This window comes from Cibotium barometz, chromosome 16 (assembly GCF_041138505.1).
Source record: "Cibotium barometz isolate CiBa-2024 chromosome 16, ASM4113850v1, whole genome shotgun sequence".
In the NCBI taxonomy this organism is placed as follows: domain Eukaryota; kingdom Viridiplantae; phylum Streptophyta; class Polypodiopsida; order Cyatheales; family Cibotiaceae; genus Cibotium; species Cibotium barometz.
Genome location: NC_141061.1, coordinates 10946271 through 11090449, shown reverse-complemented (window position 1 = coordinate 11090449; position 144179 = coordinate 10946271). Strand labels below are relative to the sequence as shown.

General features: G+C 39.7%; 1 protein-coding gene across 1 annotated transcript; it reads left to right on the top strand.

Moving 5' to 3' along the window:
• The first annotated feature begins 54825 nt into the window (after positions 1 to 54825).
• Positions 54826 to 138151, top strand: LOC147630358 (uncharacterized). Its single transcript, XM_086810799.1, has 3 exons — positions 54826 to 55522; positions 137639 to 137703; positions 138020 to 138151. Exons 1-3 carry the CDS (start codon positions 54826 to 54828, stop codon positions 138149 to 138151), a joined length of 894 nt encoding a protein of 297 aa, XP_086666925.1.
• The last annotated feature ends 6028 nt before the right edge of the window (positions 138152 to 144179 follow it).

The following is a 144179-nucleotide window of genomic DNA, read 5'->3' as shown; positions in this document are numbered from 1 at the left end:
GCGGCTGTGCCTTGCATGGATGACGAAAAAAACGTTGCCTCTAGAAATCAAGTCTTATAGTTGCCCAATTTATGAATCAATTACCCTATGGGTGATTTGATTTTTAAAAGACCACGCTCTCCCTGCGGGATAGAACTAGGTCTTACCTATGAATCGTATCCTTGAATCTCTGCATGGTCAAGGTGTCGATGAGTAGGAAATTTTCTCCAAGTTAAGACTTAGTGGACGATCTTAAGTGTTTCCCCTATTTTTGGAAGGGGGGAACCTTACAATAGCCTAAGTACTTATCTACCAAGGGTAATACATTAACATAAGCATGTAACTAGCATGTGAGTGCTTGAGCTTGAAGAGCTTGATGAGAGCTTTCACTTGTGATTTTCCACACTCTAATTGCCCCCCTAATGAGCAAGATAATCCACTTTTAAGAACTTGAGTTGATGAGGTGGAAAGCTGATGCCATTTTTAGCATCCACCATGTGGCTTAGAGAGAGGTAGAGCATGGATGAGACATGGGGGAAGTTGGGCGCCTATTTCTTCACCTTTCATTGGGTAAGATATGTCCTAAATGGACCAAATAATTCCCTCCTTCCCATTTTCATTACTCTTTGTCCATACGCCCACTTTTGATACCTCCTGTAAGTCGTATTTTTTCCATTATAGGTCCTTCGGAGTTTGCACTCCGTAAAATTTTGGTGAGATCCTTTAATGCACATTTATAAAGAAAAAGAATCTTTGCATTAAATCTTTGTACCTTTTTATACATCGATGTCTTGGTTATCATCCAAAGTGTGAAGGAGCTTGTAGTCTTGTAATAGGGCAAGAGAATCAAGAAATATGGGCATGTAAGAGTGACAAACTTGCAACCAAGCTTAAAGATGTTAAAATTCTTCTTAAAAGAATAAAAAATCTTCAAATTTGTTATGTGGGGAGAGCAAAAAATTGGCTTACAGATGCATTGGCAAGTGAAGTGCTCAAAGAAGGAATGGTGGGAGCCTTGAGGAGCCTAAATTTCAAGGGGCAAAAGATTTTCAATATGTAATCTATTTTCTTGAAATGGGTCAAGCACCTTTGCATCTTACTAAAGAAAAACAAATATTGTTGTGAAGGAATGCGGTACGGCATCACCTCATTAAACAAAGGTATCTATTTGAAGGGCAAAGACCAAATACAGAGAAGGTCCCTGACGCAAGAGGGGATTGCTCTAATTCAACATTCTTGTCATGATGGATTCTGTTCTCGGAACTTTGCTCACAATATTAATTGTTTAAATGTGTTAGAAGTAGGATTTGTGTGTCCATCTCTTCATCAAGATACAATTTTTTTGTGTGAGGGGTGTGATGCTTGTCAACGTATATGTCTAAGAAAACACTTATAGGCCTCAACATCCTATTGTATCCTACGGGCCTTTCAAGGACATCATTAGGGAAAGATTCCATTATCATAAAAGTCAACTACATGACAAGACTAAAAAAAGTTGCGTTGGCTAGTAAGATCAATCTCCTAGAGGTGGGAAAAGTTGTTTTTGAACATATTTTTTGCATGTTTGGCAATTCCCTTGAAATCCTTTTAGATAGGGGACCATGGTTTAGAGGAGAGCGAGTGGGTGATTTAATGAAACCATTGAGCATTAAGCATATGAACTACACGCCCTACTACCCTCAATGCATATGAGCTAGTGGGTGATTTAATGAAACCATTGAGCATATGAACTACACGCCCTACTGCCCTCAATGCAATGGCTTAGTCAAAAGGGTTAATGACATGATTTATAAAATCATCACCAACCATGTAAAAAAAAGGCCACAAACCTAGGATAAGCACTTGAATGTAGCACTTTAGGCATATTACACTTCCTTTAGAATAGCTTTGGGTTTTACACATTTTCATTTGGTTTATGGTTAAGAGGCACTCTCGCCCATAGAAGTGCGGTGCTTGAAATACATGAAGACACCCCTAAGGAGAAGACAAAGCAGCACATCCTAGAGCTTGAAAGAGGTGAAGACACCCCTAAAGAGAAGACAAAGCAACACATCCTAGAGCTTGAAAAGTTAGATTTGAAGAGATAAGAAAGAATCTGGCAAAATGCACAACATCAAAACAAAAGAAGGACCAAACTCAACGAGAAGCTTGCAAATAAGGACATTAGAGGTAGATGACGAGTGCTTTTATACAACATTTAGTTTGAAAAGAAGAAAGATGGAAGTGTAACAATGGGAGCTATTAACTCATGGACATCAATGGGAAGATGCACCAAAACCATGTTATTGTTGGAAGGAGAATGAAGCCATACATCCCAATGGTCTTTGACATTGTGAAATAGGTGGATCTAGAGGCATGAATGCCTCTAGATTTTGGGAGAGGGCTAATGAAGCAGGTTTTTGTTCTAGGTAGATTTTCTAAAAATAAGAAATTTGCTTGTTTCTATGGTATCATCTAGATATTTACCTTAAGCTTTTTTATGTAAATATAATAATTATTTATTCAAATTTTGAAAAGATACAGGGGGGAAGAGAGCTTGAGCTCTTGCAAGCACACACACACTCACAAAACCCTAATAGAGAACACACAAGGTGAGAGGCTGAAAATCTTCTTCTACTTCACTCAACACTCAACACACCATATACAAGATAAGAGTACCCAAAATATGAAAAGTACTCAACCAAATACATACAAGGGTTCTCTATAGTGTGAACCCAACTAAATGAGCTGGCGCTATAACTATGCCAGACTCTAGAATGGCTGTCACACAGCCTATCATCCAACTGGCCGCATATCACCCAAGATCTCACCAACCATGCCAGTGGTGTAAGTCTTTTCAGGGGGGAAGAGAGCTTGAGCTCTTGCAAGCACACACACACTCACAAAACCCTAATAGAGAACACACAAGGTGAGAGGCTGAAAATCTTCTTCTACTTCACTCAACACTCAACACACCATATACAAGATAAGAGTACCCACAATATGAAAAGTACTCAACCAAATACATACAAAGGTTCTCTATAGTGTGAACCCAACTAAATGATCTGGTGCTATAACTATGCTAGTCTCTAGAATGGCTGTCATCACAGCCTATCATCCCACTGGCCGCATATCACCCAAGATCTCACCAACCATGCCAATGGTGTAAGTGTGGGGCTTATCCCCCAGGCAGGTCATCAGTGTCCACCGCCTCACTAGACGAGCTCGATATCGCAACACTCCCCCTCGAGCTCAACTCCATCTCATGTACACCAAGTGAAGCTCTGAATCTGCGGAGCTTCTCTGTACCCAATGCTTTGGTGAAGATGTTAGCTACTTGATCCTGTGTGCTGACATAAACAAGGTCAAGGTCTCCTGCCAAGACCTTCTCTCTGACAAAATGGTAGTGGACCTCTATATGCTTCGTGCGAGCATGAAAAAATGGGTTCCTGGCCAACTGTATACTGCTAATGTTGTCACAAAAAATGAGAACTTGTCTATTCATCACTGATAGACCCAAATCTGCAAAACAAGTAGCTTTCTCAACCAAGCTACCTCACATGCTACCATAGCAGCTCCTCTGTACTCGGCCTCTGTACTGGGGATAGAGCAACCGTAGGCTGCTTCTTGCTGCTCCAAGTCACAGCAGCACTCCCCAAAGAAAACATGAAGCCACTGGTAGATCTTCTATCTGAGATACTACCAGCCCAATCAGCATCTGTGTACCCATTTATACATATCTCTGTCCTAGTCTCATAGAATAGTCCACAATGCAAAGTAGACCTCACATACCTCAGTATGCGTCTCAATGCATCCAAATGTGGTTTCCGTGGAACCTGTAAGATTCCTCCCCCAACCCCTTTTTGATGTCTAGCATATTCCCCTGTAATCATTCCCTCTTAAGAAATATAAAGATCTTGTTTCTAACTGTTTTAACTTAGAGAGAGAAAATATTCTAGAGAGAGAATATTCAGATTATGAATATTTTTGGATAGAAAAATAACTCATCTTATTAAAATAAGTTCCCCTGAAACAGAAATTCAAAAAGAATTTTCCAATGTGCAATTAGAATTAATTGGAAATAGGTATAAAGAACCTTAGTCTAAGGGTCTAGATTTTCAGAAATCTTTAGACTATGGTCCAATTAAGGTTCCTATGGGCCAATAGCATCAATACATGTGTAGGGAGGAGATAAATCCAATTTGTAAAAAGAAGATACCCAAAAATGAGTAAATGCTCACATAAGATGAAGAGTTGAAAATGTACAAGGTTTATTAGTAAAAAAAACACATATGTAAGGAAGGGGAGTTCTTTAAAGGAGGTGCATATTTCACATAAGATGAAGAGTTGAAAATGTACAAGGTTTATTAGTAAAAAACTATGAGCAATATTAAAAATATGAGATATTTTGGGTATCCAAAAATGAGTAAATGCTCACATAAAATGAAGAGTTGAAAATGTACAAGGTTTATTAGTAAAAAAACACATATGTAAGGAAGGGGAGTTCTTTAAAGGAGGTGCATATTTCACATAAGATGAAGAGTTGAAAATGTACAAGGTTTATTAGTTAAAAAAAAAACTATGACACATATGTAAGGAAGAGGAGTTCTTTAAAGGAGGTGCATATTTCACATAAGGTGAAGAGTTGAAAATGTACAAGGTTTATTAGTAAAAAACTATGAGCAATATTAAAAATATGAGATATTTTGGGTATCCAAAAATGAGTAAATGCTCACATAAGATGAAGAGTTGAATATGTACAAGGTTTATTAGTAAAAAAACACATATGTAAGGAAGGGGAGTTCTTTAAAGGAGGTGCATATTTCACATAAGATAAAGAGTTGAAAATGTACAAGGTTTATTAATAATAAAAAAACTATGACACATATGTAAGGAAGGAGAGTTCTTTAAAGGAGGTGCATATTTCACATGCTTGAATGAGTTTTAAACTCATAAAAATTGAGATATTTCATCCCTCCTCTCTCCTCATTCAAGTCTAGTTCCAAGAAGTTAGCTTAATTGACCTAAAAATGGTCAAATATTGACCAAACTGATTTAGAAAATTCTAGAATCAGTTTGTTTGGTTAGGAGCTCAATTTTTCCTATAAATAGAAGCTTCCCACTTGTTGAAAAATATATAGTGTCTTATGCTTTGTTACTCTACTCCACCTAAGCCAAGATAGATAGTGTCTTATGCTTTGTTACTCTACTCCACCTAAGCCAAAATATATAGTGTCTTATGCTTTGTTACTCTACTCCACCTAAGCCAAAATATATAGTGTCTTATGCTTTGTTACTCTACTCCACCTAAGCCAAGAACTGTGAATTCTTTAATAATTCACTAGTTTTTGATACTTCTCTCTTTCTTCAATCCCCATTGGTGGCTTCATCAACATACTAAACCAATTGATTGGTTGGGGGCCTCTACCGTGAATAAAGAATCAAGTAAATTGTAAGGTAAGTATAGTGAATTTTGATCTTTCTATAATTTCTCAATGATTCTCTCTTCTCAACCCCTCTCAAGCTTGAGAAGCTTAATTGGTGTGGTTTTTGAAATGCTATTGAAGTTAATTAAGTAATGATAGTAAAGAATTACATAAAATTCTATTTATATTTAATTCTAATGGTTTTTCTCTCTCTCTCACTTAAGAAATGGTCATACTCATGACCCTTTTCAATCCAAATGAAGCTTTTCATAAGGCTTTTCCTTAATCCAAGATTAAACTATGCTTGAGGCCAAATTAATAGTTTTTTTTCTATGCTTTTAGTTTATGTATATTGATGACTCAATCCATTATGGATTGATGATCCAATTAGAGACCATTCTAATTATTTTCTTAATGATCCAATTAGAGACCATTATGGATTGATGATCCAATTAGAGACCATTCTAATTATTTCTTTAATAATGAGCCTTATCCCTTAGAAAAAATTAAGATTTATCAGTCATAGTAGCGGAGCTATGGCAAAATTTTTATAGAAATTACGCATAAAATAATTTCATAAAAAGAGGACTTCCTACCATATTCTAGGAACTATCATCCTAGATTAATTGAAAGAATTTTATTATGCATGGAGATGTGGATGTTTGCATGTAGATGTAGATGTATGGATGTGAGTGTGAATGTGGAGGTGGATGTATGCATGGAGATGTGGATGTATGCATGTAGAAGTAGATGTATAGATGAGGATGTAAATAGAGATGTGGATGGATGCATGTAGATGTAGATGTATAGATGTGGATGTGAATGGAGATGTAGATGTATGCATGTAGATGTAGATGTATAGATGTGGATGTGGATGTATGCATGTAGATGTGGATGTATGCATGTAGATGTAGATGTATAGATGTAGATGTGGATGTGGAGATGTGGATGGATGCATGTAGATGTAGATGTATAGATGTGGATGTGAATGGAGATGTAGATGTATGCATATAGATGCAGATGTATGGAGGTGAATGTGAATGTGGATGTGGATGTATGCATAGAGATGTAGATGTATGCATGTAGATGTGAATGTACGCATATAGATGTGGATGTATGGATGTGAATATACGATATGTGATGTGAGGGAATCTGAAGTGATGAGATGGAAATGATGTGATGGGATGAGTATACATATAAAGGGAATATGGAATAAGTAATGTAGATTGATGAGGGATAATGTGGAAAAATGAAAGTTAAAATAGAAATTGTATTGTAAACTGTTTGTAAATGCTGTTTGTAAATGCTGTTTGTAAATGATTGTTTTATGTCAAGAATGCTGGGAAAGCATTTTGACCTGCGAAGGATCCTAGAGGGTGCTGACCATACGGTGCTCGGGCTCTGGGTCGCCTAGGATACCCATGCGTGCGTCGAGGAAGATATTGGAACAAAGTTGGAGTTGTTTTCTGAAATCGGGCATGGATCTGGTTGATTGACCTTGCTGGTCTTCAATGGATGAGTCCATGGCTCTTTATATGGATCTGTTGGTTGATCTTGCTGATCTTCAACGAGAGTCCATCTTGATAAGTGATTATATTACCGAGTATTAAGGGCTAGGAACTATCGAAACGGCCCCTGAGCGTTCTAGTTGCCAATGATGCCATAGATACTCTGATGAAGGAATGATGGGAAAATTGAGAATCAACTGGATAAATTGGAAGATGGTGATCAGTGATACTATGGTTTTATTAAAGGATTGTTTTAAACTGGTTGAATCTGTGAAAAGGCAATTTCATATTGGGTGTGTGCGTGGTGTGACTAGTTTTATTTTGCATGAACATCCGGCTAGGGGGCCTTGGAACTCTTTTCCTTGGTACCCGGGACAAAACCTAACCAAATTCTTAATTGGATCCCATCACTACAGTGGTTGGGCGGTTGGCTAACCCATGGGACTGGATGGGGTTAGGCTGGACTGATGGATCTGTAAATCGAGACTCAAACTTTTATTTTTACGATAGATAAAATAAATCTCGGACAGTAACTATTCTATGGATAGGAATCAATGGCTGTGCCTCTTGAATGGGGAAAAAAGCGTTGATCCCAATGATCCAAGTGCAAGTTTCTTCCTTGATCTGACCAAGTATCTTATATATGTAATTGGATCAGCTCGACCAGAAATGATCTTGACTACGTTAGAGTAAAAAGTTATCCTGGTGGAATCGCCCGTGCTTTCCGGTAAAGGAAGTTTTTTCGGGTTCGGTTTTGGAGCAACCGACGGATTAGTCTCTTATCCGGATATCCGTGGGTGAGGCCCCGAATGTGGGACCCCTGTCCCGCGAGAGAAGTGCTACTTCCGCTGCCAGTATCCTGAATCCGTTGCTCGGTGGGAACAGGGATCTTACAGTTGGTATCAGAGCCTTTGGTTAATAAAGATCAACTGAGAAGACAAATATGTCAAAAATTTATCTAGAAAGACAAAAAGGTTATAATTGTGTGATATAATTCATACAATTTGATATTCAAACTGAAACTCGTAAATTGGTAATTGGGTCTTCAAATGGAAGTACCGCAATTATATAAAATCCTTGACTTGCTTGAGACCTAGACATGATGGTATTTACCTTATAATTTCAAGGGCCGTGGACTACCCGTATATACAGAGAGTATACTGCAGCTCTTTACTGACAGTATATACGAGTAAATCTAAGACTTGAAATTATAAGCGTTAATGCTATCCAGATGATGATTTCGAATGTGATTGATATGATTTTTAATTCTGTTTGAGAATTGATGAATTGATTTGGATTCTTGTTGAAAATTCTGATTGAAAAATGATGATTTTTAAAATTTAGTTGAAATATAATGAAACCACAATGAGGGGGAATGGGACGAGTCCCTGTGATGATATTCATAACTAGAATGATGATAATGAATTCAGCAAATCACTATGAGATTAGTGGGTTGTGCTGTCAGATTGCTACTGTTAATACTTGATCGGTAGATCAAGTTAAGGGATGTCAAATTGAGGACTAGCTTAACTGAAATTCTCGTGAAGGAATGTTCAGAAGGAAATTTTTTGGTCTAATGGACCATTATCATGTTAAAGATATGAATGATAAGATCTGAATGAATTGTTATTTAATTATGAGTTCTATATAAGGGATATTTATCCCAGTATTCTGTTGGGTTGACCAGAATATAAGGAACCCCAGAATAAAATTGGATCTTAAGAAAAAGAGTTGTCCTCTACCTTGCTAGATGAGGACATCTCGCACTTTTTAAGTGGGGTAGGATGTAAGATTCCTCCCCAGCCTTCGAGGTATACAGGAGTAAGAATCTCCCTTTCTGATCTTATAATTATTCCCTCTCTAAAATAAAAGAAAGTTTCTGTTTAAAAAAGGAAGACCCTTTTCCTAGAATACTTCTCAGGAGTCACGCCTATTTTAAGGACATCTCGCACTTTTTAAGTGGGGTAGGATGTAAGATTCCTCCCCAGCCTTCGAGGTATACAGGAGTAAGAAAATAATTAGAATGGTCTCTAATTGGATCATCAATCCATAATGGATTGAGTCATCAATATACATAAACTAAAAGCATAGAAAAAAAACTATTAATTTGGCCTCAAGCATAGTTTAATCTTGGATTAAGGAAAAGCCTTATGAAAAGCTTCATTTGGATTGAAAAGGGTCATGAGTATGACCATTTCTTAAGTGAGAGAGAGAGAAAAACCATTAGAATTAAATATAAATAAAATTTTATGTAATTCTTTACTATCATTACTTAATTAACTTCAATAGCATTTCAAAAACCACACCAATTAAGCTTCTCAAGCTTGAGAGGGGTTGAGAAGAGAGAATCATTGAGAAATTATAGAAAGATCAAAAGTCACTATACTTACCTTACAATTTACTTGATTCTTTATTCACGGTAGAGGCCCCCAACCAATCAATTGGTTTAGTATGTTGATGAAGCCACCAATGGGGATTGAAGAAAGAGAGAAGTATCAAAAACTAGTGAATTATTAAAGAATTCACAGTTCTTGGCTTAGGTAGAGTAGAGTAACAATGCATAAGACACTCTATATTTTGGCTTAGGTGGAGTAGAGTAACAAAGCATAAGACACTATATATTTTGGCTTAGGTGGAGTAGACTAACAAAGCATAAGACACTATATATTTTGGCTTAGGTGGAGTAGAGTAACAAAGCATAAGACACTATCTATCTTGGCTTAGGTGGAGTAGAGTAACAAAGCATAAGACACTATATATTTTTCAACAAGTGGGAAGCTTCTATTTATAGGAAAAATTGAGCTCCTAACCAAACAAACTGATTCTAGAATTTTCTAAATCAGTTTGGTCAATATTTGACCATTTTTAGGTCAGTTAAGCTAACTTCTTGGAACTAGACTTGAATGAGGAGAGAGGAGGGATGAAATATCTCAATTTTTATGAGTTTAAAACTCATTCAAGCATGTGAAATATGCACCTCCTTTAAAGAACTCTCCTTCCTTACATATGTGTCATAGTTTTTTTATTATTAATAAACCTTGTACATTTTCAACTCTTTATCTTATGTGAAATATGCACCTCCTTTAAAGAACTCCCCTTCCTTACATATGTGTTTTTTTACTAATAAACCTTGTACATTTTCAACTCTTTATCTTATGTGAGCATTTACTCATTTTTGGATACCCAAAATATCTCATATTTTTAATATTGCTCATAGTTTTTTACTAATAAACCTTGTACATTTTCAACTCTTCACCTTATGTGAAATATGCACCTCCTTTAAAGAACTCCTCTTCCTTACATATGTGTCATAGTTTTTTTTTAACTAATAAACCTTGTACATTTTCAACTCTTCATCTTATGTGAAATATGCACCTCCTTTAAAGAACTCCCCTTCCTTACATATGTGTTTTTTTACTAATAAACCTTGTACATTTTCAACTCTTCATCTTATGTGAGCATTTACTCATTTTTGGATACCCAAAATATCTCATATTTTTAATATTGCTCATAGTTTTTTACTAATAAACCTTGTACATTTTCAACTCTTCATCTTATGTGAAATATGCACCTCCTTTAAAGAACTCCCCTTCCTTACATATGTGTTTTTTTTACTAATAAACCTTGTACATTTTCAACTCTTCATCTTATGTGAGCATTTACTCATTTTTGGGTATCTTCTTTTTACAAATTGGATTTATCTCCTCCCTACACATGTATTGATGCTATTGGCCCATAGGAACCTTAATTGGACCATAGTTTAAAGATTTCTGAAAATCTAGACCCTTAGACTAAGGTTCTTTATACCTATTTCCAATTAATTCTAATTGCACATTGGAAAATTCTTTTTGAATTTCTGTTTCAAGGGAACTTATTTTAATAAGATGAGTTATTTTTCTATCCAAAAATATTCATAATCTGAATATTCTCTCTCTAGAATATTTTCTCTCTCTAGGTTAAAACAGTTAGAAACAAGATCTTTATATTTCTGAAGAGGGAATGATTACAGGGGAATATGCTAGACATCAAAAAGGGGTTGGGGGAGGAATCTTACATTCTATCCCACTTAAAAAATGCGAGATGTCCTCATCTCGCAACTTGGGATAATTTCGCAAGATGCACGAATATGAGACTTAGAGAAAAATTTTAATCAAGATTAACCACCAAGAAAAGTCTTAAAGAGGGCAAGATAAGAACAAGATTTAAACTTTATTCATTCTCGGAACTTATACAGTAAAGATAGAAGAACTCTTTACACTTCCATAAGCCCGTTCATCATATGGTCACAAAAGCAGTCCTCACAAGCTGCACAAGTATAGGGTAACTCATCTATGGGAATGATTCTGCTGGTTATTGCCGCACCTATCTCAGTGGTATGAGGTGATCCAACAAAAGGACCTCTGAGAGGCAAGCCAAAAACAGGGTAAAGGCATATCTTCTCATGAGGAAGAAAACACGCCAGTAAGAAGACCCGCTCAGAAAACCCAAGATGCCTTGATCTCATGACGCAGTAGTATCGGGGACCCAAACCCAAAGCTTCAATAACCATGGCCAAGCGGACATTGTTACGAAAGTGCTGCTGACCCCAGGGTATTACCCTAGTTATGTTTTGATAGGTCCGCCATTTGGTCTGCGCTACAGAAGTTCCTAGGTGAGGAAAAAGTGAGCGCTCATACTGTTCTATAAAGTCTTTCTTCACAGACTCTCTTGCATCTTGAAGGTGAGAAATCATCATGGATAAAACTAGTTCTTGTTGCCAAGCCATGAAGGAGATTAAGAAAGAAAGGAGATTGATGGGAGTAAGATTACTGTGAGCGATAAGTAAAAGTTACGACTTATATAAAGGAAGGAGCTAGCGTAACCTAGAAGCCAACGGTAACTTGCCACTGAAGTTTTACCGTCTTTCCATGATTTGAGTTTGACACATTTTTCTATAGAAGGCATTAAGAATTTTGAGATGAGGAGATAAAAGAAACTTGTAGGCTAAGTCACCTACTTTCATTGAATTCAGATATAAGGATCACAATATCTGGGGGATAACTTCTTATACTCCCCAAGAGATAAAGAACTTCTTTTGGGCCGTACTCGAATGAAAACCAAAACCTTGGTATCCAAAACACCGATTTTCACTTCTGAACTCATTGTTCTGAATCCTTAAAATAGGCGTGACTCCTGAGAAGTATTCTAGGAAAAGGGTCTTCCTTTTTTAAACAGAAACTTTCTTTTATTTTAGAGAGGGAATAATTATAAGATCAGAAAGGGAGATTCTTACTCCTGTATACCTCGAAGGCTGGGGAGGAATCTTACAGAACCTGCATAAACTGACTCACCAACCCAACAGCATAGCTCAAATCTGGTATGGTGATCATCATGTAGATCAAGCTTCCTACTATGTGCCTATACATAGTAGGATCCTCCAAGATCTCTCCTGAATCTGCACTCAACTTGCCATTCTGATCCAATGGCATGAAAATAGGCTTACAGCCTGTCATACCATACTTGGACAACATGTCCAAGCCATACTGTCTCTGCAGTAATCCAATACCATGTGGTGACCTAATCACCTCAATGCCCAACAAATATCTGAGTTCCCCCAGATCCTTCATCTCAAACTTCTGTCTAAGCAAGATCTTTACATCAAAGATCTCTGCATCATGGTCCCCCGTAATGATCAAGTCATCTACATAGATGACAACAAGCACAACCCCTCTATCACCATGTCTCAAATACAATGAGAAATCTGCATTGGCTACATGAAAGCCAATACTGACAACATATTCAAAAATCTTGTCAGACCATGCTCTTGGTGCTTGTTTTCTTCAACCTGCAAACATGCTCGGGGTGACTCACATCCTCATAACCGTGTGGCTGCAACATATACACCTCTTCTTGTAAATCCGCATGCAAGAATGCATTCTTTACATCCATCTAATGTAAAGACCATTGCTTTGACGCAGCCACTGCTATCACAACTCTCACTGTTGCCATCTTGGCAACAACTGGACTGAAAGTTTTCTCTTAATCAATGCCATATGTCTGCACATACCCTTTGGCTACCAATCTAGCCTTATACTTGTTTATGCTTCCATTTGTTGAGATTCAAGCTCGATGTCAGTGTGAGCCAGCTATGCTATGTGCTGGCAGATTAGGTAGGAACATGTGTGAGACATAAATGACCGCGTGTCTAGCTGGTCATAGTGTGTGGACATTAGCTAGGGTTAGTAGAGTGTGGACACAACTCAGTGTGTGTTGTGTGGATTATGTATTATGGCATTATGCTTTGTGTGAGTGTGGAGATAGCTTCCCTCTATGGTTAGGGTTTGCAATATACATTAGGGTTTGCTCCTGTGTGTGTGTCTCCTCCCCCTCTACCATTCTTTCAACACCATCACTGTTATGTTTTACTTTGTGCACCCACTTGCATCCAATGGCTTTCTTGCCTTCAGGCAATTGCACTAAATCCCAAGTTTCATTTCCATATAGTGCATCCATCTCCTCATCCATAGCTTTCTCCCAACACACATTTCCAATAGCCTCATCAATGCATGTGGGCTCTACAACCTGCACAACCTTTGCCATATATGCATAGTGATGTGCCACATAACCATCATATGTAAATCTCTGCACAGGGTTTTTCACTCTCCGAGATCTTTACAGCTTTTCATTCATGGCTTCCATAGCCTTCTTTACACCACGTGTTCTCATAGCTGGGATCCCAAGCTCCTCATCAAGGCTCATATCTGAGCCACTAGACTCTCCACCATCAACATGAGAATGCCCTGTAGAAATGTCAGGCATACCAAGGGGCTCAGCCACTTTCTCCTTTCCTTTACGTGATGTACTAATCACGTTTGCACGACTGGTAATATGACGTAGCCTGCCACTCCATGGTCTATCAACAGAACCACTAGATGTACTAATCACGTTTGCACGACTGGTATTATGACGAAGCCTGCCACTCCATGGTCTATCAACAGACCCACTAGATGTACTAATCACATTTGCAGGACTGGTATTATGACACAGCCTGCCACTCCATGGTCTATCAACAGACCCACTAGATAAGGACTCTCCTGGTCCACGCAAAGACTGTGATTGTTGACTTGCATTCTGTGCAACCACACTTCCACTCACATCAGCTCCAACAGCTTCTTTTTCAGCAGCATACCAGCTGCTCATCTCATAAAAAACAACATCCCTGCCTACCCTCAACTCATGTGTAGCAGGGTTATAACACCTGTATCCCTTTTGCTCAAGGGAATATCCAATAAACACACATTTCTCAGCTTTTGGATCCAGCTTAGTTCTCAGCTCATCTGGCACATGCACATATGCAATGCATCCAAAGACTTTCAGATGAGACAAATCAGGTTTTCTGCCAATAAACCTCTCCTCCGACGGAGTTACATCATGTATGGCTGCAGTTGGAGTCCTGTTCATGATGTATACTGCTATAGAAACAGCCTTAGCCCAATAGCTATGCAGCATATTCTGCTCTTCCATCAATGCTCGCGCAATCTCAGCAATGTACCTATTTTCTGCTCAGCAACTCCATTTTGTTGCGGAGTGTATCTGCATGTAAACTGTCTCCGAATACCATTCTTCTTCAAAAATTGAGAGAACTCATTGGAGAAGTACTCTCCCCCTCCCTTAGGCACTTTACATATTTCCCTGTTTGCTTTTCAACCAAAACTCTGAAATTCTAAAAGTGAGTGAACACCTCACTCTTCTCCTTCATGAAATATACCCACACTTTCCTTGTGTGGTCATCAATGAATGTCACATAATACCTACAGCCTCCCATAGACATGGTCTTCGTAGGACCCCATATATCTGAATGCACAACATCTAGTGCATTTATGCTCACATATCTGTTACGTGGAAATACATGCTTTGTTTGCTTTCCAAATTGGCATGCTTCACATATTCTTTGCATACCTTCCACTTTAAATTTTGGCGACCCTGTCACAATTCCTTTAGTCTGCATAGACTTCATTCTCTGCACATTTACATGTCCAATTCTTTTATGCCAAATGTCTGTGTCTGCAACAATTCCTGAACCATTTGCAAACATCGCAGCAGCACTCATTTCAGGCATGTCTACATTCAATGTAAACATTCTGCCCACTCTGTTGCCTTTTGCAACCAACCTGCACTTGTCTTTAAAGTCTTCAACATAACAACCATCAGGGTTAAACCGAACCTGCAAACCCTGCTCAATCATCTGGCCAACTGAAACCAGATTCTTTTGTTATGTTTGAAACGTGAAGTACATCTGCAAGGTACTTCACTTTGCCATCCTGCATAGACAATGGCACATCTCCAACATGGGCAATTGGATGAGCAGTGTCATCCCCTGTTTCCACAAAACCTGGTCTTTCAAGGTTTTTCATCTCCTTGAACCACTCCCCATGACTTGTCATGTGGTTCAAAGCACCTGAATCCACATACCATACATCATCTTTTTGTGCTGCTTCAACATTTTCAGACATGGCATTCACAACATGCTGCATAACAAACAACCTTTCATGATCCTCATTGTTTCTGCTTGAGGATGCATAGTTGTTCTGCTGCACTTTCCCATTTTGCATGTCAGCCTGCTTCTTATAACATTCTGCCTGCACATGTCCTGGCTTACCACAATAAAAGTATTCACGTGTATCATTATATTGCCTTTGCCAATTTCCATGTCCTCTTTGACTCCCCCTGCCTCTGAATTTTCCTCTTCCACCTGTGTGTTGTTGATGTTGTTGTTATGTATTCTGGGACTGTTGTTGCTACTGCTGGCCATAATTCTGATTACCTGTTCGGCCACCTCCTTGACCGCGTCCACGGCCTCCTCTACCTCGTCCTCTACTTGAACTTATGTAGAAGGCCTGTTGCTCTGAACTGTTTTTGTTTTGTGTGAAGACTGTTGGTCTTCACCCAAGCTCTTCTCTTCTATAATCAGCATAGACACCAAATTTGTAAATTTAGAAATGTTTTCCCGAGTCTGAATAGACGTCTTAAACGCCTTTTATTGTGGCCCGAGACCACGTAGACAGACTTCCACCTTATCATCATCATCTACTGACACATTCCACAATACCCTTTATCTTCAATGCATAGTCATTCACAGACATGCTCTTTTTCTCCACAGTATGAAGTTCATTCTTCAACTGTATCTTACGTGCCTTGGTATTTGTTTCATAGAGTTTTACCAAGGTGCCCCACGCCTCCTTGGGGGACTTGGCATCCTGAATGTGCCCAATCATGGTTTCCTGTGTATACTAATGGAGAGCCAGTACATAACTTTCCTGGCTCCTTGCTTCCAGTCTTTAAACTCTTTCACATCTGTAGCAGTCGGATTTATGTCCGGTATCTCCGGTGCCTCTTCATGCTGCTCACCTTCTATGTAGTCCCAATAGCCCTTTCCCATCAGGAAATTCGTCAACCTGAACCTCCAAGCATGGAAGTTATTCTTATCAAGCTTCTCAGCCACAATTTGGGTTATGCCATCATTTGACATCTTGCCAGACACACAATTTTACCAGAAACAGCACTCTGGTTTGTCCTGTACAAACTGTTATATTTTTGCAGCGGTACTGTAGTACTCTCAAATGTCACAACCAGTGACCTCAATGTGCATACATACACCCAATGGCAACTGTTGACCTCTTTGCAGCACCCAGAGTGTCTGCACAGCCAATCTATCTTCCTGCAGTTCTTAAAACAGATTTCTGCATAGAATCGATGACTTACCCGCAGTGCTCGAAATCGCCTGCTTTCTGAAAAACGGAGGTCCAGACGCACCCAAAATGCTTTTTTGCCCTGAAAAATGTTGTTCGATAGGACAGTATGTTTGCCCTATAGCTTTACTCCCGCGAAGAAAGCTCCTCAATCAGAGACCGTTTATCGGTGCGTCCCGTAGAGCTCCCGACAAGGGTGTAATCACCAACACAAATAGGGAAGAGTAGTTGAAGCTCTCACCCTCGTACCGCTTCCTGTGGTTCTCTTGCTTGCAGCTCAGCCTTTAGCACGAACCAGGCTTTGATACCATGAAAAGATGCAGGGGGGAAGAGAGCTTGAGCTCACAAGCACAAACACTCACACAACCTAGCTCAAGTTCTTGTGGTTTGAAATAAATGATCTCTTCCCTAAAAAAAAGGTGAGAGAAAGTGAAAAAGTGGTTATAGGCTATGCCATCATATATTGTAAGGTGAGAAGCTAAAATAAAGGGATAATCTTAAAAAAAGGTGGGTGCATCCACTTGTGCAAAAAAGAAGCCAGCTAACTTAAATCAAGGGGAGGCATAGAGAATTTCAACCATCAACTTGGATTCAAGTGAAAGGGATAGCCAATCATCATTTACGCCAACAAATAAAGAATAAAGTCAATCCAATTCAAGGTTAATGGTTGAGGTGGATGGGGAGCATCCCATTTCTCTTCAAGATGAAAAACTCTCTCTCTCTCTCTCTCATCCCTTCAAAATGCACCTTTGTGAAGGGGCCTTCATTCCCTTTAACTTCTCACTAATGCACACTATCCCTCTTTCGCAAACTTAGCCACATTCCCCAAGTCATTTTGTTATTTTCTCTCTTTCATTTTCCTCTTGAAAGAAAAAAAAAATTAAACCTCCCTCTCTTCTTATCTATTTCATCTTACACAAAGAAAAAAATCTTCCATCTCCCCTTCTATTTTAAATTCTTATAAAATATATCCTTTCCTTTATATGAAATGAAGTACTTATTTTCTCTCTATATCATAAAATCTATTATATTCTCTATAAATATTCTACCAAAGTTTTAAAAGGCAAAAGAAATATCAACAACAAAGTCATAATTAAGATTACCAAGGAGTCAAGAAGACCCATAAATATAACCTCCCACTATCAAGATTAACAAGGAGACCTAGTAGGTAGTTTGATGAAATACAATGGATTAGTTCGAAAGGTTAATGTTATGATTTGTAAAATCCTCACCAAACATGTAGGATATAAGCCATAAACCTAGGATAAGTACATGCAACACTTTGGGAATATTGCACATTTTTTAAAATAGCTTGGGTTTTACACCTTTTCATTTTGTTTATGATCAAGAGACACTCTTCCCATAGAAGTGGTGTTAGCAGTCTAGAATTTCTTGAAAGAGGTCAAGACACCCCTAAGGAGAAGACAAAGTAGTGCATCCTCAAGCTTAAAAATCTAGAGTGGAAGTGAGAAGAAGCACTATGCATAGTAGTCAAACAAAAGAAACAAGTTCGACTAGAAGCTTACAAAGATGGACATTGGATATGGACCGCTAGTGCTTTAGTATGACAACTAGTTTGACCAAAATAAAGATTGAAAGTTTGTGCCTCACCAGGAGGGATTATTCAAAGTAGTGGAAAGATTTTAGAATGGGAGCTATCAAGTCATGGACATCAACAAGAAGATGCATCACACTTACATGAATGGATGGAGAATCAATCTTTACTTCCCACAAATATTTGACATTACAAAATAGGTGAATCTAGAGGCATAAATGCCTCTAGCATCTTGGAGGGGGCTAATGTTTTAGGTTTTTTGCTCTAGGGAAATTTTCTAAAATTAGGTAGCTAGCCCACTTCTGTGGTATCATCCACGTGTTTACCTTAAGGTCTTGTACGTATATATAATAAGTATTTCTTTATTTTTCCCATCCTTTTTTATATATGGACCCAGGTGTGAGTCTTGGATTTCTGCATGCGCACTTACTCTACCTTGGGTTATTCCCCTAGTGTGAAATAAATTTTCTCTACCCTAATAAAAGGTTAGAGGAAGTGAAAAAGTTGATACAAGATAGGCCATCATATAGTGTGAGGTGAGAAGATAAAATAAATGGAGAATCTTCAAAATAAATGAGTGCAATCACTCGTGCAAAGAAGAAGCCAAGTCCCCACCTTCCTTAAATCAAGGCGAGTCTCAAATATCAACTAGGATTCAAGTGCAAGGGCTACCAAATCACCACGTATGAAAACAAATAAAGATTTATGCTTAAGCAATCATAATTTAATTTTCATAATCTTAATATGATCTTATGGTGAGGTGATTATGTTGCAATGATAGAAAGGTTATTTTTCCCTCTACTATACTAAAGGAATTATGTATGCCTCTTTAGAGCTATAAGGTAAGCCCTCTTTCTAGTCTAAAGTTAAATAAAAGAAACATTCATGGGATTTTCTTAAGAAATGAATCATTCATGCTAAGCTAAATGAAATGATCATTTATTCTAATCTATGCTTCAAAAAAGGGAATCCTTCATGTGATTTATTAAGTAAAATAATCACTTTTAGAAAAGTATTTATGTGATCTTCTTAACTGATATAATAGTTTATGCTAAGCTAAGTAAAAATAATCATTAATGCTAATCTATGTTGTCAAAGGAGAACCATTCATATGTGATATGAAAGGAATCATTTATGTCAAGGTAATTGAAGGAATCATTTATGTTTCTAAAAGATAAGCATTTATGAACAAAGGAGTCATTTAAGCTAATCTATGTTACTAATGGAGGTTCAATATTATCATTCCTTAAATTCAACAATAATTTTTGAGGAGAATCATTTGTAAGATTTCTTAAGTAAAAGAATTGGTTATGTTAATGTGTATGGTGTTTAGAAGAACTCCTTGACTATGTACAATATGAAGAGTGGAAAGGTGGTGGAGATTGAAGAGGATTCAATCTCATGTCCAAAAGCTATGTTACAAAAGATAGAGAAGAGAGGGGAAAGAAGTATATATATATATATATATATATACATACCATTCCAAGGGAAAAGGGAGGTAGGGCAAAAAGATAGAGAAGAGAGGGCAAAGAATGAATGAATATATATATATATATATATATTATTTCCCCTCTCTTCTCTTTTTCCTATATACATACATACATACATATATATATATATATATATATATATATATATATATATACATATATATATATATATATTCTTTCCCCTCTCTTCTCTATCTTTTTTCCCTACCTCCCTTTTCCCTTTAGAATGGTGTGTGTATATATATATATACACACACACACACACACCATCCCAAAGGGAAAAGGGAGGTAGGGAAAAAAGATAGAGAAGAGAGGGGAAAGAATATATATATATATATACACACACACACACACACACCATCCCAAAGGGAAAAGGGAGGTAGGGAAAAAAGATAGAGAAGAAAGGGGAATATATATATATATATATATATATATATATATTCTTTAGGATGGAGGTTATTAAGGTTATACACACACACACACACACACACACACACATAACCCTAATGACCTCTATCCCAAAGAATATACATATAATTTCGAAAACACAAGCATAATAGCGAGAGGGAGAGAGAGTATGCTAGAGAGAGAGTAAACGAAAGTGTGGAAATGCTTAGAGAGTGTATTGCAATGAAAGTAGCGAAGTTTACAAAGATTAAAGGCGAAAGATGTTACAAGGGATAAGAGAAATCTAAAGGAAAAAGATGAATGCTATGGTGTTAGGTGAATGATGTGACAAAAGTTTTGCTTTTGCTTAGTGGAGTAATTTTCCACATCATAAAGATGATTCGAGAAAAGGATAGGTCACATGGTTTTAGATGAATGATGTGACAAAAGTTTTGCTTTTGCTTAGTGGAGTCCTTTGCCACATCATAAAGGTGATTTGAGAGGGAATATTATATGGGACAAGAAGTACACACTAACTTGATAATGATTAAAGTAAGATGCTTTTTTGTGGTCAACAACAAAAAGTTATTGCCAGCATAGCCATCCACTTGTATTATTAAAGTTAGGTGAAATGACAGAATCATTATTTGTGAAGCCACGCGAAACCTTTATGTCACATCTCAGCTGGGTGATAGGGAAAGGTTCATAGCCCCAACTTGCTCGGATTCCATCAAAAGAAAAGTTGATAAGTCCCATGTCATTATTCCACCTCAATGCTTATCCTTATCCCCTGTCCTTGGAATATTCCTTGGAAAGCATATCTGCAATATTATTTTTACATCCGAGAATATGTTCGTAGAGGTGATGTCAAAATGGCTAAACCAGTATGACCATCGAATCATTCGATGATTTTCAATTTTTTTGACATTCCTAGTATATCCAATAATTTTTCAAAATTCTTCAAATCACTTTGAAGAATGAAAGGTTTGTTGAAGGAATAGTCGAAAATTATATATGCAATCAAGATTTTCTGTTGTATAGAGTGATATCGGGTAGCAGCATTTGAAAAACTTCCTGAAGCAAACCTGCAAATAATTGGTTCCCCATTGACTTCTTCACACAAGATTCCACCCCAAGCTTCCTGTGATGCATCTTAATAGACAATCATTTGACTTGGCAATTTCAAAGGTTGAAGCTGTCGACAGGCTACCTTGATTCGTTGAACTACTTTTGTGAATTCATTTTGCCAAAAGAATTCTTTAGATCTTTCCAAAGGTTTAAAAATAATTAAATCTTTGGCACAATCATAGGATATTACCTTGCAATCCAATTAAGACATCCCACAAAAGATTGAAATTGCTTTCTTTCACTAAATTCTTTTGGAAATTCGTCTATCTTCTGGAGGACATGATCTTGTGAACCTATGATTCCGTTTGAAATCTCAATAACCAAAAATTATGCCTTTGGAGTGCAAATACTGCTTTTCTTGATAGAAAGAACCAACCCTACATTCTTCACACAATCAAAGAACCTGTGTAAATGTTAGATATGTTTGTCGATGGAAGCTGAAAATATCAGAATATTATCGACGTAGCAGATAGTGAATTCATTGCATGAGGCAAATATCTGATCAATCCTTTCTTGAAATTTTGAGGGGGAGATCTTCAATCCCATAGGCATAGTGATCCATTGATACATTCCTTGAGGAACTACAAAAGCTATTTTATATCTATCTTCTGGTCGAATTATGAATTGCCAGAATCCCGATTTTAAATCAAACTTTGAGAAGATAGATTTTCCTTTGATTTTTCTAATTAATTCATCTTTCAAAGAAATCAAATACTTTTGATCCATGAGAAATTTGTTTAGAGGCTTGTAGTTCATTACTAACCTCTTTTTCCCTCGCTTCTGTTCTCCATGATTGTTGATGTAGAATGCTTGACAAGCCCATTGACTATTTGTCTGCTCAATCATTCCTTTGTCTAGCAGCTCTTGAATCTCTTGTCTCGTCGTGACATAATTCGATGTCTTCAAGATTCATTCTTGAATGACTCACTCTTGTTAGATTACTGTGTGGGATTGTAGGGAGAGTTATGAAATATTTCTCTTTTTCCCAACTGAATAGAGAGTCTTCAAGATTGTTTCACATTCTGAGAGTTGTGAGCTATATTTGGCTTTTTCTTTGGTAAACCACTCATAGAATCTGGTCATATTCTTTTGGGGCTAAGAAGGGATATTAGTGCCAACCATAGAGGATAGATGCATTTTGGTTTGTAAGGCATATTTACAATTATTAAATACAAATGTTATGGTTCTATTTTTATGTAAAATTAGAGGTAGTAGTTGACTGATTATATCATTGGCAATTATAAGATCACTATTCTGCTTATCATGTACAAAGAACAAGGCATTAAAGATGGCTTGTCCAATGGCTATCTTTAATCGGCAATAATGAGTTATAATATTGGCTTTATTATTAGTATAAGTAATGCGTACCTTCTTCTCTAATGGAAGTATGCATTCTGGGGGTAAAATATCTCTATTTACATAAGATGATGTAGATCCGGTGTCCGGTGTCTATCATAGTATCTATTAGGAATTATTGATAGCCTGGTATCTTAATCCAAACTTCTACCCCAAGAAGTATATTATCATCAAGAGAATTAAGGTTATTTACCATGGACTGAGCCACTACTGGTGTTGTTATGGGTGCATCCAGTAGTGTCTAATTGAATAGGGTTGCCAAGTCTTTAATTTCTCTGATGTCCTCTTTTAATTCTTTGAGCGTTGTTTGCATCGCTTGTTGTTGCTACTCCTTGATTTGATTCAGGTCTGAGATTACCTGTTGAAACTTTCTCTTAGATTCTTCTTCTTCAAGCCACGTTTGCTCTTCTTGTAATCCACACAATTAGGAATGGAGGTTTGTCGATCTTCGTCCCAGTGTGTGTAATCGTGTGAAGGTAATGTGGCACAATAAGTATGCCATAATTGTGATGGGTAGACTACATGGGTGTAGTCTACTTGTAGAATCACTTTCAAGGATCCTCCATGTTGGTCACCGAACACACAACATCTTCAAGAGACTCATACTGAGTGCGAGCTCATGGAGAGCTTGACATCTCAATATTCTCCACCTGAGAAGATTGCGACAAATTTTTGGGACAATTTTAGGCATTTAAATTTTGTCATTTAATTTAATTCTGACAATGTTATTAGGATGATTTATTATAATTATTAGACATATTTTATTAACTTATGACATTGTACATTCAAAGGGTAGCTTAAATTCAATGAAAAGGTCATTATTTTGGGAGGAGCCCAAATATTCACTACATGTTTGCCTATAGGGACCTTATAAATTTTTGCACCATAAGCATTTCCAAAAACCAATTGTTATTTTACATTACAGTCCAAATCAAGGTTTGAGTCATCAAAAGGATTTACCAAAACCTTTCCCAAACTTATAAATGCCCATTTTGGATGCATACCTCTCAATGTCTCCATTTTTTCAAAAATTTCATCCTTGGCCAATGAGGTAGTATTAGATCAAGTATTCAAAGAATCTCGTATACTCTGAAGGGTGTCTATTGAAGGAGTGTTGCTTCTATGAGTATTGGCCCATGAAACAATTTTAAACTCTTGAAGGCCAATAAGATGTCATTTAGTTCTTTAGTACGCATGACTTTTAGTGCAAGTTCCTCTCTTCTTCTTTTTTTCTTTCTTGAAAAAGAGGGTTTTATAGGTTTTTAGAGTGCAATGAAATAGTAGCTTACACAAATTGTATTGTTATATTATTTCTTTGAAAATAAGGTTGCAACGCAAGTCTATTCAAAATTTCAAAATTTAGCAAGACTGAGTTTTTTAGGATTCACATGACATCCGAATGAGATATGACCTTAAACCTAGGACCTACATATAGGATGGGCTTCGAATTTATTTCGTTAGCTCTTAAAATTTCCCACCCCTACATGGAACCACCTTTATGAGTAGAAGCACCTTTCAATCAATGGATAGTTTTTCAATCGCTAAGCACGTAAATGATATAGCTTGTTTCCCTAGACACAACTATGTGGTCGAAGTCTTACTTTGACCCCACACTAACTTGCAGGATTGACTTCAAAATATGCGGATTCCACACAAATAGAGATTCACGAGATGTTGAATTCTCGTCCAAATAATCCCTTGTATTTGAGGAGCTATGAGGTTGCCCTCCACATGGTATGCAAGTGTGAATATAAATTTCTCAGTCAGTTGTGGAACCACCTTTCTCCTAAATGGTGGTTTTGTAGGTTTAAGGTAGATATCCTTGATTGTGCATTGGTTTTGAATGCGAATGAATTTTCTCTACACTAATATAATCATAAAAAGCCTTATAAGGCCTTGGAAAGAGCTAAATATAGTGTAATAAGATGCGGCATTGTTGTGGACCATTACCTTCTCGTATCCTTTGTTCACATATGACTTCACAAAGCCAATATAAAAATAGGATTCAAGAGCTATTAGTGATTCCAAGGCACAAAAATTCCCTTATGCTTATTCTATCCTAACACTTGTGTACTCATCCACAAGAAAACCAGTGAGCCAAGAAGACCTTAAGAGTCCTATTCTATCTATTTCTAATGGTTAATAAATTTGGATAGTTAAAAGCAATTGTCAACGAGTGGGAAATCTCAACAATAAGCATAACATTGCTAAAAAAATTTGGAAACAAACAAGCACAAACAACTCAATGGAATAACTAAAATATAAACTTAAGCATGAGAAAGAGAATTCGGTGAGAGCTCAACCACTCAATGGAATTTCATATTGAGAGCTTATCTCCCCATTGTTTCCTCTATCTTTGACTCTTAGTTATCGTATTCCTAAGGATGCTTTTGGGATCCCACAACCAATGCTTTTTCCTACCATATTCTCTCCTATGGTTTTGCAACCAAAGGAGATTATCTAGTGGTGAGTAAGCCCACTTGTCACTCAACTAGCTTAGGCTTTTGTGCCCCAACAATGACACCAATGGAGAACAATGTTCCCTATCCTTGCACCATAGTGTTAGTATAACTCACATATGTTTCCCATAGAGTGAAAACACTCCTTGTCAATCCTTGGAACTAAACCTAGCTAGTATATGGAGGTTATCCCTTGTGAGAGAGCATATACATCTATCTAGTACCCAATGAGAATCACACATACATTACTCTTCACACAAGCCTTGTATGCCCATCATTTGATCATAAAACTCATCGATTAATGGATTATATTAAGTGATTATATCTTAATCTCTGTAGCTTCATCCTAGTGTAGCTTGCTTAGATTGAGCTTGTGGTTAATCTCGTGGGTTTGTGGAGAGCTTATGGGTTTCATTGAAAGTTATTTAGCTATGAAGGTGAGCCTATAAGATTGATTTTTCTCTCTATTTGAATGCTTAAAGTGTGTATGCATGCTTGCCATTCAAGTGGGTAGTGAGTATATTCATTCATTGATTGCTTTGCTTATGAGTTTCTCTAAGACGCATGCTATGGAAGGAGGCTTTGGATCCAGACCCTAGCTCAAGGATTGGATTGCCTAAGAGGAAGACATGATTCAAGAGGCACATTGTATGTGGATGTTGTATGTGGATAAGCTTACATTCCATGCTTCTTTCTCTTGATTGAATGAAAAAGGAGAAGAGAGGTAGAGAAGAATGCTTCATCATTGCCTTGAAAAAATTACATTAAGAATGATCACATCTTCACTTATAATAGATCAGTGGATCTTGAAGCCAATTATTCAATGGAAGCTTTTAGCTCATAAGAGTGGAGAAGTATAGAGGGCTCCAATGTGCTGAGAGTGACTGTGTTGTAACTCTATTGTTTAGTTCAAGTGACTCATATAGAATTTTATACAACTGACCATTTAACCAAGCTAGGTGTAGAGCCTTATTTGTAGAAGCTCATGATGTTGAACACTGTAGGGAAACATAAGGGAAAGGAAGCCCCTTTCCCAGAAGGGAAAATGCCAAAAACTATGTGAAAGTCAAACTGAATGTAGATGGGCAAGGGTTGTTACTCACCTTCTATGTCATCTAGACATGTGGGGGGTATAATAATGTATATTAAGGCCTGTGTCACATTGTGGTGCTCAACACTCTCTACTTTTGCTAGCCGACAGCCACATAGGGCTATTACACTAGGCCATATGCTGACAATTTTCCTACCTCATCCCCAACAAATTGCTTCAAGCTAAATGGTAGGGCATCTGGCTTTTAAGCTCAACTCCTATCATGTACTCTTGTGCCAACTTTTGGAGCTTGGCCAAGAGATGGCTAGGGGAGTAAGGATGGCCATCTAACAGGTCTCTACACATGCAAGGATACCTTTCTTCCCTCTATCAAATAGAAGCTCACCTCAATATGGCTACCTATGGCCACCTTGGTGTGACATCAACCTAAAGAGGATGAAACACATTGTGTCCAAGGTAGCTTTATATCGAGATGTGTTTGATGTTAAATTATAGAAGATAAAACACCTTTGACATTGTTGAAAAGATGGCATCACAATTTAGCATTAAGGGGGAGTGTTGAGAGATGCATTGTGCATGGTGCAATGCTAAATTGGTTGGGTGAATATGTGTGTGTGGGAACGCACTCTAGAAGTGCATGATATTTGTGGTATATGGTGTGGCCATTCATTTGGAAGAGAAAAGGCCACACATGTGTTGACTTGGGATGTGGAATAGAGGTTACCACATGGCATGATGATGTGTAAAGTGGGATAAGGCTAGAAGGCCTATATCATTGTATTGTTGGAGCAAATGCAATATAGTGTTATTGTTGAGTGTGCAATCTCTCTCTCTCTCATGGAGTTTCTTGTGTGGTTTAATCCACCTTAATCTTATGCTTAATCTATGTCCTTCACCATGATCAATCCCATTTCTAGAATCTTAGCATGGTATCAGAGCTTGGGTGGGCTCTTGGTCATGGTGATTATTTATGTATAGTTTTTCTTGGTTATGAGTTCTTTGATTAAGCATTATTTTCAATTATATATAAAAAAATAAATTATGCACACTCATATTATTATTTGGATTTGAATTTGTGAGGATTTGAGAGAGATTTGAGAGAGATTTGGAGCTGCCATTCTCAAGTTTGAGAGGAGATTTCCAACAAGGAGGTTGCATAGAAGCTGCCCAAAAGAGTTGCAAATGGGAGTTTTGCAACATGGAAAGCCTGCTCATCATCAAGGAAGCTGAAAATGGAGATTTCAGCATTATGAAGGCTATGGAGTCTTCATCACCGTCAAGGAGAAGCTGCCAAGAGAAGATATGCTGCTGATTATGCCTCAAGAAGGTTGGTTTTGTGAAGTTTTGCCTCAAAGTTTTGTGTTTGAGTATGAAAAATGCTCAATGTATAAGGGTTGCTTGATGGGATGGAAGAATCCCAAGGTTCTTTGCTTCCAAGCAAAGAGTGGAGGAGGTGCATGCTTGTCAAGATGATGGCAAGTGAGATGGTGGACTCAATGGAGTTCACATGTGTGTGCATCAAGAAGAGGATGCACTTGTGAATGTTTGCTCAATGAAGGAGAGCAAAGAAGGGGATGGAAACCTTGGCAGTTTCCACATGGTTATGCACCTATGGTTTCATTTTAGAGACCATGTGAAGAATCACCCTTACAGTTTGTATGCAAGGAAGTAGCATGCAAGTAGTGAAGCTTAGTCTAAAGCTTACAATGTCCATGTAAATGGCTGTTGGAACCTTGGAAAGAAAGGCTGGCACATAGAGCTTCACCAAAACATGTAAAAGAAGCTCTTGAACATGAAGAAAAAGGAGCAGCAGCACCTTAGAGAAGATGGCTGTAAGACGAATTGTGCAGCATTGCAGAAAGGCAACATCAATATGGCATGGTAGAGGAAGAATTCTTGTGAGCTAGTAGAGCAATGAAGTTCAAGGTCCCACACAACAGTCATGGGAGCTTAGATAAAGCAAGCAAAGGAGACAAGCATCGGGGGGGGCTGGTCCGGCACACACCACAAAGCAGAGACGAAGGCATAACAGTGTTTTGCATATGAGTACTAAGCAAAGCAATGTAGCAGCAGTTTGAAAGGCAGCAAGACCGATAGCATTACCGAGTTGCAGAAAAAAACAAGCAGTAGGCGGTGCAAAGAAAAATCTTAGTATTGACAAGGCTGAGAGCAATAGATCATCAAGGTGTAACAGGCGATAGCACTAAAGATAGCCAGTCACACAAGTGGCATTCTGATAGCCACGTCCGCTGTGCGGGGAACTCTGTCAGCATCGCTGTGGCACACAAAGCCAGAGGGAGTAGGGCGCAGCGTTGAAGCTACTGCAGCTACTGAAGACAGCGGAAGGAGACCGCCATAGCTACTGTGCAGAAGCAGAGCGGAGGCTGACGATGGAGCAGGTGAGTTTTTTAGAGAGAAACCTTGAGGCGGGCAGTCCAAGAAGAAGACAGAGGCGAGAAGCACTGGCGTGTTTTACTAAGGAAGCGTACTGAGAAAAGCTTCAAGCTGTAGCTATGGCGAATATCTACAGCATAGAGTCGACCCAAGAGCAGTCAAGAGGAAGGAGAAGAAGACCCTGTGTGTGTGTCAGGGAATCTGATGCGACTGCAGCGTAGAGAACCGGCTCGTCTCGACGCATTCAACGTGCAGAGCAGTCGTGCAGACATTTCAAGAATTTTTTTTAAAAAAATAATTAAAACAAATGTGAGCCCTTGAGCAAGATAAGGTTAAAAAACAAGGCTTTAAAAATTTGCCTTATTAAGCCTCATTCACACACAACTGGTTTTTTTAAAACCTTTTTAGAAGACGTTCACACACACTTGGGTCCGCTACCCGGCTATGGCCAAAATGATTTGTAAATGATTTCACCCAAATGTTTGTGATGGGTAACTGTACCCGAACCCGTCAGTTTAAGAAGAGACTTTGCTTTCACCCCTCAGTATGAGGGTTCTCCTACTCGAGCTAGTGAGAGCTCAAAAGCGAAATGTTTGGCATGTGTGTAATCTTGATGGAATTCGAGATGGATGTGCAAGCGGTTGGGCTCGTCACATGGGTGTGCCGCCCGAGCAATTGATGCTCAAAGTGAAGTTTGGTGGATTCCAAACTTGTCTGACACATGCAGAAGCTGTCTAGTGGATTCTATACATATTTTTGGTGATGGTGTTCACACATGGATGTATACGTATGAGGGTGCCCTGCCCAGGCCACGTAGTGCCTTAAAATGGATTGTTTGTACATGTGACACCAAGGGGGAGTGTTGAAAAGATGGCGTCACAATTTAGCATTAAGGGGGAGTGTTGAGAGATGCATTGCGCATGGTGCAATGCTAAATTGATTGGGTGAATATGTGTGTGTGGGAACGCACTCTAGAAGTGCATGATATTTGTGGTGTATGGTGTGGCCATTTATGTGGAAGAGAAAAGGCCACACATGTGTTGACTTGGGATGTGGAATCGAGGTTACCACATGGCATGATGATGTGTAAAGTGGGATAAGGCCTATATCATTGTATTGTTGGAGCAAATGCAATATAGTGTTATTGTTGAGTGTGCAATCTCTCTCTCTCTCTCATGGAGTTTCTTGTGTGGTTTAATCCACCTTAATTTTATGCTTAATCTATGTCCTTCACCATGATCAATCCCATTTCTAGAATCTTAACAGACATTAAACTAGAAAAAGTCTAGGAATACTTTAATGACATCATTTTAGGACATGTCTTCGATGTGACATGATTTTTAAGTAGGGGGGATTTTGGGGATCCCTAAATATTTTTTAGCTCTTATATATTTCATTGTTTCTTTTGAAATTCTAATTCACATAAATATCCAACCAAAAACAAAACTACATCACTTAGTAGAGTATTGGTGGTTTGACCTTTGCAATTCTACAATTAATGGCCATTTTTAGTGATGGTGTGGCTATTGGTAGAGATTTTTCTTGCGAGAAAGTAGTAAAGATGCCCTTTCTTTGCCCTTGTCTTTCCCTATGTCAAGGGCTCAGGTGGGGGGGCCAGTAATCTCTACACCTAGCTAAGCAAAACCTTTTGAGATGTACTTGCCAATATGTAGTCCTCAACTTTTATACACAAAAATTTTAGACATTTTCCCACTATAACTCCCAACTTTTGGGATATGAAAACATCATAATCTTCAACCAATGAGGCTTTGCATACTTAGCTAGCAGTGGTGGCAAGTAAGGGGCTATTGACCCCTAAGCTTTCTTAGAGTGTTCAACATCACGAGCTTCTACGGGTGAGCTGTAGCATACCTAGCTATGTGTGGTGAGGGGAAGGGGGCTGCATGCCCCCTAAAATTAGAGCACTTTTGCAAGCAAGGCATAGCATAGCTAGCTAGGTGCATTGGAGGATGGGGATATCGGCCCCCCTTCGCTCTAGGGAAATAGAAGGGAAAGGGAATGCCTTTCCCACAAGGGAAAGTGCCAAAAAAAATTTGTGTATATCATTAACTTCATTTGTAGGTGGGAGGTGGCTCCATACACCTTCTTTTGTAAATAGTGAGCCATTTTCTCATCATGAGGCAATTCGACTCTCTAGTCTATCATCACCTATCAAAGGTAGCAACAAAGTGGAGATTTGGGGAGGGACCGAGGGGAGCCAATGTATTTTGGCATCATATTTAGAGATATTGTGTGGCTGAGAAGGCCTATTCCTTGTTGACATGTGATGCAATATTGCACCTACTATCAAGGCTTGCATTAGATGAGATATGTCATTTAGACCTAGAAGAGAACTCAATGACAAGTATGCTAAGTATTGTGGATAATGGAAAATGATGGAGATCTCTGTGAAAAGAACGAGAAGGAAATCCAAAGAATTTTTAAACATCTTCTCACTACTATAATTCTCACTTTGTGAATTACGATAACAATTGGCATTCCCCCTACACCCCATTGAACCTAGCTAGGTATGCAGAGCCTCATATGAAGAAGCGCATGATGTTGAATAACATTAAGGAAGATGGGGCCTCTTTCCCACAAGGGAAAATTCCCAAAAACTTCTAGTTCTCCATGACAAAACACTTCTTTGCATTAACAAGGGTATTGCTTTTATGGCCTTGCTATGGGCTTGTGCCAAGAACATGTACAAAGGTGCTAAGCTTGGGAAACCAAAAGAATTGCCCAACATAAAAAAGTCTAGCATAAGTGTTTTATTTTAAAGGTTTAGGATGGTTTGACATGTTTTGAACAATGCAATGTGAAGGCTTCTCTTCATGTGGATGCATATTACATCCTAGGAGTAGGGAAACAAATTCATGATGAGAAGGGTCGGTAGAAAATATTACTTACATTTAAGCGAGTTACACTAGCAGCATTTGGCAATCCATTAGGGTATTTATTCACTTGAGGATTTATCAACCTACAAAGGAAACCTCTCCCATTAGCATTTTTACTTCAAGAGAAAAGACCCAAGAATATTTTTTCCATTCTTGGCAATGATGCCCAAAACTCTTAGACGAGGTCAACAAGTTCTGACTACTAGTTTATCCTTACACAAGTCAAGTGCTAGCAACAACCAAGAAATGCAAGCATCATATATATGAGGTGCTAAAACTATAGGAGCTTCAAGATGCATTGTCCTTTTTTCTCCTTCTTGTATCAAATAGATGTGGAGAACTATGTGTAAGTACATGTATAAATAGAGAGAGAGAGAGAGAGAGAGAGAGTTGGAAATTGTCTCCATGGTTCTCACCGAAGGATTTGTTTTGCCTCCATACCATCTTATGATTTTGTCAATCTCTCTAGTATTTTTCTTAGTTGCCCTTGAATCAAGCATGTGTTGTCATATGAGATTGTTTTGTAATTTATGCTCCATGTGCAATGTGTTCATGGTACACACATGGCAAAGCAGTAAGCTAGAAAATGATTTTAACTTGGTTTTTTAGAATTTATTAGTACCTAGATTGTAATGGTTCTTGTGCTTTTTCAAGTTCTTCACATTTGGCATACAAATGCTTGTTTAGGTGCTTTACATTTTGCGTACATATGCACTCAAGCATTCTTGGTTAGAGTAAACACACTTTCTTTCTCAAATTTAGCACACACCACATGTGGGCATGGCATAGCACACCCACAAGAAGTTTTAGGCATTTTCCCTGGTGGGAAAGAGGGCTTTTCATAATTATGAGGGTGCTAGCCCTTGTGGCACCCCCAATCCCTCCACAGCATGGTAGTTTGACTATCAATGTGGAAAGGAAAAATGGACCAAAGCCTTTGCACTTGAGCATGTGCTACAAGATCCAAATCCTAATTACATCCTATTTAAGATGGAGCCGACACACGCACATGGCACAACCTTTACTATAAAGAGGTCCCCTTTGGACCTAGACACTCAAACACAAATTGAAATAATCCTTGAGTGTTCTCTTTCTTTCTCTCTCTCTATCTCTCTCTCTCTCTCTCACCACCCACACACACTCTCTCTCTCTCTCTCTCTACACACACCACCACACACACACTCTCTCTCTCTACACATACCCACACTAACAACTAACTTTTTAAAATTCAATTAAGCCATTTAAAATATAAAATGGAGTAACTTTTTAAAATTCAAGTAAGCCACTTAATATATATTGCTCCACGTAAAATTTTTTAAATACATTTATCTAGGAAAAATACATTCCTCAAGGCTCCATTTTTTATGTTGGTAGCATCACGTAGTGGGGTCGCATAGTTGATCCCCTCTCTCCAACACCCTCTGTGATTTAGTGTCATGGTTGGTAGTCCCCTGCCCTCCACCACACCTAGCTAGGTGTGCTACACATTAATTGCCCAAGATCATGATGTTGTCATACTCCACAACATAGAATTTATAGTTGGAACATGTCTAAAACTTATTGTGACCCATCAATGAATAGTGCATCACAAATTTTGTCTCTCCAAGCTAGCAACCAAATCCATAAGTGCAACTCTCTCTGAGAGTTTGTTCAAGAAGGGCACAATAGAACAAACCTCCCTTTTTTATCAATCATACCTCTTAAAATTATGTGTAACTTGTATACATATTGATTATTTGGGAGTTCCTATAACATGAGTTGTACCTAAAAAGTGCCTCATTTGAGTGTATTTCAATATGTGCATGGTCTAAGTTCTAAGGTTTGCCACATCATAGGACACACCATCAATGTTCATGTCTACGAGGATACAATCATTTTCCAAGCAATCGTAGCAATGTTAATGCAAAAATATTCCTTCAAATATAGAAAGAATAGACTTAGTTTAGAGAGCAAGGCTTGATGAGGATGTGTGATATGTGTAAGCCAGGTTTGTTCTCAAGCATATTATGGAGCAAAAGTCATGTTGATCACATACATATGTACAAAAAGGCCTTTCTCTCACATCACTCCAAAGGTTGATGACATAGTAACTCATAAAAACCTACCATCATAAGGATTCATAACTCATAAACCAAATATAAGAGGTAATTAAAATATTGAAGTTATGAAGCTAGGCATTGATAGATGACACCATTGTCTTCCAAATACAAGTGTAGTCTAATGAAATATTCAAGGAAAAGAAATATTGCTCGGACTAATCAACAAATCATTATACAATGACCAAGCTTGCAACCGCGATGCAGTGATAATCATCACAAGTAAGTTTTTGACATTTTTTCACTATAGCTTCCACTTCGTAGATTATGACAACGTCATGAATGAGAAAAATGTCCAAAAAATCTTGTGATGACCAACCTTGCAACAATGTAATGACCATCATGAGAAAGAGAGAGAGAGAGAGAGAGTACCTAGAGCAAGATGTATATGGACCATTATAATAAAGTGAGATTTCAAGGCTACATATACTAAGTAGTGCAATGATGATGTGCTTGAGCCCTATAAGCAATGTTGTTCTTACCTTAGTTCAACACACGAACAAGTCATGTGATGTTTGCAACATATGGTCTTATCAAAATGACACAATGGAATATTTAGGTGAAATTTCAAGCATATACCAAGCACTACAATGCCAATGTGCTTTGCACCATTATCAGCAATGTACACAAAGTTGCACTTACCTTAATTCAACATACACCTAAAGTAATGCAATGCGTGAGGCATATTGATTTACCAATATGACACCACGAATTGTATTGTTTCGAGAAGAACAACACATGAAATAGAGAAGCAAAGGAGCTCAGAGGTTAACACTAAAGTAAGGAGGCCCAAGCACATTTCTTGAAAGCTCTGTAATCTTTTCATCTAAGCCTCATATTTTATGATTTAGTATAGTTTTGTGAGCTGTGATAGAGTTTCGATATATAATCAAACCCATATTTAGTTTAAGTGTCAATATGGGTAAAGGCTGACTTTTGTACTTTAGACATCTTTGGTACAAAAACAAGGCCAAAGGAATGGGAAGAATGGCTGTAAGGCTATCCTCTAGGGGCTCTAGGCTATCCTTAACCTGAATTGGCACTTCACATGCACTGGCCCTAATTTACTTCAAAATTTGCAACATCAAAGCAACCAAGAAATTGCTAGTGGTGCATTTTATTTGGTTTACATGATCATATGTATCATATTAGACAATAGGAGCTAGATATTTGGAGCTTAGGTGTGTGTTGGGTTCTATAGCAATATGGATGCCACTATTAAAATAGAGGAGGTTGAGTTTGAGACCTACCTAGGATATTAGTTTTCATGCAAACCTTTCTCATAATTTGATATTGATTATTGTGCATGCCCATTTGAAAGTGTTTAATTTAACAAGGAAATAATTACATGATGGGGGATCCTTAGGATAAATATGTGAATTTGAATGCAAACTTATGTAAGTGATGGGATTTTAATTGTTTAAGGGTATTCCAAAACAATCATATAGCTAAACGTGTCAATGACATGGCATTCCAAAATGTTACAATTGCCACTTATGTGCCATACACAAAGTCCACAACACTTAAAATCATTGCAAATCAAAATGTGCCATACACAAACTCCACAACACATTGGAGTGCAGTCGCAGAGAAGACCTTCCCTTCCAGCTACATTATGTGCCTACTACTAGAGCTTCTCCTTGTTGACTCATTCTTGATTTGCATGTTACATGCATGCACAAAGTCCACATGCCATATAAAGGAAAGCTATGACACACACAGAGAGAGAGAGAGAGAGAGAGAGAGAGAGAGAGAGAACACAAGTTAAAAAGTGAAGGCAAAGAAAACAGAGCAATGGGGCTAGTGCACAAATACACCCTCACCTTTGTTTACTCATTTTTATTTCACTATAGTTCAATTGAGAGAGAAAATCAAAAGAGAGTTAATTTGGTGCCACTTCAATTGAATTGATTTAATAACTTAAATAATCATGTGTAATCACCAAAATTGAGATAAATGAGGAAGGTTTCCTTGGGTGCCTTCCTTAAAAATAATTTCAAAGGACTACTAGTCCCTTTTTTTCCTTTATATCAATTTTAAGTTTCAAGTAACTATATAACCGAAAAAAATACTTCCACTAAAGTCAATTGATGCTCTTCTTTTGAACCATTTAGACTTTTTTTTGTCTCTTCATATGCATATTGTGGTAGCCTTGGAATTAAGGGGCGTGTGTGAGAAAGAAAGAGAGAGCCATTGGAGGGTCAAGGTGGGTGGGTGTGTGTGTGTGTGTGTGTGTGTGTGTGTGTGTGTGTGTGTGTGTGAGAGAGAGAGAGAGAGAGAGAGGAGAGAGAGAGAGAGCATAGCCATTGACACCATACAAAAATATATGTGTGTGTGTGTATGAGAGAGAGAGAGAGAGAGCATAGTCATTGACACCATACAAAAATATATGTGTGTGTGTGTATGAGAGAGAGAGAGAGAGAGAGAGAGCATAGCCATTAACACCATACAAAAATATATAATTCACAGTGATTTTTCTACAAGAATGTACATAGCCTCTTTGAGTTGTTGGGAAGCTATAATTGTGTGCTATAGCAAAAAAAAATATCTATGGAAGAATTTCTTTAAGAGGCATTAGATGATTGATTTGCTTTCTTGCATTGCACCTCTTAGGGTGTGTTCAATGCATTAGAGGGCCTTTCAAATGATGATGATCACTATAATAGGATTTTCATAAATGTAGTTAATGACCACACTATGATGGGATTTACAAAAATGTAGATTATGATTACTGCAATTGTGAGATCCCTGTCCCCACCGTGCAACGGATTCGGGGGTGCTAGCAGCGGAAGTAGCACTTCTTGCGTGGGGTAGGGTCCCACAATCGGGGCCTCGCCCATGGATATCCGGACTAGAGACTAATCCATCGGTTTTTCCAAAACTGAACCCGGAAAACTTCCTTTGCCCGGAAAGCGCAGGCGATTCCACCAGGATAACTTTTTCCTAACGTAGTCAAAAGCCTTAACTAACTAAACTGATCTGACCGAACTCGTAAGTTCCATAGTCAGATCAAGGGACAGATTGCACTTGGATCATAGAGACCAACGCTTTTTTCCTCATCGAGAGGCACAGCCATTGATCCTTTTTCCATAGAACAATTTTTGTCCGGGATTTTCTTCATCTATCGAACTAAACAGAAATTGAGTCTCGATTTAAGGATCCATCAGTCCAGCCTAACCCCATCCAATCCCATGGGTTAGCCAACCGCCCAACCACTGTAGTGATGGGATCCAAATAGGAATTTTGTTAGGTTTTGTCCCGGGTACCAGGAAAAAGAGTTCCCAGGCCCCCTAGCCGGAAGTTCATGCAAACATAAAACTAGTCACACCTCTTACACACCCAATATGAAATTGCCTTTTTCTCAGCATCAGCTAACTTTAAAACAAAACACCATATTGGGGAATATGGGAATTTCCCACAACAAGTTTGGGACACGTGGTCAAAAGTTTAGATTAATCATAACTTGAACACCACTAATCCAAAATGAGCGCTTTATAGCTCTTTAGATTCCATTTTTCAAGCGCTTTCCAACGATAGGTCATATGATAGGGTTTTGAGAAACTTACAAACATGTTATCCATGTCCCCTTTTTTAAGTATTCAAAAATGGGAATTGGGAAATTCCCAAATTCACTAATATGGTGTTACAATCCTTTATAATGAAACCATTATGTCACTGATGACAATCCTCAAAATCTCTGGATGAATCCATATTTCCAATCAGTGCACTTATGGGATCATTGGCAACCAGAACGCTCACCACTTGTTCACTCAGGGACCTTTTCAATAGTTCCTATCTCATAGTACCCGATAATATTTTCACATATAAAAATCAAGATGGAATCCTTGTTGAAGATCAGCAAGATCAATCAACAGATCCATATAAGAGAGCCATGGACTCATCCGTTGAGGACCAGCAAGGTCAATCAACCAGATGCATGCCCGGTTTCAGAAAACAACTCTTACTCCTTGTTCCAATATCTTCCACAATGCACGTGTGGGTAGGCGACCCAGAGCCCGAGCACCGTATGGTCAGCACCCTCTAGGATCCTTCGCAGGTCACCTAGTGCTTCACTCATAGGCCACTTCCTTGGCCCCTCATCCACCGTACCGGAAGCTCACCATTTAAATCGAACCGAGGCTAGTCAAGACCTCGGCCGACTTTGCTACGCGAGACGTCCTCCATTGACTCTCCGTCAGCAGTTGCAACTTTATCAGGTCTCCACGACCTTAATCACAAGATGGTCAAAATGCTTCCCTAGCATTCTTGACATAAAACAGTCATTTACAAACAGGTCACAATTACAGTTTCTATATTGAACTCTTGTCTTTCCACATTATTCCACATTAATCCATATTATTTAATCCAATTCCAATTCATATGTGTATCCATTCTTAACCAGATACATCATTTTCTATCCCATCACATAGGATTCATTCACTTCACATAACATCCATTCCTATCTTTCTTAAATTACATTACGTCTCCTCACATCCATTTCCCATTATATCTCATTCGTTCAGATCTTATATTATTCATTCACATTCTGATTCACATGACATCTCATCTCATCCATTCGCTCATATCAACTTCATATCCATTCACATTCATATTTGTATTCATTATTCCACACACACATCCACATTCGTACATCCACATTCACATCTACATTTATACATCCATTTTCACATACACATTCATACATCCACATCCAAATCCACATTCATACATCCACATCCACATCTACATTTATACATCCACATTCACATTCACATCCATACATCCATATCCACATTCCACATCCTCATTCACATTCACATACATCCACATCCACATTCCATATCTACATCCATATCCCCATTCACACATCCACATTCATATTCACATATATCCATATTCACATTCCATATCTACATCCATATCCCCATTCACACATCCACATTCACATTCACATCCAGACATCCATATCCACATTCCACATCCTTATTCACATTTACATATATCCACATCCACATTCCATTCACATCCAGACATCCATATCCACATTCCACATCCTTATTCACATTTACATACATCCACATCCACATTCCATATCTACATCCATATCCACATTCACACATCCACATTCACATTCACATACATCCACATTCACATTCACATTCTCATCCATACATCCATATCCACATTCCACATCTACATCATTTCTTTCACATATATATAACTACATCTATTCTTTCACATACATACATCTCCATCTATTCCTTGTTCATTTTAATCTAATTGATTCGTTTCACATCCTCATATCTATTTATAGAATACAAGAGAATTCTTATTTTCGATATAAGATTTCTTTACGCATTTATTTATGCATAAATTCCAATTTAAGGAGACTAACACTTTCAAAATAAAAATCAATCTTTTATGCATCTTCCTATACATAAATTCATTTTAAATGAGAATGACACTTTTGAATAGAAAATCAAATCTTTAATGCATCTTCCTATGCATAAAATCAAAATTGACGAAAATAACTCTTTTGAACTAAAAATAGATTTCTTTATGCATCTTTCCATGCATAAATCCAATTTAGTAGGAATTACACTTTTAGAATAAAAGAATTTCTCTTATGCATCCTATTTATGCATAAAATCAAATATGATAAAAGTAACACTTTTATAATAAAATAATAATCTTTTATGCTTACCTTTATGCATGAAAATCAATTATGATAAAAGTAACACTTTTACAATAAAATAATAATCTTTTATGCATACCTCTATGCATGAAAATCAAATATGATAAAAGTAACACTTTTACAATAAAATAATAATCTTTTATGCATACCTCTATGCATGAAAATCAAATATGATAAAAGTAACACTTTTACAATAAAATAATAATCTTTTATGCATACCTCTATGCATGAAAATCAATTATGATAAAAGTAACACTTTTACAACAATAAAGTAATAATCTTTTATGCATACCTCTATGCATGAAAATCAATTATAATAAAAGTAACACTTTTACAATAAAATAATAATCTTTTATGCATACCTCTATGCATGAAAATCAAATATGATAAAAGTAACACTTTTACAATAAAATAATAATCTTTTATGCATACCTCTATGCATGAAAATCAAATATGATAAAAGTAACACTTTTACAATAAAATAATAATCTTTTATGCATACCTCTATGCATGAAAATCAATTATGATAAAAGTAACACTTTTATAATAAAAGAAAATTATTTCTTTATGCATAAAAATCTATTTTGATGAAAGTAACACTTTCATAATAAAAGAAAATTATTCCTTTATGCATAAGAATAATAATAATCAATATGCATCTTCTATGCATGAAAATGACACTTTTAGAGTATAGAATCGATAGGAATTACTCTTTTAGCATAATAAAAGATAATTCTTATTTCTAAAAATTTTGCCATAACCTCCTTTGTATGGCTGACCATTTTTTAATTTTTCTACTTAATTTTGTCTTACAAATTAACTCTAATTGATTTAAAGTAATCTATACTAATCAAAATTCACTTATAAAAGAGAAAACATTCTAAAAAGTTTAATTCCAACAATTTTCACTTAACTAGGATAAAGAAGGGTTGATTCTAGGAAGAGAGGGGAAAAGCCTTTCGATCAAGGCATAACATCCATTTATCACTTCAAACAATCATAAACATTAGAAAAACATAAAATCAATAAAGAAAAATACAAGAATCTCTACTTACATAATTTCTTGGAGCTTTCCTTTGGCTTGATGGTTTGAGGGTTCAACTCTTGTTTGTAACAAGAGTGGCCACCAATCTTTGGAAGAGGGAAATGTCAAAAACTAGTGAATTATTAACAAATTCACAGTTCTTGGCTTGGGAGGAGCAGAGTAACAATGCATAAAACACTATTAAGTTTCAACAAAGGGGAGGGCTTCTATTTATAGGAAAAAGTGAGCCTCTAACCAAGACAACTGATTCTAGAATTTTCTAGATCAATTTGGTCAATTTTTTTACCATTTTTGGGTCAGTTTTGATCACTTTTTGGATCTAGTTGAAACAGGAGAGAGGAGAGATGAAAATATCTCATTATTTGGGAGTTTCAAACTCATTCAAGCATATGAAATAGGTGCCCTCTTCATGAGGGAAATTCCCCCATGCAGAGGTCTCAAAATGCATCATTTCACATAAATGTCTCTCTTTTTTAACTATTAACCTTGTCCTTAGTCAACTCTTCATCTTATGTGAGTATTTACTCATTTTTGGGAGATTTTTCTTTTATTCTTCTATTTATCTCCTCCCTCCATTTGGATAAATCTTATTGGTCCATAGGAACCTTAATTTAAAATTTTGAAAAAATCTTCACCCCCAGGATAATGCCTCTTGAACAGATTATACTTAATTTCTAATGCACCTTCTGAAAATCTTTTTGAACTTCTGTTTCAGGGGAACTTATTTTAATAAGATGAGGTATTTTTCTATCCAAAAATATTTAAAATATGAATATTATCTCTCTAGAATATTTTCTCTCTCTAGGCCAAAACAGGTAGAAACAAGATCTTTTATATTTCTGAAGAGGGTTCATGATTGGGGAGATTACAAGGGCAAAAAGATACAATGAAAGAAAACAAGCCAAAGGATTCTCTTGAGCAAATCTCAATCCAAAAATCTAGAAACCCTCCAACATGCAAGCAAGTACCAATAAACTCCAAGAAGAAATATCAACAAAAAAGGTTAACCCAATTTCCAAGAAAGTAAGCTCCTGGTGCACACTAGGTATGGAGACCAAAGCATAGAAAAACTTTTATCAAGACCAAGCAAAGATCAATACTAAATGAAATTCAACCTAATGGTTTCCAAATGTTAGGGTAAATTTACAATGGATCTTCTAGAATTGCATTCATGATGGTAGAGAGAGAATGACACATACTAACAAAAGACTAGTAAACTTGAATTGATAACTAGAAATGCATACAAGCTTGATTCTTGAAAATTAAAGATGGAGTGGCCTTATGTAGGCGCTTGAGGGTGATTACATCATGGCTTGCATCCTGGGAAATGAAAAGTGAGTTGATCTCACAAGCTCATATAGCGAGAAGTCAGTACCAATTGACACCCCATTAAAAGAAGGCATTCTGTCACCACCACCTAGTCTTGCCTTCCCATGCAATGACGAAGTTATTGATGCTAACGAGGACATGGCAAATGAGATGTGGGCAGCAGTTCATGAGAAAGTTAATGAGAATATGTCTTCTATTCCTTCACCTCCATTCTCTGAAGTGGATTTTACCAGAGGCATAGAAAACAACCTTAGACACCCAAGCATCTAGGAGGAAGTTCAAACAATTGTTTCTCCTCGAAGTAAGCATACAATGAAAACCTTACCATCTTACTTGGGAGAATATGAGAACTGTTCTCAAACCTTGAGGATACCCTCCATGCATAGAAGGTTGGCAACAAAGGAGATGGATATGGGTATCGTGCAAGCTATTTTGTCAGCACCAGTGGCTTGTACCTTACCTTTGCTTGATTTGATAAAGCTTCAACTAGAGTTGTGGAATGATATTGCTACATGTTTGTCGGAGTAGGTGTTGTTGCAAAAGGGTCACCATCAATGTACTAGGCATCCTCAGACTAAGCACATTATGCCAGTTCCTATCAACAAAGAAGGAAAATTTTGTGAGGACGATCAGGGAAATGCCACCCTCCCATTAGAAGTGCGAAAAATAGCTTCAACTGCAATACTTGATAGTGGTGTAGGAGTGGGCATTGTGACAAGGTCCATTTGGAAAAAGTGGGGCAAACCAGCTATTAGGAGTACAAGGATGCGCTTGCAGCAGCTGATGGAAGCTTAGAGCATCCCATTGGGCTGTTAGAGAACATATTGGTCACCACATGTGGGATTGAATATGAGCACACATTTGTAGTAGTGGATTTTGGAAAGCATCCAAACTATGAAGTGATATTGGGTAGACCATTCATGCAACAATTTCAGATGATTCAAGATTGGGGATACAATCATTTGTACCTCCTCCGACATGATTCGGTAATCACAAGGGTCAACCTAAAGAATCACTCATATCGTGATGTAACGCGGTCTCCAATAGATGAGTTTGATTCTGCTTCATCTGATGGCTCAAGAGTTACATTGTCAGATGGGCGAGAAGATCTCTGGATGTGTGGAGCCTCATGTAAGGATTTCAACACTGAGATACTTAAGGGTAATCGAAGCGTATCTGATGAGGCATACATTCCACAACCCTTCCTTGAGCACTTAATTGATCCCCTAGAATGGAGTCATGTCCTTGCAACATTATCGACATGTGCTTTACCTAAGCCAATTCAATTTTGTGACTCAGATGGATATGACTATATACTGTTGAGATATCGAGCTCTAGTGAGGCGGTGGACACTGATGACCCGCCTGGGGGATAGGCCCCGCACTTACACCACTGGCATGGTTGGTGAGATCTTGGGTGATATGCGGCCAGTGGGATGACAGGCTGTGTGACAGCCACTCTAGAGACTGGCATAGTTATAGCGCCAGCTCATTTAGTCGGGTTCACACTATAGAGAACCCGTGTATGTATTTGGTTGTGTACTCTTATTTCTTGTATATGGTGTGTTGAGTGTTGAGTAGAGAAGAAGAAGATTTTCAGCCTCTCACCTTGTGTGTTCTCTATTAGGGTTTTGTGAGTGTGTGTGTGTGCTTGCAAGAGCTCAAGCTCTCTTCCCCCCTGCATCTTTTCATGGTATCAGAGCCTGGTTCGTGCTAAGGGCTGAGCTGCAAGCAAGAGAACCACAGGAAGCGGTACGAGGGTAAGAGCTTCAACTACTCTTCCCTATTGTGTTGGTGACTACATCCTTGTCGGGAGCTCTACGGGAGGCACCGGCAAACGATATCCGATTGAGGAGCTTTCTTCGCGGGAGTGAAGCTCTAGGGCAACTATATAGTCCTTTGGACTGAACTTTTCGGGCCGAAAACGCGTTTCGGGCGCGTCTGGACCTCCGTTTTTCAGAAATCAGGCGATTTCGAGCACTGCGGGTAAGTCATCGATTCTCTGCAGAACTCTGTTTTAAGAACTGCAGGAAGACAGATTGACTGTGCAGACACTGTGGGTGCTGCAAAGAGGTCTACAGTTGCCATTGGGTGTATGTATGCACATTGAAGTCACTGATTGTGACATTTGAGTACTCCAGTACCGCTGTGCAGAAAATACTGCAGGTTGTGCAGAAAAACCAGAGTGCAGTTTCTGGTAAAATTGTGTGTTTGGCAAGATGTCTAATGATGGCATAACACAGATTGTGGCTGAGAAGCTGGACAAGAATAACTTCCATGCTTGGAGGTTCAGGTTAACGAATTTCCTGATGGGAAAAGGTTATTGGGACTACATAGAAGGTGAGCATGAAGAGGCACCGGAGATACCGGATATAAATCCGACTGCTGCAGATGTGAAAGAGTTTAAAGACTGGAACCAAGGAGCTAGGAAAGTAATGTATTGGCTTTCCATTAGTATACAGGACACCATGATTGGGCACATTCAGGATGCCAAGTCCCCCAAGGAGGCGTGGGACACCTTGGTAAAGCTTTATGAAACAAATACCAAGGCACGTAAGATACAGTTGAAGAATGAACTTCATACTGTGGAGAAAAAGAGCATGTCTGTGAATGACTATGCGTTGAAGATAAAGGGCATTGTGGAATCCCTTGCATCTATTGGTGTGTCAGTAGATGATGATGACAAGGTGGAAGTCTGTTTACGTGGTCTCGGGCCACAATACAAGGCGTTTAAGACGTCTATTCAGACTCGGGAAAACATTCCCAACTTTACAGATTTGGTGTCTATGCTGATTATCGAAGAGAAGAGCTTGGGTGAAGACCAACAGTCTTCACAAAGCAAGAACAGTTCAGAGCAACAGGCCTTCTACACGAGTTCAGGAAGAGGACGAGGTAGAGGAGGCCGTGGACGCAGTCAAGGAGGTGGCCGAACAGGTAATCAGAATTATGGCCAGCAGCAGCAACAACAACAACAGTCCCAGAATCAACAACAACAACAACAACACGCAGGTGGAAGAGGCAGATTCAGAGGCAGGGGGAGTCAAAGAGGCCGTGGAAATTGGCAAAGGCAATACAATGATGCACGTGAATGCTACTATTGTGGTAAGCCAGGACATGTGCAGTCAGAATGTTATAAGAAGCAGGCTGACATGCAAAATGGGAAAGTACAGCAAAACAACTATGCATCCTCAAGCAGAAATAATGAGGACAATGAAAGGTTGTTTGTTATGCAGCATGTTGTGAATGCCATGTCTGAAAATGCTGATGCAGCACAAAAAGATAATGTATGGTATGTGGATTCAGGCGCTTCGAACCACATGACGAGTCATGGGGAGTGGTTCAAGGAGATGAAGAACCCGGAAAGACCAGGTTTTGTGGAAACAGGGGATGACACTGCTCATCCAATTGCCCACGTTGGAGATGTGCCATTATCGATGCAGGATGGCAAAGTGAAGTACCTTGCAGATGTACTTCATGTACCGAACATAACAAAGAATCTGGTTTCAGTTGGCCAGATGATTGAGCAGGGGTTGCAGGTTCGGTTTAACCCTGATGGGTGTTATGTCGAAGATTTCAAAGACAAGTGCAGGTTGGTTGCAAAAGGCAACAGAGTGGGCAGAATGTTTACGTTGGATGTAGACATGCCTGAAATGAGTGCTGCGATGTTTGCAAATGGTTCAGGAGTTGTTGCAGACACAGACATATGGCATAAAAGAATTGGACATGTAAATGTGCAGAGATTGAAGTCTATGCAGACAAAAGGAATTGTGACAGGGCTGCCAAAATTTAAAGTGGAAGGTATGCAGAAAATATGTGAAGCATGCCAATTTGGGAAGCAAACAAAGCATGTGTTTCCACGTAACAGATATGTGAGCAGAAATGCACTAGATGTTGTGCATTCAGATGTATGGGGTCCTACGAAGACCGTGTCTATGGGAGGCTGCAGGTACTATGTCACTTTCATTGATGACCACACAAGGAAAGTGTGGGTATATTTCATGAAGGAGAAGAGTGAGGTTTTCACTCACTTTCAGAATTTCAGGTTTTTGGTTGAAAAGCAAACAGGAAAATATGTCAAGTGCCTAAGGTCAGATGGAGGGGGAGAATACTTCTCCAATGAGTTCTCTGAATTTCTGAAGAAGAATGGAATTCGGAGACAGTATACATGCAGATACACTCCGCAGCAAAATGGAGTTGCTGAGCGGAAAAACAGGCACATTGCTGAGATTGCGCGGGCATTGATGGAAGAGAAAAATATGCCGCATTGCTATTGGGCTGAGGCTGTTTCTACAGCAGTATACATCATGAACAGGACTCCAACTGCAGCCATACATGATGTAACTCCAGAGGAGAAGTTTACTGGCAGAAAACCAGATTTGTCTCATCTGAAAGTTTTTGGATGCATTGCATATGTGCATGTGCCAGATGAGCTGAGAACCAAGCTGGATCCGAAAGCTGAAAAATGTGTGTTTATTGGATATTCCCTTGAGCAAAAGGGATACAGGTGTTATAACCCTGCTACACGTGAGTTGAGGGTAAGCAGGGATGTTGTCTTTGATGAGATGAGCAGCTGGTATGCTGCTGAAAAAGAAGCTGTTGGGGCTGATTTGAGTGGAAGTGTGGTTGCACAGAATGCAGGTCAGCAATCACAGTCTTTGAGTGGACCAGGAGAGTCCTCATCTAGTGGGTCTGTTGATAGACCATGGAGTGGCAGGCTGCGTCATAATACCAGCCCTGCAAATGTGATTAGTACATCACGTAAAGGAAAAGAGAAAGTGGTTGAGCCCCTTGGTATGCCTGACATTTCTGCAGGGCATTCTCATGTTGATGGAGAGTCCAGTGGCTCAGATATGAGCCTTGATGAGGAGCTTGGGATCCCAGCTATGAGAACACCTGGTGTAAAGAAGGCTATGGAAGCCATGAATGAAAAGCTGCGAAGATCAGGGAGAGTGAAGAACCCTGTGCAGAGATTTACATATGATGGTTATGTGGCACATCACTATGCATATATGGCAAAGGTTGTGCAGGTTGTTGAGCCCACATGCATTGATGAGGCTGTTGGAAATGTGCATTGGGAGAAAGCTATGGATGAGGAGATGGATGCACTATATGGAAATGAAACTTGGGATTTAGTGCAATTGCCTGAAGGCAAGAAAGCCATTGGATGCAAGTGGGTGTACAAAGTCAAACATAACAGTGATGGAAGCATAAACAGGTACAAGGCTAGATTGGTAGCCAAAGGATATGCGCAGACATATGGCATTGATTATGAAGAAACTTTCAGCCCAGTTGCCAAGATGGCAACGGTGAGAGTTGTGATAGCAGTGGCTGCGTCAAAGCAATGGTCTTTACATCAGATGGATGTAAAGAATGCATTCTTGCATGGGGATTTGCAAGAAGAGGTGTATATGTTGCAGCCACCTGGTTATGAGGATGTGGGTCACCCCGAGCATGTTTGCAGGTTGAAGAAAGCCTTGTATGGCTTAAAGCAAGCACCAAGAGCATGGTCTGACAAGATTTCTGAATATCTTGTCACTATTGGCTTTCATGTAGCCAATGCAGATTTCTCATTGTATGTGAGACATGGTGATAGAGGAGTTGTGCTTGTTGTCATCTATGTAGATGACTTGATCATTACGGGGGACCATGATGCAGAGATCTTTGATGTAAAGATCTTGCTTAGACAGAAGTTCGAGATGAAGGATCTGGGGGAGCTCAGATATTTCTTGGGCATTGAGGTGATTAGGTCACCACATGGTATTGGATTACTGCAGAGACAGTATGGCTTGGACATGTTGTCCAAGTATGGTATGACAGGCTGTAAGCCTATTTCTGTGCCATTGGATCAGAATGGCAAGTTGAGTGCAGATTCAGGAGAGATCTTGGAGGATCCTACTATGTACAGACGCATAGTAGGAAGTTTGATCTACATGACGATCACCAGACCAGATTTGAGCTATGCTGTTGGGTTGGTGAGTCAGTTTATGCAGGTTCCACGGAAACCGCATTTGGATGCAGTGAGACGCATACTGAGGTATGTGAGGTCTACTTTGCATTGTGGACTATTCTATGATACTGGGACAGAGATATGTGTACATGGGTACACAGATGCTGATTGGGCTGGTAGTATCTCAGATAGAAGATCTACCAGTGGATTCATGTTTTCTTTGGGGAGTGCTGCTGTGACTTGGAGCAGCAAGAAGCAACCTACGGTTGCTCTATCGAGTACAGAGGCCGAGTACAGAGGAGCTGCTATGGCAGCATGTGAGGTAGCTTGGTTGAGAAAGCTACTTGCAGATTTGGGTCTATCAGTGGATAGACAAGTTGTCATTTTCTGTGACAACATTAGTAGTATACAGTTGGCCAGGAACCCAGTCTTTCATGCTCGTACGAAGCACATAGAGGTCCACTACCACTTCGTCAGAGAGAAGGTCTTGGCAGGAGACCTTGACCTTGTTTATGTCAGCACAGAGGATCAGGTAGCTGACATCTTCACCAAAGCATTGGGTACAGAGAAGCTCCGCAGATTCAGGGCTTCACTTGGTGTACATGAGATGGAGTTGAGCTCGAGGGGGAGTGTTGAGATATCGAGCTCTAGTGAGGCGGTGGACACTGATGACCCGCCTGGGGGATAGGCCCCGCACTTACACCACTGGCATGGTTGGTGAGATCTTGGGTGATATGCGGCCAGTGGGATGACAGGCTGTGTGACAGCCACTCTAGAGACTGGCATAGTTATAGCGCCAGCTCATTTAGTCGGGTTCACACTATAGAGAACCCGTGTATGTATTTGGTTGTGTACTCTTATTTCTTGTATATGGTGTGTTGAGTGTTGAGTAGAGAAGAAGAAGATTTTCAGCCTCTCACCTTGTGTGTTCTCTATTAGGGTTTTGTGAGTGTGTGTGTGTGCTTGCAAGAGCTCAAGCTCTCTTCCCCCCTGCATCTTTTCATATACCTGTACGAATGGTACAACCACGTGACCTTCTAGATGATTTGTACTATGGGGATGCATCGAACAGCATTGCATGTAGAGGAAGTCTCAGTGGAGGATTTAACACTCGAATCTGCTAATGATGCTGATAAGGAAGATGGATGGGACTCTGATTTTGATGATGTGATAGTCCCCCAGGAAGAATTAGAAAAGACACTTAAGAAACATAAGCGAAAGCTCAAGAAACGTGGCCTAAGACCATTTGTGATCAATGAGCTTACTCCTAGTGGTGCAGTGCGTTTAGAGACACTAGAAGGTGAGCAAATGCTTAACTTCATTAATGGAAGTCGTCTCAAGAAATACAATGAACCATTAATTGAAGCCATGCTTCAACAAATGCATGCTGCACACACACGAAAAGAAGCACATGAGCTACTTAAACGTCAGGCTCAAGAAGAAGCTAAAGCTAGAGTTGCAAAAGCCAAGGAGCGTATCAAGGCTTTTGTGTTGACCTTACTGTGGCTATTGATGAAGAATATGTTGATCCTGTCAATATTCAAGCGTGTCTTCATCTTCATGAGACTACCTACTTTGTTTCTGCCTTAATTGACTCTGGTGCAGATTATAATGTTCTCTCATTTGACACATGGGTAGCCTTGGGACAACCAACACTTGTGCACATTCCTATTGAGTTACGAAGCTTCTCAGGTGAAGATAACCCTATAGAGGGAAAATGTGTCATTATGATGTCCATTCAGGGTCACCAGATGTCAGTTCCCTTTTGATGTGGCCAAGGCAGTGGTGGTAGAGGTTGTTCTTGGTTGATCATGGTTAAGTGCTACTAATTGTTCATTAGATTGGAAGAATAGACAATACAAGTTGCAAATTGATTCTGATTGCATCTTGGGATCCGCTGCTCCACAAGTTTTATCATGTCAAAAGGGAGGTAGTTCTACCTTACACAGCCCACTTTCAACATCTGCTCTTCAAGCTCCAAGACAAATGATGTGGATAATCGATGAGTCCTCAAGTGATGGCCATGGCTGGCATGTTCCAACTACTCTAGTCACTGCTCAAAGAAGGCCAGGCAAGAAGGTAATGTCAATTTGGCTACCCAAAGATGCGTACAAACTTATACCATCTGGCCTAGTTGCTAAACCTCCTAAAAAGCATATCTTTTCCAAGCCTAAGCCTCATATTGTTACTCCATTAGGGCCAAAAACGTCTCAAAATGGGCTGTGTAAGGAATTTCGCTAACTTGCTAATTAGTAGAATGTTGACGGTCAAAACGGCTCCAAATTTCGCCGTTTTGGGTATTTAAAGCGTATCTATCTGACTGAATACGTAACTAAGTGCATATTTTAAAATCTTAAAAAATAGATCGTTTTCATGCTACTCTTTAATGGCTCGTCTCGAAATTTGTCCTCTTATAGTGACTACGTGGCAAAATGACCATTCTCTCCAAACGCGCTCTTATCCATTCTCCAAAAAAATCACTCCTCTGCTTCTCTAAAAATTTCACAAGCTACATCTCATTCTCATTCTTCTGTGTCTCTCATGATCTAATAGCTCTGCTTATACTTTTTGCTCGGTTAGTAATGAGTGATACATCTAATCGAAAGTTTCATTTGAACATCAAGCTCAACCAAGAGTATGCAACTACACGGAGTGTCTACCAAAGATCCCTATCATGTGCAAATGAAGCTCAACATCTTCGCAACGAAGGAAAGAAGCATATTGACCTATGGACAGATGGAAGTCTATATCCACCGGATCCCAAAACAGGAAGGTATCCTTCTTTTCACACACCACATGATTTGATTAGATTTGTTGGTGATGGGGAGGATGGCTTACTTGGTTATAGTTCAAGACTATCTCAATCACATATTAATTATGCAGAATATACTACATATCTTCAAAATACTTCATCTTTGAATGCAACAAAAATTTTAGAACTTGAAAACGAAATAGTGTCTTTGAAACAAGAAAATGATCAATTGAAATCCTTAAAAGAAACTCCAATAGGATTAAGAGCACGGGTAAAACGAATGCGGGATGTAGTTAACTTAACAGAGAGATCTGGACAAAGAAAAAAAAGGTTAAAACTTGTAAGAGATCATGTTACTAACCTTCTAGGATTTGACATGTCTAATGCTCAGGAAAGGGTGAGATTTTTGAATGAGCTTATGAATAGGTCGGATATCTTGAAACTTTTAGAACTTCCTGAAAATCAAACTCAAAAAAAACTGGTCTTTCAACATCTATTAAAAGATATGGACTTATTAGTCCAGCCTTCCCAAATGCAAGAAGTTTGTGACACAGTGGGAGTGAGTAGAAAGGGATACAGAGCCATCTCTAAAACCTGGTTCAGGGTCCTTAAGTATTACAAAATCAAAGCTTTTGGGTTGCCTAGACCTCACAATGTTGGAAAATATAGAACTATGTTAAATGAGGAAATTTCTAATCATTTCGGAGAGTATTTCCATATTGAGGGAACAATGCCATATGAGAGACAAAAAAAAAAATCATCTTTTGAATACAACGTTTATAATAATATTTGGATGAACATTAGAAAAGTCCAATCTTTTATGGTGAGATATTACAACATAAGAGAAATAGATTGTGAAGGAAAACTTGTATTTGTTTTAAAATTAGATGAAGCTCAAATCCAAAAGTGTCAAAAAATGGAAAGAATATCTATATCCCTAATGAATAAAGCATTGGACTATAGTCAGGGTAAGCTTGATTCTCCATACCACAAAACTCAATCAGAAATGGAGCTATGGTGGATTGGATCAGCTCAGGTACCAGTAGAGAGTCATGAAACATTAAAGTGGCTCTTCTCAAAAACAGACATTCCTTCAGTTATTCAGAGCCAGAATACTGGTGAACACCTTCATGTTGATGACATAGGTGATTTCATTGTGGAATGGCATTTGAGTGCCGACCTCAAGGCATTGAAGTGTATGTTTGGTGTATGTGGAGGAGCAAATACCAAATATCCATGTCTTTATTGCATGGCAAGCACAGGGACAAAAGAATGGCTTGCAGAAAATGAGATTGGAAAACCACCATCCAGAAATAATGTGAATATTGTCGATTATCCAACTTCTGTTAAAATATGGGATCCAATTCTACCAATACATTTGAAAAATGTGCATATATGTACACTGCATGCAGAGATAAGAATCTTGGACAAATTGCTCAGACTTCATCTGGACTATGCATATTCTATTAAGCCGACTAAACTTGCAGATGAGTGCATAGAAAAGTGCAAAGCCTTGCTCTCTCAAATGGGTTTTCATGGTGGGGAAGTGCATCTTAAAAAAGATCCTGTTCTTTCTGGAGGAACAGGTGATGTTCTGCAAGATGTTTCAATGGGAGGAGCAAAAGCGAGAAGATTTTTGAGCAACCATGACACCAAACAAGTCAACGCAATGTGGAACTGTTGGAAACAGCTGTGTGTCATCACCACAAATGTCAAAAGTAGACCAGATGTAGCCAACAAACGTATGGAAGTTTGGAAAAAACTCGACAATTTTTTCAAAGTCCTTAGACAACAAGTTGGTTCAAATACTTATGCAGATGATTTCAAAAACACAATAAAGCTTTTGATCAAAGCTATCACAGATGCCTGGGGAGAAAAAGACATAACTTATTACTTGGTGAGTATTCAGACTTATCAAAACAGTTATATATTGGTGTGTCCAGACTTATTACTTGAAATTTCTTAAATGTACTAACAAAAATTTTCTTTGTAGCATATTCTTTACTTGCATGGACCATATTTTGCTACAGAAGGACCACTTGCAACATGGAATACACAAGGATTGGAAAAGTCTCATTATCAAGCGAGAACTTCCTTTTTTAGATGTACCCGAAGAGGAGGAGGTGGACAAAGAAGAAGCAATGCACTAAACGAATTATTCAATTGGTTCTACAGGAGGCAATTACAAAGGATGAGATCAAAGACCCAGCAATCTGAAACTACACCAACAACTCAAGAAAGAGACTAATGATTACTAACACATTTGTACCTTTAACAAAAAGTTTTGCTGAAATAAAGTTGGTCCTTGCAAAATATTGTGTACATTAGTATTTGATTCTCTTGGGACTTCTTGGCATGTCACCTCTGTATCTCAAAAATTTTCTCCTTCTATAACCTCCAAGGAGATTGATATCTGACACCTCAGCTGCAGCTGCATAGCTAGAGTAGCAAAGAAAGTACCCTGCTCTTGAGGCATTGAAACCTGCAGCATATCCAAAGATTCTAAGAGCAGCAGCTCTCTCTAGAAGCAAAACCTTGTTAGCATTTATTTGAAGGGGAGTATATCCCATAAACCTTGACAACACCTTGAAGGCAAATATTGGCAACTCAGCATCTTCAGAGAAGTTCATGTGGAATGCATAGAACACAGCCTTGTCCAATGTAGGCAAGTAGTGCATGAGAGCAGATGAAGGCCTTCTTGACCTTGTTTCTGTAGATTTCACTCTGGTGCCTCTAGCTCTTGCCAGGAAATCATCCTTATCAAGCAATTCAATCTGCAAGACAAAAACCTCAATTAAAAAAAAATTACAATCACAATAACATTAAACAAAGGATTAAATGGAAGCTACCTTCTGCAACTCATCCTCAATTACTCCTTCGTCTTTCATCAAGTTGCAAGAGCCAACCCTTTCCACTTTATCAGAATCTGCCTGAAGCTTGAAATCTCTGCCAAAAGACTCAATACCTAACTCAATGAGCCTGTCCTCAAAATCCTCATCACTCAAGGAAGGTTTCCCCTCTTCCATTTTTTTAAGGCACAAGGCAAGTGCATCAGTAGAGCAGGGATAAATGAGTTGTCAGATGTTTGCAAATCAAGTGCCAAAAACTCTTCCTTTGGCTCTACTTCTGTATCAATAAAGTCCTTGGCCACTTCACAAGCTTCTGAAATTGCTGCAATACAGTAGTCTTCTCTGATATTGAAGAGACATTGAAGATAGGAAAGAGGAATAAAATCTTTCTCATTGATATAAAAGAAAGGAAGGTTTGGAAGAGTAACAGAGGATTCAGATATACTTGCTACCTCTGAAGGCTCTTCAGTAATAGTGGAAGCCCTAAATTCTGCAACATCAAGATTTGCACTTTCTCTCTCCTCAGCTTGAACATCAATTTCTTCCTCTTCTAAAATTTCACATTTCTCTAACTTTGAAACTGTGGTGACAATTAAGTTTTCTTCCTCATTCTCTGCATCAATTTCTGGTTGTTGCTCTTTATCCTGTATTTCTGCTTTCAAAAATAGGAAGAAAAGAAAGGAGACATCCTTGGGGACAAGGTTGCAATGTTTTTTATGGATAGGACAAGAAATGGATGAAGGGCATGTGAAAGAAGTTCTATTTGAAAACCTACTGAACCTCTTTGTTACTTTGGCTTTCTCCACAGATAGCTGTGTAAAATCTGTAAGGTGACAAAAATCATGGTCTCCGACACGTAAACAATGAGCTTGAATTGACATTTCAAATTGGTTGTACTCATCTTCAAGAATATCCTTGAGCTTCAACAAAACATCTGAAAGAGAAAACCTTGGATTGAAAATCTCCACTGCATCAAAGTATACCTTCATATCATGACCATCTTGCAAAATAGCATTCAAGAGCTTCTCACTTGGGCCTTCTTCAACAAGCTCATGTCGACCCGCAACACCTTTACTCATGCCTGAAAAATTCTGATGTGCCAGAACCAAGCGAAAATGAAAGGTCCAAAAAAATTGGAATGACTCTATCGCTTGGTGCGGGATTTGACAATTTCAAGGTCTCCAAATTAATTCTGATTTTTGCAAAATAGGGTTTGGAAGAGAAAACGGTGCACAGCTTGATCTGACGCAAACGAGTGGTCCAAAACTGGGGAAAAATTTTAAAAGCGCGTGACTAAAAGACATTAAATAGTGACCGTTTATGCCACGTGGCAACAATGATTACATACCACGTGCACTCAACGGTACTTTGTACGACATATCCGAGGTATAAATAGTTAATATTGTTAAAAATATTCATTTTTTTCTCCGTCACTGTATCAAGCGAAATCAGGCTACCTTTTCCCATATCAAGCGTTCTCAATTCCCTGTCCGAATCAAGCGATTGCTCACATCCGATCCACTTGGATTTCCCACTTCGCTTCGTGCGGGTCTTCATTTTTTTTCTCCATCCCGCATCAAGCGATAAGACAAATCCAAACCTCCCGGATTTTCGTCATCGCTTCGTTCGGGATTTTTAGAATTTTTACTTCTTGCCCGAATCAAGCGATAATCACCATCCATTATCTTTGGAATCCCTTCATCGCTTCGTTCGGGCTACTTCCTTTTTTTGTCCTATAATACAAATCGCGTGATCTGGTCTCCTTTTCTAGCTTCAATGGCAAGGATGAAGCAGACTGCAAGGAAAGTTTACCCACCATTGGAGACTGAAAAAGCTGAAGACAAGCCAGGTCCTTCCGAACAGGAAAAGCCCCTTCCAAAGCCTCGTGCGAGGGCGACAGCAAGAAAGAGATTGAATTATCAGGTGAAGTCCTTAAGAGAGATAAGAGCAGCACAGAAATCTACAAGTCTCCTCATCCCTCGACTCCCATTTACACGGGTTGTCAAGGATATATCAGAAAGGTTGGTTGGTAAAATGAGAAACACATATCTTCAGAAAGTTAGATGGGAAACCCAGGCCCTCATGTGTCTTCAAGAGGCTGCTGAAGATTTTTTAATTGACTTTATGAATGATGGCTACATTGCTGCTGCATTCGCTCATAGGATCACTCTTATGAGCAAAGATTTTGTGCTGGTGTCCAGACTTAGATATAAGTTTGACAAAGCTTTGGAGCCTATTCCAAGTCAAGATATGAGAGCTTTTGAAATTCTCAATATCCCTCCAGCAAGGCAACCCAAGCATTCTGTTGTTATTGAAGATATTTCTCATCCTTATGATACAAGAAAAGCTCAAGATATCAAAGAAGAAGTTGAAAAAGAGAGAGAGCAAGAGAAAATTTCAGAGGATGCACTTCTTTCTCAGCAAGCTGAGATTCTCCATTCTTCCAATTCAGAGCTTTATAAGAATGTGACAGGTCAGATGATAGTAGATGTGTCCATGCCTGGAGAAGATGAAGTGTATTGTGACATTGCCCCTGAGGACACAAGCATGCTTGTGAATCCTAATATTGAGATATCTGACACAGTCCTCTTCATCTGCCTGAGGTTTGTAGGGATTTGCTTTTGTTTTTTTGTTGAATTTCCCAGGAACCATATTTTGTTGACATGTTTTGTTTGTGAATCCAGATGTCTTATGAGGGATCTTCATGAATCAATGGCTGTGCAAGTGACAATTCTTGATCCCCTTATTACACAGTGCCTTTTCAATAGGCAGGGGGATCTAGCAAGTTTTCTCAAAAACTTTGATATGCTTACCTGCAATTACATTGTGTACCCTTATGTTGAAGTGTAAGACTCATTCTCAATTACCTTTTGCCTATTATAGACATGACAGTTTTCATTACTAATTTCAGTATTCATATTATCACAGAGGCCATTGGAGTCTTATTATTATCAATCTATTGGATAGAGATGTGATCTTTATGAACTCTTTGGCATCCATCCATGGGAGAAGTAAAATGTAAGAATCAATTTTGCCATGTGTTGACCCTCAAATTTCTTTTATGATTTCAATTATTTGGTTGACCTTCAAAATTTTTTGTTTGCAGTGCTGCCAAACTTATCTTGAGTTTTCTAGCCTCTACCTATGTAGACTACAAACTTGAAGATTTTAAGTACTTCAATCAGGAAGTTCCCTTGCAAAAAGACTCAACATCTTGTGGATGGATGGTTCTTGCTAATGCTTGGAGATTTCTTGAGTCAAGGTTCAGAATGACAACACTTCCTGTAAGTTCATGAATAAAAACCATTGATTGATTTAGTGAATACATTGACCTGTTTTCTTACTTTCTTATTTTCTTTTGTCTTAGTTGCATGAGTATTCAGATTCTTGGGTAAGTTGGGTAAGGGAGAAGGCAGTGTCCATGGTTTTGAGCAGATCCATCAATCCATATGATCCTGATTCTCCCTTCCCACCTGGATCCAAGGATACAACTTCAAAGAAAAGGAAAAGGGAGAAGAAGGAAAGCAAAGAAAAGGAAAAGACCTCTGCCAAAGAGAAGAAGAAGAGAAAGAAGAGCCCTTCCAAGAGCAAGTCTTCCAAGGGGAAAAAGAGCCATTCTAAAGAGAAGAGCCATTCTAAATTAAAGATCCCTCAGGCTACAGAGAAGATCCCTACCCCTCCTGTTAAAGAGAAGAGCCCTAGCCCACTTGCTAAAGAGAAGACCCCCAGTCCTCCTGTCAAAGAGATGAGCTCTTCACCAGCTCAAGGGAAGACACCTATCAAAGAGAAGATCCCTAGTCCTCCTACCAAAGAGAAGAGCTCTTCTCCAGCTCAAGAGAAGACACCTATCAAAGAGAAGACCCCTGTCAAAGAGAGGAGTGCTGCTAAAGGTCTTCCTTTTCACTCACCAGTGAAATTTAAAATTCAGAAGCGTCGTTTGTCCAACAAAGGTAGTAAGAGGGCAAATGTTGGCTCTCCATTTAATTTCTTGTTCAAGTTCCCCAAGAAGACTGCCAAGTCTCCAAGGCCAACCTCCAAAGAATCTTCTCCAAAACCAGACCCCACTGCCAAATCTCCCTCGCCAACACGTGAAGGTCTAAAAGAGGAGCCCAACTTACCACCATTAGGGGAATCCACTCTAAAGTCTTCCTCTCCAACACCTCAAGTGCTGAAAACTCCAGAACTAGAACCTCAATCAGCAAAATTTGATCGAAGCAAACAGAAGAGAGAAAGATTCTCTAAAGATGCAGGGTCATCTCATGCCAAAAGGAAAGTTGATTTTGCAGAGTGATTCCACATATTGTATTTGTTTTGTTCATTTTGTCCATATGAACACAGTTTTTGGGTTAATTTTCTGTAAAATTCTGTATCAATAATTTGATATCAATCTGTTAAACCTTGTTTTGTGTCGCGAACAATTTGAAGCCCAATTTTGTGAAGAAGACGAGACGAAATCTAGCAGAATATATTGATTACATTATCATTTTCAACTATACAAACTTGCCCTTGCAAGTGGCTCAAATACAACTTTTTTTGGGGGGAGACATGTGATGCATGAGGTTACACTCTCCATCCTTGTACGGATAACAATATCATCTACTTTGAATCTATATTCAGGTGATATTTCATCCAGAAACTCAAGCGACTCTCTAACATGTTGTAGTCGCCAGTTTGATGTTACTATGAGTTTCCTAGGATCTATGAATGGATGGACTATGATGTTAAATTCAAACTCTGGACAATTCTCTTCAGAGTCCAAAGGGACCCAACTACCAAGCTTGCTTTTCCATCTCCTATAGTCATAGCCCAAAACTAAGGATTGGCGACACAGTTGGTATGAGATGGACAAAGAATTTGGGCTTACTCTACAACTGATATTGTCCCCCATATGAAAAGTTTCCTTGGTACTCCATCCTTCTCCAAGTACAGTGTCCAGATCAGTCAGAGATAGTCTTCTATTAAGCCACATCGTTCTTGTCCTCTCCAATTCCATTGTTCTGAAACATGCCACAAAGACATGTATAGGCAAGAACCATTGAAGTTTAATCCTTCTTGAAATCCTTCCAGGAGACATTGCTTTAAGAATATCATCTTTGATTTTGGATTTGAAGCTTGTTATGGTATTTGGATCAGGAACTTCCCATTCTAGTGACATTATTGTGGGAATAGGTATGTCATACAATTCTCCATGAACACCTTCTCTTGATGGAACCCTGTATTCTGCAAAATACACAAATAAATCCACTGATTTGTAAAATGAAGGTGGTTTGTCTGCGTACATGACATCTGCAATCCCCTTGTGAATTGCCTTGAATGTGCCACTTAAGCTCTCAACAGGCTGCCACTCCACAGCTGTTGACGGAAAGATAACTGAAATGAAACAAACAACAAATATATCAGAAAGAGAAATATTGTGTTGTGTCAAATAGATAAAGGTTTGTTGAATTACAGTAAGAATGGAGAATTGGATGTTCATCCAAGTTCAACACCATGTCTTTGGCCATGTAGACATGTTGAACTTTTGCAAGCCAGCCATTGTCGGTCACTTTGAATGCAAGAACACGACCTTTCCAATGGGATTTCACTTCATTTCGCTTGGTTCTTTTCACCCTGTGGGCACCTTTGCAAGAGGGAAGCATTGTTACCCAATCATTCACACGAAAAGACATGGGTTTCCAAACACCATCTTCTCTCGTGTTATGAAAATCACAAGAAGTAATATTATGAGAAGGACGACGTGAGGACGCCATAGAAGCTCACAGATAAGAGAAAAATAGTAAATCTTTTGAATAGTGAATCTTTTGAATAGTGAATCTTTTGAAAGTGCAAAGAAGAAAGAATAAACCATATGCCAAAATGAAAGGAAGGCGGAAAGTAGACGTCTGATGTTTTGTCATTAATAGCGTTGTTTTCAAGGCCTGAAAAGGGGATTTCGTATCTTAATGCTTGATTTTTTGAAATAAAAAATGGAACATGATGTCACTATTTTGGACCCAAACTTTAATGTTGGCCATCGTAAACGGCTAAATTTAGCCGTTTTAGCCGTTCGCCACTAAAATAGAACCGTTAAGAAGACATTTGGAGGAGACAAGAATGCCATACTTTTGTATACGTGTCAATTCACAATTGGATAATTTCTTAATCCTTGGATTAACAAACAGCCCTTTTCTAGCCGTTTTTGGCCCTAATGATTGGGTCCCAAATCACATTCTTAAAGCACAGGGCTATTATGAGGGTGCAACAGCACTTTGGCTTCCCAAATGCCATGGTTTCCTAGAGCCAAAAGAGTGTATTGGTGGGTGCGAAAGAAATCAACACAACCTCTTCAAGATAGAATAGGTGATTGTGATAGCACCTACGAATCTCCTTGTGTTGACCTTCCCCAAACATGTATTGAATCACCAGTTATCCCAACTTCTCCTTGTTACACACTTCCATCATCAACTGATGTACTTAAGAAAAATCCAACTTTGCATGGTTCTCCATTGGGCTTAGATTCTAGCACTTCACTGCCTAAATCCTCTTATCTTGCTCAAATTCCTCGACAATTGCTATCCTTCCCAGCTCTTAAAAAGGACATACCCAAAACCAAAGATAAGGCATTAGCACTACAATTGAAGCTCTTTGGTAGATCAGTGTTTGAATAGTCTCACTTTTACTAATTTGATTCCTTATGCCTTTATAGGATGGTGTTTTTTTTAAGAAAGGGATGATCTTATCTCCACTGTTTTTTATAAGGATTGTATTGATGGATATGAGTTTGTAAAGCTTGAAGTTTCTAAATTTCATTTTTCTATGCCGCCCAAATACCTCTTGAGGCGAGATACATGTCGACCATGCATAGACCCTGATAGTACTCAATCTGAACATCGCGGGGGTTATAGTGCTCCTCCTTTTCAAACTCACTCTAGGTACTTTTATGCTCCCCTAGGTGAAATTTGTTGTGGGCATCACTTTGTCACTTTATTCTATCAACAGCATCATCTGTTTCCCTATTGTCAAGAGTGTGCACGACTAGTATTAGGGGAAGCTTCACACATTTGTTGGCTATGCTGCACTTACTTTTGACGATATGGCACGGGCTTAATGAAACAAATTCTGGGAATTACACCCCAATACCATAACCTTCTTGCTATGAGAGTACCAGAGCAAGGACCAAATCAACGTAGATTACCTGAGGAGGTTCAAGCATAACAATAGAGAGATACTTGCATAAATGACTTGCGACCACCTATCTTGCAAGCCCTTCTTCCCCCAGTCTCAACATGTCAATTTTGGATCACGATGAGCACCTATATTGAGCAATTCCAAAATCGGCATTGTCTACTTAACCTTCCCATAGAACCAATGCTGCCTTATTTTAGTGATGAAGCACTTCTTCCATTACCATCTACACCACAGGAAGGTTTTTGTACAGGTTTGACTATGGAACCAAAGATTGTTGATGATAACCACCTAGGAATGGGGATGTGAATGAAAATGAAATTCCATTCTCGGAATAGATAGACACACTTTGAATAAGAGCAGAAGATAAGGTGATTTTTTTCCTTTTGGGTTTTTTTCCCTTGGCTAAATCTGGTGATTTTGGCACCACCCACTTTTTTGGTTTTTTGCTTGTTTTTCTTTTCTAGTTTTAGTAATTTACAGCTCCAATGAGATAGAGTTCAGTGGTATTTTCAATGTTCCTCTTTCACTACTTTCCCAACGGTCTAGACATTCGATAGGAAGGGGGGAGTGCAGGCAATTGTCCGTGTGTGCAAGAAGATGAATTCCCGCTATGATTGCACAGGCAAAAAGTTACATCTTCGAGCTTCCAAATACAGGTGTATTCAATTCTTTTTCTTTTTTGTTGAGTGTGATTTTCATTGTTCTATTTTGCTACACGATCACACCTCAGATGCTGGTTTTAGTTTTATTGTGTGTCAAAAAAAATAGGGTTCTAGTACTAGTTGTTTTGTCTACATAGTGGAAATCTTTTGAGGTGAGGGCTTTGCATTAAATATGTTGATGGAGTATGCCAAGAGCTTAGGATTTGTGCATATCTGAGTTATTACTATCTGCATTCCTCTTTCTAATGTTAAGGAGTGTGCTAGGATTCATTTGTTCCATTACATTTCCATTTAGTCGAACACAAACAAACCTAAAACACAAAAACTTAGACAAGAACATTGGTATGTGGTGTCTATTGCCTTGCGATGTTTTTGGTAGGATTTGTGATGCTTAGATACCATGGAGCCGTAGCCTTGAACTCCCTGGAATGGACCCACTATTATAAAAAAAAAAGGCACATGTGACTAACAGAGTTATCTCGCCACCATGACTTGTGTTGGCAGGACCCTTGGTTACGAGGGGCCGATGCTCTCACTTTCATGGGATGTACATTTTGGTTACATTTTATAAATAGGGATATCTCGCTATGACTTGTGTTGGTAGGATCCTTGTTGGCCGATGCTTTCACTTTCATGGGATTTATATTCTGGTTACATATGCACTCAAAACAACACAACACTCTAAAATGACCAAAACTAAAGGGTTGTCATGGAACATGATTCTTATCATCATCTTCTTTTGTTAAAAGGTAGAATGCAACTAAGTGACTCACCCACCATTCACAAGATCATGAGACTTTGGTTATAACCTTAAACATTATAAGTACAAAGAATTTTATGAGAAAGGTCTTTAATTGTGTTTCATTTGTGACTAGGATTATTGCTCCATTATTTTTGCACATTATTAAAATTCAAACCAGCCTTGCACTTGTATGTTCACCTTGCTTGCTATTGTTGTTATGTCATGGGAGTTTTTTCTTCTTGGCATTTTTCTTCACTATCATCGCTTGTTTTGCAGACTTGAGGCCGCGCTTGAGGACATGCGCAGACTAGGAAGGGGGGAGTGTTTGCAGTGCATAATCTTATGATCATGGATTGGGCTCACAGGACATTTATGTTGTACCATGCATAAATTTTTATGGGCTCATGTGAGTTCCAATTTGTATTAACACCCTATAACTATTTCTTGCGTGGTCGCCTAGTTCCCACAAGTGAAGTGGACATCTCCCTATAATTCATGCCATAAAAAAGTGGTGCCATGATTTTAGGATTGTGTCTCCTCAATGCCTAGTTTACAAGGGTTTACATTAGTGTATTGCTTTGTTTGCCTCACTGATGAGTTACAAGGTTTTGCATTAAGCTTTGATAACTTAGGCATTGTCTTTTTTAACTTAGGCATTGGGTTTGTTTGCCTCACTGATGAGTTACAAGGTTTTGCATTAAGCTTTGTTAACTTAGGCATTGTCTTTTTTAACTTAGGCATTGGGTTTGTTTATTTACAAAATACGAAAGGTTGTTACAAGGCATTGGGCTTGGCATAGTGCTTTGTATACAACACTAGGCATTGCACTTAAACACAACATTGCTGACTAGTACACCCTAGCGGGTGTCACCCATCCTCCGTAATACATGTGGTGGAAGTGTTTTTGCCACCTCATAGCATCAAAGAGTGGCCCTACCCACCCAATTACTTCCATTCACTCTCTTCTCTACTAACATGTCATCTAGCATGGTTAAGAGTCGCCACCTTCTATGTGCCAATTTGTTGTACAAGAGTCCCCAATCATTTTGTGCTCACACTCAAAGCCACCGAGACTTGTTTGTCCCAACTGCCCTCACCATACAATGATGATCATTCGGCCATGAGTTTTGCCTCATGAGGCTCATAGTCAATGCTGCCAACAAATCCAAGGTACACCCTTTTCACTAAGGACTCTTTCATTAAGCACATTCAAGGGGAAATATCTACAAACCCCTGCCATGAATCGACCAACTTTTGCCTTGATCCTCACAGCCCCAAGCAAACAAGAGTGCATTGAGCGGCTTCAAGCCACCCTCAATGAGTAGGTAATATTTTTTGGAATTTTCTAGTAATTTTTTATATTTTTAGCCTTTTTCTTAAAAAAATTCATAAAAAATCAAGGCAAGATCACAAAAGAGAACGGTCTTCAAACGCCAAACCCAAATAATGTACAGACTCAGCCGGTCAAGTCACCAGCAGGTCTAGCATATCCTGGGGATCTTCAAAGTGTGTTTGCATGTGAGATGTGACAAGCGGAGTAGCAGATAATGCCAGTTTTGCTCAGAATGCTCCAAAGCACAAATTCTTAGATCTACTAAGATCCAGGGATGCAAACTCACATCCGAACACATGGGAGGGTAGATCTAACAACAGGTGGAACTAATGATGTGAAAATTTCCAAGTTACCACCTCAAAAAAGGCCAAGTTGCCACCTCAAAAAATGCCAGAATCGCCAAAAACTGGAAAAAAGTGCTCAGAAACGCAAAAATTGATGTTTGAAGGGGGTACAAATATCCAAAAGCTACCAAATTTGAGCCATAGCATGTAGGACACATGTAACAGCAGATGTCAAGCTCAAAAATGCAAAAATAGGCCAAAGTGACACAAACGCGTTTGTGTCAGAAATGTCAGAAAGATGAAATTTGACATTATATGGCTGGCTTGTGCATACATTGGACAACTCAAGGCTATTTTTTATTTCAAAGTTGGACAAGATTTGCTAGGGGAAAAGCCAAAATTTAATCCGTCAGAGTTGGAGCTGGAAACGGCCTTTCAGAGCAAGGAAAGACTTCAAACAAGAAAAGAAAGGCATTTTAGGACTCAAGACAGATGGGGGAACATGCTCCTATGCTCAAAATTGCAAAATGCGTTTGTGTCAAAATTGTAAGCAGGGGCAAATTTGACCCCATGGTTTTGATGTACCATCTTCAGCAATCCAAGGGTACAAATTTCATCTCAGATGGATAAGTAATGTGCAAATTATGAGCAAAAATAGTGTCAAACAGGCTTCAGACTCGCAACACCTGGGCTCAGCTAAGTGTATCCAATGAAGGGAAGCTCATCATGTACAGCCTATTAACTCGCTAACATGCACATCTACTAAGGCTAACCCACAAAACAGGGCTTTGGAGAAGTTCAAATGCTAATGATCAGTTAAATTGCATGCTTGTTTAGATAGGATGGACCCCACTTCACGCGGTGGTTCCAGGTTGACAGTCTACCAAAAGAAGACGATCCCATACATAAGGTGATACGCCAACATGAGGAATTCATACGCCAAAAGGAGGTTCGCAAAGCTTCCAGCTATGCCCTCTCCCGTGGTCCTTTCAGATGAAAACCTTTTTTTTGAAGATCGCTACCCACAATTTTGAAGACCAAGGGCACTACTACAGTGTCCGAGGATGGAAACCGAATTAGGTGGGGGGGAGATGTTTCGCCAAGTTCTACAAAGCCAAATGTTGTGGGCAAAAATTGTCATTTGTATATAAAAATCCCATCAATTTTGTAATTCAGGGGCTAATACGGCTTCCAATTTGTAAATATGAGATATACTAGGAGCCTCTAATAGTGTAGGGATTATATACTCTGAGCCAAAACTATTGGGTATATATACCGGCACTTTGTAATTTCAAAGGACCATTCTCTTGTACAAGTTTTGAGGAGAATTGAAGAGTTGAGCTCGTCAAAGTTTGTGGTGATTTTCTAGCACTTACTATGCGCAAACAAGTGAGTATTTTATAGTGAGCATTCATGCATGTGTTCTTTAATGTGTTTGCTTGATGTTGATGTGCTCCGTGCATCATTTGAGTTTGTGTGTATATCGTAGTCATCGTGTGTGTGTGCGATCTATCTATGGCCGTAGCCGCTAGTAGAAAACACCATTTTCTGACATAAGACCACATATGGGATCCTTGCGACTAGTAGAATGAGGATATAGACCAAATCGTCATTTTACACATTTTTGTGTGATACGCGATTGTGTCACATGCTTGTTTTGGTATTGAAATGCTGTCGGATTTGGACCAAGTCTTAGGGATAACCTTCTTACACGTGTGCATAGGGATCATGGTTTAGTGTGCTGAATCCTTGTAGATCTACATTCATGCTCTCTACCTTTGTCGTGCATCTAAATTATGATTTCTCCACATTTGGTGATTCTGAAGGCATGGATAGAGTATTGGTAGCTTAGGTATTCATGACTTGTCATAGGATGTTAATTGGGATTGCATCTCATTAGCATATCATCAATTACTATCCATAGGTTAGTGCGTGAGCTCATATGTATGTTCTCATTGCATTTGGCCTGTTTGATTCACCTAGATTGACAATCTAGCATGGCCTCCGACTGTCCATAGCTATGGGTCCCCTATGGTATTGACATTGTATGTGCATTTCCATGTAGGCCACTATACTGACATGATTTGTAGTCGCTCCATGCGAGAGTGATGGTGGCGAGGACAGAGAGCTCCCTCCTATGTATCCAAGGTGCTACTTGTGGTGGTGTGGAAGAGGGATCTATCTTGCCTTATGCCAAAAGCTAATGAGGTAGACAACTAAGACTGGTTTGCCAAAAGTTTCTTTTGAAAAAAAAAACTACGACCATGTGGATATATTTACGGGAAATGTAACCTATGAGGTGTAACCATGATTGGACTTTGATTCCTTGATTTTGTAAATTCTAACAAATGAAACTACCGGCAAAAATATCCAAATAAATAAGATCTAAGAATGTAATTAAGCAATGTAGCCAGATTGATAAGAAATCAAGTGGCTTGTTTTGTCTAAAGTGTGGCTTTCTAGATGAGGAACTGAGTCTATGGAAGTTTTTTTTCAAAGTCTAAGACAAGCAAAAGGAAAATGTCTCTTTAAGAATAAGATCTTTAAACAAAAGGAATGAATCGGGTAACTATATGGGGCCAAGAACATCTACTGAACAATATGTAGTTCACCTTGATGAAAGAAAAGTTGTTCTGAACCTATACCATATTGTCAAGACCTATGCCTCTCAGAATTTGAGAGCAAACCCCTATGAGTGGTATATCCAACTTGCCACATGAAAATGTTCATCTATCCAAAATAGGAAGTGCTAGGTGGACCTTTTCTACATCTGCCTTGGAAAGCAGTAAGCGAACCTATTTGTGCTCGACCATCTATCTCTAATTGAGTTTATAAAACTATGTATTTACCCCCAAATTTCTTAAATCTCTAGATTTCAGATGTAATCCCACTAAGTTCTATATGTATAGACTCGATTCTTTTGTAAATATTTAAGAGTGCAGTCCTGTAAATATGTATACTCGATTATTTTGTAGATATTTAAGAGTGCAGTCCTATAAATATGTATAGACTCGATTCTTTTGTAAATATTTAAGAGTGCAGTCCTGCACCGATATCTATCTTTTGAATGTAATGTTTTCTGATTAAATAAAGAGTTTTTGAAAAGAAAAGATGGCTATCTTTTAAAGAGTTAATTCTATCTTTTTGTATTTGTGAATGTCGTAAAAGTTAAGTACAGTGGTTGAAGGGGAGTGTGTGCAAGGATGGAGCTATGCGTGCAGAGAACAGAGAGTGAGAAAGAGATAAGACTTAGGTTTGTGGACTCACACCACTTAACTGTGTGATGAGTTCCTATTATATTTTATATATAAAAGAATGACCGCCCGCCCAAGTTATGGACTGCCGGGCACATTGGGCTTTATCATGTATCCTATACTACCCCACCAACCTCCCACTTTAAAGGACAATGTGCCTTTAAGCCTGGGGTAACTATGTAAGTATACACATACAAATACAGTATGGCAGGTAGATAATGACCATCTACCCAACTCCCATGAGTGCCCTGCAATGTGCAAACCTCTGTGAAGGTAAGCCTTTTGTCATGAGATGAGCAGGATTGTCGTTGGTGTGATGAACCTTGATAAGCTGCATGCGCTTTCATCAAGAACTTCACACAAGAAGTGATACTTCACATCAATGTGCTTCGTCTTTGCATGAAACACTGGATTCTTGGCCAAGCACTCTGACTATCACAATGCAAAACCGGCATCTCACTAGTTATACCCAAATCTGCTACTAGACGTGCAAGCCATAATGCTTCCTTGCATGCTTCTGAAGCTGCAATATATTCTGCCTCAGTAGTAGACTCTCAGTAGTAGACTGTGATGTACAAATCTCTAAATGAGATTGCCAAGAAACAGCCCCTCCAGTAAATAGAAAGACATAGCCTGAAGTGGACCTTCAATTGTCCAATTCTCTTGCATAATCCGCATCCGTGTAGCCAACTACACATGCTTCCTTCTTTCCAAAAGTTATGCACACATGCTTTGTGCCATTCAAGTATCTCATTACACCTTTGACCGCCTCCCAATGCTTCTTGCCTGGATTTGACATATATCTGCTAACCACTCCCACTGCAAATGCAATATCTGGGCGTATAGCAATCATGGCATACATCAAATTGCCAATCATTGATGCATATGGCACCTTAGCCATCTTAGCCTTCTCTTCATCAGAACTAGGAGAATCTCTGCTGCTGGACAATTTCACATATGAAGGGAAAGGTGTACTCACTGCCTTCCCATGTTCCATGTGGAACCATGCAAGCACCTTGTTTATATATTCTGCTTGAGACAAATGAAGCAACTACTGAGATCTGTCTTGCTGAATACGCATGCCCAAAATATGACTAGCTTCACCCAAGTCTTTCATATCAAAATTCGAATGTAATTTTGATTGCAAGGTTGTCACATCATCTTTGCTCTTACCACCAGCAACACAAGTAACATGTCATCCACCACAGACAAGATCAAGTGCCATTTATGCAAGGGGGGTTTTGACTAACTAACTCCTAAGCTAATGGACTTGTTTGAGCATGCAGGTCCTTCAAGAGGCTCACAAAATTTCCCATACAATATCCCCTAGGCTCTAGACACTTCCTTGGCTCTGGATGTAGATGTAAAATGTCCACGTGGCACACCGAGCCCGTGTGCACATGACATCCTCTTGTGCTTAAGATGAGGCACTAGTGTCGAGCTGCATGGCCTCCATGTATGAGGCTAGCACATGTGGATAATCTGAGAAGAACTCCTCATCCACCTATATAGCTTCATGTGTACCTCGGTCCTTGAATTTTAGAAAGTATTGTCTTTTTTGCTTTTTGCTCCATGCTTAAATTGATGCATGCTTAAATTGATCCATAATTTCATCTTCGTCCATGATATGAGGCTAGTCCTCATTTGGAATACTCCGAGGAGGTTCACCTTGAAATAATTTAAGCCAAGAAACATGGAACACATTATACATAGTCCATGAAGGTGGTAATTGTAATCAAAATGAGATGTCATTTACCTTATTGATGACCATAAAAGGACCGTACATACGAAAAGATAACTTCGGACATTTGTTACCAACTTGCTTAAGATGTTGCTTTATGATTCTCAAATACACCCAGTCACCCTCCCTGAAAGAGACCTCCTATCAATGCTTGTTATAAGCGTGCCGAGAATAGGACTCTTAAACTTTAATAAGCCAAAGCTTCACACTCTCAAGAATCTCCGCATAGGATTCACTAATAGAATTAGCATTAGGAACATGAGAAATAGACCTAGCCAAAGACTGGAAAGGCCTACCAAAGGCTACCTCATAAGGAATACAAGTTATGGCACTAGAGAATGTGTCATTTAGAATGGCCTAAACCAACATCAAATAGAGCTCCCATTTAGATTGTTGATCATGCACGTAAGATTTGAGAACATCAAATGCTAATATAATTGGTTATAGATTACCACCTAGCCATCATCCTAAGGATGAAATGCAAAAGAAAAATTCAGCTATGCGCCAAAATTTTCAAATAGAGCACGCCAAAAATGAGATATAAACTTTGTATCCCAATGAAACACAATAGACTTTGACCACCTATTGGATACCAAAGCTTTATGAATAAACACACAACATCCTGTACAATTACCTTAGCTTGGCAACATCTTGGGTGGTTACCTTTATGTGCTTTATTCAACCGGTAAGGCAACTTACTTATAGGTTGAGCACCATCCACAAGATCAATGACATGGTCCTCTGGTTGTTTAGGTGGTAGTGAAGGGGGAAGATTATCTTGGAGAAACAAATGGTTATATTTGCCAAACAACTCATTGTACCTGTCCGGGTTACTGTGGTTTGCTGGAAGTAGGGTTAATGTAAATGACTGCCGCTTGCACTCCACAATGAAGGGTTAATGTAAATGATTGCCGCTTGCACTCCACAATGAAGCTCCCTCTTTGCTTGGATGTGAGAAATTAGAGAGACCAAAGAAATGCCAATCTCTCCATGAATGAGGATAGGTCGTGGGATCTCATGAACTGATGAGAACTGTGAGCTTAACCCAATCAATGATAGGCGTGTACTTACGGAACCACTTAATGTAAAGAGATAGAGAATGAGAGAGCTTGAGATCTTGCAAGCATGCACACACAATACAAGGAGTACACAAGAGAGATGGAAGCTAAAATCTTCTTCTTCTTCTTCACTACTCAACAAGATAAGAGAGGGCTATAATAGCATAATGAAATACAACATAAGAAGTAATCTCATTACAATAGTCAATGTGAACCATTGGTGAGTGAGATGGCACGATAAGTATGTCATCACTCTCAATAGGTAGACCATGTCGATGAAGTCCCAACTACTGTAGTATCATTGGCAATGATCCTCGTGTCCGCAACCTCATGCCAGTGATAAATGTAGGCAAGGAGTCACCCAGGCAAACCATGTGTTAAGCTTGATATATCAACTCCTTAAGCTCAACACCAACTCTCATACTCCAAGCATCACTCGAAACCATCATAGTTTCTCCACTCCAAGTGCCTTCGTGAAGATATCTGCAACTTGCTCATCCATCCTCACGTACACAAGGTCAATGTCACCTAACAAGACTCTCTCCCTGATGAAATGGTAGTGCACCTCAATGTGCTTCATCCTCACATAGAACACTATGTTCTGTGTCAACTGTATGCTGCTAAGGTTGTCAAAATAGATGACAACTGGCCTCTACACATGTATCCTTGAATTGCCAAGTAGCATCTATACCTCACATGCTACAACTACAACACCCTTGTACTTTTCCTCAAACTCAATAGAGCAACTGTAGGTTGCTTCTTACTGCTCCATGTAATAGCAGCACTCCCAAGTGAGAACATAAACCCACTGGTAGATCACTAATCAAATACACTACCAGCCTAATCAGCTATCTATGTAGCCGTAGAGTTCTAACTCTATGCTAGCTTCATAAAAGAGTGCATAATCCAATGTAGCACTCACATAGCACGATGTGCGCCTCACTGCATCCAAGTGTGGCTTCCTGGGTGTAAGATCCCTATTCCCACCGAGCAACGGATTCGGGGTACTAGCTGTAACGTACCCATCTTCACTAATAAAGAAATGTCCATGTAATTATGAGTTTTTATAGTATAAATATCAATAATTTTATTATTTGAGTCATTTCCAATTAGAATCTTCAAATTCTGAGCCCAAATTTGGAATCTGCGCGCGATTTTACCCTAATATAGGATTTTATAGCATCCAAAACGGACACCGGATCAAGCCTATACGCTAATTTCAATCATTTTAGTTATAAAACGGCGACCTTTAAACCTTAATAAATGCACGACCGCACGTCCGTTTGACGAACGGTCTGAACCCCTGCGACCAGGAGAACCTCCCGGACAAAAAAAATTTTCGCCCCCCGGGGCGGTCCGGCACGCAAATCGAGGCGGGCGCCCCAAATTTGGGTACCCCGCCCCAAAATTTGGTCCGTACACACTTACTAGGGCGCCCGTACAATGGCCGCCCAAGAACCAAAGGACGGCCGCCCACTGTTTGGTCCACGCATACCCTTGGGCGGACACCCGGACACCCAGACCGGATAAGGTACATGCGTACCACTCCTTTCCCAGGCAACCAGCACCGTACCTTTCCCGTAGACCCATGCAGGCCACTGATCCATAGCCTTTGAAGGTACACCGTCCTTTCGTCCCTGCTTTGCGCAGCGCCCGCACCCTCACCCCTCAGTTATATAAACCCCCGGGGTGCTCTTCAGTCGGCACGCACTTCCGTGTAGCGTATGCCCTGTTGTGCTGCTGTCCGTACCGCCATAACGTACTTGCTGCAAGTACAGCCGCCCTTGCAGCCACCCCTCTCACAGCCCCTCATTTGGCTCTTTTCAGATAAGCCAATTTTCCTCCATCCTCCTCTTGCCATGGACCAGTGTCCTTAACTCTTCTCCCCCCCCCCCCCCCCCCCCCCCCCCCGTGTGATTAGACTTACAGAGAGGCTTGCAGCCACCCCTCCCAGCCCTCTCCACGTTTTTGTCTTTGGCCTTAAGGACACCCTCACAATTCCCCCCCCCCCCCATTTGCGTAGACTTTAGTAAGGGATTTTTGGCTCAAGCGAGGGTTCGTGCGCCATATTGTTTTGCTCACACGGTGAGCAAACGAGCTCGGAATTCAGATCCGACTGAAGCGTTTCGATCGCAGCAGCGAGCTCTACAAGGCGACACCTAAGATGGCCTCATCCCGGAGACGGCAAAATATTGCCTCAAGAGGCGCACGTAACAACGAGATGGAGGGAGATGCGCCCAACGCGGCTCCAGTCCCTTTTCAAACCGCTCAAGGAAACGGTGTCCAGGTTAGATTGGTTAATTTTCAAAAGAAGAGATTTTTTTTTTCTTAAAATTAGTATTAATGAATGGTGTCTTTTCCTCTTAAAATGACGACATAAAAATTATATGAAATTATGAATTATGTGATGTTGTTTTCGATAAATTACGTTGAAATTGCTATCTTCATGAATTGTGAATGCTATACTTAGAAAATTGCATTGAAGATTGTTATTTTTGGAATTCAAGATTTTTTTTGGCTTCAACGCTAACTCCGTTCCGTGCTTGTGTAGCCGGGCGGCGTCGTTAGCAAAGCCCGGTAATGGTCCAAGGTATCCCTCATACCTTTGGAAGAATAAGGATCGCCGATTGAGGCGAGAGATTATGAGGCTGCCTAGTTCTGAGGGCCCAGGCTAGTGCGGTAAATAAGCCCACCCTAGTGCGCAGACATCCCTCTGAGGGGCGGGAGGATCGAGCGATGGAGCCTGAGAGGGCGACAGGCCGGCTTGAGTCCTCGCCAGCAGCCGACGATGAGGTGTATGGTCCCGTAGGGTTTTGCCCAGCATGTAGAGGCTGGAAGGCCGAATTCTAGATCATCGGCAGAATAAGAATAAGAGAGCCGGATTGGCTTGTATGGAAATGGATTCATGTATAAACTTTCTATATAATTGCATCTTGTCTTTGGTATGATTACATTGTGTAAGAAGGCTGTTATAACGAACCTTGTGAAGAAGGACCCTAATTAAGGAATATGCTTATTTATGTCAAACAGTGTGGTAGTTTTAATTAGAAAACAAATTGATGCGTGAGTAGGGTGGAAAGTGGGAGGATGGAATGCCCTGACGGCACCATCCTACGGATGGGTGGACCCGATTAGTCGGGTAGCTTTCCAACAAATTAAGTGAAAGCCCTACGTTAGATAGTTAGGTTCTTGGGCAACTCTATTCTAGAAAACTAGGTCAGCGGCTGTGCCTTGCATAAGATGAGGAAAAAAGCGTTGTCTCTAGACATCAAGTCTAGTAGTTGCCCAATTTTTGATCAATTGCCCTATGGGTGATTTGATGCTTAGGAAATCACGCTCCCCCTGCGAGATAGAGCTAGGTCATACCTATGAATCGTATCCTTGAACCTCTACAGGGTCAAGGTGTCGATGAATAGGAAATTTTTCTCAAGATAAGACTTAGCGGACTATCTTAAGTGTTTCTCCCATTTTTAAAGGGAGGAACCTTACAATTGGTATCAGAGCAAGTTTGACTCCTAGGAATTGCAGTTTAAGGATTGTTTTGTAATAAATGTTTTACCTAACATAATGCTAGTTAGTAAAGACATCCTACTAAAACAAATAAGATTGAAATGATGTTTGAATGCTTGTAGGAAGAGGAAGATGCCTACTCCAAATTTCTAGTTTTCCAATGCATCTTCGAGACTGCTAGTCACTCCTCGAATTTCGAGTTTCGCGACACCATGATGCAGATATTAGAGAAGATATCCCTCCCTCATTTCTCTCGTATTCAGAGAGGATGGGGCAGAGATTTCTGGAGTCGTGGGCCGAGATACTTCTTCATCCGAGCAGATCAGACTGGGAACCTCACCACCGACCTTAAGCGGATTCGTTGGATTGAGAAGCTGAAGATGGTCCGCTTATTTTGGTTCGTCGGTACCCCCAGGGATGACACCTCGGTGACTATAGATGGGGTTCGCATACCTCAGGATCGTTGGGTGTATGACAAAGTGATGCAGGTCTTACCTGCTGATAGAGTAGCAGTGTTAGGACCCACCCCAATCCAGAGTTTACCACCCTTACCATCAGTTTTTAGAGTCTTAGAAACTACAGCAGAACCCCCATATTTCACATATGTGGACCGCTCTACCCTTATGTCACAGTGAAGCCTAGGAATTTCCCTTGATGTCAAATAAGACTAATTATATTAGTCTCAGATCTTTGTAATAAAACTTGTCCTTGTAAATATTTGGAAATAAAATAATTTCAATGTTTTACTCTCCAAAAATTAAGCGTTGTGCAAATATGAATCTTGTAATCTTAAAAATTGTTTTTACGATGATGGCCAGGATGACCACCCTCCTCTTCCCAATGCGCTTTATACCGATACCCAGGAGAAGAAGCTCCTGCTCAAGCAAATGCAACCTCCCTCCTTTAAAGGAGAAGGTTCAAAGGTTGAGAAGGATGCTGAAGTCTGGATTGAGGCGATGGACGATTATTTCTCTGCTGCCGGTACTGGAGTAGCAAATCAGTCTATGCTCGCACGGTTTCGCCTCACTGGAGATGCTAAACTCTGGTGGAAACAGTGGTGCCGTGACAAGGAGGTCACCGAGCATTCTCAAACGTGGGAAGACATCAAGTAGGCAGTGAAGGAAAGATATCTTCCTCCATCACATGAGTCCATAAAGATGAATGAGTTTTTTAGTCTTAGACAGTGCACCTTAACTCTTGAGGATTACTATTCCAAATTTATTACCCTTCGGAAGTATGCCCCAGCTATGACTACTTCCCAGCAAGTGGCTCGTTTCTGCCAAGGGCTAAATGAACCCCTAGATTCCCGCCTTGAAGCAATGAGGCCAACCACTTTACAGGATGCTCTAATACGGGCAAAGCCCCTTGTGAAAGAAATGAAGGCTAACAAACCGAAGGATCAAAAGAGATCTTACCCTGAGGCAAACCTTAGAGATCAACCCTACAAGAAACCTCAACAGAATTTCCCCTACTACAACAGAGGGCGACAAGGCAACTCTTTTGCCCCCCGCTCGTATGCTGCTTCTTCCAGAGAAGGCCCTCTGTGTTTTGAGTGCAATGAGCCGGGACACTTTAGAGCCAACTGTCCCAAGTTGGCAACATCATTCCCCCAAGGTAACAGAGGAAATCAAGGCCGTGGAACCCCTACCCACCAAGGTGCAAGAGGCAGTGGTCGTGGCAGAGGCCGCGGAGGAACAATTGCTAGAACTGCCTGTGTTATAAGTGAAGAACCAACCTTGGAAGAGGGTGAAGAAGAGCGCGCCACCGTCCATGCGGCGGTAGAACACCAAGGTCCGAATAAACAATTTGGTGTAATCCAAACCCCCGCCACTCATCACGGTAAGCCATTTCAGCTTTTGATTGATTGTGGCAGCACCCATTCATTCCTTTCTCCTAGGTGCTTGCAAAAATTAAACTTGAGTCAAAAATCAGCTAGAAAAATGATTGTAGAGTTAGCCAGTGGGAAAGAAGTAATATCTCGTCACTCTATAGGAAACCTTGATTTTGAGCTGGGTAATGAGCAAACTCACGGTCACTTTAGAGTCTTGCCATTAGGAATTTATGATGGAATCCTTGGGATGGATTGGTTAATTGCAAACAAAGCTAGCATTCATTGTAACCAGGGGAGTATCACTTTTGAAAATGAGCATGGCCAAGTAATATCTGTTCAGGGGATCACAGGAAAACCTAAGTCTAGAGTAGTCAAGGCAAAACATCTTCTCAAGGGAACACGTAAGGGTCAGCAAGTTTTCTTAGTCAAACTCAACAAAGTCATTGAACCTAGTATGGAGACAGAACCCTCTTGGCTCCAAGAATTCTCTGACATCTTCCCTGACGAGCTTACAGGGTTACCACCTCCTCGAGAAGTCGACCATGAAATCGAGGTGATCCCTGGAGCTCAACCCGTCTCAAAAACTCCCTATAAAATGTCCCTTCCTGAAGCCATTGAACTTAAGGAGCAACTTTCCCAACTCATTGAACAAGGATTTGTACGCCCCAGTAGCTCTCCGTGGGGAGCACCTGTTCTTTTCCAAAAGAAGAAGGACGGGACTCTCCGCCTCTGCATAGATTATCGAGGGCTAAATCAAGTCACTGTCAAAAATAAGTATCCTATCCCTCGCATCGATGAACTTCTTGACAGGCTTCATGGGGCCAAAGTCTTCTCAAAAATAGATTTGAGGTCTGGTTACTATCAGATCAGAGTCAAGGAAGCAGATATACCCAAAACAGCCTTCAATACCCGTTATGGCCACTATGAGTTTACTGTAATGTCATTCGGGTTAACCAATGCTCCTGCAACCTTCAACCGCCTAATGCAAGATATATTTCGCCCATACTTGGATGAGTTTGTGCTTGTTTTCTTTGATGACATCCTAATCTATTCCAAATCAATGGAAGAGCATGAGGAGCATGTGCGTAGAGTTCTGCAATTACTGCGCAGACACAAACTCTATGCCAAGAAGAGCAAATGTACCTTCTTTACTCAGCAAATTGAGTATCTTGGATTCATCGTCTCCAAGGATGGCATCTCAGTAGACCCTGCCAAAGTTAAGGATATTCTAGAATGGCCACCCCCTAAATCAGTTCGTGAAGTTCGTGGATTCTTGGGAATCACGGGTTGGTATAGGATTTTTATCAAAGATTATGCCTTGGTAGCTGCACCCTTGACAGATCTTCTTAAGAAGGATTGCAAAATAGTGTGGCTGCCAATCCATCAAAGCAGCTTTGATCAGCTGAAAGTCATTATTACTTCTGCCCCAGTCTTAAAGCTTCCTGATTTCTCCAAGGAATTTGAAGTGGTTACTGATGCTAGTAGCCTAGCACTTGGTGGTGTCTTAGGCCAAGAAGGAAGACCAGTCGCTTATACTTCCCGCAAGCTGAAGCAATATGAAGCAAACTATGCCACCCATGATTTGGAACTCTTAGCAGTTGTTCATTGCCTCAAATTATGGAGACATTATCTCTTGGGAGGCAAATTCCAGCTTGTAACTGACCACAAAAGTCTAAAGTGGATCTTCACCCAGCTTAACCTCAACATGCGGCAAAGGAGATGGATTGAAATTCTACAAGAATATGATTTCGACATCAAATTCCGCCCTGGGAAAGATAATGTGGTAGCTGATGCACTTAGCCGCAAATCTTTCTTGAATGCAATTTCAATGCCAAATAATCCCATACTGGTCAAGGTGGAAGAAGTCTCATCTCATGACCCAGATTATCAAAGGATGATAAAGTTAGTAGAAGAAGGGGGACATTCAGAGAAAGAGAAGAATCTAATCAAGGGATACTCCACTCATGAAGGAAGCCTCTACTTCAATCACAGGCTATGTATCCCTAAGGATCCTGCTTTAAAGAAACTAATCCTCCATGAAGCTCATGATAGCCCTGCTGCAGGACACCCAGGTTATGCAAAAACATTAAATGCAGTAAGAAGGAGCTTTCATTGGGCAGGCTTGAAAAGTGATGTGCTTGGGTACTTGAAACAATGTCTCTCATGCCAAAGGATCAAGGCTGAAAGAATCAAGATGCCTGGAAAGCTTCAACCCTTAGATATTCCCCAAATGAAGTGGGAGTGCATTAGTATGGATTTTGTCACAAGTCTCCCCACTGTTCAAGGAGGATATGACTCCATTCTAGTAGTAGTAGACTTACTTACCAAAGTAGCTCACCTTATACCGGCAAAGAAGACCTTCAAAGCTTCTGATGTTGCTCGTATATTCATCAAGGAAGTCTTCAAACTTCATGGTCTCCCAAAAAGGATAGTAAGTGATCGGGATTCTGACTTCACCTCAAAATTCTGGCAGTCTTTATTTCAAGCTCTGGGGACTCAGCTTTGCTTTAGCACAGCTTATCATCCAGAGACCGATGGCCAGACTGAAAGAGTCAATCAAGTAATTGAAGACATTCTCAGAGCATACTGTGGACGGGAACCCAGAAGGTGGATTCAATACCTTCCTCTGGTGGAATTCGCCTACAATGCGTCTTATCATCAAAGCATAGGAATGTCACCATTCAAAGCACTCTATGGGCAAGAATGCTTGTCTCCTCTAAATTTCTCTGATCCGACCATAAGAGTTGAGGCATCCAGGAGAATGCTCGAAGAGATGGAGGAACAAACCAAAGCTATCCAAAGGGATATTAAAGCTGCCCAAGATCGACAAAAGCATTATGCTGACAACAAGAGGTCTGAAAGGATCTTCAAGGAAGGAGACAAAGTTCTTCTACGAGTGCGCCCCAAACGAAGTTCTCTATCACTTGGAAAATATAAGAAGCTCAGCCCTAGGTATTGTGGTCCTTATACAGTTATCAAGTGTCTAGGTAAAAGTGCCTATAAACTCCAACTTCCAGCCCATATCAAAGTCCATAATGTATTTCATGTAAGTCTGTTAAAGCCATATGTCCCCAGTCTCGATCATATTCTTGATGATGAACAAGTTGTAATCCCTACTCAAGGAGTCCTTGAATTACAGCCCAATAGCATCATAGATTCTAGGGAAAGGCAACTCCGAAATAGAACTCTTGTAGAACATCTAGTTCAGTGGAAAGATTACCCTGAAGAGGATGCAACTTGGGAAGATGAAGCTACACTCTTAAAGGATTATCCCCAATTCATGACGAGATGAGGACATCTCGATTTCTTTAAGGGGGGAAGGATGTAACGTACCCATCTTCACTAATAAAGAAATGTCCATGTAATTATGAGTTTTTATAGTATAAATATCAATAATTTTATTATTTGAGTCATTTCCAATTAGAATCTTCAAATTTTGAGCCCAAATTTGGAATCTGCGCGCGATTTTACCCTAATATAGGATTTTACAGCATCCAAAACGGACATCGGATCAAGCCTATACGCTAATTTCAATCATTTTAGTTATAAAACGGCGACCTTTAAACCTTAATAAATGCACGACCGCACGTCCGTTTGACGAACGGTCTGAACCCCTGCGACCAGGAGAACCTCCCGGACAAAAAAAATTTTCGCCCCCCGGGGCGGTCCGGCACGCAAATCGAGGCGGGCGCCCCAAATTTGGGTACCCCGCCCCAAAATTTAGTCCGTACACACTTACTAGGGCGCCCGTACAATGGCCGCCCAAGAACCAAAGGACGGCCGCCCACTGTTTGGTCCACGCATACCCTTGGGCGGACACCCGGACACCCAGACCGGATAAGGTACATGCGTACCACTCCTTTCCCAGGCAACCAGCACCGTACCTTTCCCGTAGACCCATGCAGGCCACTGATCCATAGCCTTTGAAGGTACACCGTCCTTTCGTCCCTGCTTTGCGCAGCGCCCGCACCCTCACCCCTCAGCTATATAAACCCCCGGGGTGCTCTTCAGTCGGCACGCACTTCCGTGTAGCGTATGCCCTGTTGTGCTGCTGTCCGTACCGCCGTAACGTACTTGCTGCAGTACAGCCGCCCTTGCAGCCACCCCTCTCACAGCCCCTCATTTGGCTCTTTTCAGATAAGCCAATTTTCCTCCATCCTCCTCTTGCCATGGACCAGTGTCCTTAACTCTTCTCCCCCCCCCCCCCCCCCTGTGTGAATAGACTTACAGAGAGGCTTGCAGCCACCCCTCCCAGCCCTCTCCACGTTTTTGTCTTTGGCCTTAAGGACACCCTCACAATCCCCCCCCCCCCCATTTGCGTAGACTTTAGTAAGGGATTTTTGGCTCAAGCGAGGGTTCGTGCGCCATATTGTTTTGCTCACACGGTGAGCAAACGAGCTCGGAATTCAGATCCGACTAAAGCGTTTCGATCGCAGCAGCGAGCTCTACAAGGCGACACCTAAGATGGCCTCATCCCGGAGACGGCAAAATATTGCCTCAAGAGGCGCACGTAACAACGAGATGGAGGGAGATGCGCCCAACGCGGCTCCAGTCCCTTTTCAAACCGCTCAAGGAAACGGTGTCCAGGTTAGATTGGTTAATTTTCAAAAGAAGAGATTTTTTTTTTCTTAAAATTAGTATTAATGAATGGTGTCTTTTCCTCTTAAAATGACGACATAAAAATTATATGAAATTATGAATTATGTGATGTTGTTTTCGATAAATTACGTTGAAATTGCTATCTTCATGAATTGTGAATGCTATACTTAGAAAATTGCATTGAAGATTGTTATTTTTGGAATTCAAGATTTTTTTTGGCTTCAACGCTAACTCCGTTCCGTGCTTGTGTAGCCGGGCGACGTCGTTAGCAAAGCCCGGTAATGGTCCAAGGTATCCCTCATACCTTTGGAAGAATAAGGATCGCCGATTGAGGCGAGAGATTATGAGGCTGCCTAGTTCTGAGGGCCCAGGCTAGTGCGGTAAATAAGCCCACCCTAGTGCGCAGACATCCCTCTGAGGGGCGGGAGGATCGAGCGATGGAGCCTGAGAGGGCGACAGGCCGGCTTGAGTCCTCGCCAGCGGCCGACGATGAGGTGTATGGTCCCGTAGGGTTTTGCCCAGCATGTAGAGGCTGGAAGGCCGAATTCTAGATCATCGGCAGAATAAGAATAAGAGAGCCGGATTGGCTTGTATGGAAATGGATTCATGTATAAACTTTCTATATAATTGCATCTTGTCTTTGGTATGATTACATTGTGTAAGAAGGCTGTTATAACGAACCTTGTGAAGAAGGACCCTAATTAAGGAATATGCTTATTTATGTCAAACAGTGTGGTAGTTTTAATTAGAAAACAAATTGATGCGTGAGTAGGGTGGAAAGTGGGAGGATGGAATGCCCTGACGGCACCATCCTACGGATGGGTGGACCCGATTAGTCGGGTAGCTTTCCAACAAATTAAGTGAAAGCCCTACGTTAGATAGTTAGGTTCTTGGGCAACTCTATTCTAGAAAACTAGGTCAGCGGCTGTGCCTTGCATAAGATGAGGAAAAAAGCGTTGTCTCTAGACATCAAGTCTAGTAGTTGCCCAATTTTTGATCAATTGCCCTATGGGTGATTTGATGCTTAGGAAATCACGCTCCCCCTGCGAGATAGAGCTAGGTCATACCTATGAATCGTATCCTTGAACCTCTACAGGGTCAAGGTGTCGATGAATAGGAAATTTTTCTCAAGATAAGACTTAGCGGACTATCTTAAGTGTTTCTCCCATTTTTAAAGGGAGGAACCTTACACTAGCAGCGGAAGTAGCACTTCTCGCGCGGGACAGGGGTCCCACACTCGGGCCTCGCCCACGGATATCCGGACAAGAGACTAATCCGTCGGTTTTTCCAAAATTGAACCCGGAAAAACTTCCTTCACCCGGAAAGCACGGGCGATTCCACCAGGATAACTCTTTACTCTAACGTAGTCAAGACCATTACTGATCAAGCTGATCCGCCGACTGCACCTATAAAGATACTCGGTCAGATCAAGGAAGATACTTGCACTTGGATCATTGGGATCAACGCTTTTTTCCCCATTAAGAGGCACAGCCGTTGATTCCTATCCTCCATAGAACAATTACTATTCGGGATTTACTTTATCTATCGTAAACAAAAATTGAGTCTCGATTTACGGATCCATCAGTCCAGCCTAACCCCATCCGATCCCATGGGTTAGTAGCCAACCGCCCAACCACTGTAGTGATGGGATCCAATTTGGAATTTGGTTAGGTTTTGTCCCGGGTACCAAGGAAAAGAGTTCCAAGGCCCCCTAGCCGGAAGTTCATGCAAACATAAAACTAGCCACACCACTTACACACCCACCAATATGAAATTGCCTTTTTTCTTAGCATCAGCTAACTTTAAAACAATCCTTTAATGAAACCATAGTATCACTGATCACAATCTTCCAATTTATCCGGTTGATTTAATTTCCCATCATTCCTTCATCATCAGAGTATCTATGGCATCATTGGCAACTAGAACGCTCACCACCTGTCCACTTAGGGGCCTTTTCAATACTTCCTAGCCCATAATACTCGGCAATATAATCACTTATCAAGATGGACTCTCGTTGAAGATCAGCAAGATTAACCAACAAATCCATATAAAGAGCCATGGATTTATCCATTGAAGACCAGCAAAGTCAATCAACCAGATCCATGCCCGGTTTCAGAAAACAACTCTTACTCCTTGTTCCAATATCTTCCACGATGCACGTGTGGGTATCTTCGGCGACCCAGAGCCCGAGCACCGTATGGTCAGCACCCTCTAGGATCCTTCGCAGCCAGGTGACCTAGCGCTTCACTCATAGGCCGCTTCCTTGGTCCCTCATCCACCGTACCGGAAGCTCACCATTTAAATCGAACCAAGGCTGGTCAGGACCTCGGTCGACCTTGCTACGCGAGACGTCCTCCATTGACTCGTTTCAGCAGTTGCAACTTTAACAGTTAGGTCTTCATGACCTTAATCCACAAGATGGTCAAAATGCTTCCCCAGCATTCTTGACATAAAACAGTCATTTACAAACAGTCACAAAATACAGTTTCTAAATCGAACTCTCGTCTTTCCACATTATCCCTCCTTAGTCCACATTACTTATTCCACATTCCATTCAATGTGTACTCATTCTCATCCATTTTCTCATATCGACGACACATTAATTCACATACACATTCACATTCGTACATCCACATCTACATGCATACATCCATTTTTACATCCACATCCCATATCCACATTCATACATACACATCCGTATCCACATCCATACTTCCACATCCACATCCACATTCACATCCATACATCCACATCTACATGCTAACCTCCATTTTCACATCCTCATTTATACATCCACATCCCATATCCACATTCATACATACACATCCATATCCACATCCATACATCCACATCCACATGCATACATCCACTATCACGTCCTCATTCATACATCCACATCCACATACATACATACATCCACATCCACATTCCCATTCACATCTATACATCCACATCTACATCCACATACATACATACATCCACATCCACATTTCACATTCATATCTATACATCCACATCTACATCCACATTCACATACATCCACATCCACATTCCCATTCACATCTATACATCCACATTCCCATTCACATATATACATCCACATCTACATCCACATACATACATACATCCACATCCACATTCCACATTCACATCTATACATCCACATCTACATCCACATTCACATATATCCACATCCACATTCCCATTCACATCTATACATCCACATTCACATCTATGCATATACATCTTCATGCATACATCCATTTTCACATTCATTAAGAGTACACACAATATGAATATGAAAGGTACTCAACCAAATACATACAAGGGTTCTCTATAGTGTGAACCCAACTAAATGAGCTGGCGCTATAACTATGCCAGTCTCTAGAATGGCTGTCACACAGCTTGTCATCCCACTGGCCGCATATCACCCAAGATCTCACCAACCATGCCAGTGGTGTAAGTGTGGGGCCTACCCCCCAGGCGGGTCATCAGTGTCCACCGCCTCACTAGACGAGCTCGATATCTCAACACTCCCCCTCGAGCTCAACTCCATCTCATGCACACCAAGTGAAGCTCTGAATCTGCGGAGCTTCTCTGTACCCAATGCTTTGGTGAAGATGTTAGCTACCTGATCTTGTGTGCTGACATAAACAAGGTCAAGATCTCCTGCTGCCAAGACCTTCTCTCTGACGAAGTGGTAGTGGACCTCTATATGCTTCGTGCAAGCATGAAAGACTGGGTTCTTGGCCAACTGTATACTCCTAATGTTGTCACAAAAAATGACAACTTGTCTATCCACTGATAGACCCAAATCTGCAAGAAGCTTTCTCAACCAAGCTACCTCACATGCTGCCATAGCAGCTCCTCTGTACTTGGCCTTTGTAGTACTGGGGATAGAGCAACCGTAGGCTGCTTCTTGCTGCTCTAGGTCACAACAGCACTCCCCAAAGAAAACATGAAGCCACTAGTAGATCTTCTATCTGAGATACTACCAGCCCAATCAGCATCTGTGTACCCATGTACACATATCTCTGTCCCAGTCTCATAGAATAGTCCACAATGCAAAGTAGACCTCACATACCTCAGTATGCGTCTCAATGCATCCAAATGCGGTTTCCGTGGAACCTGCATAAACTGACTCACCAACCCAACAGCATAGCTCAAATCTGGTCTGGTGATCGTCATGTAGATCAAGCTTCCTACTATGCGCCTATACATAGTAGGATCCTCCAAGATCTCTGATGAGAATGGCACTCAACTTGCCATTCTCATCCAATGGCACGAAAATAGGCTTACAGCCTGTCATACCATACTTGGACAACATGTCCAAGCCATACTGTCTCTGTAGTAATCCAATACCATGTGGTGACCTAATCACCTCAATGCCCAAGAAATATCTGAGCTCCCCCAGATCCTTCATCTCGAACTTCTGTCTAAGCAAGATCTTTACATCAAAGATCTTTGCATCATGGTCCCCCGTAATGATCAAGTCATCTACATAGATGACAACAAGCACAACCCCTCGATCACCATGTCTCACATATAGCGAGAAATCTGCATTGGCTACATGAAAGCCAATAGTGACAAAATATTCAGAAATCTTGTCAGACCATGCTCTTGGTGCTTGTTTTAAGCCATACAAGGCTTTCTTCAACCTGCAAACATGCTCGGGGTGACTCACATCCTCATAACCAGGTGGTTGTTGCAACATATACACCTCTTCTTGCAAATCCCCATGCAAGAATGCATTCTTTACATCCATCTGATGTAAGGACCATTGCTTTGATGCAGCCACTGCTATCACAACTCTCATTGTTGCCATCTTGGTAACTGGGCTGAAAGTTTCCTCATAATCAATGCCATATATCTGCGCATATCCTTTGGCTACCAATCTAGCCATGTACCTGTTTATATCACTGTTATGTTTTACTTTGTACACCCACTTGCATCCAATGGCTTTCTTGCCTTCAGGCAACTGCACTAAATCCCAAGTCTCATTTCCATATAGTGCATCCATCTCCTCATCCATAGCTTTCTCCCAACACACATTTCCAACAGCCTCATCAATGCATGTGGGCTCTACAACCTGCACAACCTTTGCCATATATGCATAGTGATGCGCCACATAACCATCATAGGTAAACCTCTGCACAGGTTTTTTCACTCTCCCAGATCTTTGCAGCTTTTCATTCATGGCTTCCATAGCCTTCTTTACACCAGGTGTTCTCATAGCTGGGATCCCAAGCTCCTCATCAAGGCTCATATCTGAGCCACTAGACTCTCCATCAACATGAGAATGCCCTGTAGAAATGTCAGGCATACCAAGGGGCTCAACCACTTTCTCTTTTCCTTTACGTGATGTACTAATCACATTTGCAGGATTGGTATTATGATGCAGCCTGCCACTCCATGGTCTATCAATAGACCCACTAGATGAGGACTCTCTTGGTCCACTCAAAGACTGTGATTGCTGACCTGCATTCTGTGCAACCACACTTCCACTCACATCAGCCCCAACAGCTTCTTTTTTAGCAGCATACCAGCTGCTCATCTCATCAAAAACAACATCCCTGCTTACCCTCAACTCACGTGTAGCAGGGTTATAACACCTGTATCCCTTTTGCTCAAGGGAATATCCAATAAACACACATTTTTCAGCTTTTGGATCGAGCTTAGTGTTGAAATATCAAGCTCGTATACAGCTGGAGGATAGCACATGGGTGCTGACAGAGTGACAGTATGGTAGATAGATATCGTGTGGTGTGTTCATGACCGCGTCCAGCTGGTCATGTGTGGTGTGGACATTACACTAGGTTTACTTTGTAGTGTGGATATAACACTATGTTGTGTTCTCCTTTGTGTGTGTGAGAGAGATGGTGACTATTGCTTCTCTCCTTCTTTATGGTTGATGGTTATGGATTAGGGTTTGCTTCTCTTGTGTGTGTTACATCCTGCTCTTGTTTTTTATCATGGTATCAGAGCCAAGAGCTCATTAGCTGAGTTGTGAGAGTGAGTGAGAGAAGAGAGAAGAAGAAGAAAAAGCTGTGAAGGAAGCCATTGGAGCTTGGAGCAAAGGAAAAGCTGTGGAGCACACACCGGCATCAGATCTGAGAGCTAAGGACCATTGGTAAGTGTAGCAAGACCCCCTCTGCGGATTGCAGGTGCCAAAGAGCAAGTTCAGTGAAGATTGAAGTGCATAAAGCAAGTGAAAAATTTCTGGTTTTGAAGCTTTCATGGAAAGCTTGTGAAGGAATGTATTTTGTCAAAAGTATTGGTGCAAATACAAAGGAAACACAGAGGTTCTCATGTATTGTGAAAGGGCACATGTATTAGCAACACTGGAGCAAACCATTGCATGAAAATTGATGCATTACAGGCAATTTGTGAAGAAAAATTTTTTGGTTTTTTGGACTCTACAAAAACAGAGAACATATGCCCGGTGGAGGATCAATTGTGGCAATTCTACTCAAAATTGAGTCAAACCCTTCATACCCATGATAGATTAGGTCATTGCTAAGATACCTATCCACTCATTAGTGATTACCCCTCTCTCCTAGAGCTCCAAGAGAAGGCGGCGCTTTTTGGAAGAGTTTCTTGAAAAGTTTGCAATGAATTTGGTCTAATTCACTCATTTGGACACCAAATTGAATGCTTTAAAGCTTGGAGAGTTTATCAAAGACATTGCTAAGGCCTTGTGATGCTTGGTTGCAGCTCATTTCATGTATTTGGAGCTCATTGAAGTGATTTATCAGAGGTGTGCAGGTTTGCAGAAATTCTGTCCAGAAACAGAGCATTTTTAATCAAGGCATTAATCTTTGTCTATATCAAATTGGCCTAATTCCTTTGGTACAAGTAAAGTCCTATGAGTTGCTAAACTTTTGAATCAAAAAGTTTTGGATTTGGAGAAGATTTGAAGGAGATAGAGCAATTTTAGTGAGAGGTGGTACCTGATAGGTGCAGAAAAATTCAAACCAGAGGTTACAAAAATTGGTGGTTCTCATTCCCCTTGAAGAATTGGATCAAACCCTTCTAGGATATGTTGGAGCAATGTGTTGGGAAGCTAATGCAAGTTGAATCATTTAATTTGGACAAGATTTGAAGGATTTAGAGCATAATCTTGACTGGTTACTGGCGAGAATTTACTGGCGAGAAAAAAACCAGAAAATTTTTTGTGAAGGAGTTTCATTTGATTTCAACTTTGATCGAGTGTACATTGTTGGTGAATCATTGTGGGATGTTAATGCACACAATTTGCAAGCATTTGATGTGATTTGGAGAGATTTGGAGCATTACAGGTACTTCGTACATTGTAATCGAAAGGGTACATCTACTCTATTTTTTTGCAACAATGGGAGATGGTCCGATACAGATTGTTGGAGAGAAGCTTGATCGCACTAACTTTCAAGTGTGGAAGTTTCGAATGAAGAGTTTTTTGAAAGGAAAAGGTTTATGGAGTCTTGTCTCGGAGGAAGATCCAGAGCCATACCTACCTCCTCAACCAAATAATGCTCAGTTACTGGCTCACAAGCAATGGGTAGAGCGGTCTTCGAAAGTGTTGCATTATTTTTCCATATGTGTAACAGATGCCTTGCTTATTCACATCCAAGATGCAGATACACCGAAAGAAGCATGGGGTATATTGTGCCGAATGTATGAGACAGACACTGGTGCAAGGAAAATACAACTTAAGCAACATATTCACAGTGTAACACGAAGGAATAGGAGCATACATGAGTATGTTCAGGAAATCAAGGGTTATGCTGATTCCTTGTCATCGATCCATGCCCCAATGGATGATGATGATTTGGTTGCTCTCACATTGCATGGTTTAGGCAAAGAATACAAACCTTTTGACACTTCCATCTCAGTAAGATTGGGAGGAATGCCAGACTTTAATGAGCTTGTGTCATTGCTCATTGTGGAAGAGTTGAAGCTTGGCCTTGGTGGTATGAGTGTTACAGGTGGTGCATCCTCGTCAAGCAATGATGAACATGCAAGAAATCAGGCTTTTTACTCATCTAGAGGCTCTCGAGGCAGGGGGAGATTTACCCCTCGAGGCCGTGGAGGACGTGGTTGGAATGACAGGTCTACTCAACCACAATCACATCAGAATTTTCAGAATTCACAGTCATCATTTGGATCACGTGGAGGTCGTGGATTTCAATCCCATAGGGGGAGATTTGGAACAGGTGCTCGTGGTAGAGGACGATGGCAAGGTCCTCAACAAAATTTGAATGGGATTGAATGTTACTATTGTGGCAAACTTGGACATTTGGCAAAAGATTGCTACAAAAAGCAGAATGATGTGAGGAATGGAAGACCACAACATGGAAATTATGCATCTACCAGTAACAATGATGGGAGTTCGAATCATCTTTTTGCAATGAAGCATGTTATGGGGACAATGGATTCTCAGAATGCTGGAGATGAGTCATGGTATATGGATTCAGGTGCCTCAAACCACATGACATATCATGGTGAGTGGTTTGAGAAGATGCAACCATTGGATACAAATGGTTATGTGGTCACAGGAGATGATACTCAGCATCTTATAACACATGTTGGCAGTGTGCCTTTGAAGATGCATGATGGAAATGTGAAAAATATGTCAGAAGTGTTATATGTACCATCCATTACAAAGAGTTTGGCATCAGTAGGCCAAATGGTTGAGCAGGGACTACAAGTCAGATTCAATGAGAAAGGCTATTTTGTGGAAGACTTTAAGCATGGCTGTAGATTGGTTGCCAAGGGCAAGAAGGAAGGAAGGTTGTTCAAATTGGATGCAGGCATACCAGAATTGAGCTCAGCCATGTTTTCAAAGAGCAATGGGATTGTGCAGGACATTGACATGTGGCACAAGAGGATTGGACATGTCAATATACAGAGATTAAAGAACATGCAAACAAGAGGCATTGTCAGTGGATTGCCTCGATTTAAATATGATGGACATATGCATGTTTGTGAAGCCTGTCAGTTTGGAAAGCAGGCAAGGTTGAGGTTTCCTAGAGAAGGAAACATGAGTAATAGACCACTTGAAATAGTGCACAGTGATGTATGGGGCCCAGCACAAAACCCATCTATCAAAGGAAGTCTATACTATGTGACATTTATAGATGACTTCAGCAGGATGACATGGATATATTTTTTGAGAGAGAAGAGTGAAGTGCTGGAAAAATTCATGGATTTCAAAGCTCTTGTAGAAAAACAATATGGCTGTTGGATTAAGTGTCTGAGGACAGATGGAGGTGGTGAATACACCTCAAAAGCATTCGAGCATTTCTTGCGGAAGCATGGGATAAGAAGACAGTTGACATGCAGGTATACACCTCAGCAGAATGGTGTGGCTGAGAGAAAGAATCGTGTCATATGTGAAGTGGCAAGGGCAATGCTCAATGAAAAGAGCATGCCAGATTACTATTGGGCAGAAGCATGTGCTACTGCAGTGTATATCCTGAACAAATCACCTACAGCAGCCATTCATGGAAGCACGCCTGAGATGCGGCTTACAGGTTATACAGGCCAGATATTGGACATCTGAAAGTCTTTGGATGTGTAGCTTATGTTCATGTGCCTGATGAAAGAAGACGGAAGTTGGATCCTAAAGCAGAGAAATGTGTCTTTGTTGGATATGCACAAGATCGAAAAGCTTACAAATGTTATAACCCTCAAACTAGACAAGTAATCATCTCACGAGATGTTGTATTCGATGAGCTTGCTAGTTGGTATAAAGACAAAGATGAGGGAGTCATTGACACACTTGAGGCTAATGTGCCTGTGAACTTGCCATCACAAGCAAGTTCTAGCTCTACTACTATGTCTGGGCCAGCAACAGAAGCTGAGAGTAGTAGCAGTGTACGTCCATGGTCAGGACGATCGAGGCATGAGAGTGTGAGCACTGGGAGTAGTGCTATGGATAAAGGCAAGAAGAAAGTCGAAGGAATTGGAATCACAGGCTATGAGTCCTCTAGCTCAGAGAGTTTGGATGAGGAGCTCGGGATACCTGTTGTACGCACACCTGGTGTTAGGCAGGACAGATATGTGCCACCACATGCTCGTGTTACAGGTGTACAGAGTGACCCGCATGCATTGCGGAGATCCCAGAGAGTCAGATATCCAGTGGAAAGATTGACATATAGAGATTTTGCTATGCACTATGCATACATGACATCTATGGTAAAGCATGTGGAACCTACATGCTATACAGAGGCTATTGGCGAGCATGTATGGCAGAAAGCCATGGATGAAGAGATGGATGCTTTGGACAAAAATGATACATGGGAATTGGCTGAGTTACCTAAAGGAAAGAATGCAATTGGATGCAAATGGGTGTATAAGGTAAAGTGCAAGTCAGATGGCAGCCTAGAGAGACATAAGGCAAGGCTGGTCGCTAAAGGATATGCACAAACTTATGGTCTTGATTATGATGAAACTTTCAGCCCAGTGGCTAAGATGGCTACAGTGAGGTCTATCATTGCACTAGCAGCACAAAAAGGTTGGGCTTTACATCAAATGGATGTAAAGAATGCTTTCTTGAATGGTGATCTACAAGAAGAGGTGTACATGGAACAGCCAGAAGGTTATGTACATCCAAAATATCCGACTTTTGTTTGCAGGTTAAAGAAAGCACTCTATGGTTTGAAACAAGCACCTCGTGCTTGGAGTGACAAGATCAGCAGATATCTTGTCAGTATTGGATTTGTGGTTGGAAATGCAGACTCTTCACTTTATGTGAAGAAGACACATGATGGTATCGTGATGATAGTCATTTATGTTGATGATCTGATTATCACAGGTGATTGTGGGAAAGGCATTGATGAGGTTAAGGCCTCCTTATGCAAAGAGTTTGATATGAAAGACCTTGGTGATTTAAGGTTCTTTCTTGGCATTGAGGTGATAAGAACAAACACAGGTATATGGTTGGTGCAAAGGCAATATGCACTTGACATGCTGGCAAAGTATGGTATGACAGCATGCAAACCAATGTTGACACCATTAGAGCAAAACATGAAGCTTAGGGCTGATTTGGGTGATGAGCTTGATGATATCACCATGTACAGGAAAATGGTTGGTAGTCTTATCTACATGACCATTACGAGGCCAGATATCAGTGGTTTTCTGCCAGTAAACCTCTCCTCTGAAGTTACATCATGTATGGCTGCAATTGGAGTGCTGTTCATGATGTATACTACTGTAGAAATAGTCTCAGCCCAATAGCTATGCAGCATATTCTTCTCTTCCATCAATGCTCGCGCAATCTCAGCAATGTGCCTGTTTTTCTACTCAACAAACTCCATTTTGCTACGGAGTGTATCTGCATGTAAACTGTCTCCGAATACCATTCTTCTTCAAAAATTCAAAGAACTCATTGGAGAAGTACTCTCCCCATCCATCTGACCTTAGGCACTTTACATATTTCCCTGTTTGCTTTTCAACCAAAACTCTGAAATTCTGAAAGTGAGTGAACACCTCACTCTTCTCCTTCATGAAATATACCCACACTTTCCTTGTGTGGTCATCAATGAATGTCACATAATACCTGCAGCCTCCCATAGACATGGTCTTCGTAGGACCCCATACATCTGAATGCACAACATCTAGTGCATTTATGCTCACATATCTGTTACGTGGAAATACATGCTTTGTTTGCTTTCCAAATTGGCATGCTTCACATATTCTCTGCATACCTTCCACTTTAAATTTTGGCAGCCCTGTCACAATTCCTTTAGTCTGCATAGACTTCATTCTCTGCACATTCACATGTCCAATTCTTTTATGCCAAATGTCTGTGTCTGCAACACTTCCTGAACCATTTGCAAACATTGCAGCACTCATTTCAGGCATGTCTACATTCAATGTCATTCTGCCCACTTTGTTGCCTTTTGCACAACCAACCTGCACTTGTCTTTAAAGTCTTCAACATAACAACCATCAGGGTTAAACCAAACCTGCAAACCCTGCTCAATCATCTGGCCAACTGAAACCAGAATAGACAATGGCACATCTCCAACATGGGCAATTGGATGAGCAATGTCATCCCCTGTTTTTTCCACAAAACCTGGTCGTTCAAGGTTTTTCATCTCCTTGAACCACTCCCCATGACTTGTCATGTGGTTCGAAGCACCTGAATCCACATACCATACATCATCTTTTTGTGTTGCTTCAACATTTTCAGACATGGCATTCATGACATGCTGTATAACAAACAACCTTTCATTATCCTCATTGTTTCTGCTCGAGGATGCATAGTTGTGCTACTGCACTTTCCCATTTTGCATAACAGCCTATGACATTTTGCCTGCACATGTCCAGGCTTACCACAATAAAAGCATTCTCACGTGCATCATTATATTGCCTTTGCCAATTTCCACGTCCTCTTTGACTCCCCCTGCCTCAGAATTTGCCTCTTCCACCTGTGTGTTGTTGATGTTGTTGTTGTGTATTCTGGGACTATTGTTGCTGCTCTGCCTGCTGGCCATAATTTTGATTACCTGTTTGGCCACCTCCTTGACCGCGTCCACGGCCTCCTCTACCTCGTCCTCTACCTGAACTTGTGTAGAAGACTTGTTGCTCTGAACTATTTTTGTTTTGTGAAGACTATTGGTCTTCACCCAAGCTCTTTTCTTCTATAATTAGCATAGACACCAAATCTGTAAAGTTAGGAATGTTTTCCCGAGTCTGAATAGACGTCTTGAACGCCTTGTATTGTGGCCCGAGACCACGTAGAGAGACTTCCACCTTATCATCATCATCTACTAACACACCAATAGATGCAAGGGATTCCACAATACCCTTTATCTTCAATGCATAGTCATTCACAGACATGCTCTTTTTCTCCACAGTATGAAGTTCATTCTTCAACTGTATCTTATGTGCCTTGATATTTGTTTCATAGAGTTTTACCAAGGTGTACCATGCCTCCTTAGGAGACTTGGCATCCTGAATGTGCCCAATCATGGTGTCCTATATACTAATGGAGAGCCAATACATAACTTTCATGGCTCCTTGGTTCCAGTCTTTAAACTCTTTCGCATCTGCAGCAGTCGGATTTATGTCCAGTATCTCCGATGCCTCTTCATGCTCACCTTCTATGTAGTCCCAATAGCCCTTTACCCACCATCAGGAAATTCGTCAACCTGAAACTCCAAGCATGGAAGTTATTCTTATCAAGCTTCTCAGCCATAATCTGGGTTATGCCATCATTTGACATCTTGCCAGACACACAATTTTACCAGAAACAGCACTCTGGTTTATCCTGCACAAACTGTTGTATTTTTTGCAACAGTACTATAGTACTCTCAAATGTCACAACCAGTGACTTCAATATGCATACATACACCCAATGGCAATTGTTGACCTCTTTGCAGCACCCACAGTGTCTGCACAGCCAATCTGTCTTCCTGCAGTTCTTAAAATAGAGTTCTGCAGAGAATCGATGACTTACCCGTCGCTCGCAGTGCTCGAAATCGCCTGCTTTCTCAAAAACAGAGGTCCAGACGCGCCTGGAACGCATTTTCTGCCCAGAAAATTTTGTCCAATAGGACACTATAGTTGCACCCTGTAGCTTTACTCCCACGCAAAGAAAGCTCCTCATTTTGAGATCGTTTTGCCGGTGCCTCTCGTAGAGCTCCCGACAAGGGTGTAGTCACCAACACAAATAGGGAAGAGTACTTGAAGCTCTTACCCTCATACCTCTTCCTGTGGTTCTCTTGCTTGCAGCTCAGCCCTTAGCACGAACCAGGCTCAGATACCATGAAAAGATGCAGGGGGGAAGAGAGCTTGAGCTCTTGCAAGCACACACACACACTCACAAAACCCTAATAGAGAACACACAAGGTGAGAGGCTGAAAATCTTCTTCTTCTTCACTCAACACTCAACACACCATATACAAGATAAGAGTACACACAATATGAAAGGTACTCAACCAAATACATACAAGGGTTCTCTATAGTGTGAACCCAACTAAATGAGCTGGCGCTATAACTATGCCAATCTCTAGAATGGCCATCTATGGTGCCACCTGAGTGTAATGGAGGCAGCTTTGGTTGAAATCAAGTTGCATCAAGCTCTTTTAAAGCAAATACCAAGTATTTACTCTGAGCTCTTTTAGCAACTATCCTTAATGACACTTATGATTTCCTTGTAGTTAATGCCCTTAGTAGTGATAGCATGTGATAAGAACAACATAGCAGCTAATGCATTCAATTAGCAACTCACACACATATACAATTAGCATACGCATAATAAGCACATTAAAGCAAGATCTTGACACAATCAACAAAAGATTGAGGGTTGGATTTCTTGAGGCTGACCCCCCCTCTAAAGGCTTTGTATAAATCTTTGCTCTTGAACTCTTCACAAAAGAGAGTAGCTTCAATTAATACATCATCAGGACTATGAAGGCTAGGATCTTGTAAGGTTCCCCCCTTCCACAAAATAGGGGAAACACTTAAGATAGTCCACTAAGTCTTATCTTGGAGAAAATTTCCTACTCATCGACACCTTGACCATGCAGAGATTCAAGGATACGATTCATAGGTAAGACCTAATTCTATCCCGCAGGGGGAGCGTGGTCTTCTACACATCAAATCACCCATAGGGTAATTGATCATAATTTGGGCAACTACTAGTCTTGATTCCTAGAGACAACACTTTTTTCCTCATCCATGCAAGGCACAGCCGTTGGCCTAGTCTTCTAGAATAGAATTGCTTGAGAACCTATTTATCTAACGTAGGGCTTTCACTTAATATGTTGGAAAGCTACCCGACTAATCAGGTCCACCCGTCCGTAGGATGGTGCCGTCGGGGCATTCCATCCTCCCACTTTCCACCCTACTCATGCGTCAATTTGTTTTCTAATTAATCCTACCACACTGTTTGACATAAACAAACAATCCTACCACACTGTTTGACATAAACAAACATATACAATTAGCATACGCATAACAAGCACATTAAAGCAAGATCTTGACACAATCAACACAAGATTGAGGGTTGGATTTCTTGAGGCTGACCCCCCCTCTAAAGGCTTTGTATAAATCTTTGCTCTTGAACTCTTCACAAAAAGAGAGTAGCTTCAATTAATACATCATCAGGACTATGAAGGCTAGGATCTTGTAAGGTTCCCCCCTTCCACAAAATAGGGGAAACACTTAAGATAGTCCACTAAGTCTTATCTTGGAGAAAATTTGCTACTCATCGACACCTTGACCATGCAGAGATTCAAGGATACGATTCATAGGTAAGACCTAATTCTATCCCGCAGGGGGAGCGTGGTCTTCTACACATCAAATCACCCATAGGGTAATTGATCATAATTTGGGCAACTACTAGTCTTGATTCCTAGAGACAACGCTTTTTTCCTCATCCATGCAAGGCACAGCCGTTGGCCTAGTCTTCTAGAATAGAATTGCTTGAGAACCTATTTATCTAACGTAGGGCTTTCACTTAATATGTTGGAAAGCTACCCGACTAATCAAGTCCACCCGTCTGTAGGATGGTGCCGTCGGGGCATTCCATCCTCCCACTTTCCACCCTACTCACGCGTCAATTTGTTTTCTAATTAATCCTACCACACTGTTTGACATAAACAAACATGTTCCTTAATTAAGGCCCTTTCACAAGGTTTATTAAAACAACCTTTTTCTACCATACAATCATACCAAAGACAAGATTTATGAAAACAAAGTTTAAACATGAATAAATTTCATACAAGCCAAACCGGCTCTCTTATTCTTTTCCTTTATACCGCCGATGATCTAGAATTCGGCCTTCCAGCCTCCACATGCTGGGCAAAACCCTACGGGACCATACACCTCATCGTCGGCCGCTGGCGAGGACTCAAGCCGGCCTGTCGCCCTCTCAGGCTCCATCGCTCGATCCTCCCGTCCCTCAGAGGGATGTCTGCGCACTAGGGTGGGCTAATTCACCGCACTAGCCTGGGCCCTCAGAACTAGGCAGCATCATAATCACTTGCCTCAATCGGCAAACCTCATTCTCCCAATCGTATGAGGGATACCATGGGCCAACTCCGGGCCTTACTAACGTCTCCGCCGTCCGGCTACACAAGCACAAGAACGGGGCAGCGTCAAGGCAGGGAGAGTTGTACCTGTACCTTAATTTAACCAAGATAATAATCCATTTACTCACTAAACCATAGGACTACAATCCATGTTACTTTCTTAAGAAAACAATCCTTTTCTCACAGAGATTTTAGCGTTTCAACTCGAGATTGCGATAAGACATTCTCTATTAAGGCATAAGCTGTTGTTTAAAAGAATACAAACTTTAAATGATGGTAAATCAATCAAATAGATCACTGTAATAATCAATAGAGAAGCCGGGGCCATACCTCAACCCCTAAGAATGATATGTAAATGAAAAACAAAATATGTATATACCTTATAGAAATTTGTCGTTTATCGTTGTCCTTGCTCGTTAACAAGAGCTTTAGAACTTGACATATGAGAATAGAGTCTTCTAATACCTTGTCTTACGATTGAAATCATCCAATCATCTCCAAGCTTTATCTCCTCTTACTCATACTGTGACTCTTCTCTCTTTCTAAGATCTATGGTGGCAAAATAGCCTTCTCTTACAGGGCTACGGCATACTATTCTTTCTCTAAAAGAAAAGCTATGGAGTTTTGGTCTCTTCCTCCGAAAGACTATAGCAATCTAAGCTTCTTTTTTGAGATATTAGATAAGAATGAAGGGATATATGCATCTCAAACTCTAGGATTACCTTGAGGCTACTTGCTGTCTTCTCACAGTTTTCTCTATGTAGAGACCCTGACAGAAACAACAAACTGTTTCGGCCATAACTCTCTGATAAAAACTCAGAATATGGTCATGTAACCAGTTAAAAGAACGGGAACGCATCCGGTCTACAAGCTAGCATGGGCAGAATAGGCAAAAACGTCTGTATATAGCCACAAACGCCCCATCTTTGGAAACGCGTTGTTTTTCTACATTTTTAGTATGCATGGACTCTAAATGTGTAAAACTACTCTAAATATGACCTCTTATCACCTAAACTCGAAATTCTATTTTTGGGGATACTTATCTCTTAATAGAACTATTCTTATGTTCTTATTTCTTTTAGGATTTTTGAAGCTAATATTTTTATTCTAACACTTTTCTAATGTTTCTAGCCTTATTGTCTCACTCTTTCTAATTACACTCTCTTTTCTTATTGAAATCTATATTAAAAGAGACACATACATACATGGCTTGGGAGGGACGTTACAATCTCCCCCACTTAAAAGATTCGAGATGTCCTCATCTCGCGAGCTAGGGTAGTATCTAAGTAAATCCTCTTGTCTCTTTCAAAGTGGTGTCCCCACTAGTTAAAAATCTTCTTTTATCTAAACATTGTTCTTAAAGAGTCTTTTATTTCATGTGCTTGACTCGTTTTGCTGTGTCTCCAAAATGTCTTTTATTCTAAAGTTAATTGGCCTTATTATCCTAATTTCATGCATCCATATACCTCTCATATGATATGAACCTTAGAATTCTTTATTCTATACCCCCATGTAATATGGTACTTAGCAAATTATCATGGAAAAATATAAGGGAATCAATTCTTTACGCAATCTAACCTATGATAGTAATTTCATAATCTTAGAATCATCTTGTAGAATACCTCTATTCATCATGCGCATTACTTCACATGAATCTTGCACTAATCCTCTTCTATTTACTCATAGAAATACCTGTTGAATTCGGTTATCTTTAACCTAGCTATCCCTATTTCTTGACCTAATTTTTTTCTCTAGCTCATGATTCCTTGTAGCCAAGGGTGGGCTTGACGTTCCTCTTGAATTAGGGCACCTCTTCTTGATTAACATGGAAGGACTCATGTCCTTCTCGACACTTTCTATATAAATACTTTATCATAGTCTCTGGCTATAATTATGGCTTCTGAAATAGAGGATGGTTTCACATTCTTGATGAGGTTATTCAAAGATAGATTAAGCTTCCAAATGAATCGATGGAGAAGAGTTACCTCATCCATCTCTAGAGCAAATCGGAGAAGTTTAACAAAAGTTTGGTGGTATTCTTTTAGGGTCTTTCCTTCTTGGGTTAGCTCCAAAAATTCGTTCATTTTATCCTCTCGAGATCCTAGAGGACAAACCTTTCACGAAGGTGTACTTTCATGGCATCTCATAATTGATTCTAGCTCCAGTGGTTAGATTGACAACAATGCTTCTAACATTTTAGCTCTAATGGTTAGATTGATAACAATGCTTCCAATTAATTTGGCATTTCTTATGATTTTCAGACACGAGTAAGGGTGAGCTTGCTTCTTTCATTGTATCCATTAAAAGTTCAAAACTATCAAATACTTATCATAGCGCCACATCTAAATGCACTCTGGATTAATATATGTGAGATCTTCATTTTTTGAGAATTACACATCTGGTGTCTTGGGATTGACACATCCAAAGATTATCAGGATTGACATATCTGAGATGATTAGTTTTCTGAAAATTACACACCTAGTATCTAAGGATTAACACATCTAAGAGCATGATCCTTTGGGAATTACACATCCGAGATTCATGTTGTCTCAGATGGGTTCTAGATCTTGGATGATCGTCCTAGTATAAAGCATCCAATGGATGGCATTCACATGTCAACTATTCAAATCTTAATGGAGTTATAATCTTTAAAATTTATAATACACAAATTAATAAGATATCCTGGAAATTTCTCTAAACAAAGTTTCGGTCTATCCTTCTAGTCATTCAGTCTCTCACTAGTTTCTTAATTTGATTACCCTATGTTTTTCCTCACAAAAGGTTTTCTCCCCAATCTAATTTCTCAAATTTTTTGTACAAATATCTTGCGTGTGCACCCCCAAGATACAAGCACAATTTCATAAGATGATTGTCTCAATATGTGAGGATATTCAAATCACTTCTATGGCCAGTAGAGATGATTGATTCGTCCTCATATGATAAACAATCACTTGTTTTAATCCCTTGACAGTTAACCTTTGAAAAACAAATCCTAGGAGCTAAGATCGGCTCTGATACCACTTGTAAGGAAACACTTAAGATAGTCCACTAAGTCTTATCTTGGAGAAAATTTCCTACTCATCGACACCTTGACCATGCAGAGATTCAAGGATACGATTCATAGGTAAGACCTAATTCTATCCCGCAGGGGGAGCGTGGTCTTCTACACATCAAATCACCCATAGGGTAATTGATCATAATTTGGGCAACTACTAGTCTTGATTCCTAGAGACAACGCTTTTTTCCTCATCCATGCAAGGCACAGCCGTTGGCCTAGTCTTCTAGAATAGAATTGCTTGAGAACCTATTTATCTAACGTAGGGCTTTCACTTAATATGTTGGAAAGCTACCCGACTAATCGGGTCCACCCGTCCGTAGGCTGGTGCCGTCGGGGCATTCCATCCTCCCACTTTCCACCCTACTCACGCATCAATTTGTTTTCTAATTAATCCTACCACACTGTTTGACATAAACAAACATGTTCCTTAATTAAGGCCCTTTCACAAGGTTTATTAAAACAGCCTTTTTCTACCATACAATCATACCAAAGACAAGATTTATGAAAACAAAGTTTAAACATGAATCAATTTCATACAAGCCAAACCGACTCTCTTATTCTTTTCCTTTATACCGCCGATGATCTAGAATTTGGCCTTCCAGCCTCCACATGCTAGTGGGCAAAACCCTACGGGACCATACACCTCATCGTCGGCCGCTGGCGAGGACTCAAGCCGGCCTGTCGCCCTCTCAGGCTCCATCGCTCGATCCTCCCGCCCCTCAGAGGGATGTCTGCGCACTAGGGTGGGCTAATTCACCGCACTAGCCTGGGCCCTTAGAACTAGGCAGCATCATAATCACTTGCCTCAATCGGCAAACCTCATTCTCCCAATGGTATGAGGGATACCATGGGCCAACTCCGGGCCTTACTAACGTCTCCGCCGTCCGGCTACACAAGCACAAGAACGAGGCAGCGTCAAGGCAGGGAGAGTTGTACCTGTACCTTAATTTAACCAAGATAATAATCCATTTACTCACTAAACCATAGGACTACAATCCATGTTACTTTCTTAAGAAAACAATCCTTTTCTCACACAGATTTTAGCGTTTCAACTCGAGATTGCGATAAGACATTCTCTATTAAGGCATAAGCTGTTGTTTAAAAGAATACAAACTTTAAATGATGGTAAATCAATCAAATAGATCACTGTAACAATCAATAGAGAAGCCGGGGCCATACCTCAACCCCTAAGAATGATATGTAAATGAAAAACAAAATATGTATATACCTTATAGAAATTTGTCGTTTATCGTTGTCCTTGCTCGTTAACAAGAGCTTTAGAACTTGACATATGAGAATAGAGTCTTCTAATACCTTGTCTTACGATTGAAATCATCCAATCATCTCCAAGCTTTATCTCCTCTTACTCATACTGTGACTCTTCTCTCTTTCTAAGATCTATGGTGGCAAAATAGCCTTCTCTTACAGGGCTACGGCATACTATTCTTTCTCTAAAAGAAAAGCTATGGAGTTTTGGTCTCTTCCTCCGAAAGACTATAGCAATCTAAGCTTCTTTTCTGAGATATTAGATAAGAATGAAGGGATATATGCATCTCAAACTCTAGGATTACCTTGAGGCTACTTGCTGTCTTCTCACAGTTTTCTCTATGTAGAGACCCTGACAGAAACAACAAACTGTTTCGGCCATAACTCTCTGATAAAAACTCAGAATATGGTCATGTAACCAATCAAAAGAACGGGAACACATCCGGTCTACAAGCTAGCATGGGCAGAATAGGCAAAAACGTCTGTATATAGCCACAAACGTCCCATCTTTGGAAACGCGTTGTTTTTCTACATTTTTAGTATGCATGGACTCTAAATGTGTAAAACTACTCTAAATATGACCTCTTATCACCTAAACTCGAAATTCTATTTTTGGGGATACTTATCTCTTAATAGAACTATTCTTATGTTCTTATTTCTTTTAGGATTTTTGAAGCTAATATTTTTATTCTAACACTTTTCTAATGTTTCTAGCCTTATTGTCTCACTCTTTCTAATTACACTCTCTTTTCTTATTGAAATCTATATTAAAAGAGACACATACATACATAGCTTGGGAGGGACGTTACAATCTCCCCCACTTAAAAGATTCGAGATGTCCTCATCTCGCGAGCTAGGGTAGTATCTAAGTAAATCCTCTTGTCTCTTTCAAAGTGGTGTCCCCACTAGTTAAAAATCTTCTTTTATCTAAACATTGTTCTTAAAGAGTCTTTTATTTCATGTGCTTGACTCGTTTTGCTGTGTCTCCAAAATGTCTTTTATTCTAAAGTTAATTGGCCTTATTATCCTAATTTCATGCATCCATATACCTCTCATATGATATGAACCTTAGAATTCTTTATTCTATACCCCCATGTAATATGGTACTTAGCAAATTATCATGGAAAAATATAAGGGAATCAATTCTTTACGCAATCTAACCTATGATAGTAATTTCATAATCTTAGAATCATCTTGTAGAATACCTCTATTCATCATGCGCATTACTTCACATGAATCTTGCACTAATCCTCTTCTATTTACTCATAGAAATACCTGTTGAATTCGGTTATCTTTAACCTAGCTATCCCTATTTCTTGACCTAATTTTTTTCTCTAGCTCATGATTCCTTGTAGCCAAGGGTGGGCTTGACGTTCCTCTTGAATTAGGGCACCTCTTCTTGATTAACATGGAAGGACTCATGTCCTTCTCGACACTTTCTATATAAATACTTTATCATAGTCTCTGGCTATAATTATGGCTTCTGAAATAGAGGATGGTTTCACATTCTTGATGAGGTTATTCAAAGATAGATTAAGCTTCCAAATGAATCGATGGAGAAGAGTTACCTCATCCATCTCTAGAGCAAATCGGAGAAGTTTAACAAAAGTTTGGTGGTATTCTTTTAGGGTCTTTCCTTCTTGGGTTAGCTCCAAAAATTCGTTCATTTTATCCTCTCGAGATCCTAGAGGACAAACCTTTCACGAAGGTGTACTTTCATGGCATCTCATAATTGATTCTAGCTCCAGTGGTTAGATTGACAACAATGCTTCTAACTTTTTAGCTCTAATGGTTAGATTGATAACAATGCTCCCAATTAATTTGGCATTTCTTATGATTTTCAGACACGAGTAAGGGTGAGCTTGCTTCTTTCATTGTATCCATTAAAAGTTCAAAACTATCAAATACTTATCATAGCGCCACATCTAAATGCACCCTGGATTAATATATGTGAGATCTTCATTTTTTGAGAATTACACATCTGGTGTCTTGGGATTGACACATCCAAAGATTATCAGGATTGACATGTCTGAGATGATTAGTTTTCTGAAAATTACACACCTAGTATCTAAGGATTAACACATCTAAGAGCATGATCCTTTGGGAATTACACATCCGAGATTCATGTTGTCTCAGATGGGTTCTAGATCTTGGATGATCGTCCTAGTATAAAGCATCCAATGGATGGCATTCACATGTCAACTATTCAAATCTTAATGGAGTTATAATCTTTAAAATTTATAATACACAAATTAATAAGATATCCTGGAAATTTCTCTAAACAAAGTTTCGGTCTATCCTTCTAGTCATTCAGTCTCTCACTAGTTTCTTAATTTGATTACCCTATGTTTTTCCTCACAAAAGGTTTTCTCCCCAATCTAATTTCTCAAATTTTTTGTACAAATATCTTGCGTGTGCACCCCCAAGATACAAGCACAATTTTATAAGATGATTGTCTCAACTTGTGAGGATATTCAAATCACTTCTATGGCCAGTAGAGATGATTGATTCGTCCTCATATGATAAACAATCACTTGTTTTAATCCCTTGACAGTTAACCTTTGAAAAACAAATCCTAGGAGCTAAGATCGGCTCTGATACCACTTGTAAGGAAACACTTAAGATAGTCCACTAAGTCTTATCTTGGAGAAAATTTCCTACTCATCGACACCTTGACCATGCAGAGATTCAAGGATACGATTCATAGGTAAGACCTAATTCTATCCCGCAGGGGGAGCGTGGTCTTCTACACATCAAATCACCCATAGGGTAATTGATCATAATTTGGGCAACTACTAGTCTTGATTCCTAGAGACAACGCTTTTTTCCTCATCCATGCAAGGCACAGCCATTGGCCTAGTCTTCTAGAATAGAATTGCTTGAGAACCTATTTATCTAACGTAGGGCTTTCACTTAATATGTTGGAAAGCTACCCGACTAATCGGGTCCACCCGTCCGTAGGCTGGTGCCGTCGGGGCATTCCATCCTCCCACTTTCCACCCTACTCACGCGTCAATTTGTTTTCTAATTAATCCTACCACACTGTTTGACATAAACAAACATGTTCCTTAATTAAGGCCCTTTCACAAGGTTTATTAAAACAGCCTTTTTCTACCATACAATCATACCAAAGACAAGATTTATGAAAACAAAGTTTAAACATGAATCAATTTCATACAAGCCAAACCGGCTCTCTTATTCTTTTCCTTTATACCGCCGATGATCTAGAATTCGGCCTTCCAGCCTCCACATGCTGGTGGGCAAAACCCTACGGGACCATACACCTCATTGTCGGCCGCTGGCGAGGACTCAAGCCGGCCTGGCTCCATCGCTCGATCCTCCCGCCCCTCAGAGGGATGTCTGCGCACTAGGGTGGGCTAATTCACCGCACTAGCCTGGGCCCTCAGAACTAGGCAGCATCATAATCACTTGCCTCAATCGGCAAACCTCATTCTCCCAATGGTATGAGGGATACCATGGGCCAACTCTGGGCCTTACTAACGTCTCCACCGTCCGGCTACACAAGCACAAGAACGGGGCAGCGTCAAGGCAGGGAGAGTTGTACCTGTACCTTAATTTAACCAAGATAATAATCCATTTACTCACTAAACCATAGGACTACAATCCATGTTACTTTCTTAAGAAAACAATCCTTTTCTCACACAGATTTTAGCGTTTCAACTCGAGATTGCGATAAGACATTCTCTATTAAGGCATAAGCTGTTGTTTAAAAGAATACAAACTTTAAATGATGGTAAATCAATCAAATAGATCACTGTAACAATCAATAGAGAAGCCGGGGCCATACCTCAACCCCTAAGAATGATATGTAAATGAAAAACAAAATATGTATATATCTTATAGAAATTTGTCGTTTATCGTTGTCCTTGCTCGTTAACAAGAGCTTTAGAACTTGACATATGAGAATAGAGTCTTCTAATACCTTGTCTTACGATTGAACTCATCCAATCATCTCCAAGCTTTATCTCCTCTTACTCATACTATGACTCTTCTCTCTTTCTAAGATCTATGGTGGCAAAATAGCCTTCTCTTACAGGGCTACGGCATACTATTCTTTCTCTAAAAGAAAAGCTATGGAGTTTTGGTCTCTTCCTCCGAAAGACTATAGCAATCTAAGCTTCTTTTCTGAGATATTAGATAAGAATGAAGGGATATATGCATCTCAAACTCTAGGATTACCTTGAGGCTACTTGCTGTCTTCTCACAGTTTTCTCTATGTAGAGACCCTGACAGAAACAACAAACTGTTTCGGCCATAACACTCTGATAAAAACTCAGAATATGGTCATGTAACCAGTCAAAAGAACGGGAAGGCATCTGGTCTACAAGCTAGCATGGGCAGAATAGGCAAAAACATCTGTATATAGCCACAAACGCCCCATCTTTGGAAACGCGTTGTTTTTCTACATTTTTAGTATGCATGGACTCTAAATGTGTAAAACTACTCTAAATATGACCTCTTATCACCTAAACTCGAAATTCTATTTTTGGGGATACTTATCTCTTAATAGAACTATTCTTATGTTCTTATTTCTTTTAGGATTTTTGAAGCTAATATTTTTATTCTAACACTTTTCTAATGTTTCTAGCCTTATTGTCTCACTCTTTCTAATTACACTCTCTTTTCTTATTGAAATCTATATTAAAAGAGACACATACATACATGGCTTGGGAGGGACGTTACAGATCTCCATAACCCATGAGCTTATTGGATTGCTTATCCCTTGCACTACGTTGTCCTCTTCTCAAAGTCTCAATGGCTATTGAAGCCATGAGTACTTGCGGAGAAAAGGAGAGCTTTGAAGAGGATTAGGGAAGGAGCTTGAGATGAAAGTGCTCCATAGCCTAAGTATCATACTTAGGTACCAAGGGGTGGTACATAATCATAAGCATATATGTCATCAAAATTCAATTTTGATGAGTTTTGTGCTTTATCAAGGCTTTTCTCTCTTTAAAAGTGGCCATTTGGGAAAGAAGAAGCACAAGAAAGCACATATGGTTGGACAATGAGGCATGTATGAAAGTGAATTCAAGGCTAGGGAAGTGCCAAAAGGCGAATTTTATTTCACAAGTGCATGGAAGATTTTCCTAGGATCTCACCAATATTTTACAGAGTGCAAGTGGGCCTCTGAAGGACATAAAAATGGTTAAAATACGGCTTATTACGAGAGGTATCAAAAGTGGGAGTAAGGACAAAGAATAATGAAAATGGGACGAAGGGCTTTATTTGGCCAATTTGGGACACTTTCAACCCAATTAATGGGCAAGATTTAGGTGCCCTCCTCCCCCCATGACTCACCCATGCTCTACCTTTCTCTAGCCACATGGATGCTAAAATTGGCATCACTTTCCACCTCATCAAGTTGTGAATTTCAAGGAGGATTATCTCTCTCATTAAGAAGGAAAGTAGAGTGGGGAAGAGCACAAGTGAAAGCTCTCATCAAGCCCTTCAAGCTCAAGCACTCATACGCAAGCTATATGCTTATGATTATGTACTACCCCTTGGTAGATAAGTAAGATACTAAGGCTATGGAGCACTTTCAACTCAAGTTCCTTCCCTAATCCTCTTCAAGGCTCTCCTTTTCTCTGCAAGTACTCTTGGCTTGAATAGCCATTAAGGCTTTGAGAAGAGGACAACGTAGTGCAAGGAGGAAGCAAGCCCACAAGCTCATGGGTTATGGAGATCCTAGCCTCCATGGTCCAGATGATGTCCATGGTCCAGATGATGTATTAATTCAAGCTTCTCTCTTTTTGTAAAGAGTTCAAGAGCAAAGATTAATATAAAGTCTTTCGAGGGGGGGTCAGCCTCAAGGAATCCGCCGACCCTTAATCTTGTGTTGATTGTGTTAAGTTCTTGCTTTAATGTGCTTGTGATGCATATGCTAGTTGTGTGTGTGTGTGTGTGTGTGTGTAGCTAAATGAATGCATTAGCCACTATGTTGTTTTCCTATCACATGCTATCACTACTAAGGGCATTGATTAAAAGGAACTCATAAGTGTCATTAAGGTTAGTTGTGAAAAGAGCCGAGAGAAAATACTTGTTATTTTCCCTAAAAGAGCTTAAAGCAACTTGATTTCATTGCTAACAGTGCTAGAGTAAATACTTGTTATTTGCCCTTAAAAAAACTTAAAGCTGTCATCATCAAATTTTTTTATTAAATGAATAATTGATGAAAGTTAGCTTTGCCATGGATTACTATGACAAGAATTGATCACTCTTGCCATTTTTAATTGCCATGAAAGCTAAAAGACGATGAAGCTTAGTTCATGGTTTCAGAGTGCTGCAGAGCCAAAACAGAAGCTAGGAACTCACAAGAGCCTAGGAAATCATTCCACGATGTAGGGCCAAGTTTTAGATCTTCATTTGGATTAGTTATGCCTTGGGAATGTTCAAATTAATGTTTATTCTATGCTCAAATTATGGTTGGCTAATGTGTGCGAAAAGCGAAAGGAGGGGCGGCATGGATTGACCAACCTATAGGATGTCGACACATGGGCTAAATAGAGGACCACACAAAAATGAGAGGCCAAAAATGTAGGTGCCTACTTTTGTTGCTATTTGTGGTCAAGAAAGACTCCATGCATGGCCCCCCTTTCTCTCTATGGTGTAGGATACATTCTCTCTCTAAAAAGTGTTTAGATTCAATGTATCTGGCAAAAGAGAGCTAAAAGGAGTGGATAGTGTCTTAAAAGCCATGCATGAAGGGGGGGAGAAAGAATTCGTGGAAATTTTGAGGCCTCTGGGCATCCCCCTAGGCCTATTTAAGCACACCCCAGCCCTCTTTCAAGGCACCAACTGCCCAAGAATGGAGATACTATAGAAATCGACACATATTCTCTAGCATATGAAAGTAAGAGCTCACAAGAAGGGAGAAGCCATATCCCTTCTCCAAGTTCTCAAATCTCTCTCTAGACGCTCTCTCTCTATCAGCATTAGGAAATTCTCCTTGCTACAGCAGGTACATCTCTTCCCGAAGTATCCTTATTACTGCCTACGTGCAAGAAGAGGGCTTGGGAGGGAACTCTCTCTTTTCTTCTTCTCATTTCACTTCTTGCAGCCATTAGCACAAAAGAGCTACCACCGAAGGAGCAGAAGCTTCCAATGCCTCACAAAGAAGACTTTGTGTCCAAGTTTTCAATAATACAAAGTCCTCCTTTCGAGGCGGGATCGCCTCATGAATCTGACCCTCAATGTTGTATCTTTGCATTGAGTAAGATCATTTATTTGCATGCATGTATTTGTCTTCTCCCTCTTTTATTTTAATGATGCTAGGATGGGCAATTAATTTTCACTTAATTGCCGGAGTTAACTTGACTTTTGTTTCATTAGTATATCAGAGCACAAGGTACTCTCCTTTTTCCTAAAAGGAAATGATCCTTTAATGCAAATCGGCTTGAAAACCAAGATAAGTGTCGGGTTTTCAAAAGAACCCCAAGTGCGTTTAGCCTAGCATCATGGAAGAGCCATCTACATGGCCAAATTTCAATTTCAAAGATGATGATGGGAGCATGCAATGTATGCAAGCCTTACGGCTCTTACTTATTTACGAAGCTCCAGGAGGCTCAAGACAACCCCCACATAAAGCCGTCTATTAGCAAGTTGCTAAAGACGCAAGATCTTGCTCTCACTAGTACCATATAGCTACCTTCCAGAGTATTTGAGTCTCTTCCTATCAAATAGGAAGAGAGGGACCCATGGATGCATGATACTCAACCTCTAGAAAAGATGTGCAAGAAGCTTCACCTCAAGAACCTATTTTGAAAGGCAAGGAACTTGATGAGGAAGAGAAGGGCAACAAGGATGAGCATCAAGCACTTAAAACTGCAAGAGGCAAAAAGAAAGAGCATGAACGCTCGGCCAAGAGGCAAAGAGATCCCTTGAGTAGTGACTCTTCTTTGTCCTCCAAAAGTGGTGTAGTTCTCATGGCTATTTCCATCGACAAAGGAGAGAACCTTCACTCTCACCTCCTTCAACAATCTCTAGCTCAAAGGAGGTTTCTTCCAAAAGGGCACCTTCTCCACCTCATTGGGCCAAGCACAAAAGGCAAAAACATGCTACTTGGAAGAGGTCGAAGAAGCTGCGGAATTTCAAAGAGGGAAGCAAACAAGTGGTCTTTTAGACCTATGATGGCACCTATGGCGACGTGGATAAGGTTCTAACCTTATCCAACAGTTTGATGCTGCATTTGAAGGTGAGTCCTTCACAGAGTCCTCAAAGCTTCAAAATGTTGCAATGTATTTGCAAAAGATAGGTCGCCAATGGTGGGCTAACCTCAGGACTCAAGGTATAGCCCCAAAGACTTTTCATGCGTGATGCAATTTTGAAACAATTCTTACCTGACGAGTCTTAAGATGATGCCCTCACACAACATGGCATAGTTTCCAACTACGTGAGGGTGAGTCACTCTCCAAGTATGTGGTGGAATAGTTTTGGGATGCATGTCTCAAAGCATCAGTTTACATAAAGATCAAGGATCGAGAGCAATGATAACAATTTTGTGCTGGGTTACCACATGAAATATGAACTTATATTCAAGGTTACCATCCAAAGACAATCGCTGCAATAATCCATCATACTTCAATGGCATTAAATCTCTTCAAATTGAAGAATCAGCCAAAGGATGGAAAGCCTAGTGTGACCTCAACAGTCACACCTAGTGCAAGGACAAGTGGAACCCCAAATGCAAGGAATGATGCCAAGAAGTGGGGAACCAATGGTGCTTACAAGGGGTCGAATCGACTCTCTCTAGAGGAGCTTGAGAAGTATCACAAGGAAAATAGATGTATTCTCTTACTACGAGAGTCACAAGGTCATTCATATTGAGAATGCCCACAAAGGAACCCAAGATGTGATACTCCTCGAGTAAGTAATGTTATGTCTCTCTCTCCACATGATTCCCAAAATGCTACTCAATTATGTTATGTTTAGGGCAAAGTCCGGGATCAAAAAGCTATTGTTTTAATGGATCCACACTCCACACACAACATGATTTCAAGGGAGTTATCACAGAAGTTGGGAATAAAGGCTGAAGAGATGGGACTAGCACTACTGGAAGCGAACGGGGCATTCAAAGGCCAAGTGCTAGCAGTGATTCCTCTCATTGGCAAGCTCTGCATTCATGTGCAAGAATATGTGGACCAGGAAGAGTTCTTCATCTCACCCTTGCTGCACTAGGATGTGATTCTATGAGCCCCATGGTTTCATAAGAAGTCAGCCAAGTTAATTTTTCTAGAAAGACTTATTAGATTTGCTCATAGAGGTAGAGATATTACCTTATGGACTCAAATTAAAGGGAATACAATCCCTCTTGTAGATCACAGGTCTTATAGAAAATCAATCAAGTCAATGCTTTCTTTGTATATGATTTTTGTGAGAGATATTGAGGCGGTTTGGGGCGGGCAACAAGAAGAGCGGCCTCTAGACACCCTTCACAGCTCTTGTGCTACTCAATGAGACTGGGGGCACACAAAAAACACAACGAAACCCACAGCCAAACCCTAACTACACAAGGGGCACCACCTAGTTTTAAAGCGAACTAGTGTGATACAAAGTTGGGGTTTTGACTTCGGTCACTTCTTAGAATCAAAAACACATTTGAACGAAACCTCACAGCCTCCTCATCTTCCTTTCTCTCCCTAGGTTAAGATAAAGAAATACGCATCAAAGGTGAGATCATAATTCATGGAAGGAAAGATGAAAGGCTCCGGAGAAGCAAGAATTTCAGCCAGTCTTGCAGCTCCAAACAAGAGGGCGATTCTTTGTTGGAAGAAAATCTTCCGACTCAGGATTATGTGAACGAAAACATACGGAGAATATTGGTAAGGTTCATCCGTTCGAATTGGACGATTTGGTCGGAACATATTAAAGCAAATGAATATAGCAATCACTTACAAGAGGATAAGACACATGGGATTGGCCTTTTGATAAGAGATTAAAAGGAATTAATTTTTATTAAGAAGAAAGAATGGCCAAAATTTAAAATAAAAACAGAGATACACAGAGAATTACAATTTTAAATCCATATAGGCTATGTAAAAGAGGATTATATAGGTGCGTATATCTTGAAGAGAGCTTTGCGCCCATATAAAAACTTTCAAAAACAGACAACCGAGCGAAAAGTTATGAGCATTTTACTACAAGACTATAAAACTGCCACCCAAAATTCGCCTAAAAGTTAGCAACTTTGGGAGAAATTCTGATCATCAATGAAGTAAGGGATTAAGAAATTAGTTACATGAGTAGAAAGAGCATATAAAGAGCTTCCTAGCCATATGATCAATTTAAGAAACCAACACCCGAGTGATGAGTACGGTTGAAAATTGGATATTGGACCACAAAAACTGCACTTCCCTCTCTTTGCATGAAACCTCAATTTTCACATAGCCTCTTGCCTTTCATCTCCATGATTCAAGCTAGAGGGTAAGGGTTAACATTGCTCAGCGGACAATCATAAAGATTTACCTATGGTCTCCAAAGTCTTTTCGCATGCTCATTACCACTAAAACCATTGGTACCTCCAAAGGAGGGCGGCAATAAGGCAAGGGCTACCTTGAGAAGTCACAGGCCCACCAAGATAATAACTCCTTATCCCACTTATCATGAATCATCAAAGAGGTCCAAAATTGGGTTAAGCATGAGGAGCTAATGCTAAATGAGACATTCACATGTAAAGAGAGTGTTTGAATAGGGGTTTGAAAGATAAGAGAATGGCAATGACACAAAATGCTCAATTGAGGAGGCTCATTCCTTGATTTGAAAGGGAGAGGAGGGCTCCTTTTATAGGTGGAGAATCACCCTCTCTTCCATTGTTACAAATTATAACATAAAAATCTTCAACCCTTCAGTGACATAAGGGTAGATGTCACCATCAATTGTCCTCTTAGTCTAAGTCTTCTATTGATTATTAAATTGAAGACTTTTTGACTTTGAGAGTGTGATGAGATAATAGCCAAGTCTAAGTGGCATGTAGGTGGAGATCCCACTTACACATAGCGGAATTCTCCTCTTCCATGTAGGCATTCTAGAAGAATCTTTCCCAATTATGCACCTACACACACTCCTCCACATGCCTTCCACACTCCCCAACTTGTAGCCTTATGGTGAATACCATATTAATAATACAATTAAAATCCATGTGAGCATGAAGGCCCACTTTTATTTTCCACATCACTAGCCTATCTACCATACCAAAGTATTTATCAAGCATACTTATGGCATTTACAATGTGTGCACCCTAAATCAAGTAAAACCATTATATTTGAAGATAGAATGCTGTTATCAGGATAGCCGCCAAGCCGCCGCATCACCACGCCGTTATTCCATTGTGGGCGCCGCAATCTTCTTGGACAAGCTTCCACCTTACTACCATTGAGAAACCATCAAAATATGCATAAAATTGAAAATGAAAGATATCAATTTTTCATGTCACATCTTTTCCCCCAGCAGATCCTCCATGCTTGTCTTGGGGATCTACTGGCCATGGTGCTCGAGGGTAGAATATCTTTAGCCGGTACTCATTGGCACATCCGGGAACCTCTTGGCCACTTGCATCCTCTAGAAGATAGGTGTTATTTTTGAACTTTTGCTTTATCGTGAAGGGGCATTCCCAGCATCGAAGAAGCTTCTTATCTGGCCGTTTCTCCACATGGCCATCATACCTCATGACTAAGCTTCCTTGCTTGAGTTCTGGTTTCTTCTTCTTCTTCGTGAGTGTCATGCCTTGCCTTGTGCCGTTGTTGTGCAGCCTCCAAATTTTGAAGTGCCTGAAGTCGCCTCTCATCCAAGGTCTCCAGTTTTGTGCTAGGTGTTGGGCATGTGTTTCTTCTTCATTATTCAAGCGTGCAAAAGATGTGCGAAGGCTTGTGATTTCCAATTCTATTGGCAAAATAGCCTCCATTCCATAAACTAACTGAAAAGGTGTGAAACCAAGAGAGAGTTTATGAGTTGTCCTATAGGCCTATAGGACCTCTGGAAAATGCACATCCCACTTTCTCTTCATAGTATCCACACTAGCTTAGACAAAGATCCACAAAGCAGTCCATTAGTTTTTTCTACTAAACCATTACATCAGGGATAATAGGGAGTTGACATAGCATGCTTTATTTTTAATTTCTGCACCAAAGCTTCAATCAAGTCATTCCTGAAAAACCTCCCCCCATCTGTAAGGATTTCTAGTGGACACCCAAATCGGGCACATATGTATTCCCTGAGAAAGGATGCCACAGCTACTGCTTTATTATCGACCATTGCCTTTGCTTCTGCCAACCTTGTTGCATAATCTATGGCCACCAATATGTAATACTTCCCATGTGAGGAATGAGGAAGTCTGCCCACAAAATGTAATCCCCACCATTCGAATGGACCATATGCTGGGATAGGGTTTAAGGGTCCGAGAACCAATTTCTTATGCCCATATGCCTGGCACACTTCACAGCTTCTGCACCACTCATAGACATCTTTGTTGAGTCGAGGCCAATAATACCCTGTGTTAAGGATCCTCCAAGTTGTGCTGGCTGAGGCAAAGTGACGTGAACATTCATGACATAATTCCATAATCCTTTTAGATTCTTCCAGGCTCACTACCCTCCTAAGAATCTTATCCTTACCTTGCTTGTAAAGAACATCCCCTAGAACTGTGTAAGGATGAGCTTTCCTTGTTGTGAGCCTTTGCTTCTGTTGAGGACTCAATCCAAGAGGGAAGTAACCTGTATCTAAATAGTGTTGAACATTTTGGAGCTCAGGCCAACCTGTATCCATTAATGTAAGAGTAGCTACTTTGAAAGAAGCCAAGGTTTTAGTAGCCAATTTATCAGCCTTTTGATTATCCTTCCTGTTAACATGCACAAATTTACAAAACTCAAAAGCTTCTTTTAACTCCATTGCCCTTTTATACAATTCTTGGAGATTAGGACTCCTTGCCTTATATTCTCCTTTCATTTGTCGGATGACCAATTGTGAATCCCCTTTAACCTCTAACTCTTTAATTTCATCTTTTATGCAATCTTCTAATCCCCAAATTAATGCATTGTACTCAGCCACATTATTTGATATAGCCTTTGGGAATTCCCTACCCTTGGTCCATACCTCTTTTCCTTCTGGATCAAATAAAACTATCCCTCCAGCCCCACATTGCCTGGAAGGGCTAAAGGCTCCATCAAAATGCATAGTAAAAGCAGTTGATGGTGTCTCCAAATCTTCATATACTTCTTCCTTTGCTCTTGTTCCTTCTTCCTCTTCCTTCCTGGTAAGCAAATCTGCAAGAGAGGCCCTAATGGTGTTTTCTGTAATAAAAGTGAAAGAGAATTCGCTCAATCGACGGAGTACAGAGGGGAACTTACAATTGTCCAAACACAAACACAGAAAATAATGACAGAAGCTTGTCGAGCTCCAGCCTGATCACATCAGCAGGCGAGCAATCACACAAAGACAAGTTCACAACTGCCACCACTTCCGTTATTAACACATCACACACTCCCTCTCATAGCTCACACAGCATCACCCGCCTTGCAATCTTGCAATAGATTTGTTTCCCTTGTCTGTGGTGGCTGTAGCAGCCCGCATGACTCAAAAGAAACTGAACCACACTTGGTTCACGTGTCGACTAGACCCTTGCCATGCACAATTCAAGGTTTCAAGAACCCCTACATTGATTTCTCATCACAGTCTTCCTTCCCCTTGCTTGAAACAGCGCTGCACACGAGATTCGAGCAGCCTTTGCCTTGGGTTCTGATCACGAGAGAAAGAGAAAGGTGCACGTATGTGTGTGGTCAAGCTTCTTGACAGTAGCCATCAAGTACTAGTTATACCTTGAAACAGCGCTGCACACAACACACCTATCCACCAAGAAGCAGCGCTTACAGCAGCTGCGCCAACCTATCAGCGCCCTTACCAAATTCTCCAGCCCACACGTCTCTTTGGCAGACCCTTTGCGCACACCAGCAGCTGCCACGTTTTCTCTTCTCTCCCTAAGTTTCCTCGATGACCTGAGCACCTTCAGCTAGCGCCAACACCAGCCTCCTTCTCTTCGACCTCCCCAGTCAGCTCTTCTTGCTGAATCCTCAGAGAGCGACCATGGAGTTGCTGCTTAAGAATGAGACTTGGGATTTGGTGAAGTTGCCTAAGGATAAGCAAGCATTACCATGTAAATGGGTCTACAAGATGAAGATTATGCCTAATGATGGCAAACCAAAGTATAAGGCAAGACTTGTTGTTGCTAAAGGCTTTAAGCAATATTAGGGCATTGACTTTGATGAGATATTTTCTTCTGTTGTCAAGATGACTACCTTGCAGTGTGTTCTTGGGTTGGTTTCCAGAGAGGACATGGAACTTGTCCAAATGCTTGTCCAAAGGAACAACTTTTTGTTGGTGATCTTTATTGCTTTGTTCCTCCAAACTCTTCTTCTTGACTAACTCCTCCTCTTTAGCCTTGCTGATGCTTTTCCACTCTTTCTTCTTTAGATCACATGTATGGTTCAGCTCATTCGTGGCTTGTTTATAGGCTACTTCTTCTTTGTCTTCTTTTTCTCTTCTCAAATCCTCCTCTTCTTGCCTCTTTTGGGCTGCCTCATCTTCTTCCCATTTTCTTGCACTTGCATCTTCCTTGTGTTTGGTCCTTAACTCCTGCTCCTAATCTTCTTCATCAAGATAATCGTCTCCAAAATTTTTTGGATTGTTGTAGTAATATTCCTATAGATGACTATTTTCTATGTGAATATGCTCTTAAAAGATTGGGAGTGCTAGTATAAGTAATGATGTAAGAAATCAACCCATCATTTTGTATAAAGGGCCACCGTTGTATGCACATAATAAGAAGCATTTCTTCTTATGCTCTCTACATTTTCTCTCTCTATAATTTGTCTACCCCTCCTTTTACAGCTTGGTGATCTTGGTGGGAGGAAGAGATTCCATATTTCTTCCCTCCCCCCCCTCCCCCCTTACTCACTCCCCAAAAAGAGCCTTATCCTCTCTTGCACCGTAAGACTTTTGCTGAAGGCTAAGATTTCTCCTTAAAAGGAAAGTATCTCTATGCTACTATGGCTATTTCCTCTTTCTAAAGCCTATAGAGATTATTATTGGGTTGCCTTAAGAGCTAGTGGAACATTTGAGGCAGTAGCTATTCTCCATGGATTTGGCTTAAGAGCTCGTAGAACATTTGTGCAGTAGCTATTCTCCATGGATTTGGCTTCATATCAACTAGAACAACTTTGTTGGAGGACTTTCATCGTCACTTGATGAGAATGCACTGTAGGCATTATCATCCTATGGGGATATCTTTGAAGCTAGGGTGATATTAGATTGAGAGAAAGGAAGATCTATAGGTTTTGGTTTTGTAAGTTTCGTGTGAATTAAAGAAGCAGAGTCTACTATAAGGAGCGCATGGATGTAATGATCTCGATGAAAGAATTGTGTGTGTTGATTTTACAATTGAAAATTCTCCCTTTGTATGCGCATTTGGAGGGTTTGGTGGGGGTGGAGATGGGAGATCCGAGGGAGGCAACATGCATTCTCTCTCTCTCTCTCTCTCTCTCTCTCTCTCTCTCTCTCTCTCTCTCTCTCTATGGCTATAATCACTGCTCATCTTTGTCCCCACTTGGCCCCTCGTTTTTATAAAGCACCAGTCACCTTCTTCTTGCCTTCTCTTTTTGTTTAGTACCACACCCTCTGCTTGGCCTCCTCCTACATCCCCTTTGGCTTCTAAGGCATCTCATCCTCTTGCCTTCCCTTTGGTGGCTTTTGGCACACTCCCTTCCCCTTTGGCTCTTGATGTATGAAGCAACCTACCTCAACTACTCCCCCCCTTCACTCTTGTTTTGCTACTACTACTATTCTAGCTACATTAGGGGAAGGTTGAGGTCTATAGGGGCCCTTTAAGCTGCCATATTATGATTTTAATGACTTTTTGTTAAAATGTTAAGTTTCTTTGACTTTAGATACCTTCTTGTTCTTCAAATGGCTAGAGGTTTGAATTTCAAAGTTTCCTGCCAAAATTGAATTTAAAATTGAGTGGGCAAAACCATATCATGTGACATATCTATGGAAAGAGCTCAGCGAGTAGATTCTGGATCTCTAATCTCTGACAAATTTTGAGCTCATATGTAGAAGTTATGGATGTCCGAAATTTCAAAAACTTTCCCCCCACTTTTTAGGAATGAAAAGTACAAAAAGGCATCTTCTAGAGAATCTTTTGACCACCTTTAATCACCCAACATTTTTGTATACATGGCATCACATGATTGGCCCTTTTCCTTAATAACCTTTTAATCACATGGCATCTTAAAGGGCCCCTATAGACCTCAAACTTCCCCTAAGGTTTGCACTTCTTCTCTTGGACTTCTCGATGCCTTTCCTCCCAAATCTCCACACCTTAACACACATAAACACCCACCTACCTTCTCTCTCTCTCTCTCTCTCTCTCTCTCTCTCTCCCCTCTCTTCTCTTCTCTCACTATAGCCTTGTTCTCGTGATTGGCGATGTCATAGTTGCAATCATTCGTTGCCTAACCCACAATTGCTACCTACAATTACAAGCCCATTGCCATCACACTAATCCCACAATTGGCCATGGTAATCCCCTTGTATTGGGCCCTAATGCCTTCAAAATGACACTTGACTTTGACACATCCACTTTGCTGAAGTCAAAGCCTTGTAGTGCTCACCTTTGCCTTGCTATTGTGGAAGCCGTGCTTGCGTCTACCTTGCAAAAGCTGAAACTGAAGTTAGATTACGTCTTTCCTTGTCTCCAATGCCTCACTTTGTGCCCTTTGTCCCTACTATGATGCCCTCCTTTTTGTGACATCCCTGTGCCTCTTATGCCCTCACACATGTGATAACTCGCTTCAATCCCTCCTACAATAGTCTCTTTGGCACCCTTGTGCATGCATGCTATCCACCCCCTTGCACACGACATTGGTTCACATGTAGACTATGATGTGGGTTTAGAAGTGCCCATCTCCAACTCCATTCTCCTTTATCACATGCTACCCCATATAATGCTAAGTGAGATAATTTGGTAGACTCTCTCTCTCCCTCTTTCTACTTGTGTGATTAGTTCTATCCATTGGTATGAGCACTCTTTATCTTCTCTACCACTTACTTTCCATATCTCTCCATATTCCTATCACATGGATCTTTTTTCTCTTTCTCATTGCACTCCTGAGGTCAAAAAATTCTATGAGCTTGGCATAGTGGGAGTGTTTAGAGGCCATCCCTTCTCTTTCTTTATTATTTTATATCAGTATCAATCGTCGCTATATGAGATGTATCTAAAATGGCAACGTGATTTATATTATGAGCTTGGCATAGTGGGAGTGTTTAGAGGCCATCCCATTTTTGCACCTCTTATAATTTTGGTACCCCCGGTGAGGAGATTTCAAGCATATTTTCTTCAGTTTATAAGACTGATGCACATGTTCATATGATTTGTGACCCATTTTCATATGATTTGTGACCCATGAATCCAAATCCATGACCAACACTTCAAAATTTGAACCCAAATCTTGGTATTACAATCCAAATTCGTATAGATAATAAGGTATTTTTCCATCAAAGGTTTGTTCAATTGTTTGGTGTTGAGCTTTTGCAAGAAATTATGGCATCCCCTCACCCTTTCATTCTTCCCATTATTCACTATCACACTTCTTATAACATATATATCTTCATTTTGCTTTAAAAATAAATTGATTATAAGTGGAAGAAGATTTTGGGGATTCTAGCAAGCTTTTCTATGTTGGTATTAAGTACTTTTGATTAGATAGACCAAAGAAGGCATCCACTTAGTATGCCATTTTTGCAGCTACCTTAAGAAAATATATCCATGTAATCATTATCACAAAGTTTTGATTTTAACAACATATACTTAGGATGTTTGGATCAAGTGTATTGGCTACCAATAATGCATCAGTAGAGCCCTTTATTTTGCCTATCATCAACTATGATCTTACTTTTGATGTTTTTATTTTTATTTTGTGGTAGAAGACTTTAGTAAATAAAAAGAGAAAAAAGCAAAAAAAAAAAAGAGAGAAAAAAAAACAACTTTGGTAACCATGGCTAGTGCTTTTCCTAATTTTCATGGTTGTTGAAGTGAGGATGCTTTAAAATTTCCTGATAATCTTGAGATGGCTCATTGCACTTGCATAGAAGTAGCTAATGTAATGAAGGAGTCTAATAAGTTGCATTCATGAAGCATGACCAAAAGTAGGAAGGAGAACCATAACACTTTGTAACCTTAATAGCTAATTTCTTGTTTGCAATTTATTTATTTTACGATATAACAATTGCAAATCAATCAACGTAACCATAGCCAAGCATAAACTTAATGATTAGCACATATAATCTTTGCACCCGCACTTAATGATTCTTATGGTTGTTTCCATAGTCTATGACTCTTGGTTCCTTAGCATTCACAAATATATACACACATGATGGAGCCATAGCAATCCACTTAGCTTTACCAGTTGCAATCTTCATAAAAGAAAGAAAAATCATTAAGTGATTATAACATGTGAATCAAGCATATAGTGGGTGCTTCAGAGATTAGCCACTTGTTCCTTGAACACATACACATGCATAGCAATCACAAAGAATAGAAACTTGCACAGGACACCACAATGAGGGTCGCATTTATGAGGTCAGCCCCCCTCGAAAGGCTTTGTATTAATCAAGTTCTCGTAAGCTTACATCAAAGAGAGATGGCTTAAACTTGAGTTAATTCTTTGTAGGGACTATGGAGGCTAAGATCTTCATAACCCCTTATCGTGTTGCTTCCCTTGGACACCTACAAGCTTCGTTTTCCTCTTCTCAAGGCCTCAATGATCTCAAGGGAGCAAGAGTACCTACAGAGAAAAGGATATAATCTAGAACCAATGATCATATGAGCCGTTATGGCTTAAGTAATGTAAATTTAGCTAAGAAGAGAGCTACCAAGGAAAAGTTACCATATGGCAAGAGAAGAGCATGAGCCAAGCTTATATAGGTGTAGGAGATGATGAAAGCTTTCTCTAGAGCCCCCTCATGCATGAATTGGCACCCCACACACCAAGATAGGGCTACTTTTGCCCCCACTTTTTGGAAAAAGCATCCTAGAAGCTAAATTTGGTTGGAAAAGGTGAATTGCAAGCAAGACTAGAGCCTAGCCCTACTTTTTGGTGGTGCCTCATGTAGGAGTGCCTTGGGGCACAAGCAAACCCATAATCCCACTTGTCTACCCACAATTTGGCCTCCAGCCCTTGTTCCTGCCCCAGAAACCATAAATTATCTATTCAGGGTCATTTTTAACCTGTTTTGACTTCTGAAAAACATACAAAAGACTTGGTTAAATATCCTAGAAATGTTTGCAGCTTGCATTCATCTGTAGTACTTCACATTGCCCAAATGCACTTGTTTGCAACCTTACCCATGAGCTTTTGTAGTATTTCTCTCTTTAGAGTGATCAATTCTAGAGAGAGAAAGTCATGTAAAAGTTAGAGAATTCATCAAAATTAAATTTTGATGACATTACCACTCTCTTAAAGCCATAGTCGTCCTTGACTATGCTGACATTTAGGGAAATGAGAGCCCATTTATACTCACGATCCACATTTGAGGATAGCTCACTTTCCTAGACTAGATGGCTAGTCTAGCAGGTGCTTAGGTGACAGAATCATTGCTAAGTTGATATTTAGATACTCTTTTTCACTCGGCATGCACTTGTGAGTGATGATCACATTCTTGGTTTAGATAGTAAATCTAGCAGATGCTTAGGTGACAAAGTCATCACTAAGTAGATCCTTTAAACATTTGTGTACACAATCAAAATTAAACATTAATGCAACAACATAAAAAGATAGAAAGGAAAACATTTGCATTAAGCTGTGATTACATTGATATCTTTATACCTTATCCAATCCATGTAAAGATTTATACTCTTGCAAGAGTGTAGTGTAGTATTTGAGTTAGGGTTCCTGCATCGATTTTGTATCTTCATGAGGATAATTTTTAAACTTTATGAGATACCTTCGTAAAACTTTACCATTTCTCAAAAAATTATGTTCATGCTTAAGGATGGCCTCCGGTTGTAGGATTTCCTCTTGTTCATCAAATATTGGAGGATCCTCTTGTATTGGCCCTGTAGGAGGCGAGCCCTTAAGTGGCTTGAGAAGGCTCACATGGAAGGCATTTTGTATATGCCAATGGCTTGAGAAGGCTCACATGGAAGGCATTTTGTATATGCCAATGGCTTGGTAACTTCAATTGGTAAGAGGTTTCATTAATCCTCTTAAGGATGTAGAAAGGTCCATAATATCATTTGGCCAATTTAGTATAAAACTTTTGGTGGCCCGTATGCTCACCTTGCTAATCCTTGCTCGTAGTATGACTTAGTAGGGCCTTAGAGAATTTTAGAAAGACCCAATCATCCTCCTTAAATGTTAATGACCTTCTATGCTTATCTATAGCCTCTTTTGCTTTTGCTATACAAAGCTTTGATAGCTTCCTTGATCTTTTGGAAGGATTCTTTAATATCCCTCATATACTCATCTGCAGCAAATATATTTTGCTTCATTGTTGTCAAGATAAGAGGAGGCTTTGATCTTCCTTCTATTATCTCAAATGGTGATTTACTAGTGGAAGTATGTACCATATTATTATAGGCATATTCTACCAAAGGTGGATACTTCTCTCATTGATTCTTTTCTGCAACCTCCCCAACATAACTTTTTAACAAATCAAGTATTAAGGAATTTGCAATTTCACTTTGGCCATCCATTTGTGGGTGATAGGCCAACGAGAAATTTAGCCTTGAACCAAGATTCTTGAATAGTCCTTGCTAGAAGAGACTTGTCATACGTGGATCTTTATCTGAGACTATTGAGGTTGGTAGTCCATGATACTTGAAAATTTGGGAAATAAACAATGTAGCCATATGATGCACCTTGATAGTCTTTTTAATAGGTATAAAATGTGCCTGTTTACTAAAGCGATCAACTAGAGTCCATATTCTCGGGTTGCCATGGATAGACTTTGGCAATCCAAAGATAATATCCATGGAAATACTTTGCCAAGGGGCATGAGGGATAGGTAGTGGGTGCAATAATCCTCATGCTTTCCCTCTATCATATTTAACTCTTTGACATACCAGGCGTTGAGAAACATACTCTTGGATATCTTTCCTCATAGAGGGCCAATAGAAATAAGTTTCCATTGCTTGTGTCATAATTTGAATTTCGCAATGCCCCTGCATAAGGAGGAGCATGGGATTCGTACATAACCTTCTCACGTAGGTCTTGTGTAATGCATAGGCAGGAGCCATGCAATAGAAATCCCTCATTTAGTGAGAATAATTCATGGGCTTTGCCACTCTCTAACTCTTCTACTATGTTTGCAAAGTCACTATCTTGCACATACTTTTTGTAATCATGCTTGTCAAGTCATGAGATTATATGCAATAGAAATTGCATTAACACAATAGGTTTCCTAGAGAGTGCATCAGCCACCGCATTATGTTTCCCTGGAATGTGAGCAATATTCAAATGAAATTGTGAAAGAAAATTAGCCCACCTCATTTGTTTATCAGAAAGCATAGTTTGTGTCATAAAATACTTGATGCTTTGATGATTCATTCGAATAATGAATGGAGTCCCCACAAATAATGCTTCCATGCATTTAGAGCATGAATTATTGCAAGCAACTCTTTCTCATAAATTCCAAGAGTCTTTTCTTGCACTTGCAAGTGGCAACTTTCAAAAGCTATAGGGTGGCCTTCTTGAGAAAGTACAGCCCCTATGCTATCGCCACCCACGAGCATCACAATGCACCTCAAAAGTCTTGGGTAAGGTCCGGAAGCACTAAAAGTGGTTGCGACATAAGGTTTGATTTAAGCTCCTTAAAGGCGGTATTCTCCCTTGTAGTCCATTGAAACTTAACCTTTTTCTTAGTTAAGTCGTGCAAGAAAGGACCTGCTATTATAGAAAACTTCTCTATGAAAAGCGTCTATAATAGGAACACATGGCAATGAAACTTTAGAGCTCGTGCATTTATAGGCTGTGGCCACTCTTCTATTATAATATGTGATGAGCTTATCACTACAATGCCCTAAAGACAACAAAGCTTCAAAGTGAATTACGTGACAAAGCACCATTAGAAATTATTATATATAGTGTAGTTTAGTTTAGTTTAGGTAGATGTCAGCCTCGTCAGCAAATGCCCATGGGTCATATCGTACCATGACCTTGTTTCTTGCACAGCATGTTTTGCTTGCATTGTTTTTTCAATGCATACATAGGGTCGAATTACATGACCTTGTATAAGGCACTATCTTTTGAAACCCTTACACACTCCTAGGACCATAACCGATTGTCTCGCACGTAGTGCTTTGATTAGGTGGGGGGAGCACGAGTGCGAGACAGGTCAACCGTGAGATGAGAAGTGTGTGTTACTATAGAGTTATGTACTAAATGCATATGCACACACACGTTGGGCAATGTTGCTGAGAATTTATTTTGCTTTTTTTGTTTACTTTTCTTTTCTTTTATTTTTTGTGGAAAAAAACAAGGCCAGATGCACAAAAATGCACAAAATATGCCAAATAATGGCGATACGGACTACATATAGAGTTAAATCTGTGAGAAAAATCACAGTGCTTGTTTTGTATATAATTATATAATTTTTGATATGAGTAGATAATTTTTAGATTTTTCTAGTAATTTTTACTATTTTTAGCCGTTCTTTCTTTTAAAAAAATCATAAATCATAGAAAATTCAAAGACAAGCTCAAAAAAGAGAACGGTCTTCAAATGCCGGACCCACATAAAGCAAAGAATCAGCCGGTGATGTTTGGAAGCCAACAGAAAAGGCGCGACAGAAAGCTATTAATGATAGAAGGTACTGAATTTTCAAGATCTAGAAAACCAAATGAAAAACCGAAGGTACCGGGGAACTCCAGGAAAAAGAGAAACAGTGTAGAGTAGAAAAAAATGCAAAAATCTATCTGCTTGACACAAATGTGATCAAGGCGGGGGATTTTTGGAGATCTGACATCATCAGTAGGTCAAACATGTCCTGGGGATCATCAAAATGTGTTTGCATGTGAAAAATGATAAGTGGAGTAGCAGATATAGTCAGTTTTATTGAAAAGACTCCATAGCGCAGATTCTCAGATCTACTAAGATCCGGAAATGCAAACTCACATCCAACCACATAAAAGGTAGATCTAACCTAGGTGGAACTAACCATGTAAAAATTTTCAAGTTGCCACCTCAAGAAAGGACCACAATCACAGACGACTGGAAAAAACGCTCAAAAACATGAAAACTCATGTTTGAAGGGGATACGGATATTCGAAGTTACCAAAATTGAACCAAAGCATGTAGGGTACACGTCAAATTGGATGCCAAACTCAGAGTGCAAAAAACTACTAGAGTGACACAAACGCATTTGTGTCACCAGTGGGCTGATCTGCAAAAGGTGACATCATGGTTGGCTTGTGCGTACAGTGGACAGCTCAAAGCTATGTTTGGTGTCAAATTTGGACAAGATTTGATCAGGGAAAAGCCAGAATTTGTTTACATGCTTGTTTTGACAGGATGGACCCCACTTCACACATTAGTTCCAGGTCGATAGTCTACCAAAAGAAAGTGACCCCATCCATCAGGCAATATGCCAGCACGAGGAATCTTTACGCTAGGAGGAGGTTCGCAAGGCCACTAGCTACGCCCTCTCCCGCGGTCCATTCGGATGACAACTTTTTTGAAGACTGCTACCCTAGTTTTGAAGACCAAGGGCACTACTACACTGTCCGAGGACGGACATCGAATTAGGTGGGAGGGAGATGTTTCGCCAAGTTCTACAAAGTAAAATGTTATCGGCGAAAACTACCATTGTATATAAAAATCCCGTCAATTTTGTAATTCTGGGGCTAATACGGCTTCCAATTTGTAAATATGAGCTAGATTAGGAGCCTCTGATAATATAAGGATGATATACTTTGAGCCAACATTGCTGGGTATATAAACCGGCACTTTGTAATTTGAAAGGACCATTCTCCTGTGTAAGTTTTGAAGAGAAGTAAAGAGTTGAGCTCGTCAAAAGTTTGCGGTGATCTTCTTAGCGCATCTTACGTGCAAACGGGTGACTATCTTTCATTGAGCTTTCATGTATGTGTTCTCTAATGTGTATGCTTGACATTGATGTGCTTCATGCATCGTATGAGTATATGTGTGCATCGTAGTTATCGTATGTGCGTGTGAACTATTTGTGGCCGTAGCCGCTGTTAGTTGGAAACACCATTTTTCGACATAAGATCACATTTGGGATCCTTACGACTTGTAGATTGAGGATCTAGATCAAATCGTCATTTTCTTGACACTTTTCTGTGTGATATGCGATTGTGTCATGTGTCTATTTTGGTACCGAAACGTTGTTGGATTTGGACCATCTCTTAGGAGTAGCTTCCTTACATCTTAGGACACTAGTGTATGCATAGGGATCATGATTTAGTGTGCCGGATCCTTGTAGAACTGCATTCTTGCTCTCTACCTACGTCATGCACTTGAATCATGATTTCTCTGCATCATCTGGTGATTCTAAAGGCATGGATGGAGTCCTGGTAGCTTAGGTATTCATTACTTGTCATGAAATGTTGATTTGGACTATCTCTCATTAGCATATTAGTGATCACTATCCATAGGTTCATGCTTGAGCTCACATGAATGTTCTCATTGCGTTTGGCCTGTTTGATTCACCTAGACTGACAATCTAGCTTGGCCTCCGACTGTCCATAGCTATCGGTCCCTTACGGTATTGACAATGTATATGCGTTGTTGCATAGGCCGCTATACTGACATGATTTGCAGTTGCTCCATGCGAGAGTGATGGCGAAGACAGTGCATTTTCTTGGGCTATGGTGAATCAAGTGAGATGGGATATCGACTTTGGGATCCTGAGTCCAGGAAAGGTTATTCGTAGCAATGATGTGTATTTCAATGAAGCCAAGTTTCATGCAAAACCAGAAAAGACTGAGGAGATCAGGAGAGTTATCTTCCAGGAAGATGGATGTAGTACACGTTGTGAGATCCGTGTCCCTACCACGCAATGGATTCGGGGTGCTAGTAGCAGAAGTAGCACTTCTTGCGCGGGGCAGGGTCCCACACTTGGGGCCTCGTCCATGGATATCTGGACAAGAGACTAATCCGTCGGTTTTTTCCAAAACCGAACCCGAAAAAACTTCCTTTACCCGGAAAGCACGGGCGATTCCACTAGGTAAACTTTTTACTCTAATGTAGTCAAGACCATTACTGAATCAACCTGATCTGACTGCACCTATAAAGATACTCGGTCAGATCAAGGAAGAAACTTGCATTTGGATCAACAGCCGTTGATTCCTATCCATAAAACAATTACTATCCGGGATTTACTTTATCTATCGTAATAACAGAAATTGAGTCTCAATTTACGGATCCATCAGTCCAGCCTAACCCCATCCAGTCCCATGGGTTAGCCAACCGCCCAACCACTGTAGTGATAGGATCCAATTAGGAATTTGGTTAGGTCTTGTCCCGGGTACCAGGGAAAAGAGTTCCTAGGCCTCCTAGCCGGAAGTTTATACAAACATAAAACTAGTCACACCACTTATGCACCCAATATAAAATTGCCTTTTTCTCAGCATCAGCTAACTTTAAATGAAACCATTATGCCATTGATCACTATCCTCAAAATCTCTGGTTGAATCCATATTTCTAATCATTCATTCATCGGTGTACTTATGGCATCATTAGCAACCAGAACGCTCACCACCTGTTCACTCTCAGGGGCCTTTTCGATAGTTCCTAGCTCATAGTAACCGGCAATATATTCACATAACAAAATGGAATCTCCGTGGGAGATCAGCAAGATCAACCAACAGATCCATATAAAAGAGCCATGGACTCATCCGTTGAGGACCAGCAAGGTCAATCAACGAGATCCATGCCCGGTTTCAGAAAACAACTCTTACTCCTTATTCCAATATCTTCCACGACACACGTGTGGGTATCTTCGGCGACCCAGAGCCCGAGCACCGTATGGTCAGCACCCTCTAGGATCCTTCGCAGGTCACCTCGTGCTTCACTCATAGGCCGCTTCCTTGATCCCTCATCCACCGTATCGGAAGCTCATCATTTAAATCGAACCGAGGCTGGTCAAGACCTCGGTCGACCTTGCTACGCGAGACGTCCTCCATTGACTCTCTGTCACAGCAGTTGCAACTTTATCAGTTAGGTCTCCATGACCTTAATCCACAAGATGGTCAAAATGCTTCCCCAACATTCTTGACATAAAACAGTCATTTACAAACAGTTTACTATAATAAACTCTCATCTTTCCACATTATCCCTCCTCAGTCCACATTATCCCTCCTCAGTCCACATTACTTATTCCACATTCCATTCATATGTGTACTCATTCTCATCCATTCACTCATATCGACGACACATTATTTCCCATACACATTCACATTCATTATTCTACATACACATCCATGCATACATCCATTTTCACATCCTCATTCATACATCCACATCCACATACATACATCCACATCCGTATCTACATCCATACATCCACATCCACATCCACATTCACATCCATACATCCACATCCACATCCACATTCACATTCATACATACACATCCCCATCCACATCCACATTCATACATACACATCCACGTTCACATCCATACATCCACATTCACATCCATACATCCACATCCACATCTACATGCATACATCCATACATACACATCCACATTCACATCCATACATCCACATCCACATCCACATTCACATCCATACATCCACATCCATAATCATACATCCACATCTACATGCATACATCCATACATACACATCCACATTCACATCCATACATCTACATCTACATGCATACATCCACATCCACATTCACATTCACATCCATACATCCACATCTACATGCATACATCCATTTTCACATCCTCATTCATACATCCACATCCACATACATACATCCACATCTGTATCTACATCTATACATCCACATCCACATCCACATTCACATCCATACATCCACATCTCCATGCATCCATCCACATCCACATTCACATTCACATCAATACATCTACATCTACATGCATACATCCACATCCCCTTCTACATCCACATCTCCATGCATACATCCACATCCCCTTCTACATCCACATCCGCATCCCCATTCATTCATCCACATCACACCATTCTCGCCCTATCACAACCCATATACATCTTATCCCATCAGATACACTTCTTACCTCATCCCATACACATCTTATCACATCCTAACTCATCTTAGCACATCCTATCACATCTCATACTCCTCTTATCACATCCTATCACATCTCATATACATCTTATCACATCCTATCACTTCCCATATCTATTTATAGAATACAAGGGAATTCTTATATTTGATATAAGATTTCTTTACGCATCTATTTATGCATAAATTCCATTTAAGGAGACTAACACTTTCGAAAAAATCAATCTTTTATGCATCTTCCCATGCATAAATTCTTTTTTAAATGAGAATGACACTTTTGAATTAAAAATCAATCTTTTATGCATCTTCCTATGCATAAATTCAATTTAGATGAGAATGACACTTTAGAATTAAAAATCAATCTTTTATGCATCTTCCTATGCATAAATTCAATTTAGATGAGAATGACACTTTAGAATTAAAAATAAATCTTTTATGCAACTTCCTATGCATAGATTCAATTTAGTAGGAATTACACTTTTAGAATTAAAGAATTTCTCTTATGTATCTAATTTATGCATAAAATCCATTTATGATGAAAATCACACTTTTAGTATAAAAAATATCTTTTATGCATACCTCTATGCATGAAATCCAAATATGATAAAAGTAACACTTTTATAATAAAAAAATAATCTTTTATGCATACCTCTATTCATGAAATCCAAATATGATAAAAGTAACATTTTTACATTAAAATAATAATCTTTTATGCATAGTACCTCTATGCATGAAATCCAAATATGATAAAAGTAACACTTTTACATTAAAATAATTATCTTTTATGCACACCTCTATGCATGAAAACCAAATGTGATAAAAGTAACACTTTTATATTAAAATAATAATCTTTTATGCATACCTCTATGCATGAAATCCAAATATGATAAAAGTAACACTTTTACATTAATATAATAATCTTTTATGCATACCTCTATGCATGAAATCCAATTATGATAAAAGTAACACTTTTACATTAAAATAATAATCTTTTATGCATACCTCTATGCATGAAATCCAAATATGATAAAAGTAACATTTTTACATTAATATAATAATCTTTTATGCATACCTCTATGCATGAAATTCAATTATGATAAAAATAACACTTTTATATTAAAATAATAATCTTTTATGCATACCTCTATGCATGAAATCCAAATATGATAAAAGTAACACTTTTACATTAAAATAAAAATCTTTTATGCATACCTCTATGCATGAAATCCAAATATGATAAAAGTAACACTTTTACATTAAAATAATAATCTTTTATGCATACCTTTATGTATGAAAATCAATTATGCATAATATAAAAATCAATTTTTCTATGATTACAATGAAATTCTTTCAATTAATCTAGGATGATAATTCCTAAAATATGGTAGGAAGTCCTCTTTTCATACTTTGAATGAATTTATTTTATGTGTAATTTTTACAAAAATTTTGCCATAGCTCCGCTGCTATGACTGATAAATCTCAATTATTTTAAAATATAAAGCTTATCATTAAGAGAATGATTAGAATGATGATCCCTAATTGGATCATTAACCATAATGGATTGAATTATCAATATTCATGAAATACATAAACTAAAAGCATAGAAAAAAGCCATTAAATTAGCCTCAAGCATAGATTAATCTTGGATTAAGGAAAAGCTTTATGAAAAGCTTCAATTGGATAGGTCATGAGTATGACCATTTCTTGAGTGAGAGAGAGAAATTACATAAAAACCATTAGAATTAAGCATAAATAAAAATTTATGTAATTCTTTACTATCTTTCATCATTTAAACACAATAGCATTCCTCAATATATGTAATTCTTTACTACCATTCATCAATTAACTTCAATTGCATTCAAAAACCATTCCAATTAAGCTTCTCAAGCTTGAGAGGGGTTGAGAAGAGAGAAGCATTGAGAAATTATAGAAAAGATCAAAATTCATCATTTACCTTACAAATTGCTTGATTCTTTGTTCACGGTAGAGGCCCCCAACCAATCAATTGGTTTAGTATGTTGATGGAGCCACCAATGGGGATTGAAGAAAGAGGGAAGCTCCAATTTCATCAATTTGGAGAGAATTTTAGAGAATAGTAAAAATTAGCATTATTTCAACATAATTCTAATATAGTAAAATTCTCCTATTTTTTTCAAAGGACTCATGTTCTATTTATAGGAGAGAGAGGCTCTAACCAAGGCTAACTGATTTCTAGAATTTTCTAAATTTCAGTTTGGTTGAATTTGGACTAGATTTGGACCTAGTTTGGTTTCTTTTTTATTCGGTTTGGTTCCATTTTGATTTGGTTTGGTTCAAGAGAGAGGAGAGATAAAAATATCACATTATTTTTGAGTTTAAAACTCATTCAAGCATGTGAAGTATGCACCTCCTTTAAGGGACTCCCCTTCCTTACATATGTGTCAAAATGGAATCATTATACCCAAAATATCTCATTTTTTAGTAATACTCATAGTTTTTTACTAATAAACCTTGTACATATTCAACTCTTCATCTTATGTGAGCATTTACTCATTTTTGGATACCCAAAATATCTCATATTTTTGATATTACTCATAGTTTCTTACTAATAAACCTTGTACATATTCAACTCTTCATCTCATGTGAGCATTTACTCATTTTTGGATACCCAAAATATCTCATATTTTTGATATTACTCATAGTTTCTTACTAATAAACCTTGTACATATTCAACTCTTCATCTCATGTGAGCATTTACTCATTTTTGGATACCCAAAATATCTCATATTTTTTATATTACTCATAGTTTCTTACTAATAAACCTTGTACATAGTCAACTCTTCATCTTATGTGAGCATTTACTCATTTTTGGATAATTTCTTTTACAAATTGGATTTATCTCCTCCCCACACATGGATTGATCTTATTGGCCCATAGGAACCTTAATTGGACTATAATCCAAAAATTTCTGAAAATCTAGACTCTTAGGCTAAGGTCCTTTATACCCATTTCCAATTAATTTCAATTACACATTGGAAAGTTCTTTTTGAATTTTTGTTTCAGGAGAATTCATTTTAATAAGATGAGATATTTTTCTATCCAAAAATATTAAAAATCTGAATATTCTCTCTCGAGAATATTTTCTCTCACTAGGTTAAAACAGTTAGAAACAAGATCTTTTATATTTCTGAAGAGGGATTTAATTACACGGGAAGATGCTGGACATCTTGAGAGGCTAGGGAGGAATCTTACACACGTAGTACTTCAAAACTGCAAGTTAAAGATCAGGATGAGCCTGTATAGACTAGAGTGAAATAGCAGGCTGTGGTTGATTGAGCCACCTACATTGTGTAGATTTGAACTAGTCTCACATCCACCTAATCGGTTTGTTCCCTCTATGAACTACATCATGTTGGACTGATTGCGGGGAGCCATCTTGTTACAAGGAAGTGGTGCAAGTGGCAGATTTAGAGAAATGGTAATTAGCCATGTAATCAAAGATGCATGCACTACATAAGAATCAGACATGGAATCTGGTTAAGCTGCCCCACAAGGCAAGAATGCTTTACCTTGTAAATGGGTTTATAGGTATAAGATTACTCCTCATGATGGACAACCAAAATACAAAGCACGGTTAGTTGCTAAGGGCTTTAAGCAAGAGCAGAGTATTGACTTTGATGAGGTTTTCTCTCTAGTGGTGGTCAAGATGACTACTCTGCGATGTGTTCTTGCATTGGTTGCCAAAGATGCTTTGATTTTACACCAAATGGATGTCAAGACGACATAGATTTACATGAGGAAGTATATATGCAATAGCCAGAAGGATTCGCTGAGAAAGGGAAAGAACACTTGGTATGCCAGTTAGGAAAAGTCTGTATGGCTTGAAACAAGCACCAAGGGAATGGTACCACAAGTTCCATATGTTCATTATTTCTTAGGGCTATAAGCATAGTGAGATTGATCATTGTCTATATACCAAGCAGGCTAAGGATGGTAGTTTACTGATCCTCATGTTGTATATAGATGACATGTTACTTTTGCTGGCAAAATTTGGCAGAGATTTCAACATTGAAGTCAAAGATGGCAAAATCTTTTGACATGAAAGACATGGGTGAAGCAAGTCATATACTGGGTATGCGTATCCATAGAGATAGATCAAAGAAATTGCTTTATTTGTCTCAATTAGAGTATATTGACAAAGTGTTGCAACATTTCAATATGGACAGGGGGAAGGCATCAAGAACTCCATTGCTGTCATATGTGAAACTAAGCAAGCAAGATTGCCTAATGTCTGAGGAAGACAAAGCTATCTTGATATATGGAAATAGAAGGGGACATTAGTAGTGGTGCTAGAGGGTTGGGTTTTGTTTCATTCTCTCTACCTCTGATCTTTGTTTAACCTGTCCATCACCCACCTCTCCTGCATGGTCTCCCGCTCTACTGCATGTCTCCCACTATGGGTGATCTAGATCTAGTGAGTGTGCATATGTAGAAGCCTAAAGATTATGTTGTAGCACTCGGAGAGTCTATAGGAATTCCTCCCTGTCTTGAAAAAGAGGTAGGCTATCAACAAAATTTCAAAACATAGGGTGCGTGGCCAACAATCTGACATACACAATTAGCTTATGAGGACGTCTTCAAAAGGCCAAATCTCAGAACATGAGGGTGTGTGGCCATCAATCCAACCATACACGATTGTGCTCACGAAAACGTCCATAGTGCAACGGATCTTTGAGCAAACGACATCTAAGAGCACCAAACAGGCAATTGTTGAAAGTCGGGAGTTCGAAGTGGCACACAGGTGCACATTGAGGATCGCCATAGCCATAGAACTCAAAGAAAAACTACACAGAAGAAGCGCATGAGGGGGCTTCTGGAGAGGCAATGAAGGGAGGGGGCAGAGAGGCAACACACTGATGGGAGAGGCAATGCAAGGGGCGGGAGGGGGTGGACTGATTTGGCCGAGCACTAGTTGAGAAACACAAAGGGTAGGCAAGGGCGTGCTGGGCAGCGACAAAAGCAGCAAGAGACTGAGGGGGTGATGGGCAAGGACACAAGCATGATGCTAAGCAGCTCAAGGTTGGGCAAGGACATGAGCACAAGGCTAAACAGAGAGAGAGAGAGAGAGAGAGAGAGAGAGAGATTGATTTATTTTTACATATGCAAAGAGGCCACAACGGCCTCTGAGACAAAACCTGTAATACCAAGGGATATATCCATTGGTCATCATCAATCAAAAGAAACTGATGAAACAACAAAATAGAACAGAGCTTTCTCCATGATGAGAGAAAGGCTATGATTGTCGGAAAATGGACGAGATAGATGATTGTCAGCTTGAGGTTTTTCTTCACTGTTTTTAGTTTTCTTGGCATAAATGCCTTCACGCACGATGTTCATCCGCCTCATTTATCCTCTATATTGATAATAGAACAGTGGTTTTACAAAAAAAAAAGTGTACGTGTGTGTGTGTGTGAGAGAGAGAGAGAGAGAGAGAGAGAGAGAGAGAGAATTATGGCATCTTGCCTGCATAAGCTTAACAGACACATTCTCTAATCACCCCTCAAGACTCGTGGGTGGCAAGTGATCTCCAAAGTGGGAATTTGCTTAAATTTCTTGTGAAAGAGCGTGCCCAACCCCCTAGCACGAAAAGCCCCCAAACGCTCCTGTCTGAGCAAGCATCACAGCTTTGATGGCTCTGTCAATGAAGCACTCAAAGATGGAAGATACAATGAGATTGTTTGTAATGGAAGTTGCGCAAACCGGCTTTAAGGAAAGTGTGTTTGTCTGATGGGAAGAAAGACATGGTGCCAACAAAGCTAGATGTTTTAAGACCCATCATTACTTATCTCCCACAGAGAACTGGAAAATGGCAGAGATCAAATCGATGCACAAAATTCTTCATCAGTGATGGGCGATGCCACGTGTGTGTGTGTGTGTGTGTGTGAGAGAGAGAGAGAGAGAGAGAGAGAGAGAGATCATGCGATTCAAAAGTAGAGGGAGTGCCTAACACACAGAGAGACTATGCAAATCAGAATGAGGGTTTCAAATTGTGTATGTGTGTGTGCGCGTGTGTGTGAGAGAGAGAGAAAGAGAGAGAGACCTGATGTATTTGTTCGCGCGCTCTTAAGAGAGGAGACAGAGAGAGACACCAAAACCTATGTTTTGAATTTTGATTTTATTAGATGTAGCATTTTGTGATTAATTCTCGATTGAGCATTTAAAAAAAAGGAAAATTTGGGCATTTTCCCATGTGGGAAAGAGGTCCCTTTCCCTTATGTTTCCTTATGATGTTCAACATCATGAGCTTCTCCAAACGAGGCTCCGCACACCTAGCTAGGTATAGTGGGGACAGAGTCTATAGAAGCTCACGATGTTGTCCTGAGCTTCTGCAAAGTGGGAATGGTAGTGGAAAAATGTCTAAAACTTCTTGTGGCAGGCAAGGTGTCAGCCATTTTTCCCACATTTGGGTATTTTAAAACACTCTACCCTTCAAAAAATACACTAAAATGTGTAAAAATCTACTAAATTCTTAAATTTTGATGGGCACAAAAATCAACATTGAAATATTTTAAGATTGAAATTGATTTCATTGAACACCAAATCAAAGCTATTTGGTGTGCCTTCGGGAAGCCTTTAGCATCTCACAATTTACAAAGTCCATCATGGAATTTGCATACACACATACACACACACATTCTCTCTCTCTGTTTCTCTTTCTTTATAAGAAAATATAATATTAAAATACTTGAAACTTGATACCCTCTATATCTCTCTTAATCTTTGGATCGAGCATACTCTCTCTTTCTAATTGTTGGTAGGCCATCGTGGACTAGTTTCCACTTTGCCTATACATGAGCTCTAATCCAAAGCTTTGTTGGGGTGTAAAGCCTAATGTGCTAGTCCAACTATACGAGGCAGTCAAACACTAACACTGACTTATTCTTTGTATTATATAATAATAAGGACTCACAAACCCTAGCTATAACATTGCAGCAAGAAGTTCATACATCTTGTGTCTCTCTTCTTCTTTTTCATCTCCATCTCCGTGCACACACACACGCTCCGTTTTTGCACTTCAACTAGTATCAAGGGAGGTGGGAGCTTCCAGGCAGCAACGCCGCATGCACGCAGGGAGGGTCAAAATCTCAGATTGGGTTGAGATTTGTTGAGCATACAAAGGAGCGTAAGTACTGCAAAACATAGCCCACAGGGCTGCTATGCTTTTTTTTTTGCCATTCGAAACCATTTCGGCCTCTGTAATGCCTACGTAGGCACTTTCGTCATTTTCTGAATAGGCCGAGTTCTACATTTTTTGCATTTGGTGGTCTTTATCCACTATGCCAAGGGAAAATCTAAAGGATCGAGATCTCCAAGTGGTAGATCAATTGCTTCATATCAACATTCTTGCAGATTGTAGAATTCGTGGTGTAGATTCTCGACATTCATGCATGTTTGCATATTGTAGCTGAAGGTACTAGTATTGTGAGCTTCTTAAGGCTCACAAGTGTTCTGCGTATTGCAGACATTTGCTATCAGAGACAGGCTTTTGGTGTGTAGGCAGTGTTATCTTGTGCATATTCACAATGTATGTATCAGATCGTGTGGGTCCGCTTAGTTCTTCAGACAAACTACAATAGCAATTGTGAAAGAGAGACTTTTATTGTGGATATATATTCAATGTGGTGGATGCATTTGGCAGTTGCATAGCCTTTTGTTGAGGGTCATTATGAGGTTTCGTGAAGCTGCTATACTTTGAGCGTGGTGTAGGAGTATGGTGGTGGATTAGGTACTAGAGCAATCCCTTGACATCCCCATTATCTATATCAACAATAGGATGTATGGCTATGTGGCTGGATTAGTGATTGGATTGCATATTGCTTTCTCGATATTGTATCATTGTTTCTTCTCCATATCCACATGCCATTTTATGCCATAGTCAGAATTTGACACATTGATTGATAGATGGTGACAGAGTTAGTCATTCAGAGTGAGCAATTTTTGTGCTGCGAGATCAGTTTTCTAGTTGACAAATTGCTCCTGTTAGAGGGGAGTCAAGGTTGCTATTTTCTATGGTCTGTGAAGCATATTAGATGATACTAAGTTTTTGGAAGGAGATGATCTTCAATGTGTTGGTGTAGAAAAAGCAGATCAGACCTATAAAGCTACAAGGTGTTAAGCCAGAGGGTATGACTAATCTTGAATGGATGGAGATTGAAGTGCATAATCGGAGCATGTGTGTGTGTGTGCATGGAGATGGAGGTGAAGGAGGAGAAGAGAGATACAAGACGTATGGACTCCTTGCCACAATGTTGGCTAGGGTGTGTGAGTCCTTATTATTATATGATACAAAGAATAGGTCAATGTTATTGTCCGGCCGCCTCGTATGGCTGGACTAGCACATTAGGATTTACACCCCAACAAACTCCCACTTAAAGGACAATGTGCCTTTAAGTCCGGGGTATCTATGTATATATGTACATACATTTATCAGATAACAATCTATCTCAAACCCATAAGTGCACGACAATATGCAAAGCACTCCAATGGTAGGCCCTTTGTTAGTAGATGAGCAAGGTTATCATATGTGTGAACCTTGACAAGCTGCATGTGCTTGTCCTCAAGCACTTCTCGAATGAAGTGAAATTTCACAGTTATATGCTTTGTCTTCACATGAAACATTGGGGGTTCTTGGCTAATTGAACAGTTATAATGCTCACACTATCACAATGTAACAATAACAATGGCATCTCAATAGTTATACCCAAATCTCCCACTAGATGACTAAGCAAAATGGCCTCCTTGCATGCCTCTGAAGCTGCAACATATTCTTCCTTAGTGTGGTAGACATAACTGTGCAATCGTGCAATCGAGATCTCCATGAAACTGCACCACTAGTGAAAATGAAGATGTAGCCTGATGTGGACTTTCTCTTGTCCATATCACCTGCATAATCCACATCTGTGTATCCAACTACACTTGTTTCTTGCCTTCCAAAGCATATGCACAAGTCCTTTGTACTATTCAAGTATCTCATGACCCCTTTGAGTGCCTCCCAATGCTTCTTGTTGCCAAGGTTTGACATGAATCTACTCAAAACTCCCATTGCAAAAGCAATGTCTGGGTGCATATAAATCATTGCATACATCAAACTCCCCACAATAGATGAATAGGGCACTTTTGCAAATTCAGCTTTCTCCTTATTAGATTTAGGATAGTCATTCAAGCTTAACTTCACATATGGAGGTAATGGAGTACTCAATCCCTTCTCGCTCTCCATATTGAACCTTTTGAGCACTTTTTGTGTCATCAAAATTTAATTTTGATGAATATCTTAGCTTTTAAATGGCTTTCTCTCTCTAGAATTGATCACTCTAGAGAGAGAAACACTAGAAAAGCTTATGGGGATAAGGCTGCAAACAAGTGCATGTGGGCAATGTGAAGTGCCTAATAATAAATGCAAGTAAAGAGCCTAGGAAATTTAACCAAGACTTCGTCATGCTTTCCAAAAGTCAAAACGGGTTAAATATGACCTCGAAACGGCTAAATTATGGCTGCCGGGGTGGGAACAAGGGCTAGAACCATGGGCGGATGGGCTGGAAGGACCAAATTAGGGCCAGACAATGGGGATTGGGGCTTAGCTTGTGCCCCAAGGCACCCCAAAAGGAGACGCCTACAAAAAGTAGGGTGAAGGCCTGCTTTTGTGGAGTTCACCTACTGTTAGGTGAAAAAGTGAGAGTAAAGCTCACTTTTCCAACTCGAGTTGGAAAAGTGGCTGCAACTTCATGTATGGGGTGCCAATTCATGCATGAGAGGGCTCTAGTGAAAGCTCCCCTCATCCCCTATGTCTATATAAGCTTGGTTCTTGCTCTCCCCTAGTAAGCAAGTGATTTCTCCTTGGTAGTCTCTCTCTCTCTCTGTCTGTCTGTCTAATCTACAGTATATAAGCTTGGTTCTTGCTCTCCCCTGGTAAGCAAGTGATTTCTCCTTGGTAGTCTCTCTCTCTCTCTCTCTCTCTCTCTCTTACTTAGTCTAATCTATAGTAATTAAACCATAAGGGCTCATAAACCCATTGATTATGATTCTTTCCTTTTCCTTTTCTCCGAAGGAACTCTTGATCCTTTGTGATCACTGAGGCCTTGAGAAGAGGAGAACAAAGCTTGCAGGTGCCCAAGGAAGTAGTCGCCCGACAAGGGGTTATGGAGATCTTAGCCTCCATAGTCCCTAAGACATATTAAGTCAAGTAAAAGCCATCCTTTAATGATGTAAGCTTTAAACACTTGATTAATACAAAGCCTTTCGAGGGGGAGCCATCCTCATAAATGCGGCCCTCATCGTGTTATCTTGTGCAATTTCTCTTTATTTATGTTGTCATGCATGTGTTAGAGGAGCAAGTGGTTATCCCCTGTTAGCGTCCTCTATGTGTGGTTGTTCATGTATGATAGCTAGTAAATGCTATGCATGAATCTATAAGCAAAGATTAATAATGGTTAAACTCAATGAATGTTTAACACGCTAAGATTTTCTTTCTTTTAATCAAAGATGGTATTAGAAAGGTTAAGTAATCCGCTCTATTTTAGCTTGATAGCATGTGCGTGTGAATGCTAATGAGCTATAGGTCACATGCATTAAGATAAGGCTAAAAACTAATAAGTGCAGAAACTACAATTGAATAAGCTAATCATAAATGATGCTTGGAAATGGTTACGTTAATTTTCTACAATTGTTATTTAAAACTAATAATATTACTATAAGAAATTAACATTAAGGTTACATTGGTACCAGAGCGTAGGCTTTTCCTTCTTTCTGAAGGGGGAAATGATCAAGTTCATGAAAGAGACGGTTGTAACGTAAGGTGTTGTAGGAGTTATTATTCGCTCCTGTCCGATTTTGTAACTAGAGGGAGCTATTGTCTTATTAGCACACCTTTGCATAAAAGGGTACCTATGGTTTTGGTGCTAGTGAGCTCTAGAAAGTCCTTTAGCCAAAACTTATTAGGGGTGGCACTGTTAACCCTCTTCATCTAGGCTAATTTTTAAATCAGAGATTGCTCATGGGTGTGAAATTGACACTAAGTTTGTACCTTATAAAGAAGGCAATGCAGAAAGAGCATGCAAAGTGCTACATTGGTTTTCTTTATGTATTTCTGATGCTATGGCAATACAGATTACTGGATGTGAGTCTCCAAAGGATGCATGGGACATACTCATGAAGAACTATGGAAATGTAACACATGCAAGGAAGATTCAATTGAAACAACAGTTCAAGAACATGTCTAGAGGTAATCGGAGCATCTAGGTTTATACTACAGAGGTGAAGACCATAGCGGATCAGCTTGCCACCATTGGATCACAGGTGTCCGAAAGACGATATGATTGCGGTCACACTGAATGGACTCGGCAAGGAATACAAATCATTTGATACGTCTATTTTTGTGAGAGCTGAACCTCCTGATTGGGATGAGCTAGTTGCTTTGTTGTTGCATGAAGAAGTAAATCTTGGATTGAATATAGGTTCCAGTGCATCTCAGAGTAGAGACACTGTTTTATACTCTAGCGAGCGTGGTAGAGGTAGCAGAGGCCGTCGTTCATTTCAAGGTCGTGGTGATACTCGAAATACCTATGGTCAGCAAAACAGCAGAGTAGTTGGCATGATACAGATACACAAAGCCAGCGTGGATTTGGTGGCTTTAGAGGTAGGGGGAGATCATCTCGTGGTAGAGGTGCGGGATCATGGCAGTCAAATGATCAATCTAACAGGGACAAAGACTGTCATTATTGTGGTAAATATGGACACATAGAAAAAGATTGTTTCAAGAAGCAAAGAGATATGAAGACAAAGGGCAAACAGCATGGACACTATGCATCTTCTAGTGGTACACATGATGAGCAGGTTGATAGATTGTTTGCCATGCAGCATGTGTCTAAGAATGCACCTAAATAGCATAAGGATGAGAGATGGTACATTGACTCTGGGGCTTCTAATCACATGACACCCCATGGAGAGTGGTTTGATGAGTTGGTTGCAGGTTCACATGGTTATGTATGTACTGGGGATGATACCCAGCATGATATACAACACACAGGAATTGTTCCATTGATGATGCCTAATGGCAAGAAAAAGAGCCTGCATGATGTATTGCATGTACCGTCAATAACAAAGAATCTTTTGTCTGTGGGACAGATGGCTAAATAGAATTTGCAAGTGAGATTCAATAAAGATGGTTGCTTTATTGAAGAATATGGTAATGGCTATAAATTGATTGCTAGAGGCAAAAGGGATGGCAAGATGTTCACTTTGGATGCGTCCATTCTAGAACGTAAAGCAGCTATGTTCACACATGATGAAAATGCTATTCGTGATGTAGAGATTTGGCATAAGAGAATTGGCCATGTTAATGTACAAAAGCTGAAATCTATGCAGCAGAAAGATGTGGTTCTTGGATTGCCTAAATTCAAGTATAATGATTCTGGTCATGTATGTCCTGCATGTTAGTTTGGAAAGCAGGCAAGTATCTGTCAAAGAGGACTTTGTCCTGCATATGAAAAGTATAATGATAGACATATCATTATATAAGTGAGCATGGTCTAATTTCCCATAATTTTTCTTATTTTCTAGTCTCATTTTTAGGGACTACTTGTATCATTTGCATTGTCAACATTAGATCATAACCCTTGTCATCAACAAACTTAGTGGGGTATATATTGTTAACATAAACATCTAGTGTGGCTAGGATGTCTGTCCATCCTTGTGGCTCAAATTCATCTTCCAGTAATGGGTCCATTATGTAACCATCATAATCCTTCGTTTCCTCATCTTCTCCTTTTTCTGACCCTTCCTCTAAATATCCACATCTTTATGGGAACTTAACCAAGATGGCATTAGGTTTTTTCCCTAGTGGTTGTCTCGCTGACTCATCTTCTCCTTTTTCTGACCCTTCCTCTAAATATCCACATCTTTATGGGAACTTAACCAAGATGGCATTAGGTTTTTTCCCTAGTGGTTGTCTCGCTGACTCAAAGTCTTCTATTGGAGTTCTTGCCACATCTCTATAGGAGTGATTAGCCAAATTGATGCACATTATGGCACTCTATTACATTTACCGTAGGTAAATGTAGTTGAAGCCCCAATCTTAAATCATTTAGAGTTGTTGCATAAACGATCATCCCAAAATGATGTCATAGTTAGGATTCCTTCCAAAGCCTACCACCAAAAAATTGTGCTCATACTCATGGTAAAAATATGGGACAGATGGCTGAACAGAATTTGCAGGTGAGATTCAATAAAGATGGTTGCTGTATTGAAGAATGATGTCATAGTTTAGGATTCCTTCTAAAGTCTACCACCAAAAAATTGTGCTCATACTCATGGTAAAATATATGGGACAGATGGCTGAACAGAATTTGCAAGTGATATTCAATAAAGATGGTTGCTTTATTGGAGAATATGGTAATGGCTGCAAATTGATTGCTAGAGGCAAAAGGGATGGCTGAAGAATCAAGGGTGGTCAAAGCTTCTATATCAACGGGAGTTAAGTATTAATGGTGGTGCCTACATCAACAACAATCAATTCTTCACCAACTCATATCCTTTTTAAATGGTAATGGTGGTGACATGATGCTATTTTTTATTTCCATTTTTTCACTTATATACTTCATTATTTAATTGGCACCCACCAATTATGCGGGTAAGATAACAAAACCACATTATCACCCTAATTAAAGAGAGTCTTAATCAAAACCACATTATCACCACTAGTTAAAGAGAGTCTTAATAAAAAATTCACTATGAGAAGGGGTGGCATCCCCCCCCTCCCCCACCCCTTCAAAGCACCCCTCTCATTGTAATCCCCCATGCTTTACCAAGAGTCCCAAGTCCCAAGAAGCTATGTAGGCTTGTTGGGTGGCAGCTTCCTTAATATTATGGTGTAGTGTCTTCTCACCCTATACACAAGTTTCTCTAATCCTTGAGTAAATTGTTTGTTGAGAGTACACTTTAATCTTTGCAAAGCACAATGGCACTTGAGCGACATCCTCTTATTCACAAGCATGTTGGGAATCATAATTTTAGGAATCTACAAGAAATTGGCTTCATAAGTCAATTGTTCTTTATGGTTTCATGGCATGATCATTTGCACAAATGCATGTGAAAGTGGCCTTTTTATTTGCTTGATGTTATCATTATGTCATAGAATGGTTTCACATTTTTAGTTTGTGAAATATTGATCTTGGAAGTGTACACTTGGGTGTTTACATATATGGTTTGATGTGGGATTTCATGTTCTTCTGCCAATGTTTTGTTTAGTGTGAGCTCAAATACCCTAAAAGCTCATGTTGCTCTAGGTGCTTACTTGTTTTCCAAGTGCTCTAAGCACTTTAGTTTGAAGGAAGGGATTTGAGCTTTGCTGGCTTTCTTTGTGGGGGATGGGTGGCTATTATGGAAGGAATCATTGCTTGAATGAAATATTAAGAGTTGAGCTTTTTCTTTGTGTGTTGTCTGCACCCAAAGCCATTTTTTTGTTGCGACCTTCTAAGTTAAGTTTGACATGAGTGACTTAATAAAAGAAAAAAACTATCATTATGTTATATGTACATTATGTGTGCTATGTTATATACACATTATGTGTGCATATACTAGGAGGCTAACCCACATTAGGCTTGTGAGCATGGGAGCATGGGAACAAGCTCTAGTGGAGCATGGGTTAGGACTAACCTTAAGGGTTAAGGTTAGGGTCAGGCATCCAAGGGTCACACATGAGGAATGGAAAGTCAAGAGTCACTTGAGGGCCCTCCTATATAATAGGGGCATGGGGCACACTCAAGGGGGGCTTGGAGGCTTAGGCTTATGAGGCCAAGGCTATGTTATGCTCTCTTGTGTAGAGGTTCATATCTACTCATCTACCATTTCACACTTTAGCTACATGCTATTGGATTGGAGTTATACCTCTTGATGGTATGGGACATCAAGGTAGAGGTATGATGTATTTCATTTATTATTCATGTGTGCATCCCTTGGGCTCGGGGGTGGTTGGGTGGTTGATTTATGCATGTTTATGCATAACAATTATCTAGAGAGATCTTAGGGTTTTAACAGTGGTATCAGAGCAATCTCTATTTAATTGTTGTTGATTTTTTTAGTAAATTTTAATATTTACTAATAAAATATTATTTTTTTATTGATTTATGTTGATGAATTGCATGTGGATCATCAATTTGGTGATTGAAACGTGTGTAACTACAATTCAATGGACGAAATGACGTTGCGGGGAAATTTCGTGAGTTAATGCTATTTTTCTCTATTTTTTATGGTTAAAATCGAGCATTAATGGAATTTTTTACAAAAATACCATAAAGTTTATGGTGGATATTTTTGAGAGAATGGATTCCCTGATTTTCTAAAAATTTTAGAATTTTTTTCCTAATTTTTTCGGAATTTTTTGATTTAAAATGTATTTTTATACATTTTTTGCGGGTTTTTTTCGTGGGAATGCGATCAAATTTCTGTCAATTTCTACTGAAATTCAGTAGGGGACAGCGTGTTGATGCATGAATTGCTCTCCCGTGTGCGTGGGGTTATCTCTGCCTCTCAAATCTGATTTTTCTTTCTCTTTTTCGGGTGAAAAATCTCTTTAAAATGATTTTTTAACATTAATCATAATTAATGATAATTATGATTAAGATATGTTAATTAAAAAGTTAATCTATGATTAATAGAGAAGGGAGGAGGAAAGATAATGGAAGGAAGAAGAGGGAGAGGGAAGAAGGGAGAAGAAGGAGAGGAGGGAGTTTCTCTCCCTCCCTCTCAGTTTTTCTACGCACAGGCGGGGGGGGGGGGGCGCGTTGCAGCCGGGCGAAAAAAAAGCCCCCCCCCTTAGAAAAAATCAAAATGGATAAGAGCTAATTAAAGCTTTTTTTTCATTTTTAAAAAAAATGAGTTTTTTATTTCAAAAAAAAGAAGCTTTTGAATTTATTCAAAAAAAGCTTAGAAAATGCCTGAAAAATTCAAAAAAAAAGGAATTTGAGATAAAAAAATCGCTGAAAAATTCCTGGAAATTTCTTAATGAAAATTTTTGGCTTTTCATCTTCCAGAAAACCTTTGGCTTTCCGTTTTCCCGAAACCTTTTGGCTTTCCGAATTCCGGAAAAACTTTTGACCTTCCGTATTCCGGAAACCTTTGACCTTTCACATTCCGATTTTTTTTTGTCTTTTCATTTTCCCAAAACTTTTGGCTTTCCGTATTCCGGGAAAACCGTTGGAATTTTGAAATTTTTTGACCGTTCATATTCTAAATGCGTTCGGGGTAATTTAAAAATTTTAAAAAACTCCTGAAAATTAGTGAAAAATTAGACAAAGGTTATTTTAAATTTTGAGAAAATGTGGGATTGGTGTTTGGCATGTGGTGTGTCCATTCGGACGCGACCAATCTATTTCCTTTACAAATATATGTTTTGACCCAAAAAATTAGAAAAATCCATTAAAATTGTAAATTTCATTGGAGTCGGGCGGAATTGGAAATTTCGTGAACGATGGGATTCTCGAGAAAAATAAGAAAATTTCTAGAAATTATTTTTAGAAATCCTAAAAATTGATATTTTTAAAATATCAATGGTATTTTGGCAAAATTAATTGCTAAAAATTTTCTGGAAAAATATAGGTTTGGAATGCCATAAGATAGGTTTGGTGGAATTCAAAATTATCATATTTTGAGGCCCTATAAATTAGGAAAAATTAGGAAAAAATCATGATATTTCTTTTTCTCGAGAATTTAATATTTTCAAGGGTTATTTAATGTTGAAGTACGTTTTCTCGTGCATACATTAGATAGATGCGGGTTATTCGCATATTATTAATATGATTATACCTCATATTAATGGATATTTATGCTTGGATTAATTCTAAACGATGTATTCATGATTTTTTACCATTGTTTAGCCATTCTTTTTGGACATGTTCCTTGATTTCTTTTGATGGCTATAATTTGCGTTCAAAGTGTGTTTCCCCTTTGACACTTTTCCATGATAATTTATTTTACACTTATTTAAGTGTGGATTGTGCTTAATTTCTTAAGCCTAAGACAAATTCTATCATGGGTTAGTTGATCGGTTTGTTTTGGTGGATTTTTATTGGATGTTTTCCAAGTTTTATATGGACTCATCAAGTTTTGCCTAGATCACTTATAAACCAAAGGTTTTCTTATTGACTGCTACACACATGTGTTTCACTTTTTTACTTTGGAGTTTTATTTGAACAACACAACGTTCATATACTCTGGATTGATGAGTTGGCCACCAATTTTAATGCTTCTTTTGACATGATTAATGTCCATT

Bases quoted from the DNA above. Each gene is read 5' to 3' on its own strand.
- LOC147630358 (XM_086810799.1), top strand. From the start codon at position 54,826: ATGGCAAGGATGAAGCAGACTGCAAGGAAAGTTTACCCACCATTGGAG. The intron at 55,523-137,638 runs GTCAGATGATAG...CATTGGTACCAG, and splicing joins GCTTTATAAGAATGTGACAG to AGCGTAGGCTTTTCCTTCTT. The intron at 137,704-138,019 runs GTAAGGTGTTGT...ATGGCAATACAG, and splicing joins ATGAAAGAGACGGTTGTAAC to ATTACTGGATGTGAGTCTCC.